The sequence below is a fragment of the Natator depressus genome, chromosome 16 (genome assembly GCF_965152275.1).
Source record: "Natator depressus isolate rNatDep1 chromosome 16, rNatDep2.hap1, whole genome shotgun sequence".
Classification (NCBI taxonomy): domain Eukaryota; kingdom Metazoa; phylum Chordata; order Testudines; family Cheloniidae; genus Natator; species Natator depressus.
The window spans coordinates 19,880,166-20,023,120 of NC_134249.1; the positions used below are offsets into that span (position 1 = coordinate 19,880,166).

At 48.7% G+C, this 142,955-nt stretch overlaps 2 protein-coding genes across 7 annotated transcripts; one reads left to right on the forward strand and one right to left on the reverse strand.

The window, feature by feature from the left end:
• The first annotated feature begins 8,739 nt into the window (after nt 1-8,739).
• AGPAT2 (1-acylglycerol-3-phosphate O-acyltransferase 2) lies at nt 8,740-37,501 on the forward strand. The gene is made up of 6 exons (XM_074973814.1): nt 8,740-9,032; nt 23,516-23,649; nt 25,610-25,785; nt 26,151-26,246; nt 31,795-31,867; nt 35,021-37,501. The coding sequence occupies exons 1-6, from the start codon at nt 8,833-8,835 to the stop codon at nt 35,185-35,187; spliced, it is 846 nt and encodes a 281-aa protein (XP_074829915.1). The 5' UTR covers nt 8,740-8,832; the 3' UTR covers nt 35,188-37,501.
• A 2,617-nt stretch (nt 37,502-40,118) lies between these two features.
• EGFL7 (EGF like domain multiple 7) lies at nt 40,119-69,767 on the reverse strand. 6 transcript variants are annotated; one of them, XM_074973821.1, is made up of 12 exons: nt 69,519-69,767; nt 68,951-69,010; nt 63,162-63,231; nt 58,636-58,717; nt 54,319-54,516; nt 51,614-51,736; nt 51,024-51,136; nt 49,111-49,206; nt 46,501-46,680; nt 43,516-43,580; nt 42,933-43,095; nt 40,119-40,292 (listed from the first exon to the last, which is right to left on the reverse strand). In XM_074973821.1, exons 5-12 carry the CDS (start codon nt 54,396-54,398, stop codon nt 40,270-40,272), a joined length of 843 nt encoding a protein of 280 aa, XP_074829922.1. In that variant the 5' UTR covers nt 54,399-54,516; nt 58,636-58,717; nt 63,162-63,231; nt 68,951-69,010; nt 69,519-69,767; the 3' UTR covers nt 40,119-40,269. The 6 variants fall into 6 exon arrangements, with proteins under 6 accessions (XP_074829922.1, XP_074829921.1, XP_074829918.1 ...); XM_074973820.1 differs by lacking the exon at nt 68,951-69,010; XM_074973817.1 differs by lacking the exon at nt 58,636-58,717.
• Nucleotides 69,768-142,955: the final 73,188 nt, after the last annotated feature.

Below are 142,955 nucleotides of genomic sequence, written 5' to 3' on the forward strand. Positions count from 1 at the left end.
TTATGAGTTTTAAGCATTTTCTTCTGTTATCTATTTCAGTTTTTACAGTTGCAGGAACTTACAGTGGGGGGAGGGAAGGAGAAAATAATTATGTAATGACAATAGTTGTTGAGATTCAAAACTTTAAAGCTACCTAAACGGCACCCCTGCCGCAGCTCCCCTAACACCAACGTTACCACATGGTTTATACACATTGCGGTTGGACTCCAATAAGTTCTCAAGCAGGACTTTTCTTACTGTGCCTATCTGTAAATTTCTGCTACTACTGATGGAAATATTTTTTGTCAATTCGCGTGTGTGCGGTGAAATCGATGCTTGTCGACATTTACCAATAAAAATCTAACCCTTCCAAGCCTATTTACACAGCACCATAGGCGCTGATGGTTTGTCAGACAGAGCGCCGCCCCGCCCCCGCGGCCCCATCTTGCTCTCATTGAAATAAACAGAAGTCCAGTGGCACAGAAGTCCAACTTTGACAAATCAGCGCTTTCAAGAACGACAGGCCCCAGGAAATATGGCTGTGATCGTAGTGTTGCCGTTTGGCTCAGACAAGTGAGTAGGCCTGAGGTCCAGTGATGATGGGGGGCCACATCAGATAGATAGAAGTTCTTGGGTAGAGAGTCTCTGACACCCTGCCAAACTAAGCAGTTTGGCCTGTGTCATTCCTGTGGATGTCTGAATGGCACCAGGGGTTAATAACCACCCACCTGAACCACCAATAAGCCTGAGCTGTCGGTAGTTTCTGCAACTGCTGAAAGTTAAGTCAGTGACGTGCCTGTGTACTCTGCCATAGCTAAGATGCTCCACTGGTCACTTCCAGCTCCTTTTCTTTTTTTTCTCATGGCACAAAAGCAGTTGCTGCTTTCAAAACACTCCAGTTGTCAGGAGGCAAAGTGAGGGTTTGAGTCTTCAGAGCCGCTGCAGGAAGTCACGGGCAGGCGCTCAGTGAGGCAGAACATAACATGATTCTGGAAATAGAAACGACAGCAGCCCTTGATCCACTAAGTTTGAGATTTACAGTGCGGACTCCTGCAAGCCGATTCTCTCAGTAAAACCTTCACACTCCATCCGCAGGGCTCAACTATGTACAGGGTTATGCAAAATGATTGATTGCATATCTCCTGTATCTGCACCTCTCTGTAACTGCTCTCCCTGTTTCCCCCGACACTTATCTCATCTCCTCTGTCTGCCGTGCGTGCGTGTGAGAGACAGAGAGAGAGCTGCCCATTCCCTTCTAGGTGAAACCTATTCAATCAAAAGTGGCTGCTTCTTGCAATTGCTCAGTTTCCTGTGCTGTTTCCATGGGAGGCAATAAATCAAAACAAATAAAAGCTGAATAACCTCGGCGGGATTCTGCCCCACCCGCCTGCATGGAATTGGCCTGATTTAAAGCCAATGGAAAGTCCCTTGGTTTACATCACCTTTTTGTGCATATTTATACATAACTGTAGCTTCTCCAAGGCCTCAGCTGTGGAGAAGCAGTCATTTGATAGACATAAGCTCTCAGTCGTGAAAGGGGGAGATTGGACTCACAACAACAACAACAACAGTGCTGTAAAATCAATCCAGGAAAGGGCATTTCAAAAAAATCTCTTATGCCTTTGAGATTTTGTTTTAAATCCCAGTCCTGCAAGCTGCCCAGCTGGACTCTCTTATGCCTCTACAGAGCTGTACTGAAGGCAGTGGGGTCTGCATAGGTAGGTCTGCTCAAATGGATCATGTAGGATCGGGGCCTTGGTTTGTTATATTTGTATTGTGGCAGCACCTAGAGACCTCAGATGAGGTTCAAGGCCCCACTGGACTAGGTGCTGCATATAGAATAAAAGGACAATCCCCTCCCCTAAGAGCTTACAATCTATTCAGGGTCAGTGGTGTTTTGTTTTTGCATAAATGTGTTGGACACACGCATTTAGAACCACCCAGAGGTACATTTGAAATAAATCTAAATAATTAAATCAATATTTTAAATATGCAAAATGCACTGCACAATCTAGTAGGTTTTATGAAAAATACACAACGTTGTATAATGCACATTGTTGCTGAATCTTGCCCAGGAAGGGACGTTCTCCCTGTGCTTTCAGCAGAGGATGGGGTAGCTGTGCTACCCTGTGTTCCCGCTTACTTTAATCCCTGCCCAGAGCTGGCTGCATTTCAGTGATTGTGACGTGATCCTTGCCACATTCACTTGTCATTCTGTAAAATGCTTGGAGGCTTGTGTGTGTGACTATATTACTTTAATCCCTGCCCAGAGCTGGCTGCATTTCAGTGATTGTGACGTGATCCTTGCCACATTCACTTGTCATTCTGTAAAATGCTTGGAGGCTTGTGTGTGTGACTATATAAATCAATTTGTTATGATAATATTAATGCATAAGAGTTGTAATCCGGTGACAATTGCATAACCATCTTCTTTATGCAGTAACTCAATATAACCACTCCACTTCCTAACATACAGGTCCATGCCTGACTTTCTAATTTGGCATCCGAAATTATTCCCTTTCCTCCACTTAGGAGCTACAGACTCATACTAAGTGTTTCATTTGCATTGCTCAAGCAAATCCATTAGAGGGCTTCAAAACTTACAGCTGAAATAGACATTAACACTTTATGAGAGACAGGTAGGTGAAATAAACTGATAACACAATGATCTCTTTTATATTGTATTTGCTACCATCACTTCATGTCATCTTTAAATTTCATTTTTCTCTAATGGCACCCATTTTCAAGCAGGGATGCTTAGCTAATCGGACCTCACAGTGATAGACTGTGAGTGATTTTCTTAAGATGTTAACAAAAGTGAGTATCACAATAAGTCAATGCAACAGTGCTCCAGCCCTGAACAGAGCTCAAAGATTTCCACAAACACATGCTGTATGGTGCAAAAGATAACTGAAAAGCCTTATATGGTACAGACCACACAGATTAATATAATACAGTATCTAGATGCTAATAAAATACGGTTTCTTGGTGGTATTAGCGGGAATCATGAGGCCAGCTGTGAGACATCACTGGGTGAAACTTTCTTGCCCTCCTTGCATAACACTGGTGCAGGCAATTTTAGGGACTGCAAGCCTTGATCTATAGAAATAAGAGACATAACAGCTGTACTTGTCTCTTTTTTTAAGTATTAAAGCAGCTTAGTTATCAGATCCTCTTTAAGAGGGACAGTAAAAATACAAACAGGCAGACCCTGTTTTTGCTAAGTTCTCATATGGGAAAGGTCTGTATCTCCGTTATTGAATGTAGGGACCATAGTGAAAGGACAATAGGCTGCAGAGGCTGTAAAAGGAGGATTTGACTAAAATGACCACACGGTGCTCACTATCTATGATCTGTTCTCTGTCTATTTGTGACTTTTAGGTCCTGATGTACGGAAGTCAATAGGAGCTGTGCACAGCCCTATACGGCACGAGAGCCTCATCCTACAAATATTTATTACCAGTCTTCAGGTGAAATCCTGCTCCACTGAAGTTAATCAGTTTTCCCATTGACTTCAATGGGGCTAGAATTTCACGAATAGGGTCAATTGCAAAACTCACTGAAGCCAATGAAAATGATCCCATTGAGTTCAATGAACTTTGGATCAGGTCAGTAGTGCTTGCCACCATGAATTGACCCAATGAAGTCACTGGGCCTGATTTTGATATCACGCTGGTGTAAATCAGGAGTAACTCCACCAAAGACAATGGATTTATACCAGTGTAAAGTGAAAGCGGTAAAGCTCAGTGGTTCATTCACAATCATCAGCACATCACCTGGTACTAACTGTTGGCAGGTCTGAGCCCTTAGTGGATTTCTGGGAGCAAGGGTTTCATTTCTTATTGTTTCTGCTGTATACATAGCTTAGTAAATTGCTGTGTACTGTCCCTCTCCAACAATGTATAAACCTGGCAGAGCGGTGAAAATTTAGAACACCCTTGAATCAAGGGAGCTCTCTGTTTGGTAGAAATTCCAGACCTCTGTGAGCAGTGTTACCAAGCTGAAAAGGAATAAAGAGGTGATGCAAAATGTCAGGGTGCATCCGAAAATCAGAGCTCCGTGAGATATTGGGGATGTGTTTAGAATTTGAAAAACTGTAGCCCTTTGGAAAACATTTACATGTCTATATTCAGATATTATGCAGTTGAATGGGTACAAATTCTATAAAGCAAAGGCTCACCTTGTGTTAAAGGGACAAGATCAATTTAACGTTTGCCCACCAAATTTTGATTTTGTACAAACAAGCTTTTAGAAAACCTAAGTCCAGTAGAAATGTTCTTATGAATTAGGGGCAAAATAAAACTCCACGGAAACTTAAAAAACAAACAAATCCTCAGTCCACTTACAGCCAGGTGGAGACTGGCTCCTTGACTGCCTGTGTATGAGAGCCATGACATTTTCTTGCAGGGTGTCCCTCAGACATGAGATTGCAGATTGAAGGTGCTTGAGTTGACTTGTACAATAGCCCCAACCCCAGACTTCCCCAGGGCTCAGCACAGGAGCAGGAGGCGACTTGCATGGAATCAGTTGCAGGAATTACGTGTAAGCTTGTATTTATTTTATTCACTTGATCTTATTTTTTCCTGAATTCTTTACAGACGTTTAAGTGCCAATCGTGCAAACTGTCCTACACAGGCAGATTTCTATATCCACACAGAGTCCTTCTGTGACTTCATCAGGGCTCTGTGCAGATGTAGAGCCCACTTGCAGAGCAACTTGTGCAAGTGGAACCGAAAGGCCTTGTCTCCACTGGAAAGGGCTGCTGGTATAGCTAATACCAGCATAGACAATAGACGCAGCTTATAGAGGCAAAATAATGTTTTTGCCAGTATAGCTTAGGCCAGTTCCCCAAATGAAATAAGCTATAGCGGCAAAATGCTTTTTTGCCAGCATAACTGTCTACACTCACGCTTTTGCAAGTATATCAGTGGTGTAAAAATCACACCTTTAAGTGACATTACTATTCCAGCAAAAGTTTCTAGTGTAGACCACGCCTTAGTGAATTATTTTAACCTTTTTCTCCTTTTCTCTTTAAATGCCCCCAAATCTTTGTGTTTGTGTTAGTCAGTGTTTACTTCTGATCCTGCTAACCCTTGGACCATATCTACACTACAGACTTCTCTCATATAATTACATCGGTCAGCGTGTGAAGAGGTATAGTCCCCAGCCAACACACCTGTGACAGCTGACGTCTCTAGTGTAGACAAAGTTATACCAGCAAAACTGAGCTTTTAGCAGTATAGCTTGTTTGGCTTGGGGTGGCTGGAATAAGCTACCCTGGTAAAAGCATGCTTTGCCAGTATGAGCTGCAACAACACTAGGCGCGTTTTGCCCATAAAGCATACTGATATTCCTAGAATGGTAAAGCACTCCAAGGATAGACTTGGCCTTACTCACTTGAGTAGTCCCACTGCAGTCGAGCGTGATTCCCCCCTCACCTTGACTGGGTTTTTAGTGGTGTAACTCCATTGCCTTCAAGGGAGTTGCTCCAATTTACACCAGCGTGAGATCAGAATAATGCCCAATATGGTCACTTGCATGAGTAAGGATTACTCATGCATTGCAGGAGCGGCTCTATAATGGGTAGCGGGTGTGTACCATGGGAAGAGTTGGTCTCTTTCCATAATAAACATTTGGCAAAGCTTGCAGACTTCTCAATTGTTGTCACTTTGGACTGTGACTACAATCCAACTGCCACCTCTACTGGGCAATCCTCACAGCAGAACTGGGTCAATCCCTCCTGCTAATCCACGTGCAGGAAAGAAAATTCAGCTCCTGGTGCCACTTCAACCCATGCAGCAATGTTCTCTCCACTGCAAAGCACTAGAGGATAAAACACTCGTTGAAAATGAAAAACAATCGTTCCTCTGTATCCTCAGTCCCCGGTCTCCAGTGACCACAAACCATAGATGGACACTGGCAGATACAAACCACAGTCTAAACCCAGAGAGCAGCGACTCTGCCACCACTGTGACAGAGGGATGGAAGCACAGAGATGCTTTCCCCTCCAGTGTCTGAAAGACGGGGTTTCCTGAGATTTCCTCAAATGATCAGGAGCCCTAAAAGCTGCCTCTTCAAAAAGAGACGAAGAAAACCAGTGCCTGACCCTGGGAGAAAGGAGAGAGGCCGAAGTCAGTATCACACCGCATAGCAGCTTGCCCTGGGATACAGAATGGACCGTGCTGACAAATGGACACAGGGAATCAAACCCGGGACTCAGCATGTGGCACGCTCTTGGGCAGGTCAGACCCTCCTCCCCGATGGACACCACGGGGGCCTGCCTTTTCCTTGCCCTTTGGCATCACTTGCCTAGCTTGTGGTGCCGACAAAGTCTCATTCAATATTGCAGGAAGGGAACACCAACGCTGGGTAGCACAGGGCCTGGGCCAGGTGAGCTGGATAGTGGGGGAGCAGGGAAAGACCCCCAGAGGGTCTGGCCCAATAATATCCTTGGCTGGGAAGTTTCTGTTGGTGCTCGAATGCCAGGGAGGGGAAAAGTAAGTGTGTGTTGTGTAGAAAGGGTGAGTGTCACAGAGAGGGGGAAAGAGTGGGTGTGTCACGATGAGCAGGGGGAAAGAGTGAGTGTGTCAGGATGAAGGGGAGGCAAGAGTGAGTGTGTTGGGGTGCGATGAAAGGAAAGAGTGAGTGTCAGAGTGAGTGAGTGTGTCAGGGTGTGCAGGGGAAGAGTGAGTGAGTGTGTTGGGGTGAGAAGGGGAAGAGTGAGTGTGTGGGGGTAAGAGGGAAAGAAAGAGCGTTGGGGTAAGAAGGGGAAGAGTGAATGAGTGTCAGGGTGAGCGGGGGAAGAGTCAGTGAGTGTGTCAAGAAGGAAATAGTGAGTGTGTCAGAGTGAGCATGGGGAAGAGTGTGTCAGGCTGAGCCGGAGAAGAGTGAGTGTGTCAGGGGGAAGGGAAGAGTGAGTGGGTCAGGGTGAGCACAGGGAAGAGTGTGTCAGGCTTAGCAGGGGAAGGAAAGAGTGAGTGTGTCCGGCTGAGTGGGAGAAAAGTGAGTGAGGAGTGTGTCGGGGGGGCAGGAAGAGTCAGTGAGTGTGTCAGGAGGCAGGAAGAGTCAGTGTGTCCAGCTGAGCGGGAGAAGAGTGAGTGTGTCAGGGGGAGGAAAGAGTGAGTGAGTGTGTCGGGGGAGGAAAGAGTCAGTGAATGTGTCAGGGGGGAAGAAGAGTGAGTGTGTTGGGGGGAGGACGAGTCCGTGTGTCTGGGGGAAGGAAAGAGTGAGTGTGTCAGGGGAGGAAGAGTCTGTGAGTGTGTCTGGGGGAAGGAAAGAGTAAGTGTGTCAGGGGAAGAAGAGTCTGTGAGTGTGTCGGGGAGGAAGGGGTGAGTGTGTCAGGGAGAGGAAAGAGTGTGTCAGGGGGAAGGAAGGAGTGAGTGTGTCGGGGGGAGGAAGAGTCTGTGAGTGTGTCAGGGGAGAGGAAGGGGGAAGTGTGTCATGGGAGGAAGAGTCAGTGAGTGTGTCGGGGGGAGGAAGGGGGAAGTGTGTCAGGGGAGGAAGAGTCCGTGAGTGTGTCCGGGGGAGGAAGGGGGAAGTGTGTCAGGGGAGGAAGAGTCCGTGAGTGTGTCGGGGGGAGGAAGGGGGAAGTGTGTCAGGGGAGGAAGAGTCCGTGAGTGTGTCGGGGGGAGGAAGGGGGAAGTGTGTCAGGGGAGGAAGAGTCCGTGTGTCGGGGGGAGGAAGGGGGAAGTGTGTCAGGGGAGGAAGAATCCGTGAGTGTGTCCGGGGGAGGAAGGGGAAGTGTGTCAGGGGAGGAAGAGTCCGTGAGTGTGTCGGGGGAGGAAGGGGTGAGTGTGTCAGGGGAAGAAGAGTCCGTGAGTGTGTCGGGGAAGGAAGGGGGGAGTGTGTCAGGGGAGGAAGGGGGGAGTGTGTCAGGGGAAGAAGAGTCCGTGAGTGTGTCGGGGGAGGAAGGGGGGAGTGTATCAGGGGAAGAAGAGTCCGTGAGTGTGTCAGGGGAGGAAGGGGGGAGTGTGTCAGGGGAAGAAGAGTCCGTGAGTGTGTCGGGGGAGGAAGGGGGAAGTGTGTCGGGGGAGGAAGGGGGGAGTGTATCAGGGGAAGAAGAGTCCGTGAGTGTGTCAGGGGAGGAAGGGGGGAGTGTGTCAGGGGAAGAAGAGTCCGTGAGTGTGTCGGGGAAGGAAGGGGGGAGTGTGTCAGGGGAGGAAGGGGGGAGTGTGTCAGGGGAAGAAGAGTCCGTGAGTGTGTCGGGGGAGGAAGGGGGGAGTGTATCAGGGGAAGAAGAGTCCGTGAGTGTGTCAGGGGAGGAAGGGGGGAGTGTGTCAGGGGAAGAAGAGTCCGTGAGTGTGTCGGGGAAGGAAGGGGGGAGTGTGTCAGGGGAGGAAGGGGGGAGTGTGTCAGGGGAAGAAGAGTCCGTGAGTGTGTCGGGGGAGGAAGGGGGAAGTGTGTCGGGGGAGGAAGGGGGGAGTGTATCAGGGGAAGAAGAGTCCGTGAGTGTGTCAGGGGAGGAAGGGGGGAGTGTGTCAGGGGAGGAAGAGTCCGTGAGTGTGTCAGGGGAAGAAGAGTCCGTGAGTGTGTCAGGGGAGGAAGGGGGGAGTGTGTCAGGGGAAGAAGAGTCCGTGAGTGTGTCGGGGGAGGAAGGAAAGCGCGCGGGGCGGGCCCGGGGGAGCGGAGCCCCGGCCGGAGGGCGGGCGGGCCGGCGAGACGAGACGCGGCGCGGCCAGGCCAGGCCAGGCGGGGCGGGCCCGGCCGATCCCCTCCCCCGGGCGGGGTGCGCGAACCGCCCCTTAAGGGCGGCGGGGGCCGCCCCTCGGCCGACCGGCCTGAGTTCGGGGCTGACTTCGCCGCGTCCCCGGCCGGCCGCGGAGGCGCAGCCCGGCCACGAGGGTCCCGGGCAGCATGGAGCCGAGCTGGCTGCTGGGGGGCGCAGCCCTGCTGCTGCTGCTGCTGCTCCTGCTGCCCACGCTGCTGGCGCTCAGCCCCGCCGCTCGCTTCCAGCTCAAGATCGGCGTCTACTGCGTCCTGTGCCTGGCGGCCTCGGCGCTGGCCGTCCCGCTCTGCCTGCTGCGGCACGGCGGCCGCACCGTGCGCAACATGAGGCGAGTGCGGCGGGGGCGGGGGGGCCCCGGCCCCGGCCCCGGCCCCGGCCCCGCTCCGCCTCCGGCCCCGCGAGCGGCTGAGCCGGCTTGGGAAGCGCCCCCCGGGCGCGGTCTCCGGTGGGGAGCCGGGCGGCCAAGCCCCCCGGGCAGCCTGTGGGGAAACTGGGAGGGGAGGGGGTGAACCTGCTGAGCGAGGGGGGCCTTGGCTGGGCCCTTCGGGGTGCTGCTCACTCGTGTGCCCCCCTGGGGACCCGCCAGCTCCGTGGACCCGCTCTGGCCCTTGCGCTCCCGGGCTGGGGGGGCGCTCAGCGCTTTAAAGGGGGGCTTGTTTGCCAGCCGGGTGTGACAGGGCGGTCGCTGGGTCCTGGGGCCGCTTGTGAACACGCCTCTGTGCCGCTCGGCCCTGCCAGTGTGGAAAGTTAGCCAGTGTGGAAAGGCTCCGCACCCCGAAACGAGTCTTGTGTTGTAACCCCAGTGTTGTCCTCGTGATAGCCCGGTTGGACTCGCCCTTCCTTCAGTGATGGCCCCATCCAGTAGTCATGGTGCTGCAATCCTTTGCTGTCAACGCAACAGCTAGGTCACAAATGCTGTGTTGTGACAGCTCTGAATGACTTGAGCAATAGGAGGCTAAAACAGGTAACTGCTTTCTGTTGGCTTACAGGCCTTGGTAGCAGGCAAAACTGGGAGGAGGAAGAGCTAGGATGTTAATGGCCCCCCCCACCCCACCCCCCGAAAACGACACACCTCCTTAGAGGCTTACAACCAAAGCACTGACGACTTTTAACTCTGGTGGTTAGGTGCTGTAAGCTATGGAGCTGTGGCCCATTTACCACGAGTAGCTTGCCAAGGGGTGTCAGGCCACAGGGTGCTGGCTCTCTTCCTTTCCAGTTGTTAACCTGCATTAGAAGGTGCGGTGGCTAAAAATACATTACTTTCCTAACCTTGTTTGTCCCTGTATCCAGTTGCTGTTGCAGCCCCAAGGATTCATAGATGCTAAGGTCAAAAGGGACCATTACGATCATCTAGTCCGACTTCCTGCACAGCGCAGGCCACAGATGTTAAAGCTATTGCAAATTGGCAGGGCGGTGACCTGTGTCCTTATGAAGGCGAGGTCTTCATGAAGTTTCTGTTAAGATGTGATCTGCCCCATAAACATCCTTGGGACTCTTTATTATTAGAATGTCCTCCTTTCTGCTTCTTAGGTGTGTAGTTTTGTTTTGAAGTGGGAGTGTGGATTTTCTGTAGGTTTAATGCATTCAGTTGCTAGTTGGAGGACATGTATTAGTTGGACAGAGGTTTTTTAAATACTGTATGACTCAAGCAGTTTTAATCTGTTCAGTTTTTTATCCACCCCATTGCCTAGAGTCAAACACAGCAGGCTGAGCGGGGTGATCTGTTAGATTGAGTAACTTGTCACTTACGCAATAATGCACCTGATTACTGAAATCGCCAGAGGAGGATGTGAAAGCTTGGAAGTCACTTAACGTAAAAGAAAGGCCCGAATACAGCTCACTACCTAGGTAACCTGTTTTGACTCTGCTTAACAATCTGTCCCAACTCACATTTAGCTCAGATACGCCGCTTCCTTCTCCAGACCTGAAGAAGAGCTCTGTGTAGCTCAAAAGCTTGTACTTTATTGGACCAACTTCTGTTGGTGGAAAAGATAAGACTTCTGTTTGTATTGCTACATTTAGAGGTTATGTTGCTCTGATTCTGACAATGTTCAGTCCTGGTTGGGGTGAGGATCTTCGGGAAATCGCTTAGTCACACAAGAACACTTTTTTTGAGAACACTTGGGACTTTCACAGCTGTAGTATCTTGATCATGCTGGCTCTGGCACTACTGAAAGTGGTGTTGTATAGAGTCCAGGCAAGCTGAAGATGGCTGTAGAATTTCCTGTCACTGTCCTGGGAGATAGATCCCCTGACTAAACAAAAGTGTCTTGCTGGAACTGGGGGGGAGACGGGGGGTGGGAGAAGCAGGGAGGGCAACTGAAAAGAGACACTCTATATTACCATTTCCTGTTACAGGCACATATGTGTCCTGACCACTTCCCAGAAATCTACAAATGTGAAAAATCCATTGTGGTAGCAGGGAGCTAAGGTACAGGTGTGATGGATTTAGAGCGGGGTAGTCAATTATTTTTATTTTTTTCTCTGGACAAAAAAATAAATACATATTTTTGAGGTCTGTTCAAAAGCGTCTGGCTGTCCAGATTTGGTGCTGGTTTGCCTATTGACGAACCCTGATTTAGAATGGCTGTGCAATAATTAATGAATACTGTATGTTGCCCAGGTTATTGGGATGCTTACTGTATGACTGTATTGGTTTAGTTTAATGGAGGGCTGGGGTGGGGAGAAAATGGCTCAAGACAAGCCACTGCTCAGCAAACACTTGAGAATTAGGAGCTGATGCCAGGACAGGAAAGGGCCTCGGAATACAGGCCATCAGAAGAGTGGTGGCAGGTTTAAAAAGGAACACTATGGGCGATGGGGTGTATTTTTGGCAAGTCAGACTGCAATGCAGGAACCTGCTAAGGTGTCTGTAGAAGCTAGGCCTGCCTAGGTTACCATCAGAGGACTTTTAGGTAAGATAGACATGCTGGTAGACTTTTTTTTAACATCTAAATGCCTTGTTCCTACTGCAATATAAACAATTCTTGGTTTTAAGAAGGCCGTTTTGTCACTGTAGAATCTGTAGACTATTGGTCAGACCCCTTCGGAGTCCAGCCAAAAACGCAGTCAAACCTGCGGGATAAGAATGGCTGATAGGCCGGCCCCTAGGTAAGAGTGGGAGAACTGTGGCATTCCACCCCAGGAGAGGTAAAGGCATGATAAGGCGTGAGAGGTGCACTCAGACCAGCAAGCATTCAGAGGTGCTGCTAGTCCTATAACTGACAGGACTGTATTGAACTGGAGCAGGACCATAAAGCCTCTCCCTCAACTGGGAAATACTGTTGCTCACTCCATGCTGACGCCACTTGGCTGTATTGGGAACCTTCCTGTCAAAGGGCTGCTGGCTTTTTAAACCATCCTTGGGATCCTGTATAACTATCTACAGTTATAGCTGTCGCTTCTGAAAGCGGTGTGTCCCTTTGCTCTTGTCTGTATGTTGGAGCATGGCTACCAGATTCTGCTTCTGTTCTCTCTACGCACAGTGCACATGTGGCAGCTTCCTGTTCATGTCTGCTGCCACGGTCCTCTTTCCCCATGCCTCCCCACTCCTCAAAAAGTAGTTTGAAACAGCAGTGATTATGGGATTAGTTCATTAGTGATTAGTTCAGCATGAGGGTGCTTCTGCATTGGGGTCATATGAGGTTAATTATAATCTTGTGATCAACCAAAGGGGTTTTCAAAGAGCAAACACAGATCTATCCTGACGCATAAAACTGTCAGCTTTGTCTGTTAACTCTCAAGTGTGTAGCTGGAGGTGCTGTCTTTTGAATAAGATGTGAAAACACGGGGCTGACCGGTAGGTATCTAAGCTGACCCTCTTCTGAAGTGTAGGGATGTTAACCTTTTCGAGTCCTAGCCAAATTCCAGTTGTGGTTTTACATCTGTAAATTCCTTGGATGGTTTCCATGGTCTGACATCCTTATTCATGTCCTATCTCTAATTGTAGCTGTGTGCTATTAAGCAGCTTCTGTGTACCACCCTGGAGGTAGCTATGTGTTAGTGGTAGGTGGAATGACATGCCCCTGGATAGTAAATAAAGATGGTCTGAGACAAGCGAGTGATTTTTGTAGTCTCACTACAGTGCAGTGGTAATAATCCTGTTGTGGAAGTTTAGTAGCTAGAGTGTGACTTCTATTGGTACATGATGTAATCTGGGATGCAGAAGCCAGCAACTCTGTGTTGAGCTTGCACATGAGCAAAATGAATTGATTCAGAATGGCTGTTTCCCTGCATGCTTCAAATCTTTATTTTAAATACAAAGGTGTAGCTGTCAAAACAGTGCCCTGGTACTGCTGTGTACCTTTTGACAGCAGTGGCCTGCCATGGCCAGAGATAGGAATAGTCTACCTAGATTTCCCTTGAGCTGCACGCAACAATCCCCGCATCTTTGTGTCCACCTCTTAAGCCATTCATAGTGCACAACAACAGATACTGATCTCTCAAAACTCAGGAACCGCACTGCATGTTATCTACTTGTACCTGACCTATCTATTGGCTGTTTACATATACAGCTGTCTCTTACAGAACACTAGTCTAACAGGAACCAGTATTATTGTGCTAAAGAATATTTCTGCAAAGTATATACAACATACTTCAGCTGAGGATACGGAAGGGCTTGTAGGAACCACCACAAAACTGAAAGACACCTCAATCTATTGAGACTATACAACTGTCCTTTCAAAGCAGGCCGAAAGTGTGCTTGATGTAAAAGTACTTTTATAAAAGCAAAAACTACTTCTCCTGGGCTCTAGCTGTTGATCTCGCTACCATGACCTCTCTTTAGATCTGGAGGAAGGAAGAAAAATCTAATTGTACTTCATTTGACCTCCGAGGCGGTGTTCTAATGTTGTCAAAGCAACCGCTGTACTTGAAGGGAAAGTCCTGCTACAATGAGATGTTTAAAAATTTCCTTGGGTCATTCACTGAGAACTCTGAATCTTTCATCACTTTCCGATGTGTATATTTCTTGAGATCTTGCCTTCTGTGTGGACCATTGAGTCTTTTTGTTTTGTTGATCTGTCAGAAATTCTGTTGCCTTGATAAATAGCCAAAAGGGTTCTGTAGCCGTGGGTAAAAAATATCGGCACGTTGGGGAAATTGTCTTTATGATATCATAGCGTTTGTAGTTGCAACACTTTGGTCTGAAGACTTTTTCACTTCAGAAAGAGAACAGTATTCAAGGGCTTTCCCTTCCCCAGCACGCATTCTTTGGAGAGCTGACTGACTTGTCCTTGTTTGGCTCTGCTGTCTGTCTGTGTTTTTTAAATTAGTTCTCTCTATATCACCACCCAGACATCTCAACTACTCTGGTCTCCTTTCCCTTGCCTACGTGTGTGTGGGGCGGGGGAGGGAAGCAAAACTGCAGTAGAAGTGTGGTAGGAGAGTCAAGAGCCTGGATCACTGGAGTGATAGGTTTGGCCCTCCTGGGTGAGGGGTGGGTCTGAAGGATTTTTCACCGGAGTGGGTGGGGAGTTGAGACCAGCAAGAATAGTGACTTGTGTAGAGGGACTGCAGGCAAGAGAGTGAGCAGAGGACTGACGTGGCAGATGGGGAAACTGAAGACAAGATTTTAGAGTGGTAGCTATGTTAGTCTGTATCAGCAAAAATAACGAGGAGTCCTTGTGGCACCTTAGAGACTAACAAATTTATTTGGGCATAAGCTTTTGTGGGTTAGAACCCACTTCGTCAGATGCAAGATGTAACTATTCTGATAACCAGGCATTGTACTTCCTCAAAATGAGTTTTTTGGGATGGGGAATGCAGTGACTCAATGCATGTAAATGCATACAAATAAGCCACCGTCCTCCACTTCCTGGGATATTGCCAGCATGGCCCTGCGTGCTGCAAAGGTTATATACACAACTGACCTAACACAGTTCTGCAGTTACAAACGCCCCTGGGAAATGATCCAAGTAGAACTGTCTTTCATGGAATTAAAAGTCCAGTGGAAATGATTTCATTAAGATTCAGAGGGTTGTAGAACTGTCTCTATCTTGGTGTTAAACTAAACCGTGCCCCTTTAACTGTAAATGTGTGTTGTACCAGCATGCACCGCCACACTAGCTGCCTACCTAGTGCTGCTCTGTGGTGGTCATGCATCCTGGCAGGCGTATGATGACTTGCTTTGCAGTCTATGAACTCTGAATGTATTGTGCCATGTTAGCAGGATCGTTCCCTCTGAGACGTGCCAATACCCCGGCCCTCTGATTGTGCATGATAGTAATTCTCATCATTGTGCTTAGTCTTTTCATCCAAAGTATCACACTTTTTATAGATGTGGGGCATCAAGGTGCGGAGGCTCTCAGGGCCACAAAGGGTATGTCTGCACTGCAATTAAAAACCTGCAGCTGGCCTGCCGTAATGCTATGCCTCGAGGCAGCGCTGGTTCTGGGGTCTCAATACTGGGGGGGAGGGGGAAGGTAAGCTGGTATTTTGGTGCCCCTGGGTATTACTAGTTAAACAACCTTCCAGGAGTCCTGGGCCAATTACCACCCGGGGTGGCAGATAGTGCTGGGCCTGCCTAGAGGCAAACTGCCTCCTGAGGAAAGCTGGTGGTGGGGGCTCCTGGCTTAACTTGTTCTGGTTAGAACAAAGGTCAAGTTATTTTAAAGTCCAGCTCCACTGTGGCGGGATTGCACATGCTGAATGAGAGACTTTCTGGCATAGCCGCTTCCTGGATTGTCTGTGAGCCAAGTCCCCTGCTGGGAGGGGGAGAGTATCCATGTTGCATCTCCTGTTTGGTACAGGTTTCAGAGTAACAGCCGTGTTAGTCTGTATTCGCAAAAAGAAAAGGAGGACTTGTGGCACCTTGGCGACTAACCAATTTATCTGAGCATAAGCTTTCGTGAGCTACAGCTCCACTGAATGCATCCGATGAAGTGAGCTGTAGCTCACGAAAGCTTATGCTCAGAAAATTGGTGCCACAAGTACTCCTTTTCTGTTTGGTACAGAATACACTATTGCTGTAGATAAGGGGCGGGGCTGGGCTGGGCTGACCCTGCCTTTTCCAGGAAGGACAGGTGCCAGGCTTTACAGCAGAGCTGACGGTTAGTTTTGGGGGCTGGTGTTTTGAGCACAGCTGAACTGCCTGTGTGTGTGTGTGTGTGTGTGTGTGTACTTGAAATAGTGTTGTGCCTTGGTATTTCTGTAAGCAGTTAGTGCCTAATTCAGCTTTGTGTTTCAGCTCCGATCCAGATGAATTGAAGTGTGAGCTGTGCACCTGCAGAAGTTCTGGATTCAAACTTTGAGTTATGGGACCCAAATGTTTGCTGGGTTAATTCCGTACTCGGGTGCCAGTGATTCCCCTACTGTTGTCTTCAGGTAGCATCACTGAAGTCAGTGCAGTTTATTCTCAGTCTATCTCCAAAGGTGGTAGGAAGGGTAGAGGGGGTGTGTGTGTGTGTGTGTACACCTGCACACACATCTGGGAGGGTGGGGGTCATGGTATGAGGAGTAAGTGTGTAGATTTTGGCTTTTAACCCTTAGCACCAGTCTCTGGGCATGTCACCCTGGCTCCATTCTCTAGTCTCTGCACCTAGACTAGTGAATTAAGGTTTAACCTGCACTGATGAAAGTTGACTAAATAAATGATGCACACAGCTTAGAGATACCCATGGCAGGCTTTATGGCCTGGTACAGAGATCCTTGCCCCCTGCCGCTGATTCAACTCCTGGCTCCATAACGTCAAACCCAACATGACCGAGAAGAGGTCGCTGTATGCCAACGTGAGGCTCAGATGTCACTCGTTACACACAGCCGATTGTGAAATCCCATTAAAGCTGCCAACATGTAGCCTGCCCCATTAGAACTTCAAAAGCATGAAATGTACCCTGCATTGACAATATATTTTGGTGCTGGGGGAGGAGGGGTGCACTGCAGTTAGACACCTGCAGCTGGCCTGTGCCAGCTGACACAGGCACACAGGGCTCAGGCTATGGGGATGTTTTAATTGTGGCGTGGAAGGTCTACACCAGAACGTCTGGCTTGGGCTGCAGCCAGAGCTCTGGGACCCTCCCACCTCACAGGGTCCTAGATTCCAGGCACTGGTGTTTACACTGCAATTAAACAACCCCACAACGCAAGCGTTGTGAGTCTGAGTCAGCTGGCACAGGCCAACTGTGGGGGTTTTAGTTGCTGTGTAGACATGCCCTTGGAAATACATTCTTAGGTCTCTGATAACATGTTGGTTGATTAATTAGACTTAATGTTTTAGTTTAACAATCAAGTGTGGCTTGTTGAGGCTTGTGAAATCCAGTCTGGTGGTCAGGAAGCTCTCTCAGGTGAGGGCCTGTGACTTGTATGGAACGTAAGTGTCTCGTTTTAAAATAAGAACTTGGCCTCTGGCATGTAGTGTTGAAAAGAACCTTACAAACATGAAGCGAGCACAGCTGAGCCAGTGTTGTTTACACACACAGAGCAGAGGCCCTGGAGTGACATCTGGGATCTGACAAAGCTGCAGCAGGTTGGCTGCTCTTTCTAACCCTGTGGGCAGCCATGAAAACAGTCAGCTAGGTCAGTTTGGTACAGCTGCTACTCCATAAGACTGAGCAGCAGTAGGGTCAGGAACTGTAGGAAGACAGACAGGATTCATCTGTACTACAGACTACAAAGCCTGGACAGTGTAGCTATGCCGGTAGAAACCCCTAGTTACCCCACCTGAGTAACCAGGGAGGTAAAGGAATGCCATTTCCTCCTGTCCCCTGCAGACTCTCTCACTAGCATGAGGCTTATGACCTTTGTAATACTGTCACCACATGTACTGGAGGAAATCCTAGCTGCAATGCCCCTCCTCTTGCCCAGTTACTGTAGCTGAATGAGTCGGTCCCTGTGTGCTCTGGCTCTGCTCCAGATCAGTACTTCACCCTTTATGGTCTGAGCAGTTTCGGGGCAACTCCCTCACATGTTGTGCAACCTGGACCTTCCTCTTACAACATCAAGCCATCCCCTCATTCTTGCCAGTATGTGTTCTTGGTTAATATGTAACCAGCTCCTCCTGCTGCTTTCTGCAGAGCCCTAGTTTCCCGAGCAGTGACCTCTCCTCTGGTTTGGCGAGGGAAGGGAGGTGGAGTTGGAAACTGGATCATTCTCATGGCTAGGATACTGGTGATCCTTGTGCTGACTTAGTCACATTGACTCTCGTAACCCCACCACACAATCCTTTTGACTTTGTGCCTGGAATGAGACAAAATGGGCTAAACCTCTGCCTCTGATTCCTGCAAAGAACGAATTGGTGTGTGTGTTTGTGCATGCTAGTTCTGAGCAATTGCCAGTCTCCTGTTCGTTGCTCTTATAGTAAAATGATCTGTCAAGATGCAGACTTGAATGCAGCCTGGGTTGGTAATCACTGGAGGTTTCTATTTGAGTGTGTGGAGCACTGGCTCATTCGGACACCTTGAGAACCAGAAAAAAGCAAACCTACTTTATTTGTAGTTTCTCAGTGTGACAGGGTCAGGCCAGATGGCTACAGGAGAATTTTTTGTTTGTTTGTTTTGGGGGTGGGGGGTTGGTTTTTTGCAGGAGCATTTTCTTTATTTACATATAGAAAATATTTTCCCAAAGCATCATTTACTTCAGAGGAATGAACCTAGATGAGTAGGTGGCACTGATACCAGGTCTGCCAGGTGTTTCACTGGCTTGTAAGTGATGGAAAACTCACGCAGGTAGTGGCCAATCATCTCGGGCTTGATTTCCATCTGGCAGATATAGTAGCCCCAGGTTAAGTAGGTTCTTTTTCCCTGGGTAAGGTAACAAGGAAGGTTCCTGAACAATCAGGAACTTTCTGGAAACAATTAAGGCAGACAGGCTGATTAGAACACCTGCAGCCAATCAAGAAGCTGCTAGAATCAATTAAGGCAGGCTAATCAGGGCACCTGGGTTTAAAAAGGAGCTCACTTCAGTTTGTGGGGCACGTGTGGGGAGCTGGGAGCAAGAGGCGCGGGGAGCTGAGAGCGAGAATGCGGACTGTTGGAGGACTGAGGAGTACAAGCATTATCAGACACCAGGAGGAAGGTCCTATGGTGAGGATAAAGAAGGTGTTGGGAGGAGGCCATGGGGAAGTAGCCCAGGGAGTTGTAGCTGTCGCACAGCTGTTCCAGGAGGCACTCGAGACAGCTGCATTCCACAGGGCCCTGGGCTGGAACCTAGAGTCGAGACCAGGCCCGGGTTCCCCCCAAACCTCCCAACTCCTGGTCAGACACAGGAGGAGCTGACCTGGACTGTGGGTACACAAAAACAGCCAAACTGAGGGCTGCTGTGAGTCTCCGAGGCGAGCAAATCCACCAATAAGCGCAAGACCCACCAAGGTAGAGCAGGAACTTTGTCACACCAGACAGGAGCCATTAGCTTCACCCTGGAGGCCAATTGGTCTCCTGTAGGCCAGTCCATGGGCTGTGATTCACTGAATTAAATGACAGGTTTCAGAGTAGCAGCTGTGTTAGCCTGTATTCGCAAAAAGAAAAGGAGGACTTGTGGCACCTTGGAGACTAACCAATTTATCTGAGCATAAGCTTTCGTGAGCTACAGCTCCACTGAATGCATCCGATGAAGTGAGCTGTAGCTCACGAAAGCTTATGCTCAGATAAATTGGTTAGTCTCTAAGGTGCCACAAGTACTCCTTTTCTTTTTACTGAATTAAATGAATCTTATCTCAGTCCCCTTCTCTGTGGGTCAGTGTCCCTGGTGCAAGCCCCACTTCCTCCAGCTGCAGGAGTGGTTTTCTCCCAAGTCTTGGCGTAGACACTGTGCGGGGTAGGCCACAGACATCCAGACTGACCGGCCCTGCTGTGTTGTGATCAGTGCTATGCAGAGGTGCTCACGTTGCATTACCTGGGCTGTGTCTGGTAGATAGAGGACTTGAGTCTTCTAGCACCAGTCCTGCCGATATCAAACCACGTCTGGTATTCTGCTGACCTGACTAGTTTGGGGAGTGAGTGCTGTCCTGTCAGTGACTCCCGCTGGCTCGCTCGGCATCTCTCTAGTAACCCTAAATCAATAGGATTTAGTAATGATCCAGGAGGAAAAGTTGCCCTCTCCTGACCTTGCTTCTGTCTAGGAAAACAAGTAGCTGCTGAGTTGGGCTAGTCAGACGCTTTGATCAACTTTGTTAATAGCAAATCGTTTTTTGACAAAATGAGAATCTTTGCAGAAAGCTGCTGCTTTTCTCATTCTCGTTTTTTGTTTTGTCAGAAATGGCTTTGCCTGAATCTGGTGTTTTGACCAGTTGAACTCTTCCTGTGGGAAAACTTGAACATGTGAAAAATTGTCAATTTTCATCCATTTTCTGCAGGGGAAGAACCGGTCCTGACCAGCCCTAGTGCTGGCACAGTGCCCCATGTATTCTCCGTTGGGTGTGGGTGTTGTCCACCTCTGGCATGCCACTCAGCTGGCTGTAAAAGCCCCAGTCTGTTCAGTCCAAACCAAAACTACTTGCAGAGTTCTCTCAAATTTAGTTGGGCTTTTGAGGAGACTGTACTGTCCTGAGCGTGCAGGGTTTGGGAAGAACTAAGTGGTCCCCTCCCAGAAGCCATGCTGTAATGAAGAGAATCCAGGTAGAGCAGGAGAAATGCTTGGAGGGGTGTCCTAGTGGATAGAGGATGGGGACTTGGGAGAACTGGGTTCTATACCTGGCTCTGTCCCTCTTCTGCTGGGCTTGGGCCTCAGTTTCCCTATCTATAAAATAAGGATAACACTTACCTCCTTTAAAGTGTTCTGAGGTCTGCAGATGAAAAGTGCCATATAAGAGCTAGGTGGAGATGATAGGGAGGAGAGAAAACCCTAACTTGTAGTATGGACAAGAGTGCTTGTGACCAACTGCAGGCATGCTGGCTTGTGTGGCTAAAACTCTGCTAGTAACCAGGGCAGCTGACCATGTCTGCCCCCTAACCGAGGCCTAGCTTGGGACATGGGTGCGTGTGCCTGTGTTTTGTTTCTTATGGAGGGTAGGAATCTCTAACCATGTTGATGATCTGCTTTAGCCAGCCTCTGTGCAGAGCTGGGAGGTAAAGCATCCGGGAGTCTGCTGCTCTGTGTGAATGCCCCTGGACATGCTGGCTCACGCTGAGGTGCTGTGTGAAATCAAATGCATTGAGCCAAGGTACGTGGGGAGGTGGGCGCAGCTGCACAAACAGTTGTGCTGGCAGAAGCTGCCGTGTGGGCGCAAATGAAACTGCAGCCTTTGCCCTGTCTGGCTACAGAATTGCTGCTCCCTGCCGATGGGGAGGTTCCGAAATGGCCATCTCTTTTGCTGGGGGGCTTATTGGAGAGTGAAAATGCTCAACCCAGGCAGTCTCAAGCCTGGTGCAGGGGAGGTGGGGGGAACTTTCGTCTCGGCAAGCGGGGCTGTGCCTGGCTGTCTGGCATGTTCATGTGGAAAGGTGGGAGAGAGCTGCTGCTGCCCGTGGTGTGAGAAGGTCTGGTTAGGGTGTTCGCTCCTTCTGCCCCCAAGCTGAGAGCCGCTTTAACAAGACACCCCTCCCTCTCCTTCCCCTGCCAGCATTAGGGGAGCATGAAATACTCTGATTCCTCATTAACCTTCCCACGTTCCAGATGTGCTGTCACACCTTCATCTTCCACCTCCTCCCCTGTAGGTGGCAGTAGCTGTACACGCACACCTGCAACAGCCAGTATGCACTGGTCAGCTGATCTCTGGGCCCCACACTCCAATTCTGAGCTCGGGGGACCCTGTCCCACCACTATGGCGTCTAAGCGCAGATCCAAACACACACTCTTCTCTTATTAGATCAAGTCTCTTGTCTTAAACAGCATGCGTGTTACAGTGAGATTCTCTGGCACTTAAGCACAGAAAACAAAATCAGCTTGTGTTCAAGTGTTTTACACACACACCCCATCTCTCTTATCCCCTACATCTGCTGAGGGAGGCTGTTAGCTTCCAGCACACTCCCAGCATACGCGCTTGCTTCCTCTGCCTCTCCGATGGGGATGCCTACTGGCTGCACCATCCCCTGCCCCCCCCATAGCTGTTAGCATGCAGGAGGTGAAGGGCTGAGCGTTGGAGCAGTGAAATGTGGGGTTTATCCAGCACAGCAGGCTCTTTGCATAGGTGCTAGAAATGTATGGGCAGTTTATCTCTGGTAGCTGCTGAATGCCCCTGGCCCTGTCATTGCTCTGTTCGTCCCAGCCCTGTGGCATGCCGGGAAGAGGGATGGGAGGCTTGCAGTTGGAAGTTCTGGTTTTTAACTGCTAACCTTAATTTAAATGAAACTCTCACTTGGCACTTAATTCCATAAGGGCTTCACCCAGCTGTGTGGGTGGTAGGAGCAGCACCCTAATCTCTGCTTGCTGGCAGGAAGCTTGTGTGCATCCTTCTACAGGGTGGGGTCTTGGTTCTTGAGGCTGCACCAGTCATCCTGTCTCTGCTCCATGGAATTCCCTCAGCAAATAGCCAAACTCTCACTTTCTTTACTAGAAACTAATCCAGCTGTTTCCAGATTGCTGTAAATTGGCTCCCTTGGTTTCAGAAACAATGACTGCTTGTGCTGTAGGGCGCTGAGCCCAAAACTGAGTCACATCGTCAGTGCTCAGCCCAATGTCTTGTCACTGGGTGCTGAGCTCTCCTGAAAACATGGCTCCTGCCCAAAGAGCCCGCAGCCTAACTCAGTAGGCAAGACTGAGTGTGTTGGGGAAACCCAACAGTGGGGCTAGCATGGCCCATCTCCAACAGGTTCAGGAAACAACTTTTCTCTTGCCAGAACTTCTGAAGCAGCTCTTCTTAGTGTAGCAATGCGGCTGGACCCCAGTACCTGTGTGGGGAGCCCCATTGAAGCCAGTGGTGCTCCCTACAGATACAGAGCTCTCCTCTGAGTTCATTGCGGGATTGAACCCTTGCTTCTTTGTAAAGAATAACTGGTAAAGATGGCACTGAGAAGGATCCCAAGCTGCTCTGTGCCTTCCCACAAAGCTCTTTGGAGTGAGCATCTCTCCAAATAAGTTGCATTAGGCAGATATCTCAAGTAGCATTACATAATGGCTAATGTACCGTGTCTAGTCATCTTGCATGCTGGAAGATGGCAGGTGGTGAATCTACTGACCTGGTTCCTGTAGTGGGCTGCTTCACTAGACAAAGCTTTCCCCCTGCAGATGGCAGTGTCTTACAATGATGGTGCAGATAGATGTGAAGAGAAATAAACAAATATGACTTCCAGGGAGAGGTCTACAAAATCCTGTAGTTTGTGTGTTTGATCATTGAGCTCAGTAGATAACTTGTTTGCCCTTTGCTTATATGGGCCTTTCAGTTATGTAGCTTGGACTGAGAAAGTCAAAGCAATTTCCCAGATTGGGGAAGAATGTCACACCTTTTTGGAGCACAGCAGGCCTGTGGCAGAGTGCTGGCGTCAGGGGGCGAGCAAATGGTAGTTTGATTGACTTGCCTTGGCACTGAAGTGTCCTATGAGGGGTTCACTGCCTCTCTGCACACCTCTGATCTGGGAGGGCGACTGTTCTGCGGAGCAGTGTGCTGTACTGCACAGAAGGAGCTGATCCAAAGGTACCCTTGTGTAAGACCTTGTGCGGGGAGGCTGTCGATGAGGGTGGGATTATGTGACAACTGTTTGGGACAGGAATTGAAGGACTTTACATCCTCCTGCCCCTCCTAATAAACTACAGGGCAAATTAGGCAGCTTCCAGCTCATGCAGGGATATCCCAGGACATGTGTGAGAGCAGGTAAATGAGAGTCTGCCTTAACAGATTCTTTCTCCTGCACTAGTGCTGCATCTTCCACACCGTAATGCAGACACTATCGACTCCATGAGACCTGCTGCCCTGACCTCTCTTCTCTTTTTCTCTCTATGCAGAATCATCAAAAATATCGTCAAGAGCTTCAAGTATATTTATGGCCTGAGGTTTGAGGCAACAGGTCTGGAGAACTTCCAGATCAAGGAGCCATGTGTCATCGTGTCAAATCATCAGAGCATCCTGGACATGATCGGTGAGTTGCTTGGGTTGGGAAAGAAGCGGTCTCATTTGAAAGTGAACTGTTGGGTGCACCTAGCTTTGCTGTTGGGGAAATCCTGTGCTTGCCCCTGATTTGGGGAGTCTCCAAGCCTTGTAGTGGAAGAGGCTCCAGGAGACCTGTCTGTATGTCACACAGTGCATTGGTCAGTTCTGCCTACAGGAATTGCCATTTACGATGTTGAAAGCTACAGCAGTGTTTTGAGCGGGGAGATGCACAGTGTAATGGGGTATTGGGTGAGCAGGGAGGGGTATACTTGTGGTTGGGCTCTCTCCACAGAGCAGTGGAAGTGCTGAGCTCTGTAGCCTGGTACGTAGTGATCTAGGTATTGCCAGACTGGATCAGACCCAAGGTCCATCTAGTCCAGTATCCAGTCCATGACAGTGATCACTGCTAGATGCTTCAGAGGCAGATGTAAGAACAGCAGTGGGATAATCAAACACAGGCACACAAGAGGGACTCAGTGTGGCTTACAGCAGGGGTATGAGAGTCCTAGTTTGAATGGTCACTGACTGGCTTCGTGCCCCCTCGGGAGAAGAATGTGGCTGCCCCCCCTTTTTCCTTCTGCCCATGCTCTCTAGTGATCCTCTGCAGGATACTTGTTACTACAGCTCGCTGAGGCTCTGAACAGGTTTAGCTGTACCACCCCAATTACTGACCCATGGCAGGCATGGGTCAAGTCTTAGCCTTCAGTTGAGTGGAAAGGTTCTTCTGCCCTTGCCCTGAAATAAAGGCCAAGGTCTCCCCATGGCTTAGGGCCTGTTACTTCATTCAGAATTTGAAGGCTGTCCAATTAGGAAGGTTGGCTTGCAGCCCTCTGTCCTGCAAAGACAGAAAAGGCCAGCCAGGCAGTGAGGTATGTGGAGTGACACCTGGAGGCCATACTTCCACTTTCTCCAGGTTGGGACAGTAATTGGATCCTGTGCATCATCCTTCCATGGGTAGATATGCCAGCTGGAATGCCTCTTGTTGCACTGTCAGGCTCGCTTGGGTACGTCCCAAAGGTTTGTTCATCTTAATAGATAACGTTAGCATGACAGGGGTAGTGAAAGGGTTTTAACAAAAAACCACCAGAAAATAAGCTAATGGAGCCCTTCAAACAAGGGAGGAGACTGTGGTACACCTACTTTCTAGCTGCAACCTGTCTGGTGGCTCAGCTATTGAGACGACATTATTATTATTATTTATCATAGTGCCTTAGCCTGTCATGGACCAGGAAGCCATTGTGCAGGTGCTGTACAAACACAACTAGAGTCTAGGATCACCTGTTTCTTCCAAAGGTGGTGGTGTTGTAACCCCATCTTGCAGACAGGGGAGTAAGCAGGGAGGGTGTAAGGCAAAGTGAGGAGTGATGGCAGAGTTGGGAATAAAACCGCAGTTTCCTCCATCGCAGCGCGTTGCTCCAGCCATTGGCTCCTGCTGCCACCCTGTAAGTGCAAAACGTAAAAAAAATTGCCTTTCTGGGCTGCGGCCCCTGTTAGAGAGGAAGAGGCTCCCCTAGCCATGGCAAGCACATGGGTCCCTTCTGCCATGCTCCTGCTGCAGAACCTAGGAAGCCCCTGAGGCAGAGCTGTTGAACAGGTGGTTATTTTACAATGTCTCTTCCCGCCCACGCCCCCTTCTCATTCCATCCTCTTATGACTAAGTCTCTTCGGTGTCTAATGCCTGAAAGCTGCCGAAAGACACGTGGTGGTTTGCAAGCTAGCGACGCTTCTGAATCAGCAAGGGATCATCTTTGCAAAGCTCTCTGGCTGCTGCTGCCCTTCCTGTACATGCAGCCTCTTGCACCCATTCACTTTGGGTGCTTGGCAGCAAGCCTGGGTTGGGTCACTCGTACACTGCCAATCTGGTTTGTGGGTGGAGAGAAGGGTGTTCTTGTTGTCATGGCTTATTGTGGGTGGGCTGCTTACACTCTCTCCCTTCGCCCTGGGCTTAGGGTTGATGGAAATCCTCCCAGATAACTGTGTTCAGATCGGCAAGAAGGAGCTGCTGTACATGGGCCCTGTGGGCCTGATAATGTACCTGGGTGGGGTTGTCTTCATCAACAGGAAGAGTACGAGCAATGCCAAGACAGTGATGGCCCGGGTTGCCCAGACCATGCTGGATGAGAATGTGAGTACAGTATATGCCAATAGGCTTTGTGAGTGCTGGGCACTGCTTGCATTTGTTACCAAGTAGAGGGCTGCATGTGCCGGAATATTAGTCGGACACTGGATTAAGGATGCGGGAGGGTGGGATACTATGAGAACTATTGTCTGACCTCTAGTACCTGGTGGCTAGTGTAAACTTCAAATGCCAGCCCTGGCTATAGCTATATCCTGCAGCAAAATCTTCTGGGGGGGTTCCAAACAACTAGGAACAGAGGCATGCTATCTATGATCCGACAGAACCTTTCTAGAGAGGTTGTGGGTTAATTCTACAGCTAATTTTTGGTGTGCCAACAAATGGACTTCATGGTTTATCTCACTGTCTTACAGGTGAAGGTGTGGGTGTACCCGGAGGGCACGAGGAACGGGAATGGTGACTTGTTACCGTTCAAGAAAGGAGCTTTTCATCTCGCTATACAGGCACAGGTAATGCTGGTCAGCTTCTTTCACAGGCCAAAGCACTAAACGGGCCTTCCAGTGAAAGGTTTACCTATGGTGACCAGATACTGGCAACACGGGGTTCTTTAGCGGTCCAAAATGTGACCATGATAAAAGACACCCTTTGAAGTGAACACTGTCTTCAGAGCACCCAAGATAATAAGTTGCAGAGAGAAGCAGCTTTCTCACCGGGCTCCCAGAAGTATGGGAGTCTCCTTTGAAAATGGCACCTGAAACTTTTTCAGATAAATGGGTTGGTGGGGACTGCCCTCCTTGGTGCATGGGGAGGAGATGATGGCCAGCCAATACCATGGCGTAGCTAACGTTCTCCTCCAGGACAATCCCATGAAACGTGATCAAATTCTGGCTAACTTGGCTCCTTCTACTACTGGCTTGCATTATAGCGTCTAAAGTCATAATTCTAAGTCACACATCTAGCCTGCAATAACTTGGGTTAGAACCCGCCTTTGTCAGTTAGATCCCTCCTTTAGCCAATTGAATCACTTCCTCGATGTTGCCTGCTCTACAGTGCACGGTGACCCGGCAGGTGCTGTGGTGTCTGCGTTGTTTAGCACAGTGCAGGACGGGACTGATTGATTAGTGCCATATCTTGGAAGAAACCAAGATTAAAATGTGCTTCGCTACATACAAATGCTGCATAACCGGGTTTAAGGACTTCTCCGTGTTCCTGCAAGTACCAGAACTGGTGACTCGGCAGGTTCTGGAGAACAGCCCTGTACTGGGAGGTCTGGGGAATCAGCTTGTCCAACAGTGCTGAAGGCTGCAACGTTTCTTGAGTGATCCCACTGAAAGTGCAGAAGGTGCAGGTGCTGCCTCTTGGTGGCCCTCCAGCAGAGTACTCCTGTGGGGCAAGCCTGAAACTTGAAATAAAAGGCACCTTGGAGTAGCTATTAAATATGGCAAACTATGGTGGCTTTAAACCAGTGGCTCTCAACCCTTCCCGACGACTACCCCTTTCAGGTGTCTGATTTGTCTTGCGTACCCCCAAGTTTCACCTCACTTAAAAACCACTTGCTTAGCAAATCGGACATAAAAATACTTTCTCACTTTTTTACCATATAATTATAAAATCAATCAGAATATAAATATTGTATTTACGTTTCAGTGGGTAGTACATAGAGCAGTATAAACAAGTCATTGTCTGTATGAAAATTTAGTTTGTACTGACTTTGCTAGTGGTTTTTATGTAGCCTGTGGTAAAACTAGGCAAATCTCTAGATGAGTTGAGGTACCCCCCAGGGGTACGTGTACCCCTGGTTGAAAACCATGGCTTTAAACCCCCGCCTCTACCAGATCCATCAGACTTAATGGTGACTGAGCACAGGCTTCAGTGCACTAAACCTTAGGCTCTACATGCAGCAAAATGTATTTCCCCCTCAGCCCTAGATGAGCCAAACCATTTAAAAGCATCTGGGATGGGTTTGCAGATCTATAGATAGGACAAGCAGTTGCTTCTGGGAGCATCGTTCCTCTTGTATATTTAAATTTGTTTGTGCCAATGGCTACCTCCTTCCTGGGGATGAGTTACTATGAGGACGAGAGCCCCTACTGCAGGGTGTGATCTAGCGAGCACCAGGGCAAGGAGAGCATTGGATGCCCCATCTTGCAAGCTTGTCAGTGTGGGGCTCCTATAAGATTTAATACAACCTCAGGGGTAAAGAAATGAATCCAAGTCCTTAACACTGGAGTCTTTGTTAGTGCTTGTTCCTTTAAAGCAGCTTCTGGACTCCATTTCCATGGAAATGGCTGGTCCTTCCTGTGCAGCCTGTGGCATTGTTTTATAGGGTCTTCAATGCCGTCTCTTTCTTAAAATGACAAGATCCTTGAGTGGCTAATAAGGGAGCACCCAGAACAGCTCCTTATCTTAATTGTTGTTGTTTTCTAGAATTGCTGAGTGAGTGGGGTAGAGTGACCAGATAGCAAGAGTAAAAAGATCAGGACAGGGGGTCGGGGGGGTAATAGGTGCCTATATAAGAAAAAGCCCCCAAAATTGGTACTGTCCCTATAAAATGGGACATCTGGTCACCCTAGGATGGGGTCTGGCCTACCACTGTGGACCAGATGCTGCAGCAAAGGTGGATTTAGGGGAATTTTGAGGACCTGGGAGGATTCCATTCTGCTGAATGGGGACCAATTGCAGTAAGCTAAAGGTCTCTCAGTAGATTCCAGTGTCGACCTCACCTCTAAGCCCTAAGGCCATGCCACAAGGATGTTGTCTCAAGCTAGCACCATACTGCAGTTCTGCTATTAACTGGGGCCCAGCAGTGTAGCTTATTCTGTAGCTCTATCCAGTAGCCACTTGACTTTCTCTCAGCGATATCTGCCCATACATGTGGACCTAACCCTAACACCTGGCTGGGGCAAGCTAGAGGTGAACTTCCCGATCTGAATTTTTTGCCAGAGTACTCAGCTGCTTGGGAGAGATGCATGATTTAGCTTGAGCAACTGTGTTCCCTGCCCACCCTCCCCAAATCTGTTAAATCTTCCCCTAAAAAGGCTTAAATATTTTAGGTGATGCCACAGAGGATAATTTAGACCAGATTTTTGGCCTAAATTATCCTAATTTGGATAGCCATCAGTTACTGCCTCGCCAGACAGTGCGAACAGTGTGACTTGCATCTTAAAATTGGGGTTTCCCTTAGCACATAGACAGGCCATGGGGAAATCCTTGAACTTGCGTGACTTGCAGGCAGCCTTGCTTCCCTGTCTTAATCCAAGAAATGGCTCTTGGCAGGTATCCTGCAGAAGTTGGACCTGAACCTAAAGAGACAAGAGTTTGGCCTAGATTTAGGCTGGTAGAGACTGGGAGGACAAAATCTTGGACTGCATTAGTTCTCCTCTTCTTGGTCGTGCTGGTTTCCCACATTGGTGCTTTGGTCTTGCACCAGCTCTCTTGTATCCAAAACAGGCCCCCAAACCACAAACCTCAACCTCTCCAAAGCTTTGGGAGCACGTAGGCATGCATATCCTGGTTTAGACACACCAAACCTCCACAGTGTGACACTGGCTCCATAGCCAGACATGCTGTACTCTCAGGTTTTTTTCTTTGCATATAAAGATCTCAAGCTCAGATACTACAGTGGTAGGTTCCAGGGAGAAACCATAAGACTTCGGCGCTGGGCAAATGAACTTCAGTCTTGCTGGCTTAACCATTGCTGGCTTATGGAGGTGTCTCTGCAAGCCCTTCTTGGCTGCTGAACTGATCTGAACCTCCAAAACCAACAATTGTTCCAATCTCATTTGTGGAGGGCGGATTAACCACCAGTGAATGTTACTCTCTGCTGCACTAGAAACGAGGCATGTTTCAGAAGCTGTGCCACTTGTGGGCTGAACATTTGGTGCTCTCTGAGACGTACAGGTGTCTGATTTCTCGCCACTCCCAAAGCAGAATCCTTCAGTGGCCCCGGCCTAGTTGCTGACCATTCATCTGATCTTAAATCTCTGGGCCTTTTTTTTTTTTTTTTTTTTTTTTTAAGTTAACTCCGTGCTGGTGAAAGATGCAGCACCACAGCCCAGGGAAAGTATCCTTTTTGATCTCTAATGGGTGCGGTGCAGGCAGCAGCCATGCCAACTTACAGCCGCTATCTCCCAGGAGAAACTTGTCTGCAGCCCTAGAAACCGAATACTTCCTGGGGCTTTATATGCTAGTTGCCACCCCTTCATTCTGAAATGGCTGCTGCTAAGCATCTGACAGCCCTGTATTTTGAATGCTTATGTATTCCTGGGTGTCACTGGGGTTTGGGAAGGAGCATGTGATTCTAGTCAGCCATTCCTCAGGCCTTGTCAACCCTCCAAATGCTTTGCCGGTATAGCTAGGCTAACGCTACCCGCAGTGTAGACACAGTGAGGTGGCAGAAGGAGCTAAACCCCCTTCCTGAACAGCACTAGCTGTGCTGACAGAAGCGCTCTTTTATCGACACAGCTGGGTCTACGCTGTACACTTTTGCCAGCATAGCTAAGTCGGCTGAGGGGGTGAGACTTTTTTTCGTTGCATGCTGCTAGCCAACATAGCCCAAAACTTTGTAGCGTAGACTATGCTCCAGTGCACAGGGCGTCCATCCCGCTCTCTGTTGTGGCTGTTTCCCCAGGATGCACAACTTATACAGGCTGTGGTCTGGATCGTTTAATTTCCAACTCTGTAGTGGTTGGTTAGAGGAGTTTATTAAACTGTAACATGGTAGGTTCTACAGCTGAAGATCAACTCCTGTCTGTCATCTAAAGTAGTTATCTTTTGTGACCATTGTACTGTGACCATTTTTCTCTTTACCCAATTCTTTCTTTCTTTTTTCTTTTTAAATACAATTTAAATGGTCGCCAGCACACCGGAAGTGGATAACGCTTGCAATGGTGCAGTGGCCTGCTGAGCAGATACATGGAGGATTCTAGTTCCCCAGGCCACTACTTTGGAACTTTACGAAGTTCACTTGAAGCGGAGTAGCTAGGCAGTTTTCTCCCAGATTTCTTCAGGCTTAGGAAGTCCTACCAGACTCTGAAAAACAAACACTGTACTGCTTGCTATCTCAGGTCTATTCTGTGTTTGTGGAGGGCATGATGTTTGTATGTAAACAAGCTTCAATATACCAGGAGCAGAAGGGACCATAACTGACAGTGAAGCAGAAAATATTGAGATTGTAGCTCTTAATCTATTTCCTGCATATTTGTCTCAACCTCCTTGATCTCTAATGGGCAGATCAAACCCAGTGTGGAGCCTGTGACTTGATTTAAGCCAATTGCAGCTAAAGACCACAAATCAATGTACAAATTAACCACCCAGTAACAAGTCATTAAAGATGGATTTCTAGAGACTGGGCTAAGGACAACATCTGACAGTGTGGCTGACTTCATTTACATTCTCAGTAAGTCGCCAATGATAGATCTTCCGTATTGTGCCAGATTAAAAATAACTGCCTTTTCTTCTCCATCTTTCTCTGAGAGGCATTGCCTTGCTCATAAATGATTGCAAACAGTGATTCCTGTTCCTAAATGTTTAACCAGCACTAGCTGGCCTGCCCCCTCTTGTGTGCTCAGAGGCATTTGCGGTGCATGTTCGAGCTGCTTTTCAACCTAGGGAGTTGCAGGGTTAAACGTGGCTGAGGAGGATGGTGGCTTGAGGAGCCTTTGAATTGGGAGAGTAACTTTGTGGCTAAAGCACTGGCCTGAGACCTCAGGTCAATTCCCAGCACTGCTGCAAGCTCCCTGTGACCTTAGGAAAATCACTTGGGCTCCACAAAGGTGTGGCAGTGTCTAATTTTCATTGATTTCAATGGGAGTTAAGCGCCTAATACCATTCTGAAGATCCGGGCCTTAATCTTTTACTCCATTTTACATATGGGAATGGAGAGAGTAACTGTCTCCTACCCTCTGTGTTCTTTGGCTTTGGGGACTGTAGGCTCATCAGAGTTAGGACTCTGCTCTGTATTTGTAGACAACCTAGCACAATGGGGGCTCAGTGTTGGTGGGTGCCATGCTATTGTAATACAAAAAACCTCTCTAACTTTTTTCCTCCCCTTTCAAGGTTCCAGTTATTCCTGTGGTGTATTCCTCGTTCTCTTCATTTTACAATCCAGCCAAGAAGCTATTTACATCAGGTACTGTACTGCTTTGAACCCCTCTTGTTTATGGGTGGACTCTGTGTTTCTGGTCTCCCAGCAGAAGAAAAGCTGGGCTCAAGGCAGAGTTGTTGAGACACCTTTATTTGGGCATTCCTGTCACAGTGGCTGTCCTCTTACTAAGTTGTGTGTGTTCAGTTTCTTGGAGTCTTCCAGAGCTGGATTGTCCAAGGCACTCAGTAGCTATGATCAGGGCTAGATGGTTTGTGGTGGGTTGTTTGTGTTTTTTTGTTTTTGTTTTTTTTTTTCCCAGCAGAGCTCGTCTCAGACAGTGCTCAGTCAATTGAACTGTCTTGACCATCTGGCCCTTAGGTGCCCAAATAGGAGCTCAGCTCTTCTGAAAAGCAGCCTCCAAATCTCCTTCACTTAAACTGTTGCACCCTGACCCCAGTGGTGAGAGTAGCATTTGGGTGAGAGGGGGCAATGCTTGGTGCTGGGCCAGGATTGTTTCTATGTGCTGTGTTGGGCCAGCTGCTCTAAGCTGCAAAGCAGGGTGCATTTAGGCACCTCTGGGGACCAGGGATCAAATTCTTGCATCTTACAAGCGTCTTAAGCAGCTGCTAACCTTCCAAAGCCCCCCAGATTACTTGGCTCAACAGGCAGTCTCCCCTGGGGGGGGTGGGGAGGCCCAGGGATAGAATGTCAGGGGATGCTATCGGTGGGTCACAGTTCGCTCTGGCAGCATATCGTATGCCTGGTTCCTTTCAGCTCCTCACTTCAATGAGCAAATCCAGTAAGGAGGCAGTGACAGCAGCAACTAGAAGCTTTTTAAGATAATCCTTGGGGAGAAAATCATCTGCTTCTGTCTCCTTGCTCTTTTCGCTTATCGCCAGGCCACTCCTGTCCCAGTGTCACTCATCTGGCATCTCAATTCTTCTCCCATTGTCTGCAGGTTTAGTAATCTCCCTGCTGGGCTCATCCTCCAGAGGTGATGAGCCTTGGGCTAGGGGGAAACCCTGACTACGAGATCTAGGCAGTTGCTCTTCAGGCAGGCATTGTGGCCCAGTGTTTAGAGCACTGCACTGGGATTTGAGAGTCCTGGGTTCTATGCCTGACTCGGCTACTGGGTGATCTCAGGCAAATCACTTCCCTGCTCTCTGCCTCAGTTTCCCCATCTGTAAAATGGAGAGGACACTGACCTCAAAGTGCTTTTTCACAAGGAGATCTTTGGATGGAAAGTGCTATGTAAGAGCTAGGCTGTGGTCTTATTACCTAAAGAGGCAGCTCTGGACCTGTGGTAGAAATATCTCTACAGAAATTGGGGCATAGGGAGAGGGGTAAGCACCCTGCTGCACTAGGGAATTGGCTGAGGCGTGGACCAGTTAACTCTCATCTGGCCCATACTTGCAGTAGATGATGGACAAAAAGGGAACGTGTGAACAAAGCACCTGACACTATTGTGTTGTGCACAGTCGGCAATGTCCTAGGCTGTCGTAATCAGCAGATGGTTCCTGTGCTCCGGACTGCTTCCCCAGCACGTGCAGGCTAGGTCACTGGGTTGGCTTTTTGGCTGACCTGTTATCTCAAGAATATCAAATGCACCTGGTCCTGTAAGAGACAGCACCTGAAGGGCTCCTGCTGCCTCCTAAACACTCTTGCAAGGTGAGGCTGGAGTTTCTTTAACTGATCACTCAGGAGCTTTTGGCTTCAAAGGAATGAATTGTAATTCTCTCCCCAAGGACTTCCTGAGTGTTGTCCTAGCTGGGTTCGGCAGCACCTGCTCTGCCTGACGGCTGCACCCAGCCCTTGTGACAGTAAAGGGCACCCTGAGAACTGAGTAACTAGGAACTTCTTTCAGAAGTGGCTATTGTTACTTTTCTTGAGTGGGTACTTAGCAGTCCTGTTGAGTCCCCTAAATGCCATTGCATGCCAGAGTGGTTCCTGCTGCTTCAGAAGAGAATCTGGGGGGTATGCGGCTTGCTCTAGCAGGCTTGTTGCAACAGCAGGGTCTGTGGGTTTAATTATCCAAAAAAATCTTGCTCTGCGCAGCAAAAACCACCACCAGAGAACTGTACTGCTGGGCAGCCATGGGGAGGGTTGCTGGCACTTCTTACAGTCTGGGGAAATCCAAACAGGATTGCATGGGTTCCAAATGAATGTGGGCCCCCATGGGTGGGAGGGTTAAGGGGGAAATATCACCTAGCCAAATCAAAAATGTGATGACTTCAACTCTGAGAGCCAAGTGGCCTGGCCTCAAGTGAAGCACCTTGGCTTGATTGTGGCTTTCAATGACCGGGACCTGAGCAGATTAGATAGGCCAGAGGGTGTGTAGCTCAGTTAAGGAGCAGAAGTAGCTTACTTGCAGAAGCAAAGCTTTAAAGATCGAGTGGAAGTATCTTGTTTCAGACCATGCTCTTACTGTGTATGTATTTAACTTACCCCTATGATCCCACCAAATACCTCCAAGGGTCTGAAGGTTCCCAGAGAGTAAGATCTTGTTCCAGGTGGTTCAGTTCACTCCCTAGGTGAGGCCTAAGACACACTTGGGTATTGAATGTAGAAATGCAAAACCCTGGGTGTCACAGGCCTTGTATGTTGCATAACGTTGATGCTCATGACACAACACAGGTCCAAGAAAATCTGCTCTGTTGAATGCTAATCGCCACTTGCTTGTGTATGTAAGTGGGTTATGCTGTCAGAATCCTCTCTAGAGAATCTTTCTTAGTAACAGCTACAAAAATTACCCTGCTTTCTAAAAAGTCACACCAGTGACCTTTTGCAATGGACTCTAATTGGAGGCTCTTACGGACTCTGCCACTAGCCTGGTGGGGACAGGGAAAGGAGTTGCAAGTTCTGCCTGGTTAGTCTGTTTGCAGCATTTCCTGCAATAGGAAGCCATGAACGCTTGGAGTCTGGGTGCCTGCTGCCAGGAACTTGTACACAGCCTTGTGACACAGATGAAAATGAGCTATCCCCACTAATGGCTGTTACAGCTGATGTAATGGTGCACTTAGACTGGATCCTGGTAACTAGCACATGCGAGCTTTGCTATGCTGTCTGTATGGCCATGTCTGCTGGGCTACCGGGAGTTGTGAAGGTGGGGATTATGACTGGTATCTTAGTCATAGGGAGGGTGGAGAATGGCCATCTAATGGCCAAATGCAGAACTTAAGTTCCTTCTCCTGTTCCTAGGTAAAATCCGGGTTGAAGTGCTCCAGCCAATTGAGACCAAGGGCCTGAAGGCTGAGGATGTCACAGACCTCACGGAGAGATGCTACTGCACCATGAGGGAGACCTTTTTCAGACTGTCTGGCATGGCGAATGAGGCGAACGGCTCAGGGCAGGGCCCTCAACAATAGTATTCCCAAATAGCAGGGACTGAAAGGACTTATTTCAATTGCCAAAATATCCAAGGGGTTTTTCCCCGTCGTTTGCAGCAGGTTTGGGCAAATCCTAAGCCTCTGCTTAGGGTAACCTTAGTTGACAAACGCCATTTGTTGGGCCAGTTCTACTGTTCGGTGAATCTCTTTGTGGGTTCGTTATCTCCCATGGGGAAGTCTCCTGCACTCAGTTTCTCAAACACCCTACAAGTGCTAGTGAAGCACTCCTGTCCTGATGCCCAGTGCCGTGACCATTCTGAACTCTTCTGCAAGCTCAGGCCATGCAGCTTGGACGGTAGGTGTTGCAGAACACTACGTTAAGGTCCTGGCATTGACGCTGTGAGCCTGACACTTGCCAGAGCCAATCCACTGGATGCCGAAGACCGTGTTAGGTACATCTTTGCAGCCTCCAAAGGATTAAAACTTGCTTTCATCCTGTCCCTAGCTGTTGGTGCTTGAGGAGATGAGGGTGGGAGCAGTTATTCAGACAGCGCTCTTCATGCGGCTGCACTCCACTAGTACATTCCCAGTGCTTACGGGCAGAGACTGATGCCCTAGTGATAAGTCTTGCTCACAGCTGAAATTCAACTTCTAAGGTCTCTGCCCAGCACTCAGTTTCATTCTTTCTCGCCTCAGACACAATTTGTTTTTTGCTGAATCAACCGGTTGGGTGGTGGTTGTTTAAAGACCCACTAAGCATCTATGATTCTGCTCAGACAAAGATGGGAGACCAACCGCTCACCCCTTCCTGATGGAATGGTGCCAAGTCCTAGGACGTAGCAGGGAACTGAAATGTCCAGGATTCTCTTCACAGAAGTCCTGGGGCAAGCTTTAGACAGATGTCAGTCCCTTATTTGCTCTCCAGACAGAGTGAATTTCCCACCAGTACTTCTAGCAATCTTGCAGCCTAAGGCTTTCTTTAGGTGGGCCTCTACACGTGCTTCCTTTGGGCTCTGCTGGACTAGGACAGGTGTGCCTTATGGGGCCAGCTACTCTTGATGCTGTCCCTTAATGAAGTCAAGTGTCCATGTCCACTGAGTGGACAAGCTCCATGTGGACTTATTTAAGGGTGGGGCCGGAGGGGGAAATGTGGAGACCTAAAAAACCCAACCAAACCTGCTGTATAGTGTCTTAGTAGGTTTTATCCAAACACTTAGCATCCCCATAGAGGTTTGCTTTACGGCAGCCATCAGGCTATCTCTAAACAAAATCCCTGGGGTTTGTAAGCGATGCATGAACATGCCAAGAACTAAACTAAAAGAATGAGGCAACCCACAAAGAGACAGGGACTCGTCTCTGCTCATCCCCATTGTTTTGCATTACAGCCAGCATCCCTGACTTAGTATAGAGTCTTTTACTCCACCTGATGGCTTGCTTTTAGCACAGTGCCAGGTATAATGGGCTGAGGGAAGGGTAGATGTGGCACTTCCTTGGTATTTGTTGCAACACTTTCAGTGCTCAAATGTTTGTTTTTTGTTAAATTGTTTTTAATCTAGGTTTTGTACCTAGATTCTTTGTTGCTGCTCTTGCTTCCAATGGGCTATCCTGTGCTGTTCGACACATTGCACATCTGAAGCATTGACCAAAAGACAGTGCCTGCCATACAAACACGTCTTGGAACGTTCGCCTTACTAGGACTGTTCGTGTCAGTTGCAAAAGCCATGGTGTTGGAGATGTAAAATATGCTGGATGGGAGAGGGGTATGATGGCCCTGAACCAGTGTTTCCTTTGGTCTGAATTTACCAGCTGGGAAACAGTAGCTGGAGGGATTCCCAGAAACTGAGTTTGACTCCCCTCGCCCAGCAGTAGAAATGTAGAGCCCCTCTCAAAGGGAGTAACAGCAGAGACGTTTATGCTCTCTGGGGGAGCAGGCCTTAGCCATGAAAATTCCCAGGGATTTGATGAGAGGCCTTGTCAGCTTGAGGCAACATTCCCACAAAGGCAGTGCATCTCTTCTTGTAAAGTAATCTTGTGCAATGTATCGTCCCCAAGCCGCCTGCTCAGTGGGTGGCAGTGGAGATGATGCTGTCTCAATCACTGAATTCCTGTTTTTTCTTCCTATAAAGGACACCAAATCTAATGCTTAAAAAGCACTAATGCAGAACTGGGAGAAACCAAATAGAGGATGCTGGGGGTAGGTAGCTCCACATGGTTCAAAGCTGTAGCTAGAGCTGTGTTTACAAATGAATATTGGAGCATCAATCTGGTACAATCCAGATTTCAGAACTGAAAAGCAGGAGGGTTTTCTTCTTCCACTGGTTCTGTACTGAAATCAAAGCAGCACTTTTCCCCTTCCATAAGAACGGCAGACGATGTGGCTATGTAATTGAGGCAAACATCGAGTTCATGTGGAGATTTCATACCCTCCTGCCCAGCGGCTCCGGTCTGGAGTGAGCAGTTGGGATGGTAAGGTCGTAACGGGTGGATATTTTTCTTTGGCCAATGATGACTCTGTATCAGATGTATAAATCTAAATCTGTCTGTTTATGACGGAGGTGGGAAAAGAGCTTGAGCGTGCACAAAAGCAGTTGTCTGCTGTTCCATTCTTTTAGTTGTGTTTAAATGTATGTTTGGTCAATGTACATTCTTATAAAGCAGTTATTTAAATAGAAAGTTTTGTGTGGGGTTTATTCAAACCCAGGTTGGGTTGAACTTATTGCCTGGAGGAGCTTTTCCTGGGGGTGGGGGAGTGTACCCAATATTGTCAGTTTCCCCTTTGGTATTTGAGAATCTGTCGCTACCCACACTTTTGCCCCCTGTCAGTGTGGTGAGGTAGTGGGTGAAGAGAGCTGTGTCTGGACCAAATCTGTAGGCAGGTTCTGCCACTTCCACTCTCAAATGCATCGCTGTTAGTTTGTGCACAATACATGTCAAAGATTGCATAACCGTAGGGCTCACTGCAGAGATCCTGCCCTCACTACCAATTTTGTAGAAAATCTTTAGTGTTCTCGCAACCAAGCACTGAACAGCTTGGGTGAGGTTGGCCAAGTGAGCTTCCTGCTGCTAACAAGCTGGACTGAATGACTCCTGCATAAGGAGTGCTTTTGTCCAAGCTTTGCAGGGAGGACTTGTTTAGACAGGGTAGTGTGTGGAGCCCTACAGATCCAAATTTTGGATTTGCATCCGCTCCGCCATCCACAACTGCAGAGATCTGTGGATATAAATCCAGTATCTGCAGACGGGTGGGGCTCTGTATGTGCTATATAGTAACATGCTGTATGGACATAGCTACAGAGCACTGGGTGCCTGAGTACTGCCTGGCATACAATCCTTTTCACCCAGGTGTGGCTGAGGCTCTGGGAACACAGCCTGGGCTCCCTTCCTCTTAACCCAAAGGTAAGTACCCGCTCCTCCCCACAAAAGCACCAGAAGGAGAGATGAGCAGCAAAGATCTGCTGGTCTTGAGTAGCTTCCTTACCAGCCCTTCCCTATTTCCCAGCAGCAGGCCCTCCACTAGGCTCAAGCAGAGCTGGCGACCACACTAAAGGGTTCCAGTAACTTCAGGGCTTCTAGGGGCCATGCTCCTATGTATGTGTGGAGGGGCTGGTCATGTTCCCTAGGCAGCTGTTTGTACCCTCCGCTTCCTGCTGGACCCCGTTGCCCCCTTCAGGCAGTGAAGAAGAGAGATGCTACTGCAACCCTTCCCCATGGTTACCATGATGATATTCCCCCTTCCAGAGGCAGGAGGTGGGGAGAGATGCACACCTGTCTACCTGCAGCTTCCTACCTGGGTGTGTGCATTTAAATCAAGTTGCACTTTGGCTACAAGCGAAAGGAAGCTGCTACCCTCCTCAGCCTGACTCTGCTTCAGCAGTAACTGTGCCCTTACGCTTCCATGAGTGAAATCATGACCTAGGGTAGAATAACTGGATTGCACTGGGCCTCCTTCATGGCTCAGCATCTTGACCCACCAATGACAAGCCCATCCTCAAGAACTGTACAGGCCATAACTTTAATACAAAAACTGCACCACCCTACACAGTGCTTGGCTAATAGACCTCAAGTCTCCAGCTGTTTATAAGTAGAAAAGCATTGTACCATAGAAGACTCATTAGTTTTCTAGAAACATTAGGACCCTTCCTCCAGCAGCCTTAAGATAACCGTGCGAAGAGGCATGAGCACTGCAGGCTTTGCCCACAGCAACCTGGCAATGTGCATCTGCTCCTACTTTAAATACAACTATTCTGCCACTCCTAGTTCCAGTCTGAGCCAAGGCTGGTTTAGCTGGCAAAACTGGCTGGTTATTTTGACACATAGGCAAGCAAGTGTGCCAGGCTTCAGTGTGTAAATGATGCCAATTTTTAAGAAGCAAAGGGATTATCCCTCTCCTCTTGCCACGCCCTCTAGCATTTCAAATGGAGAATATATACTAGTTCTCTCAGGGGCAAGGTTTTAGTGACCAGATTTGACTTGGTCCATTTTGAATCTGTGTGAATTTCAGGTATGTGTAAAAAGGAGGTGGTGGAAAAGCCAAGGAGCAGAATCCAGCCCTCCTGTATCTCTGTCCGCTGCTCTAACAGTGAAGCAATGTGTGGTTTGGCAAAACTTTCCCCCTGGGTACTAGCAATAGCAAGGTCTGGCTATATAGGCTCTTAACAACGTAGACTTCTAAGCTAAGCAAGCTGCGGCTTGCACAGATCATCTCATGCTGCGGTACCACACAATTAATTGTTGGCCCAGGATTTCACCTCACTCTCCATCACAAACAAATTAAGCACCAAATGGTTTTGCTTTTAGCAAGTCTTGTGTGGCACTGGCTGACGCTGTGCCAGCTGGCCAAGTGCTTGGAAGAAAGTGTTACAACCCTGAGCATCTCATACAACTTTGCCATAGGGGCAAAAAATAAATCCAATTTAAAATCAGTCTCCAAGCAGCTCAATTCTTAGAAAAACACACTAGGGCCCTTCGTATCAAAATAAGCTCTTTATGCCTCCATCCCACATCGTCCTGAAGGCGTCGTGGCCTCTTTCGCCAGGCTGGGTCAAGAGGTGCTGAGACAGGAAATCCAGGCTTACAAATTCACTCTGCTCCCATAATGAAGTACTGCTTCTCTTGTTGTTATTAGCGTTCGTTCTTACATGAACCTGAAACCAGACAATTCCAGAGCTAGTGTTAGTGATGGGCTGGGGCCTGGTCTACACACTGATTTTGTTTTAGTATAACTTCCTGGGTGTGACTGGACTTTGTTTTAAATTGGGTGTAAAGCTTCACAAGCTCAGCCAATCTGAGGGTGTTTGTAAAGGGGGTAACTTTTGACCAGCACAGCTGATCAAGTCCCAGATTTCAGGGAAGGTCCTAGGGATTTATGGGTAGAACCCTTACACAGTCAGTCTGGGAATGAATTTAAACCCAACCGTCTAGTAACATCAAATGCTAAACTATTAAACCATAGCAAAATAACCCTTCCAAACCACACAATGTTAGTTGAAGCTAGAGGATTTTAAGGGCCTTGTTATTTGGTCTTTTATCCACAAAGCATTTCACCATTTAACGCATCTATTCCACTCCCCAGGGGGCTCAGATTTTTCAGGACACAGTACAGTTGGGGTATCCAAAAGTCACTCTTTTCTCAGTGCTGTAGGGTCACTAAGCTATGACAGGCCTGATTCTAAACCAAGAACAGCTGCATTTTTCTATTTGTGGCTGCTGATTGCTTCCCATGCAGACAGTTGAGTACCCCGTACATAGAACAGTGTGGAAGAAAAGCTGTGCCTGCAAATGAAGCCTTTGGACACCACTTTTTAAAAAACTGGAGTCCTGCTGAGGATGGAAAGAAGGGAATTCCAGCTACCTTTCTAAGCCCCGTTCAGGGGCAGGTTTTGCACCATCAATACTCTTTGAGTGTGATGGGTCTTAGTTTCCATCTTAATTTTTCAACATTCTTGTTTTCAAAGGGCAAAAACATCCATCTGGTAGGATGTGACCTGGCACAAATTAGTGACAGGTGTGAACTGTAAGCAACATCACAAGGTCGTGTGTCAATATTCCAGTTTACAGCACCACATTCTAGGGTCGTGCTGGTGATAAGAATGTGTACTTAAAAGACCGAGTGAGCCTATTTCAAAAAATGTCACTACAGTGCAGCCTCTGTAACATTTTCCCACAAACATATAAGGTGGTTGGTTGGTATTTTTTTTTAAGCAAATAACAGAAAAAGCTTTGCCCCTTTATAATAGGAACCAGCTGAAAACTGACTTTGTCTTGTAGGGCCTGTGTTTTTACACACACGCAAGCAACTCTATTGGAACTAGGTATATTGTAGGACTTCCTCCACCAGTTAGAGGCAGAGTAACTGATCAGGAATTAAGCTGTATTGTTGCTGAGCACCAATTCCTGAGTGGACAAATGACTGGGTTTCTCCGCAAGTTTGATCAAAAGCATTTAATGGCAAACAAGGCTTTCAAATGCAAAAGTTGTAAACGGCTGGCAAATTACATACTAAAACAAAACACACTAAAATTGTAATGGGGAATAAAACATTATACTATCCCAAGTAGCAGTGCTCAACTGTGGGCTCTGTACATTGAAATTAATGCAGCTGTGTGAAAACACCAAACCTATACAAGGCTGCATGCTGAAATTAACAAAGCTTGGTGAAATAAGTATCAACATAAAGCTTGCTGTTAATTTCCATGACCCACATACTAGCTGGATAACTACAGCTGACATGAACATGGTGGTGGGAAATTAAGCCCCATGCCTGGTCATTATTCAGCTAGTTCTACTTTTTCAGAAGCGAAGGTTTTCATCAAATGCTTTTGTTCAAAGTTGTGGAGCAATTCTGCCTGTTCTAAACAGCACTGATTTGCTGCACTGCAGAAAAAAAAATTGTAGAATTTTAGGAGCAACTTCCCCCAGTGTTCCCTGTACTCATGATCCGAACTAGTTCTGTACTCACCAAACTTACTTGGAGTGTTAACTTTTGTATTGTGTTTCACTAAGGAGTGAGTTCTGACACTGCACCCACAAACCCTAGAATCTGAGGCAGTTTCTGATGTAGATGCTTATGGCCCCTGAACAGCAGTGGCATGAAAACGAGCTGAGATAATATGTACCCTTGCCACCACCAAAAAAACATGTGATCTCCATGCAGCTGTTTGGATGCTGCACTAACGGATCGGGTTCAGCACCCGCACAAACAGCTTTGAAATGAAACTGTGCCTGTTTGTGACCATCTTTTATTAATTACAAGCTGATGGGTTTGGAGTTAGCATGGAAGTAGATTAACTGTGGCATAGACATAACCGCTCCAGTTGGTCTGCACATGCGGGTATGTCTGCCATTCTACTTCTTAGATCTGCTTTACAAGAGGGAAGCAGTCTGGCATTTGTACTTTAAATGGCCCATTTTTTTGTGCATTCCTAAGGGGTAAATCAGAGCAAGTCACTGCTCCACCTGCTCCCCTCAAGTTAGTGATGTGGCTTTTTGAAGTGAGCTTGTCTAGATAATGAACTGGAGTGACATTCCCAGAGCGTTCTACCAAAATGCAGATGGTGATTACTGTTTAAAAACAAGGGCTTCTCATAGGCGGAGGAGGTGAAGCGCTACCCAGCGATTAGAATTCAGCAGCAGGACCATGTCTGCCTTACAGCCCCGGTGTCTATGGCAGTGTCACTGTAATAGGTACAGGGGGAGAAGAGAACTCACCGGTACAATCTCTAGCAATAACCAGAACCAAGGGCCTTCTCCTTGCTGAGCACTGCCAAACTACCCTTGCTACTTACACGTCTCCAGTCGCTCCTCCAGGAAAGAGATCTGCTCACTCAGGGACTCAATTCTATCCAGCTGCCGCAGGGCGTAGAACAGCTGGTTGATGGGGTCGGTGCTGACGTCATCCGCTGCCGATGGCATGAGGTTATGGAATGGAGCCAAGAGTAACTGGAGTTTCTTTTGAGAGCGAGAAAGAGAGAGGAGCTGTTAGTGTAACAGAGAGGGATGAAAACTATCAGACCCCCCCAGCGTGACCTGCCAACAGCTGATACGGCCAGCTCGGCCATCTCCAGGGCTGGCAGAGCTGAGGGTTGGCGTAGTTGACTAGTGCTAAGAGGGCTCCTGGCGGGGAGAGTTGTTACAGTGTTCGCTGCAAGCGGTGGGCGACGCCGCTGGGAATGCTAGTACCAGAAGACAAGACTAGATTAGGTGGCGAAATTAAAAATAGAGCCGTCGAAGGGCAAAAATTCTGGATGTGAACAGCTGTGCAATGACGCGCTGGAGCCAAATCTTCTGACTGTGAATTACAAGTGCATCAAAAAAAGGCTGAAGTACGAGCGCCTGCGTCTCTGTCTGCGCTTGCTGACGGGAGCTCACCTGCTCCAGCACTTCCACCCGGCTCCTGAGGGCTTGCATTTCTTCCTTCATTTCACTGGAGGCGCCTGCCGTGAGCAAAACACCACAGGAATTAATAAAATCCCTCAGAGTGAACCGTCATCCTCAACATCGGGCTGTGATGGTGGAGCAAGGGCGGCCACCTCTGAGGCACAAAAAACCCAGGAGCCCCTAAAAGGGCAGAGTTGGCAGTGTGGACTGAGCCCCCTGACGGATTTCCCAGCCATCCTGGGAAAACCTGGACAGGTGCCACTGGCAACCCTAGGCAGAGCAGCAGCCGAAGGGTTAACCCGGAGGTCTGCCGGACTGAGGGAATGAGCTGGCTGTGCTCTGCCACCCCAAATGCCACCCTCTGACATGCTTGTTGAGACCAGGATGCTCCCTTCACTGTTCATTGACTAGCTGCAGGAATGAAAACAAGCGACAGTTCCGGCTTCCCCCCTATCAATCTACGTACGAGCTAGAAATCCCCGCCGAGAGTTTACCAGCAGCTAATCCAGGAACTTTGGCAAGCGGTTTGTGCAGGAATGACCAGCCAGGACACCAGTGGCTGATTGAAAATACACAACTGCCCTGAGTTGAGCCCCCGAGGAGGGCCGGTTCTTACTGAAGAACGTGGTTCTTTGCACTGTAGCAAATCACAAGGCATTGAAACACAGAAAGCTGTCCAAGCCCCAGCCTCTGACCCTAATCCTGATGGGCACATTACCCCACAAACTACAACCAGCCTTGGCTCTTCAGGCTGAGATCAGTTCACCTTTTTCCCCCTCACAGGGTAGCCAAGCATGGGTCCAAAATGTGTGTGTGATTCGGGGAGGGGGTGGGATTACCTTTGTTCTGAACAGGAAAGAGATGAATGTTTAGAATTATTGCCTGGCTGCAACTAATTGGGTGGAAACACAGGAGGTTACTCCAGGGCCAAAGGATATTAATTAAGAGAAGGCCGTCAGCCTCTGACACTTTTCCTTAGAGAGGCTCAGGTGCCAACGATATTTAGAAAGTGATTCATTTTCATTCCTTGGCTTTGGCAGGTTTTCAAAAGGCAGTTTGGGGCCTGGGATCTCTAGGGATCCACAGGGCCCTAGAGCTGCACTCCTCTGGCAAAGCAGGAAGGGTCTGACGCCTGGCCCACAAGAGTGGGCTGCAGCAAGGTGCAATTAGCAATGGGATGCCTCATTGCCCCGTGCTAGCAATTGTCCTTGTGCATACGCGATTGAGCAGGGCCTTGCTTTCACTTAATGAGCTCGCTGGAGCCTGCTCCCCGTCCGCAAAGCCCAAACAACGAGCCCCTGATGGTCTGCTGAACGGCGCAGGTGTTGCTAGGCTGGGCTGTGGTGTATGCATGGTCTGTCCTACCCTTCCATGGGCTTGGACGACAGCAACACGGGTTGGATCCACAGCGGAGGCGAGCCGGCCCAGCTCCACTGACTTCGGTGGGGCTGTATCTACCCAGTGTGAAGAGTAAAAGGGCACCTGCACCCTTCCTCGAGCACCGCCGCTGTCCTCAGGGCTGGGCAGCTGGGGTAGCAAAGAATTTGCTCAAGAGGGTGGGACTCTATCCCGTTCGGCCCTCTGCCTCCTGCATAGCACTAGCGATAAAGCCGGGGCCGTGGGTGGAACTGTGCCCCTTGTACCACGACAGAATTATTGACAAAGAAGGCTACGATTCAGTCACGGAGGTCACGGCCGTCACAGATTCCATGACTTTACCGGACCTCCGTGACTTCTTTGGCTTCAGCGCCCCTGCCCTGCAGCTGGAACCCGGACCGTGCGCTCCCCTGCTCCGTAGCTGGGGCTGGAACCGGGGCTGTGTGCCCCTGCCCCGGGGCTTCCTCTGGGGGCTGCGGTTGGGGCCATGTGCCCCATCCTCCAGCTTCCACTGGGGGCCGGGGCCATGCGCCCCCCCTTCCTGGCTTCCCAGGGCTGTTGCACCCCCTCCCCCCTGTGGCTGTGGCCGAGGCTGTGCGCCTGCGGCTGGATCTGGGACTGTGTGCCCCTGCCCCCCAGCTGCAGCCAGCTCCAGAGCCGGGGCTGTGCACCCCATCCCCTGTGGCTACTCCCCACCCCATGGTTGCAGCCGCTGGATCCAGGGCTGTGCCCCCACCTTCCCCCAGTGGCAGTAGGGGTCAGATGGTCAGTCCCTCCCATCCCTCTGGAACTCCAGCTCTCATTCCTCCCCACCACCTAGCCCTAACGTCACAGACAGCTCACAGGGTCCCGTGAATTTTTGTTTGCTGCCCGCAACCCGTGCGTCACGTTTACTAAAAATAACCGTGACCAAACCTTAGCCTTCCTGCTAAACATGCTGCCGTGATGCAGGAGGAGACGGCCAAGACTGCCCCAAAGGCGGAAAGGTGCCCTGCCCCGGCGGCTCTGGAGAGGAGAAAGCCGAGAGGGCAGGCCCCGGGGGATCACGTCCACAGCCATACGCGCCGGCACAGCCCTTCCGCCCCGCGCTGCTCCTGTCCGTCGCCAGCGCTGGCCGCAGCGCATTATTACTCACGGTACGAGTTTGAAGTGTCACAGCGCGTACCAAAAGTAATAATGGGCCGGCACCAGCGTCGCCGCCACTCCCGTCCTCGTGGCGCTGGAGTCACATGCAGAGAAAAGGCGATGGTGTGCTGACCCCATTGTCCCCACGCTGATCATGGTGTCTCAGGGGCTTTGGAAGCCAGCTACTGGCCAGGCCGAAGTCCCACCAGCGAGGGGGCGGTCTCGCCCAGTGATCGGTTAAACCTCACCACAAGCCATTAGCCCCATTTTACAGCCGAGGCACAGAGTGGGTGGGCGACTGGCCCAGGTCACAGGTCAGAATCGAACCCAGGAATCCGGGCTTCCAGACCCCTGCTCTAGCTCCTAGAGACCCCCACTGCCTCACACCCTTTGGTTAAGGCTATGCAATTAACATCCAGCCAAGCAGTCAAATGCCCAGGGCCTAGCTCCAGCCCATGCAGGGGTGGCTGTTACCTGATCGATTGAGGGCGGGGAAGGCAGAGGCCTCTGTCTCAGTGGGTGGTGCCGAAGCATGGCACGATTTCCCATCGGCGGAGAGCCTGTGCCCAGCCCGACAGGCACAGCCATAGCTCCCAGGCGTGTTGACACAATGCTGGCTGCAGCCGTGGCACGGGCCAGCGCATTCATCCACATCTGAAAGTACAGAGGTTACATTCACAGCGGCTCGGGTGAGCGCGGGCCATCCGGAAGCAGCCCTTGTGAAGACAGGGTGAACCCAGAGCGCGGCAGATTGACCACCAAACAAGACATGGGCCCCTCACAAAGAGCGTACAGGGGACAGCTAAGACTAGAGAGCAGTCAGCCATCCCTTGTGAGACGGCTTAATCCAGGCTACAAGTTGGGGAGACCTGTGCGGTGACAGCAGGCTGGATTAGTTAGAGAGCACCTCCCAGGGTCTGTCCATACCCAGGCTGCCCCAGTAAAGAATCTCCTTTGCTATCAATGCAGCCAGCTCGGGTCTCTCTTCTAGCAGGGGCAAAATGTCATGGCCCTAATTCGCCACTGTGTTACTCCCATTTTTACGCCACTGATGCTGCACCAGGTAAAATGGGAGTAGCCCCATGACACATCAGGCCCAGTACGTCTAAAACAAAGCCCCTGATCTGAACGCTCCCTAATTCTGGAGCTGGATCCAACTGCTCCCCGATCGGGTGAGCACTGTTCACCGCTGGCTCTGGCCACGCACTAGCCCATCCCTGGTGAGGTGCTGTTAGCCTTTCGCGGGCATGTGTGCAAAGCCCAACAGCCTTGCCTCACACGGGGGCAGTTATTAAAGCCGTGCCCACAAAGTGCAATGAACATGACAGCTCCCCCCCGAGCCTGAGCAAGTCTGTTCTAGGCACCAGGAAAATCTCTTGAGCTGGGCTCCAAGCTGTCACTACAGCCTGCCAGTGAGTCATGCCTACTCCACACACATGCGTTGGACTTACAAATGCGCCAGATCCTCAGCTGGTGGACATTCGTGCCGCTTCACCGGCTTCAAGACAGCTGATTTACACCTGTCAGGCATCTGCCTCCAACCATGAACTGGACTTATTGGGCCTCTGATTTAGCCTGGGACAGGTTTTTACACCATTTGAATCCACAGTTACTCCTCCGTTATACTGTGGTAAGCGAGAGGAGACCCAGCTCCACTGCGGAGTGAGCTACAAAATCGCCGCCTGCACCACGAATAGATTTTATTGAGCTGCGCTGTACCTAGAACGGCGGCAACACCTTGCAGGCCTCCGAAGGTGTAACTCAGCCGCGCTCCCTTGCCGTCCCCGGAGCCAGGCCGATTCGCAGGAATTGTGGGACTAGCTCACGATTCTGGTGGGTCTCTGCTAAGGCTGAGTGACTCCCACCCACATGAGACACGGCCTGGCACACAGCTTGCCCGAGCGGTGCCCATGGAAAGGCTGCGACAGGACTGAATTCCTGGGCTGGGGCTGGGCAGGCCTGTGCCTGCTCCAGGTGTGTACCATGAAGCCCCCCAAAATGAGGCTTCTCGAATAAAGTGAGCAGGAAAGGCCATTTAGGGAGAGATTCTCAAGTGGTGTAAAGCAGCCGAGCGCCCCCACCATCACGGGCACGTCACCCATTTACCCCAGCTGAGGCTCTGGCCTGTTTGCTTTTCAATGGCATCCAGCCGCAGCACTCGCAGAAGGGGGAGGGAATGGAGGGAAGACCTCCAGCGCATCTCCCAAAGCTAGCACCCCCACACACACCTCCAATCCATCGAGCAGCCCGAATGCCTTACCCCAATCTGCCAGCTACAAGCTAGCTTCTGCCTCCCTCTGCTGGGTCAACGGTGTTACGCCATCCAAGCCCTCCCTGCTGGTCTGTGGGAGCTGGGGGCACGAAACAGTGCTTCCCCTCCCCACGGTGCCCCCAGACCTTTGCTGTCAGCGAGACGTTCAGTGACCTGCCCAAAGTCACCCCGTGCCAGAGCCCAGATCCGCGAGCCAGTCCTATCATCCCTCCCCCAGCGCTGCCCACGATCGACAATGCCCACGGCCCTGGGAAGGCAGCCCTTGTTCTAAATGATGGGGCTCACCCACGAGGAAGCAGGGAGCGTCTTTTGCACAAGCACCTGGCCTGACCATTGGTGAAGGCACAAGGGCTAGGGCAGCACTAAGCTGCTGAAGATGCCTGATGGCCCATTACATGCGTCGGGTCCAGTGCTGATGCCTCGCGGAGGGGCTGACCCAAAGCATGGAATGGAGGCACCACGCAGCTGGTGTCACGGGTGGGGTAAGCGTGCTGGGTCCACCTTTGCAGGCAGGTCCGTGTAAAGACTCTCTGGCAGCTAACAGAGCATGGAGTTACTCTCTCAGCCCACGGGCCTGGGACGTTGGTGGTGCATGGCTCAGGTTCACTCCCTGCTGAGAGCCAACAGAGGAAACCATGAGGCCTAGGTGCGCTTCACAGTGCCACTGGCCCATCCAGGAGAATGTGGGCAGCCACAGCAAATCACCGTCTACGGGTCACCTGCTATATTCCGCTGCCCCGCTCCCATCGCCCCGGCAAAGGGAATCCCAGGGAAGATACTGAAATACAAAACAGGGAAACCAGAGCTGTTACCTGTCTGGCAGGATTTCCCCCTCCAGCCTGGGGGACAGGTGCATCTGTCTGGGGCTGCGCAGCTCCCTCCATTTTGACAGGGCACCCTGCAAATGGCTGTAAAACAGTAATGCACGGTCACCATGTTGCCGAGGCAAATGTCCGGGCCTCCGCCACATGCAGCTCCCACCGTTGCGGATTCCTGCTGTCGGGGAGATTTTATTACACACTTGTGAACTCCTGTCCATGCCTTTGTGCCACCAGCAGAAGTCAGGAGACTCTTAAAGGGGAGTGAAACCATGGGGCCGGATCCTCAGCTGCTGTCAATACCCATAGCTCCATTAAGATCAGTGTCGCGCGGCCCCTTGCCACCAGCTGAGGACCCCACCCCGTGAATGCCACAGCCTCCATGTGAATCAGATCTGTATTGCGCTCAGCACGTCCAGTGAGGCTGACGGGCGTTCTGCGTGAGACAAGCGGTAGAATACACCACCGTGACTCACAGAGGGCAAAGGCTGTGAACACCCCGCTCCCATGGGCCAGCAACGAGAATACGTGTGCAAATAGCTGCTCCCAGTGGATGTAAGAGGTTCGCAATCCGGCCCAGCGTTGGTCAGAGATCCCTGAGCAGATCAGAAAGGAGGAGTCAGCCCCAGAAACTCAGTATAGGGTGACCAGATGTCCCGCTTTTATAGGGACAGTCCTGATATTTGGGGCTTTTTCTTCTATCATCTCCTATTACACACACACACCCCCACCCCGTCCCGATTTTTCACACTTGCTGTCTGGTCAGCCTAACTCAGTATTTTCATACAGCCTTCTAAGAACTCCGGGAGCTCATCAAATGAAGCAACAGATCTAGGACGGTGTCTTGAATGGCACTGAGGTGATGCCTAGAAAGCCTTTCCACTTGTGCAATAAACAGTCCTTCATTTGTAGCTTAACCCATTCCAGCCCTGGAAAGAGGAAGACATCTTTAGAGTCTGCGAAGGGAGTGGGGCGGGGGGGGGGGGTGAAGAGGGGGCCTGCAGCAGCTCTCAATCAGTGACAGGCTCTGGGAAGCGTTAGTATATCGCAGTCTGGTTTGATCTAGTAAGAGATCAGCCTCTGATGGGTTTGGCATTCCCTTTGCGCTGTTCATCACTATTTCCCCCGAAAAGCAGAGCTGTTCCATTACCGCTGATTTATGCGGAAAGGGTTTATTAATTTCTCCTCTGATACACGCCAAGCTAATAAAGCGATATATGCACAAGGCAAGCAAAGCAAGGCTATAAATGAATGGCTAATTGAAACCGATTTGTTCTCACAGGCGGATGTTGGAAGGAAAAGTGCCTGCCTAGTACAAGAGCGAATTACACTAATTTCAGACAGATCTGGTAACAAGGGCAGTGACTGGATAGGCTTTTGAGGCACACAGAGGTCATGATCAGAGAGGCGCTGAGAGCCCTCGGCAGGGTGTTAACAGCCCCTGTCTGCGCTGTATTTCCTTTCCACCAGCTGCACTGTGTTTCCTTCTCACCAGCATTCTGTACTAGGAGAGCCACTCCCATACTTTTCATTCAGAGATCTCAAAGCACAAAGCCTTTTGCCAACATGGGGGTAGTAGGTACAATCCCTGTGTTACGGATGGGTGAGCTCAGGCTCCAAGAGGGTGTGATTGGCCCCTGCCAAGTCAATGGCAAAGTCAGGAACAAAATCCCCATCTCCGGACTCCCAGGTTGGTGCTCAAGCCAGGCTGTAGCTGTCCCTCTCAAGGCTATGGGACTGATTCTGCTCTTTTTTACACCAATGTAGATCAGGCAGGAAGCCACTGACATCAATGAAAAAAAGACAGGTGTAAAACCAGTGTAAGGGAGAGCAGGACCAAGGCACCAAAGGGGAGATGCTGCAATCTCATCACAATCCATATTCTTCTCTCTCTGCCACTCATTTACCTTTGCTGCATCCGACTGCGTGGGCATTTGCCCGTCTCCATCCGGGGCAGCACATATACATGGGTTGGGAAAACCTCCTGTAGGCCAGGCGATAGGCAACCTTGTATGTGGTTCTGCAATAAGGTTCAGGAAAGGAGTTAGGGACTGAGCCCATATGGGGTGCGGAAAAAGCCGACTGCTTCACCCTGCTTCCCCTGCCTTGCTCCTAGGGTTAGGGAGTAAACCAGGTCATCCCTTTGCCACTTACTTCCCCTGTTGTGCCAGTCTGGCTCTGCCGACTCCCTATCCCTCCCTGCCCACATGCTCCCAGGAGTAGGGGCCATGCCCGCACCCAAGATTCAAGTACTGCTGTCTTTCCCAACAGGGGTACCGGGGAATGGTCTTCCTCCCTTTAGTGTGCAGGGGTGATCGCTCCTTATACACCTCTGAACAAGCACCCCGAGGAGATGCTGTGTCTCAGGGCGAATCCTTGTCCTCAGCTTCCCCGGAGACTGTAATCCAACCCTGGAGCAGACTGGCTATGCCAGATGCCACCTGTCTGTCTGCAGCGATGGCGCCCGTCATTCCCTGAAGCAGGCTGCTCTCCTCACCTGTACGAACTGCAGAGCCAGTGTCCCTGGCACGTTGTGAGGTAGGGCTGGTAGACAGGCTGCACGTGGGACTCCACATACGAAGCGGCTCTCTTCTGCATCTCTACAGAGCACACCCTGCGGCTGGACAGAAGGCATCGTGTCCCACACAAAGCGAAAGCGACAGGCATAAAGCAACGGGGAATCAGGCCCGAAGGCAGGTGTAGGAATGCAGGTAAGGAATGTGCTCTGAAAACCCCTCCATGGGGCCAAATCCAGCTCCAGTGCAAGAGGTTGCAAAGCCACTGCCGTCTGTGCAACTGTGCCCTCTTACTCCATGGCTGCATTTGGCCCATGAGGGACCTGATTCTCAGCTAGTGTCAATGGCCCCATGCCTCCAATGGAGCTGTGCCAATTTCCACTAGCAGAGATTCTGGCCAAGAACCTCACAGAGGGTCAGTTAAGATGCAATTGCTAAGGCCCCCGTAATTCCTCATTTACTGGAGCAGAGTTATTGGGGTGCAGTTGGGAAGAGGAGCTGATAGGGGCTTCCAAAACTTAACACGAGTAAATCCCTTGAATATCAGCTCTATATCCTGCCCCACTGCAGCAGGCCTCACGCAACTGAGAGCTTATATTCCACACATATCTCGACGAGGTTCTACACCTGCAGGTGCGCTCCCTTCTCCCCTCAAAGCTGCAAGGCTACCTCTACAGTTTGCATCCAGGCACCCTGGCTGGCCATCTCCAATCTCCCTGAAAACAATGCCACTCATTCCAATGTCGGGAACAGGTATCCGCCGCGAACGGGCTGCTGGGTGACTGCCATGCAAGGTCTCAGAACAGAGGCCTACACAGGCTGCTGTAAAATTACCGTACAAAGGAGAGGAATCCAAATCCATTAGTGGGGGGAATCATTTTCCCCTGAACAGCAGATTAAAGGGGACATGTCAACGCTGTAAGAAAAATCATTTATTTTTTAGCTGGCCTTTGATTTGTTTTCATTCCGAGACTGTGACAGCACTGAAAAACAACACCTAGGTGATGACAAAAATCAACAGCAAGGACCAGATTCTGTTCAGTGTGGTAAAATCCCTTCCACTAAGTAGCTCTAAATTTGCACCGGGGTTGCTGAGATCAGGATCTTCTCCCCCCCCCCCCCCCCACACACACACACAATATAAAAGTTTCATGAAATTCACATCCAAAGAGTTCTTGGTTAAAGATTTTTGCACCCTTTTGCCAGCTTGCGAGGTTCTGTTCAGCTGGATGTTGTCTGGCACAGATCTTAGCCTCTGGAGTAGAAGCCCATTAAGAAACCCGATTATTTGTGTCAGCTTCCCAGACAAATTAGAAACTTGAACTAAAGTGCTGAAAATTAACACTGACACCAGATGCCTTCCATTAACTCAGGATAACTCATTTCATCCTGCTGGATTAATGGTATGAAAGAGGCAGTTTTGCTGACATTATTATAAAGATCTATCTACTCTGGGTGTGTGTATATATATCAGCAGCCAGCCTTGTGTGTGTGTGTGTGTGTGTGTGTGTGGTGTGTGTGTGCGCGTGTGTGTGCGCGCACACATGTGCATGTGCACAAGACAGAGAGATTCAGCTTGTGGACTTCCTTACTACAGGACTGCAAAAGATTCAATACTGTAGCAATGGGCTGGGTCATTCACTGTAAAACCATACGACACAGGTCAGAACTACAAAACTGGGGTCCAGATATCAATATTTCCAAAGTTAGTGGGAAATGAGTTAACTCGGGGGGGAGGGGAGTCAAATCCAGACTTCCCTAAATTTTAAGATGGCAGTCAGGGGGAAGTTTTGCTTTGGAGCTGGGATGCTGTTTTGACCCATTAGAGAGCTGAGGGCTCGTTGCCCAGCTTATATCCAAATCTGAATTTCCCCCCAGTTCAAAGTGTGTTTCGATCCAGGGGTTTGGTTCAAACCCATCTCTAATAAAATAATAATAGCAGTTATGCATGATCAGATAGGGGACATCAAATCCCATGCTTCAAGGCACAAACTGATTGACACGGTGGTCAGGAAGGAATTGTTCCACCATCTACAGCATTGCTGACTTAGGGGTATGAGATGTTGCCCTAGTTTGATGCCTCTCATATTGGCTGCTACTTGTGGCAGGATATTGAACGTGGTGAACCAGTCATTTGTGTGTGCGTGTGCATATATACATGTGTACGGGCGGGGGGGGTGCATCTGGAATGTGTACGTGTGTGTGAATGCATGTGGGTGGGTGTGTTGGTGGTGTGTTTGCACTTATGCTTGAAGGGGGTGTATGCATGCAGGAGTGTGCACTAAAGACACAATAAGAAATCTTTAGCTGTGTGTGCTCTATTTAGCTTTTTGACTCCCCAAGTCAAGTGGCAAAGATACTCTCTTTGTATATGCTGCATGGACCTAGACCGATACGCTTGAATGTATTTGGATGGCTTTCTGCTTTATGGACGCAGCAAACAAACACCACAAACGCTTGCTAACACCTACGCTACCCCAAGAAGCATCTTCAAGGTTGTCTCTTGCCTGTCCCCACACCTAGAAAGCGGCTCATTCATGTGCAGCAGACTGGCTGAACTTGGCCTTTCATGTCTCCTTGAGCCTGGCCCCCTGAAAGGCCAATCCTTATTGTGGCTTGCAGAGAAGCCCAGCGGTATGCATGCGGCAAGCCAGACTTCTGAAGGATGGACAAAGAAGAGGCTTACCCTGACTGGGCAAAACGCTCAGTGCTGGTCACACCAAGGATTAAGACAAATCCCGTGAGGAGGCAGCTGATTCTCTGCATTTCCTGTCCTCTGCTGGCTCTTTCTTTCCTGCTGTGCGATATTATGTGGCATGAAGGGGTGTCACTCTTCAGTGGGAAGCACTGGCTCTTACTGCATGTCTCTCTTCAGTGGGGAACCCTGGAACCAAAAGAATAATGATCTTACCAAGCAGCGTCCTTTCTGGGATGGTGACATTTCAATAGCCCCCTTTGGGCCTATCGAAAAAGACAGCACAGGGGAGCAAGGTGTTTTGCTGCTTTCACTCCAAGGGACTAGGAATTTCCCTGCTGTGCGCTCGCAAAGCAACGCGGGATATGCTCTTACAATGATGCAGTGGGAGCTAAGTAGGTTTTAAAAGTGAAGCAGCAAAAACAATAATTTCATGGTGTTGTTTCTGGCTTGGGACTCATGCGATCTGAGTTCAATACCCAGCTCAGCCAAAATCTCCCTGTGTGACCTGGGGCAAATCACTTTAGGTGCCCCATCTGGCACTGGGGATAAAAATATTTCCTTTGTCTCGTTAGACCCTAAGCATTTTGGGGCAGGGACTGGCAGTTCTTATTTGTCTGTACAGCCTCTAGCACGGCCCCCTTGTTACTGCACATTAGGACAGCAGTCCCACTGACGGGTTTTAAAATAAACAAACCTCACTAATGCCAGCCACCCACTGCTCACAAGTAACCCTACAACGACAACGGAGCATGTGCAGCCCAGCCCTCAAGAGCGAGTCGCCCTGTAATAACAAACCAGTATGTCCGGCCAACGCTCACAACCAACCCTACAATAACAAAGCACCCGTGCAGCCTGCAGCTCACAAGTCACTCTGCACTAACAACCCAGCATGTACAGCAGCCTTCCGATACCAAACCATTGTGCGTGTACCAGCAAGGACAAGAAAAGAAAGTAACAGAGCTGAGCCTGAAGGGTGTTCCATGTAAAAGTGCTTAAAAAAATTAGAGAAGGTTATTGTTATTTCGCATCTGATTCACATTAAATACTTCTGGGTCAAATCTTCTGCTGGCATAAAAACCCACATCGCTCCAATGAAGCCAGTGTAGTTATGCTGATCTACACCCTCTGAAAATCTGGCTTCACAAGTTTCTAAACCCACAAGTTTAAGAAGCTTTTCTTTCTCGAGGAATAGAGTAAATGGCTTGTTGAGCTGTGGCATATTTCAGAATGATACTAGTGCCAGACAGGGAGGCCAGTACAAAGGTCTGCAATATATATATGGCATCACAAAGCCGCACGTGTCTCACTAAATGAAATAGTGAAATCAGGTCTCATTCCCTCTTAAACACAAGGGTCCTCTCCAGGGCTTTAGAAGGCTGAATCTTTTCTCTGCAAAGCCAATACTAACCAAGTTGGGAACAAAGAGGCATTGATTCTGCTTGCAGAAGGCAAATACACAAGGCAGCGTTCTAGCGGGTCAATAACGATATCTAATTTAAACAATCCGTTGACCTCCAGGTGATGGAAGTTAAAGGGAGAAAAACAACAAATCAAATACATGACAATGAAAGAGGGTCAGCCTTTCTGACTGTACCCTCTGAAACAAATCACTTTTATTGGGAGTCACAAGCTTAATAAGAAACAACCCCATGGAAATGCAATATCACACTGATATAGTGAAAAGCTTGTTAAAGGGGAAATCAAGGCTGGAAATAGAGTTGGAATGATCCAGGCTCGTGTCATGGCACTTCTTTAGAAGAATTTCCAGCTCTCCAGCTGGTATAGCTCCACTGAAGCCCGGTGCAACGCCAGCTGAGCATCTGGTTCAAAGCAGAGCAAGGCGGCCACATGGCTAATAATGGTGATGGGACACAAACCAACTCCTCGTGGATTGGATCCTATGTCCAGAGGTACCGTGGAAGAGGTCAGAAGCAGCGAGGAAGGTCTGGAGCAGAGGGGGAAGTGAGGTCCAGAACAGAGGAGGAAGAGCTATAGAAAAGATAACACGGGCCCTCGCTTCAAACGCTCTTGCTCAAGGTACGGCTGGATTAGGTCATCTACAGCCAATGAGGGGACCCATATTAGCAGGCAGGTTGTATCCTTGAAGAGGACAAATGCAGTGAAGCCCAGGCACGGGATTGGGCCCCTAGAGAACATGAGGGAAACGGCCCACAGAAGCAACTGAGAAAGAGACGGATGGCTTGAAGCTGGTTAAAATCCTGAGCTCAGTTTCACCCCTGACAGTTCCGTGGACTAGATCCATGCATTTGAAGGCCAGAAAGGACTTTACAGTCACCTGGCCCCAAAAAAGCACCGCAAACTCCATCAGAAGGCTGACGAGCAAACCTCCCTCTTCTTGTAAAGGCACAGAGGCTGCCATCACATCACCCTATTTGGTCTGATTAATCCAAAATAGTTTGTATTTAGGATCATTGATAGTGTTGGCTGCTTCCCATGCGCCCCCTCGTGGCCAGGGGGAGGAGGGGGGAGGGCATGTGCAGTGCCCTGGCTCTGTTTTCCCCTTCTCCAGGGCTCCTTAAACAATCACCATTCCAAAGAAAATTAAAACATTCCCCAACTGGGAGCTGAATGTATGTGTTCACTCCTTAAACATATTCTGACCCAACCCCAGGACAGTTCAATGGCTTCCCAGGAACCAAACTTGCTCCCAACAGCAGCTTCTTCAAGCCAGCTGCAGCTCCTTCATCTTCTGTTGCCCAAGGAATCCCCCCACTTCATTGCAGCCCCCTGCTGCTCTTTATAGGGAATTACTTGATCCCATTCAGGTGGGGCTCATCCTGTATTCAGGGCTGGCTTAGCCCTAGGCTCTCCAGCCCATGGGGCAAGCCACCCCGTTACTGGTGCCAAATCACCACCAAGTTGTTTTGTTGCCCCTTTTGGGTGGGGGGAAGGAAAGGGGCCAAAAATCTTTTCCACCCTGGGTGACAAAACACCTGCTCAGATGCTGCACAGACCTTGCGCTGGCTGTCTACACCGAATTCACCCTCTAGTTAGTAATTTGTGGTGCTGGCCTCCACAAGGAATCAAACTTAGGTTCATTTACAGAAATAAGAATGTCAACCACCAATGGAAAGGAAAGAAAACTCTTTTGCACACCTCAGCGCACAGGGAGACATCTTAGAACGGCTTGGGTGGTCTGATGACCCTCCTAATTCCCTCCAACCTCACCTAGGCTAGAGCACGGTGCAAATTCTCAGTGAAATCATAATCCTCCATGCCAATGGTATTTCTTCAACGAGACTGAATTCCGCGTTCGAAATCAAACCCCGAAGATCATCTCGACCGAACTCCACTGACGGAGGTAGGAGTTTTGCCTGTGTGGGGGTGGCAAAGAGGCCTGGGTCCAGAAGGACAATTTGTTTTGTTCTGTTTTTAAAAATCAAAGACTCTAAAACAGGATTGTTTTGCCCCTCACCCGTCAGACTGTATCTCCGCCTCCACAGTGTTTTAAAATCAGGGTTGTTCAACGTCAGCTCAAGATCCGATCTTGATCAAATTAGAGCTGTTCTACACATTTTAATGCACATAGGAAGCCAGGACCCCTGAGAGCTGCAGAAGACGCCTAATGCTTGTTTGTCATATTGTAATTTAGCGCTGTCTTTTCTCTGATCTCTTTTCTAAAATGATTGGCAGCGATAACAATGCTTTTCTTGTTTATGTCCCAGAAAAATCTGTGTGTGACGAGAACAAAACCCCAACACAATACATTTTTGCACACTTTCTCTAATCTCAACAGTGCCTCAAGTTTTATAATGTAAAGTATGTTGCTCTGTGCATATAAAGCTACTGTATGTAGCTCTATGCTCCTGAAATGCTAGGAAGCACCAAAGCCTTGTAATATGAGAGTCTGTAGCCAAATATGATTCCAGTGGTTGCATCTGACTTCTATCCAAAAATATACGCTAAAACTCCTGCCCTCAGAGCTGGTCCCTAAGCTACTGCGGGAGCCAACAGAAAACATTATCACATGTTGTGTGTCAGCTGTCCTACTTTCGCCAGCTCTGTAGCTGAAACCCAAGAACCGGCTAAAGTCTATTATTGAATCATTGTGTCGGGGACTATTTTCTAAGTGGCGCAGGAGGGTTCAGCCCCCCAGCTCCCATTCACCTCCGGGCGTGAAAACATTCCTGAAGGATCCATTCTGACATTCGTCATGTGGGACTTCTGGGAGTCATGTTCCCGTCACGGGAGTGCCCCAATCCTACCTGGAGATGTGTAATTCAAACTCTTCTGGACTTGAGCAAGAGACAGAGCAACTTTCTCAGGGACCCCCAAACTACTCACGGCAATTCTTCCTCCAGTCTGCCAGGACAGGTGCTGGGGCTCATTAGTATTCCACAGGCCTCTGCAGTAGGGTATTGCGCAGCTGAAAGGTCATATTCAGTAAGCATATTACGACAAGATCCTGCAGTCAGTGGTGCTAAAGATTAGATCAATAGATAGAAGGGGTGGATGGGGATAGAGAGAGAGAGAGAGATAGAGGGGGTGGATGGGGATGGATAGATAGATAGATAGAGGGGGTGGATGGGGATAGATGGATGGGGTGGATGGGGATAGATAGATAGATAAGATTAGATAGATGGGGTGGATGGGGTTAGATAGATGGATAGACAGATAGATAGACAGACAAAAATTTCAGATGAGCCCCAGCTCAGATCCAAACTTTGCCAAACTTTGGGGTGTCTGGTTAAGAATTTGAATGAATCTTTTTCTAAATTAACCATTTTTTTAAAATAGAGATGACTCCAACGTCTGCCCTTGTGGCGCACAGGGAAGACGTGTCTCCTTCTGCAAGCGCTACAGGATTCTGCTAAGATTGTCACCCACTTAAGACAACTGTCAACAACCATCAACTTCCTGAACGAGGGAGTTGTCCATCTCGCTGCCTCCCCTCCTTTGGGCATTTCAGTCTGAGAGCCGCTAGAGGGGGGCCTTTCCTAAGGGTCAAACAGACCCCTGGAGCTATTCCGAGCTCCCCTGCAAAAGACAAGCCAACTGTTGCCGGGGTGGGCGCGCGCTGCGGACCCAGTGACCCAGGGTAACCCTGCTGGGGGGGACCCCATGTTAGGGGCTCCATCAGGGCAGGCCAAGTCACCAGCTCAGTTTCTTTCCGGCTGATCCAGCCACGCGTCCGGGATGACTGGGTGCAGGGGCATCTGTGATGCCGGCGCAGGTCCTGATGCTGCTACCTTTGCATCTCTGCAAACCCCCTCCGCCCCCCACCTGGCCCCTATGATCGCCCCTTTCGGGTCTGCTCCTGCCGCTTTGGGAACCCCTCCTGCCGAAGCGCGTCAAGATTTTGCAAATAACCCAGTGCATCCATTCCCTCCCAACCACCATCGCTCTCTTTTTGCAAGGAGGAGGCTTCCCCCACAAAGTTAGACCCAGCAGACACAGCGCGTGCAAAGAAATCCGCATTGCAAAGCAAGCGGGGCGGGGGGGTGGGGGGAAGACCTCAACGCACGGAGGGGGGGGGGGAGACCTCAACGCACGTGAGTCGAAACTTTGCAGCCCCCTGGTCAGAGCGGTTTGCAAACCCCGAGCTCAGCCACGAAGTTACAATCTCCGATTTCCAGCCTACTTACTTTCCCTGCCGCTCCGAGGAAGGCGAATTTGCAGAGAGAGGGAGAGAGCGCGAACTCCCCGGAGCTCGCCTGCCCCACAGTAGCTGCGCACACGCAGGAGCCCCTGCCCCCAGCTTTTGCCTCCTTGTCGGACCAGCCGGCGGTCTGTAGCCCCTTTGCATGTCCTTCCCCCCGGGGCTGTGCCGCGTCCCTCGCCTCTTAATCCAATGAGCTCGTGGGAAGGATCAGAGCCGAGCCCTGCACCGCGGGAGTGAAACCCACAAAGCAGTTCGGGGGAGAATCCACGTTGCACCAAGGAAGACCCAGCCTCCCCTTCCCCCTGCGGCTGGAAACACCCCCTACCAGGGGGGGTCCACCTGCAGCCTCTCCCGACCCCCCCAGGGGAAGGGGAAATCCTCCCTCGCCTTTGCACCTGCGCCTAATAGTCACCTCCGGGGTTACCTGTCTGGGTAGTCTCAGCAGGGGTCCGGAATCCGGATCGTGCCCTGGGGGTGACTGCTTACCCATCGCAGCGGGGCAGGGCCGTGCAAAGAGGAGCAGGGTGAAGGGGGATCCCAGCGGGGTGCGTGTTCCGCGGGTGCCCCCCCCCCACGCGTGGTACCCTGAACTGGTTTCTAAAATCACCCCCTTCCCAGGGAAGCAACGCGCGCTCCGATCCAGCCAGCGCACCCCTCGCTGCGGATTGCACAAGGGGGTGGCGAATGAGACTGAATTCTGGGCTCGTGAGCGCTTCCTGGCTCCTCTGTCAACGATCAGCCCGGTCTAGGGTCCCCTCAACACAGCTACTAGCCAGCCTGCCAGTGCCAAGCTCTATAGCACACCCAGCCGCCTTGCACGGACACGGGCGTGAGGGGGGCTCGAGGATTAGGTCTCCAGCATGCCACGGAGTGTCCAAACCCAAACTGCTCACCTGCCTGTCGTGCTCGCTAGGGGGCGCCAAGCAAACCACCCATCTCAAACCCAATCGCAATTTGAAAGCTCTGGGGGTTAGTTCCCCCCCGGTTCTGTTTCCTTGGGTGGGTTAAATTGCTCCCCATCCAACCCGACCGAGTTGCCTGGTGTGTAGACTGCTGCTTCCCCAGAGAGAAGAGTTCATTCCGTGGTGGGGTGGGGCTTTTTCGGGTTAACATGTTCCCCCGCAGAATGCAAAACTAAACCATGTGTTTGTCACATGTGTTCTCAATGCACTTTAGAGCAATGTTTGCCCCCTACTTCATGGAAATAGCAGGGCGGGGTGTTTTTGTTTGTTTTGTTTTGTGGGGGGTGTTAATTCTGCCTTTTATTTCCAAGTGGTCCCAATTATGTCTTTGTGATTAAAGGGTTGGGTTGTGGGTGTTTGTTTGTTTTTTCAGTCTAACTTGCAAACTCTCTTTCCAGAGGTTTATAACTCAGTTCAGTGTAGGCTGAGACTCAATGCACAAGGGGTTAGGCTCAGAAGCCAATTTGTTTCTCTTCGCAAAACTTTGGAAAACTCTTTCTAGTGGTTTTTGCGGTACCCAAAAGCAGCAGTGAAGGTCTGGCTGTCTCAGGTGCATGACTGAGGAATGCCATTATTAATCGGAGCGTCTTGTACAGTAAGAATGAGCTAAAGTGAATTTGAATTCTCGTCTAAGAGTCAGTGAAATAGCCTTCAGAACTCTCCAAATTACCAACACATCTCAGGGTATGACTACAGGACAGCCAGGACTGTGCCACTGTAGTGCGGTAGTGTCGGAAGGGCTTTTTCCACCTACATGGTTGATCCATCTCTACGAGACGTAGTAACTAAGTCGATGCTAGAATTCTTCCTTCAACTTAGGCATGTCTACAAAGAGTCAACTTAACAGTGTCGCACAAGGCGCGAAATTTTTCACAGCCCTGAGCCACGTAGCTAGGTCGATCTAATTTTTACCTATAAATCTGACCTAACAAATCCTATGACACTCCAAGAACCAGGCATCAAAGCTCAAGGGCATAGGGCCCAGTTCTAGCGAAGACAGTGGTGCTCAGCCGTTCGCAGGATCAGCTCCTTACACATGACGTTACACAACAGAATAAGATAAAAGCGTAAATGCTACGGCCCAAATGCGTCCCTGGTGCATTTTCATTTCCTCTAACCCAGTTTCACTACAAGGAACACATCAAGCCTAATGGCCCAGCTGTCCACAGACTTCCTCACTTTGCATGTTATTTTGTTAGACGTGTTGGTCAACTATCAAAGACAATTGTTCAGTCCCTTTGTGCAAACCAGGATTTGCTTTGTTTCTATCTTTCCTCATAAGGAATTAGAGCAAAGTCGCGCTATTGTTCCTAAAACAACTTAGCGCAGTCTCCTGCCACCTGGCCGTCCACAGAATTTCCCCCAAAGCCAGCAGGAGCCTGGTGTGTGAAGGAAGGTCAGGATATGGTCCACATGGGAATATTTGTTACCCTCTAGCTTGGGTTGGGTTTTTTTTAGCACATGGACATTTAGGGGAAATAGACAACAGCAGCTCAGAAATTGCTGGCACTTCTACTGTCTGGGAGTTGTGCAGGCTGCTGATTTAAGCCCAGCTGCCCCCTGTCCACAGTCACACCAGCTAAAGGTTGGAGCTAGAGCCCGAGCGAAGCTCACGATGCCCTGGGGCTGATTCTCCGCTGCTGTGCATTCATTTACACCCGTGCCAAGTGAGCGTGAAACACAACGAGCCATATCCTCAGCTGGCGCCCTCGCTCCATCCGCCGAGGCACTCGCCCCGCCGTTGTGTCTTGAGAGCACGTTATCCCCCCTTTGGCCTGGTGTAAATGACAAGGAGCAGGGGAGTGGAGAATGAGATGCCATGCGTGTGATGGGAGGGAGCGAGCACATGAGAGGAGTCCGGATCCCCGGAGGCAAAGGTGATAACCAACCCCATCAAAGGAAAAGGTGATTGGCTCTGATTGAAAAGGCAGCTCCCCTTTGTGTAGCATCTTGCATTATGTAAGCACGAAACAGGAATTGTTTTATTCCTCCGTCTGGATCCATCTACCCCTGGGGAATTATTTAAACTCATTTAATCTCATAAACTCAACGCACAGACAGCCCTTCCCGAGAGCCTCACAGGGACAGTAATAACCTTAATGCACAGTCTATTATTGCAGCTCGACTGCCCGGGGGAAATGAACAGTGCCCGCTATGGAACTCTGCTTCCAAAGATATTTCTATTAGCCAAGTAAAACGCTTGTCCACAAAGGGGTTGGATTTCATTTCACTGCTGTGTCACTCACCTGATCTGTTGAAATCAGTCATTTGTCATGAACGGAGGATGCTTCCTTTAAACGGCACCATGATTTCTTACTGTTGGAACAAATAAAACCACCGTTATGCACTGCCATTCTCCTGACGTATGATTTCCTTGAGTCAGATCTTGATCAATCTGGGCCTGCTTTTGGATTCCTTGTGCACCCAACTCTCCCTCCGGACTATTTGGGTGGGGCAGCAGGAGTACAGGATCAGGCCCAATCTCAATGCACACTTTTAGCGAATATTTATAATGGAACCAACACTACAAAAATGCAACCATGTCTTGGTGGCGAACGGATGGAAAGAAGTGACTGGCGCTGTTGTAGGACAGCGTCCGTCCTTGGGATGGTACATTTTCTTTCTGTGCAATGCAAGTCCTGGAGGACACATTTTCACTGTGGGGTTTGCATGAGCATGATCCTTTACACTGGTAGAAATTGGGAGTATCCCCACCAAAGTCAGTGGAGTGCCACTGGTTTAAACCTGGCACAAGAGGAAAATCAGGTCCTGTGTGACTTTAGATTGTTCCAAAGTGCAGTTATAAAATAGGCAGGAAAATGAACATGTTGATTCAAAAGAACTCCAGGTGGGACCATCTAACTCAGAGCTGGTATTCATCCCCCAAGCACTATGTTATGCTGTATCCAATAGTCATTCCAAAGCAATGTCTGAGGCTGAATTAGGTGCTTAATTCCCATCTTCCTTAAACTCGTTTGAAAATCCCAGTTTTAAAGCATCAGTACACAGCCCCAAGCAGTGTGTTATCCCATCCCCAGGGCTCGTCTGCATGGAGGAATAGCCCGGAATAGCCATTCTACACTAGCTCTCCATGTGTATGCTCTTATTCTGCACTGCCTTTGGGCAGTTTAGCTTAATCCCCTTTGGAAACAAAAAGCCCCCCCCCCCCGAGTGGAATAAGAGCACACCCTAGTTTATTTCACAATAGCTTCCCCATGCAGCATGTTATGCCATTCTCAGTGGTCCACCCCTAAGAATATGCTATGTCATCCGCAAACCGAGTGTTATCCCACCCCTAATACTCATCCTTGAGCAATGTTATACATACTCAGTGCCCATCGCTAAACACTATGTTATACCAGCCGCAGTACTTTCAGACGTGTTCAAAATCTGCCAACAAACACAGAAACACAACTCCATGGACAAATATTTCAGTCGTCTTTGAATTCCTAGGGCGTATAATGCTCTATCAACATTGCACAATGAATCCTCATCTCATCCCTTGGAGGGAGGTCAGCGATATTATCCCCGCTCTACTGATGGGGAAATGGAAGCAGAGCGGTTATGCGACTCACCAAAGGCCACAGGAAAAGTTAGTGTCAGAGCTAGGCATAGAATTCAGGAATTGCTGGTGCCCTGGCCTGTGCTCGACCCACTACACTACACCACTCTTTGCCAAACTGCATCTGAATTTAAGGTGAAACATTTGACTGGAAAATTTGGGGCCCAATCCTGTAAGGTTCCAAGCACCCTCAGCCTCAAGTCAATGAGTAGCAGGTGCTCAGCTTTGCAGGATTATTCCTTAGTTATGTAACAGAAGTGTAAAATCATACTCAGATACTAATGTGTGAAGAAGGGTGGATTAATTCACACCTAACTGCATTCACAGCACACAGCGTTTAGCTTCACATCTAATAACAACACACTAGGTAGGAATAAATACACCATAATTCAAGCTCTCTGTTATCTTATTGCTTAATTATTTCTGAAGTGCATTGCAGCAATTTATAATTTTGCAATTATTTTAGTTGCTAAAATGTTTGAATTTTTGCTCCTTTTTCTAGGACAAATCTTTAGTCAGGCAAACTCTCACTGACATCAGTGTCACCTAGGGAAGGACTGAGGATAAACTGATAAAAGTCTATTTGATCCCCTGTCTGTGGAGAAGCATTCAGTGCCCAGGACTGTAATATTCACTTCACCGGGCCAACACCCAGATCTTCAAAGTTATTTAAATATCACTGAGTATCTGGGCACAAATCCTCAACTGGTGTAAACTGGGATCTCTCCCGTAATTTAAATGGAGCTGTGGTAATTTACACCACTGAAAATCTGTCCTATTGCTCCATTAATGCTATAGGATTTCTGAAAAGAATGTTCATGTCTTTTAGTTCTTGAGTTTAACTCTATCTGAATTTGATACCATCCCTAAACTGATAGTCTGGATGATTCACCCATGGTGCACCCCGTCAGACATTAAAAGTGGACTCCTGCTATGTCTAATATTATTGTTTGGCTTAAGACCAAGAAGGAAACGTTCCTGCATCATCTCTTCTTATTTGTAAAAAAGTTGAAATCTGTCTGCCAATGCAGAGTCTTAGAACAGCAACGCTTCTTTCCCCACAGACTAAAATGTTAATTATTCCACACTCCAAATGCTTTACAGCATCAGCTCTAAATTAAAAGCCAGGTTAAATTTTAAGGGTAAAATTCTTCTATCACACCCTCATCCTCATGTCACCTGCAGTGCAGATTCTTCCAGCATGTGCTGCAATATGCTAGGCACACTGCTTCACATAAACCCACTGACATCAGCAGAGCTGACATGAGATCCTAGGCACTGAAGGCTGAGTGTGGGATAAAGATAGGATCCTGGATTCCTTGCACACCCAGTTGCCAGTGACATCAGAGTTTTGGGTGTGCAGCAAATGCTGCAGTAGGGCCCTGAGGGAGGAGTACAGGCTTTGGCTCTAGGTCCACAAGGGACTTGTGGCTCTGAAAGAAAATGGTACCCTGTATATATGAAAAATGGATAGGAATGACTAACAGAGGGGACACAATAGGAAACGCAGTACTAAAGCCCTGATTCAGGAAACTATCCCTATTCAGGAAGGCAAGAACATAAGAGAATACGAACAGCCACACTGGAGTCAGACCGATGGTCCATGTAGCCCAGTGTCCTGTCTTCCGACAGTGGCCAGTGCCAGGTCTTTCAGAGGGAATGAACCGAACAGGGCAATTTATCAAATGATCCATCCCCGATCATCTAGTCCCAACAAAGTCAATGGGACTTAAGCATGTGCTTAAGTGCTTTCCTGAACTGGGGCCTTAGAGGCAGTAAAGGGCAGGATAGATAGATAGATAGATAGATAGATAGATAGATAGATAGATAGATAAGCAAATTCTTAAAACATATTTGCAACAATTTTGCTACAAAATCAGGACTGACCCAGTAGCTGTTCTACACAATGACCTCTCCTGGACTGCAGTGGGGGGGTTGCATGCAGCATAGCTCCAGGAGCAGATACCTAAAGTAACAATGATTCTTTAGTGCTTCTTTTTTAAGATACCAAGCATTTCATTTTTTTAGGGAAAACCTTTCCAATTGGAATGCTTGGAAGACTTTTAAAGGGGTCTTTTAAATGAAGGAAACAGAGGAGCAACCCCTATTTCACAAAGTTTGCTAAGAAAAAAGACTGCCAACCATTCTGTTCTCTATTGCACTTGCTGTGGACCAGACTCTGATCTCAGTTACACGGTGTAAATCCAGAGTAGCTCCACTGAAGTCAGTGCAACTTAAAGCAAGTGACATTGAGATAAGAACCTGGCCCATAGCCTTTAGCCTGTCTGCTCACCTATCGCCCAGTGCTGTGGGCACCTCTGATCCAAAGTCTACAGTCATTATTTAGGCAAATAGGTAAATGTTTTGCTGGTGTAAAGACAAACACTGAGTGAGGACCTCAGGACTGGCCTCTTATAATTAAATACTATGGCAATAATTCACTGCAGTCTAATTTTCTCCACCATAAAGAAAATGTATGAGCAACATTAATATTGTTTATTATTTAGCCAGGTTTTTTATATATTATTACTTATGCTTGCATATTATTTGCCCAACATTTAGATGAGACAGTGATGGTCACTGTATAAAAGTCAAGAGAGAGAAACTTACAAAACACGGGTCTCTATTGCACCTGGATCAATCACGAGTCACGCTATTAACTTCAATGGAATTGCACTAGTGTAAAATGGGCGTAAGTCAGGAGAGAAATCAGCCCCCATGTTTTTTCCTGTACATTCACCCAGCAAATTACTCCCTAAGGAAATATACTGCCCTCAATCCATTGTGGGAATCAAGCTGAGTTGCATGCATGGATTAAATTGGTCCTTAAATCACACCTCTGCCAACAAATAGTTGCTTCAAGAAGAAATCGTTTTAAAATAGATCATTTTTCTCTTATGATCCTTTGATTCTAAGAGACCGTTTCTGGTTCAAAAGTGATTGCACATAAGCATGGACCAAAGTAGAGCTTTTCTAGCTTATCGGCTTTACAAGAAGCAGACCAGCGAGGAATACTGGAATTCCCATTACTGTAGGGTGGGTATTGTAGTGGGAGAGGAGGGCAGAGAGAGATTGAATACGGGAACATTTTAATTTCTCCAGTTTGTTTTTTCTGCCATCCGTTCTCTCCCCTCCCCTCATTCCCTTTTTTTGTTCTTTTGTGTCTATTTTGAAGGCACACATTAAATCTCCCCCCTTATGCTCCGAATTGACTTACTGTCACATTGCCCATGTATATTGATTGAGACTTAGATTTATTTTGCTGCAATTTGTAAATCTACTGCCCCTCCACAAAATCCATATTATAAAGAAATATGTCAAAATGAGCAAGCTTCTGAGATTCAATTTCTCTTCATTAGCTGTGGGGGAACCCACTGGAGTTGGGTCGCAGATATTACTGAGGGGTGCAAATTCAGATCCCAGAATTACACTGTGGGTCACAGGGAACAATGTTTAAAAAGTCAAACAAATATACACTCCAGTTACAGTCAGCGTTTTCTTACCCCACTGCTAATTCTGCTGTGATCCACAGTAGATCCAGATTTAATGATGGGGGACAGGGTCTGAGTCCAGCCACTACATCTGTGTCGCTGACTCATGCAATCAGCTTCCCAGGGCCAATGAAGAGAGTGTCAGAAGCTTGCCCATCAGCTCATCACCTACAATTCCTTGTTCTTTTATTCTTTGCTTAGTGAATTAATCCGATTACCATGACAAAATTGTCTTTTCACTCAGAAAAAAATGCCCAATGAGAAAGCATTCCCTAACATTTTACTTCTGTATATCCTCTATCTCCAGTGCCAGCCACTTTTTGAGTATCACAATAACTGACACCCAAAGTACCCTCCAAACTAAGGACAAAAGACAGACCGCCCACCCACATTGTGTTCTGCCCTGGATTGAGGGCAGTATATGGCTACACACACACTGTAGAGATGTAACATCACCTACCCCTGAAATGCAGCCCCCTCTGGGGTGAAATGTGACAGCTCTTTAACAGCACACAGAACTCCTCAGGTCAGTTCAGGGAATCAGGGCAGAAAGTATGGAAATCACCCAGCTATATAGCTGTAACTTCAGATGATCTTTGACTTCTTGCTTGCCAGAATCAGATAATTCTCAGCAAATAGAAGCACAGTAAATATCCAGGATATGCTGCCCCTATTTGAGATTTCTGGGACATTCCCAGCCCCTGGGGATCATTCAGCGCTGTATTTTGCCTAATGACTTTTTTAGCATTGGTAATCGAAAACAACTGGATCTGATTAGTAATAAGCTTTGCATTAGAGCTCTTTGAATCATTGTTACGCAGGTGATGAGGGGAGGAGAGAGTGGTGCATATTTGCACTGTAGAGCTATGGACCAACATGCCTGTATCATATGCAGTACCAATAGCAATCTTAATCATTGTACCAATATGGGGTAGAGGGGAAAGTGAAAGAAAGTAACTTTATGGAAACCAATGAGCTCTACCTGTATAGTTCTTGCCACTGTCTCTGTTTGCTCCCACAGCCTTAAAACCCAGACTTTGACCTGTACATGGACAGTACATAAATTAAACTTCTTATATTTGACCTCCATCACTCCTCTTTTCAAGACAAACAGCTTGAGAGATGGCGAAGTGAAATTAAAAATTTGCACAAAGGGCTGGATTCTGCCCTCAGCAATGCTGAAGACAAAGGAATTCCTCCGGATTTACCCCAGTGTAACGGAGAGCGGAGTTGGCCCTATGTGAGCACACTGGGCTCATCTCAAAAGAAGCCAATAGTTGCTTTAAAAAACTGCTTTGCTGTAAGGATCATTATTTTTTTTATTTATTGAGCCAGACCCTGAGGTTCTTAGTTCCTTTCTCTGGTCTCATGTTCTCTGATGTTCAAAGCCCTGTTGAAGCCACTGGAGAGAGACCTCAGGAACTGGCCTGTTGCTACTGGGATAAAGTAGGCTCTGATTGGCATCTCTTTTAACCCTCACGTGCTGGCTTTCCTACCCATCCCCAGCACCTGCAGCCCTTGGGCACTATGCCCACTCTGGCATACAGTACCTGCTACGTCCTCTCCTCCTCTCTGTGCCCCTCTGCAGTGGCCATGGGAAATGGGCCACCTTCTTCTGCTCCAAGCAACTCTCCACAACCCAGCCACCACCTCCTCTGCTGTTTGCCGCTGCTGCATGGCCAAAGCTTCTCCTCCCCAGCTGGCTGCATCTGCTCCTCTCCTGTGCCTCCCTGGCGTGGCTGGTCACTGGTGCTGCAGGCAGGCAGGAGGTCCCTTTAGAGGTGGAAGGGAGGCTTTTTATGCTTTTCTTCCTGTATAAATCAGGATTGGAATGGACAATCCCAGACAGGACTTCCTGTGTGTGTTGCTCGCTGATAACGAGCTCAGAGAACAGAACAAACACAGCGGACAGCTCACAGCGGGCCGAGAGAAGGACAGGGCCTAGGGACAAGGCAGAGCTAGCAGCCCTCGTGGGCTCCCCCGTGACACCCCAGTCATAGCGAGGGGGGGGCTAAGAGCCTCTCTAGGCCACTTCCAAGCCGTGTGGTGCTGGGACCCACAGACTGACAGAACACGGACAGCCCCAAGTGGCTGCAGTGAGAGCCCCTCTCTGGAGCTCCCCAAGCTACTCTGAGGGTCACCCTCAGACCGGGCAGACAGATGGGGGGAGCTTTTCAGAGACGCTGGCATGTCTTAGTTTTTAGCAATGAGCCTGGCTGCCCCTCTGGCTCTGTGTTAAACCCAGACCCGCTGCCTAAAAAACAAGGTCCCGTCACACGGCTTTGGGATTGGCGCTGGGGGGAGAGCTGGGCACCACTTGTGCGCCGAGTGGAACTGACCCCCCGCCCTCCATCCCGGAGCACACCCCGATGCTTTCCATGGACATTCTGGCTGCATTCAGGCCAAGACCAAGTGGGACTCTTTCTAGAAGTGTTAAACCCCGCCCGGAACATAGCATCCCTTTCACTCCCACCGCACTGAGATATTTAAACACGCGGGCTCTCAAGTGGCTGATGGGTGAAGAAAACCTACCCACCCCTAAACACCTGGTGAGCCAGAAAACCCTGGCCAAGCTACAACTGCGTTGGACAGAAGATAATGAGCCTTTCCTATCTGCTTCATCAGTTGGAACTCATCCCAGGGCAGCAGTGACTGAAAGCAAGTAGCATCTGCTGGCTGTCCGGCAGCCTACACAAAATGAGTCTCAGTCAAGTTCCCAAGGGGGAGGCATGCATGTCCCCAGCTGGTGGCTTGCTGGAAGTCAATGCTCTCACATGGCCTCTCCAGGTTTAGTTCAGGGCACGCTGGTGGGAGAAGCTTGCACAGTCTATGCTGTGCCTGGATTTGGATTAATATCTAATTATATCTATTATTAATTACTGCATCTATTCATATCTAAGTATGGAATTATACATCACAATCATTAAGGGATTTTTTAAAATTCTCACAATACCCCCTGCGAGGTAGAGACGTGTTAATCCCATTTTACAGATGGGGAACTGAGCTACAGAGTAGAATAACAGGTTTCAGAGTAGCAGCCGTGTTAGTCTGTATTCGCAAAAAGAAAAGGAGTACTTGTGGCACCTTAGAGACTAACCAATTTATTTGAGCATAAGCTTTCGTGAGCTACAGCTCACTTCATCGGATGCATTCCTGAAGTGGAGCTGTAGCTCACGAAAGCTTATGCTTAAATAAATTGGTTAGTCTCTAAGGTGCCACAAGTCCCCCTGTTCTTTTAGGGTAGGATAAGTGACTTGTCCCAGATCACACAGGAAGTCTATAGTCAAGCTGGGAACTGAACCTAACAGGTCATCCTTCCTCCCTTAGCATTTAGTCTAGAGATCGCCATCTGGCACTTTAGCATCCTCTCTACATTCATTGGGAAACAGAAGAAGAAAACATTGGGATGCATAATATTACAGCCCATCAGAACATGGGAATTTTGTCCCCAGGCCAACCCACCAATATTTTCATCAATATTTTGTCAGGATTTCAAAATTCTCCACAATCAAAGTTCAACTACCACGGCTGGTACAACTACCAGTCGTAGCCGGTCAAAGATTGGGGGGAGGGGGTAGAAATTCATGTATTTTTCCCTTTTTAAAAATATTGAAATTCACAGTTTGGATTAAAAGAAATGACATTTTGAAAACCATGCTATGCCTTGTAAGATATTTGAAACTGTTGCTCATTTTACCTAATCCACCTGAAAGGAAAGAATCCGAAAACACAGCACACGTCTTTACAGCTGCGCTGCCTCCCTTTCTCTGTGCTGGTAGGGGTGAGATCTTTACTTATACCTGTGCTCATTTACACCTTGATTCAGTCACACACATAAGCATGTCCAGACACCCCCATTCAGTGCAGTATTTACTCATGTGAACAGGCTCATTGAAATCACAGCAACTATGCGCATGTCTAAAGTTAGGTGCATACTTCAGTGTTTTAAGGCCTTGAGATAGCAAAACACTTTAGCATGTGCTTAACTTTAAGCACACAAGTGACCCCATCCCTATTTGGCAAAGCACTTAAGCGTGAACTTAACCTTAGCTGAATCAGCTGACTGTTTATTTCCCGGATTTACTTATTTTCCTTAGTGGGAGCCTTTTCACTATTATTTTTACTACCATCATTTTAATCTGATATTTTTAACAATATGTCATTTCAAACTGTGTACAATTCATTATTATTATTAGCATTGTTTTCCAAAGCATTTATTTGTCACCCATCACCATGGTATCTGGGTGCCTATTTGGGTAGTGCATGTTGTCCTGAATAGTGTATTTAGGGCCTTTTCCAAAGTCCATTGAAATCCCTGGAATGACTTCCATTGACCTGCGTGGCCTTTGGATCAGGCTAAGGCAGATGCATTATACACTGAAAGCAATACAGAATTGTAACTAACCAGAGCTAGGAGGACAGCATAATGTCAGATCAGAGACCCCGCACACTGGGAAGTTCAGATCCAGAGTTCATCTAATGCTCTATAATGTGCAGTCATGGGTTCAGTTCTGCAAGGTGTTGAGTACTCATGTGAAGTGCTGAGCAATCTCATGTCCCAAGATCCCCAGGTCACCAAACTCAACCCCCCGCCCTGAGTTTTGGGAAAGATCCGATCCAGATTCAGCTCCAGCAACTACCTCTAGCTCTAACCCATCCTTTCCCATGTCTTCTCGCTTACTCATAGCAATAGGTCACAGGCCATTGTTGAGAGCCTATCAGCCACCCACCCAGCAACAGATCACAGGGAGACAAGTGGAGAACTCTTTTTCTGACCTCTTCGTTCAAGCCAGCGGGAATGAAAATGTGATGTGTGGAAAACATTTCCTGTTTACTGAAATGTACCGTTCACGTTAGCTGGTGAGGCAGGAAATGGTCACAAGAGGCCACAACATTGTGTATTTTTAAATTCGAAATAATGACACTTCATCTCCAAGAGATTTGTTATCCTTTTGTGGAGGTCAGGACTTTTGGTAAAAACGGTCTGGGGGGGGGGGGTGCGCGTGTGCGTGTGGGTGTGTACACATTCAAAGTGCGGTATTGACTTGTAGATAGTACTGCAATCCGTGTGTGTGTGTGTATGTGTGTGTGTGTGTGTACACATTCAAAGTGCTGTACTGATTGTAGATAGTCCTGCAATCCGTGTGTGTGTGTCTGTGTGGGTGCATTCGAAGTGGTGGGTGGGTGTGTACATTCACAGTGCTGTATTGACTGGAGCTACTCGGGACCGCAGTCCACATGTGTGTACAGTGCCAGGCTGAGCTGCTGCTTGGGAGGTGCTCCTTGGTTTGAAGGGAGGCGCATGCAAGAAGGGGCAGCCCGGTGCAAGCTGAGCGAATGGCGGGGCAGAGAAGGTCCCCTGTTGGAGGTGCTCAGGCTAGGGCACTTGTGGGAAATAATGAGTGCTGAAGAAAATGAAGACAACAAAGAAGCAGGGCTTCCTAGCCCATGGGAAGGACAATGAGCAAAATGCTGTGGGCCAAACTCTGCCATTTCATCTGTCTTGAGCAGGGCGTACGGCGCTTAGGAAGATAAACCTTTAGGATCATTTAGCCTGCTCTCCTCAGGCACCTCACCCCTTGTTGGGACAGTTTGGCCCCCGGGGCACATGCAGGGGCAGTCCTTACACCCTGCACCCAAAGGTTTCCATGTGGCCAGCTAGGAAGTCCACTAGGCATTGGCATGGAGATCAAATCTATCAGCTCAGCACTCATATACTACGCTGATGGGCACGACAGAAAAACCCTAAGAGAGAGAGAGAAGCCAGGACGTTTGTTTTCCTTGCCCCTGTGGCTGTGATCTATCTCAGCGACACTCCACGGTCCTGATCCTCTGTCTCTGGTGGCAGTTGACGTAGAAGAACCACTAGCTAATTTGTTCTGTTATTGTCCCACTACAGGAGATCCATTTGCCCATAAATGTTTATTCCCCCTAACACCAAAGTCTCATCCCTTTTGCAGAGAAGCTGAATTCTGCCTGGTTTGAACTTTTAGTTTTTGGAAGCTATTGGCACGAATGCAGCTGGTCCCCAGTAGGATATGCTTGCTGCAATATTCTGTTTGCTCGCATTTTAATCAACAACCTGAATGATTTTGTGGGAGAATATTATTCCATAAAAAGGTGTGACATTTTAATTAACGTCTGCAATGTCGTATTAAAAGAAGCAGGGAACAAACTAAAGCAGATGGCAAAAGCACCGTTGCATGCCATGGAGCTTTAATTTACAAGATTTCCACTCTTGCAACTCCTTTTATGCCACTTGTCCTTGCTCATCTCACATTTGTTTCAGGCACCTGTGTAGGGCCACATCCTCAATTGGTGTAAATCAGAATAGTTCCATTCGCTTCAGTAGCGCTATGCTGACTTACACCAGCTGAGGATCTGGCTTGTGATTCTTTAGCATTGAGCTTTGCTAGGTTTACAGAAACCTTGCCAGTGAATTAAACAGTAGCTAAGGTGCAATGTAAATCCTTTGCAGGCTTCTATGGCAACACGTTGAATTTGGGAGGATTAGCTAGTGATTGGGCTTGGGCCTTGGTTTCCTGTGTTCTAGTTCGGTGACTTCTTGTGTGATCTTGGGAAAGGTATTTAATTTTCGTGCCTCCATTTTCTCATCCAGGGATAATAAAACCTACAGTGCAATCACGGGGGTGTTGTGATGCTTAACCAAGTGAAGTCTATAAAGCTTTTTTTAGATTAACGCATGAAATGTGCTACGTAAAGGTGACTCCTTTTATTCCAGATGACATGGAACCCCACTGGCTTTCTTTCCCATGTTAAGAAAAGAAATCAGATACTTACCTGAGCTGGAAAAGGTGGCTGGAAATGGGATTTTAAACCTGAAACGCTTTGGGGACCCTGGGAAAAAACAAAATCTTTCCGCGCTGGGCCTCCATGGCACCTGGCTAGCAGCTCTCATCCTTTCATGCCTCATTGATTTGCTGGGGGGGCACACCTGTCAGCCAGCAGCACAGCAGGTGTTCATCACCTAGGAGCGCCTGGAGTGAATAGAAAACACTGACATGAATGCTGGGCTCCAATATGCCCATGTTGCTCCCATTGAATTCATAGCCACACGTGCACATCCAAATACCTGGGCCCAGTGCATCACATAAAACTTCACCCCTAGAGTACATCCTGTGTCTGATACATGCTACTTGCCCTGAGTTGAACTGCAGCTATTCTTATTTTTGTCTTTTCTTTACTAGGATTCTCATAGTGGATATAGCCAGGGATGCACTGGTGGGTTATGACTAAAGCCACCTCTGGGATTTCTATGCACACTGCTCAATAATTGCACAGGGGAATCCCAGCTGTCCCAGAGACATTCCTTCTGACAATCACAGTGGAACAAACAAGGCAGAGTCTGAGAATCCATCCCAGATTTTACAATGAACCTAGCACATGCTAGGCCAGAACTTTGGGAGTTTAGGGAGTGCTGGGTAACTACCCATGCGGAGCAGACATGGTTAATAGAGCGCTTTGAGGAAAGGAGCTACCACAGTGAACCTGGTGCCCCACAGTACAGCTGGTCAAAAAATGGGGGCAAGGGGAAGCCTGGCAAAAATGAAAGTTTGGACAAAATGTTTGGACAAAAACGAAAAAGATTTTGCCAACTTTTCTCATCAGAAGTTTGGGGGCTTTCATAGAAAATCTGAAAACTGCGGGGTGAAAAAAAGCAACCAACAATTGGCTTTGAAAACAAAAAGAGTAACTGACATCAGACATTTCCCATGGCAATTTGTTTTGATGAAACAGCCATGTTTTGTTAAGAAAACAACGAAATAACATCAAACAAAATGAAACAACAAACAAAAAATGTTTCAGTGAAGAATTTCAGCCAGGTCTGAACAACATTTCCCAGCTTTTCTCAGCAGGAAACCGCACAATGCACTCGGGTACTAAGGTGATGGGGAATGGAGGACATGTCAATTAATCTGTCTAATCTATCTGTCTGAGGGATTTATAACATGGCCAAGAGCATCAAAATGGCTAATGATTTGGGTTGCCTCAGCCTGTGGGTGTCCCAAGTCAGGGCACAGGAGGTATTTCACATTGGGAACCAAACAACTGGAAGGACCAGAAGGAGAAGTCACTTTTGGACTATTTGGCTGCATGTCATTGGTGTTTGTGGTGGGGGTTTTTTAATGCTCTTATTTTAAAGAGCCGATCTCAAACAAACTTTTTTAAAATAAACATTCTGGAAACTCTGTTCACGTCAAGTCTTTCCCATATTGTTTCAACTTGCCTGATTCTTGTTATCAATTCATAGTTCCCAGGAGGTGCTTCCGAGCTGTCTGAAGATATGAATTAGAAAGGGTTTCTAAGTTCCAAGATCAAAGCTGCACCTTTACATACCAAAGGAAATAGCTAGAAATATCAGATTTTACCCCATCTCATTCAGAATTCAAGTTTAGCACTTCTTGGGGCAGGAACCATCTCTCATCTCTGCTTGTACAGCACCTAGCAAAATGGGGCCCTGACCCCTAACTGGGCCATCTAGATGCTAGCAGAATATAAATAAAGAAAGGATTCATTAATAGTCTGATCCAGCTGCACTGAAATCAGTGTGACTCCTTCCATTTGGATCAAGCCTTTTATTGCTACATCTCCTAATTTAACACCATGAGCTAATCATTATTGATTTATTATTTAAAACATTAAACTCCCTGGCCCAGTCTCACATTGGAAGTGATAAGGGTTTTGACCAACGGCAGCCTGAGGATCTGATCCCACCAATGCTGACTTGCATGAGCAGTCCTTGCGTGAGCAAATGATCCCATTGACTTTAGCGGAATGACTTGCTCAGCTAAGGATTACTTGGGTAGCTAAAGGTTCACAGAGCCTGGATTTAAGGCCCCTATTCAGGAAAATATCTCTGTTGTTGAGCACGTGCTTAAAATTAGATATGTGCTCATGTGCTGTCTCGAAAAGGGAGGGACTGGAGCACATGCTAAACGGCTTTTCTGGATCAGGACCCAGGTGAGAACGATATGCCGTGGAAAGTGCTCGACTGCATTCTCCCTGCTGCCACACCACAATGGAAATTGTACAGCAGCATTCTCTGCACCGACAATGACGCTCCATAGAGCCAGGCTCTGTGTAGCTAATGTATTAAGTTCAAGGTGGCTGTTGCCGAATCAGACCCCCACGTGCTATTAACCTTGCCTCTTGCTTCTGGTATGTTGCTGATCTCAAATGAGAGTTCCAGGGAAACCAGATACAAGAGAGAGGAAAGGCTACCGAAGAGCTTTGCAAAGTAATGTCTGTCTCGCAGGCTGGGAAATCTGGGTGTAGCGGGGTGACTACCCCTCTCCTCCCCTGAAGGGGTTAAAGCAGCCCTGCAGAGGGCTGTGAATGGGAAAAGCAGGCTCAGTGGGAAAGCAGCCACGGCTGGGGCCAGCTTAATCAGGGTCCAGCTGGCCCTTATAAGAGGGCTGTGGGCCAGAAGCAAAGACAGATACTCTCTCTACCTTCCTAGAGAGAGAAGGACCTGGCTGCCTGGGAGCTGAGAAGGGTATCTAAGGTGGAGCAAGGCTGGGGAAGGGTAGAGGGTGCTGGGGAGCTCCAGCCTAGCAAAGCCCCGGGCTGCAGGCCTAGTGAAAGTCCTATGAAAGGGTCCTGGGGCAGCCCAGAGATAGACAGAGGCAGCTGGTCCAACCCCCGTTGCCGATGATGAGTGGCTATTACAGACAGCAGACTGCCCCAAGGAGCTGGGGCTAGATGATGACCAGCAGTAGCCCCTTAGGTAAGGTGGGGATAGAGGGTTGGGGGTTCCCCTGAGTGGGGAGACTCAGATTGTGGGTTTCTGCGGTGGGCAGCACCCCTGGGTAAAGGGCACCGAGGTCCGGGAGGGACACGGGGGACAGCGGTGGGCGAGACACCGGCCTGCAGAGGGCGCTCCTGGCCGGAAGAGGTCATTCCCAGGACGACCAACAGGAGGCGCCGCGCCAGTGAGTCGCTGCCCCGTGACACTGGGTCTAGCAAACACAGAGTAGGAAAGCGGGGCAGAGTGAGTTATCAGAGAAACAGTGGCTGAGATCTTTGAATGCTGCCTAGGAGATTCAGATCCCTAATTCCCATTCATTTTAGCAGGAAGTAGGTGCCCCAATCCCTTTGGCAGCATAGAAATGATCATCCTTTATTTGAACTTTCTAATATCATGCATTCTCCAAAATGTCTGTAAGATGGAAACAAATGTCATGAATGTAACAAATGACGCAGCACTGATGATTCAGCTGATATGCATTTGATGAAGTGGCTGGGAAGGGAATGAACTCCATCTTCAAGCTATATTCTCGGTGGTCAGCCCTTGGTATTCTTATTTGTAGAGTGATAGGGCCTGGGATGGAAAAGAGAAAATCCATGGCAGTAATTTCACAGCCACTCTTGAGCCAAGCTGACTCAATAAAAGTTTCCTGGTGGTTTTCTTTATCTTCTCTTTGGTGTGGGATAATGGTTCATGTTTGTCTTGCCAGAAAGAGTTTTCCCTTATCTCAAAGATACCTCCCTTGTTGGGGCTAAGGTGCCACAAGTCCTCCTTTTCTTTTTGTGAATACAGACTAACACGGCTGCTACTCTGAAACCAGAGAAAGGAAAGAAATGGAAGGTGGGGCAAATCACATTTGTGGTTTCAGATGTTTCTCTTTGTACGGCTGGGCACTAATGGGCTGTGTTCAGAAGAGGCATGATACACACCAAGGTAAATAGCTTTTTTCCAGGGCTTAGCAACTTGTAGGATTGGGCTCTGAAGACCTAACCTAGTTCTCATCTTTCACTGAAGTCTATGATAAAAAGGACTACCGAAGCCTGAACAAGAACCTGAGTATTTCGTCCCAAATTATTTACATTTGCCAGTTTACATTGGTTGAAGATAGGGCAGTGTGTGTGCATTATACATCTATTCTTTGAATGTAAAAAGACTAGATCCTTGAATTTACCTCCACCTGATCAAAAACCCAGAGAAGTAAAATTCTCATTGACGTCAGCAGGCTTTGGATAAGGTCTGTAGTGAGGAACTCTTACATTATAAAAACATACATAAATCCAGTCATTAATTTCATGCAGTTAGTTTCACCTATCTTTCATTTCCATTAGAAGGTTCTGTACAAACAGTAAACCATGACTTCCATAATCACCCCACTAATGTTTTTGGAAGCAAATAGACCTTAATGTTTGTCTCTTTCTTTTTTTTTCATTTCCCCTTAGTTTTATATCAGCACAGGATATGTCAACAGATCATTACCTAATGGCTGATATCTGCTGCATGCTGTCTTGAATTACATGCATCATCATTCTTCCTTTTTTTTTTTTTTTTTTTTAGTAACCACTTGCCAACAAAGTGTAACTCCTAAAAGCCGAGCTCCTCTTTCAGCAAATAAATAAAATATACGTGTGGAATGTTCTGTAGAAATGACATTAAATGATCAAATGAGTATAAATAAATCCCAGACACTTCCTACACTGTGTGAATGCAGCAAAGAAACATTCCCCCGCCCCCCCGTTTCCAACCTTAATGATCTGCTTGTCTGGTGTCTGAACATTTTTTAGAAGTAAATCAAGTTTAAATGTTTAAAAATCAGCGTGTTGCTATTGCTTCTCATATAGGGAACCTGATGATTATGCAGATTAATGAAAGCTGCCTTCTGCCGTTGACTCCAATGACTTAAAATCCCTTCAAGGTTGGGCCTCTATGTAGCACTGTGAGGTATGGCTCCAAAAAGGAGATAGGTCATCGAAAAAGGGTACAGAGAATGAAATTCATCCCTGTGCAGCAAAAAGCCTATGCATCATTTAAGTTCTACACCAGCCCATAGGACAAGTTGGATGAGTAAGTGGGACTTAAATGATACATAGGGATTACTCACCATAGGGCTGAAGTAGGCCTTAAGTGGTACGTTTGTGTTGGCTCTCCGCACAGAAGTGGATTTGACCCCATATGAAGAGACCTTACAAAGAGAAGGCAAGTATTTTCCCCACCTCCTCGAAACAGAGCCCTTTTATGAATGGCACAAAACGGGATTAGAATCCTAGAGGCTGTTTCTGTACGACACGTCCCTCAATCTCAGCAGTGATAGCATGCACATCACTGAGCATCCGATTCCAAATATCTTAATAAAGATATAGAAAAACTGCAAAAGAAAAGACAAATTCGGAAGCATAGAAGAAAGGAATAAACACCATGGGTAGACAGAGGCTTGATATTCGATAATGATGTGGTCATAATAAGTCAATGAGAAACGCTTTGCAGGATGAGATCTATTATTGATTAATAGAACAGTACTGAGCAATGAAGAGTTTTCCTTATTGAAAACCTTGTCGCAGTGAAAAATATACTCTAAGGACCTAACTCTGATCTTGGTTGCACAGGCGTAAATCCAGATTAACTTTCCTCCTGGAGCAGTCTATAGAATTCAATAGACACTAAACCAGTAGGGTTCTATAGAAATGAACTAGAGAGCTATAGATATTATTCTAAAACCTACAGAATTGAATGGAGCATGATCTTTTCTATAGAATTATTAAAGCCACCTGTAGTGTGGAATAGAGAATTATACCCCTGTCAGCAAATTCTCTCCATTGCTTTAAAGACTCTATACAAAAGAGGCTCTCTGTCTTTCATAGAATATCGTGGTCATAAGGGACCTCAGGAAATCATGTAGTCCAACCCCCTGCTCAAAGCAGGGCCAATCCCCAATTTTTGCCCCAGATCCCTAAATGGCCCCCTCAAGGATTGAACTCACAAGCCTGGGTTTAGCAGGCCAATGCTCAAACCACTGAGCTATCCTTTCCTGCCTTTCATTCTGACTTGACTGGATTTACCCCAATGTAGCAGAGAAGCAGAATTCATTCCCAAAGGTCATGCAATGAATGCAGAAGTCCAAACTTAGGAAATAGGAAGAACAACAAAAAAGAACTGTTGATGGGGTTTTTCTTTGAAATTTGACGTGAATCAAAATGGCCACAGCCATGTATTTTGTTGAAGCACTTATCTCAGCCAAAGGAAGAGGAAATTCCCAAGAATATGTGTTCGTTAAAAATATTAACTAGATCTAATGATTATTTTTGGTAGCTAAAACTTCCTGGGCGGAGGGTTTTCTGCATGCACTGGGCTTTACTGAATATTTCAGTGCAAGTTTAATAAATACCCATTATGCTCAACTCACTACGCAGTTCACAATGCAATGGATAAAGGGTGGAGATGTGTTTCTCTTTCTTTTGTATTGTAAGCCCCTGGTAAAGTGCACGGAGTTGCACTGAATTAGTGTTTGGTTATTTTCTCGTATCCTCAAATAAAGGACGCTGGTTCACACAGTCCGAAATCTCTGTTTCCTCTCTGGCAGGAAACAGGAAGTGAATGCAAGGGGGAGATTTGGAGTTTGCTCCTAAGAACAATTAAACTCTCTTCCAGAGGGGAAAGGGATCTGCGTCAAAAGGAATTCACCTTTTTTTGGAAGGGAAGAGAGACTGACCTTTAGTTTAAAAGCCGGGAAGAATAAAAAGCCGAGGCATTTAGAGCTGCCTGCACAAATAGAGTCATAAAGGCCTTTTCCTGATGTAATGATTCCAGCAGCCACAAGTGACTTTGTTCAAGTGGTTCATACTGGATGGAGTGGTGGGTCCTTACTGAAAACGCCCTGACTTGCTATTCCAGGTGAAGGGTGTCGCCCAGACCAGCCAACTATCCCTGTTTCGGAGGGACAGTCCCTGTTTTTTTAGCAAAATATTTCCCATTTGTTACTGCAGCCCTTCCAAAAGCTTTCCCGGCCCAAGGCACTTCAATGGACTTTAGAGAACTGTCCTTATCTTCCTTCCCAAATATCCCTATTGATAGCTCTCCAGCGCTGGCAGGTAGGACTTCAGTACAACCTGCCCCCGAGACAAGAATTAACAGTGGAACAGCCAAAGCTGCTCTCTTTAAAGTTAATGACAAAATTCTCATTGAACTTCCTCAGTGAAGGATTGTGCCCTATAGCCCTGATCCACCCCCCAATGAAATTAATAAGAGTGTTTCTATCGACTTCACTGGCTGTTGAAGGGAGCCCTTAATTAGCAAATAGGGTCCATTTTAAGAGACTTATATATATATGTTGGGTCAAGTTCTTATTCATTTTGTGCCCATACCTTACTCAGCTTAAATACAGTCTGGAAATCATCAAAGTACAACATCCAGACCAAACTCAGGACTTATCAGAGCTGCATACTTCCAACACTACTTTATAGTGCAGAATGCTGGGGACTGACAAAGTATGACACGTCCAAACTGTCTTCATTCCATACAACCTGCCTCCAAAAAATCCTCTATCCTTTGGCCCAGAACAATCTCAAACCAAGACATATTCACACAGTGCAGCCAAGAGGATCTGAGCACCATCATTGCCAGGATGCGTTGGAGATGGATTGGCCATGTGCTTCGGATGGACACTGAGTCCATCACCAGAACAGCAATCAAATGGACACGTGAAGGCAAGCAAAAACCAGGCCACCTGAAAACAACACAGCGAAGAGCTGTGGAAGCCGAGTTGAAAAATCTTGGGCACAGCTAGGGAACCATTGAAAGACTTGCCAGAAATAGACAGGTTTGGAGGCGCTTCGTTGCTACCCTAAACACCAGAGGCGTAATGGGTACTAACGAACTAACTTACTTACTCAGGCCAGGTTCCCATTGGAGATGAAGCCAATGGAGGTTCTGACCAGGTACGAATGGAGAGCCTGAGGCTGCGGGTACCAAGCACCCTGAATTCCCACTAAAGTCAATGCTGTGCCGCATCGGGCAGGATAAGCCCTTGTAACATGACTTCAGATCTTGGCCCAATGTAACTAAACACAAGGAAATCGCACGTTTCACCTCCTTCTGGTGTCTCTTTCCTGGAGATCTCAAAGCACTTCACAAGTATTAATTAGACTTCACAATGGCCCCCTGAGGTAAGGGCTGTTAAACTCGCTGTACAGATGGGACAGCTGAGGCACTGGTGAAAGAGTCAAGACTAGAACCCAAGAGTCCTGACTCCTGGCTACCGGCTCTAATTACTGGACACCTTGGGTCAGATCCTCAGCTGGAGTAACTCAGCAGCGCTCCATTGGCTACCACGGGGCCATGCCACAGTTCTCACCGGCTGAGGACCCGCTGCCTTAAACTGATGTTCCAGTTTTCAGCTCCCTTTTGGCTGCTGCAGCTAGAGCATCATTTTCCCTGTCACGCTTGCCACACGTGTTGTAGGTAATTTATAGGGGATGGTTGATTGAGGGCCTTTGGGATGTTGCAAGAATCATTCTTCCCACATATTTAAACAAGCTAGTCCCAAGCAGGTTTCCTCTCCTCCAAGCAAAATATTTGTTCAGCCCATGAAACCACAGCTGGGCAATGTCAGCAGTGAATGTTGGTGAAGTGTCAGTGGAAGGAACAGAAACTAATTAGACAAAAGGAGCCAGATTCCTCCCTGGGAGAACTCTGCTGAAATCCGTGCAGGCACACCAGGAAATTGAATTTGGCCCAATAAGTAAATCCATGATTTTTTTGCTCCCTTCCTACATGAACAGGCTTCACTCAGGCAGGCAGTCCCATTGATCGCCATGCGCAGCAGAACCAGCTTCTTAGTGCCCAATCCCTTTCCAAATGAACTCACTGAGATCAGAATTTGGCCCTATGACTATACTGATTTATTCTGTGTGATCTGCACTGGCTACCTAGCAAATACCAGGTTTTAAGGTTCTGGGGACAAGTGCTGGACTCACTGAAGTCGTCGGGCATTGACATAGGTTTTGGACCCTGGTCTTTGTCTCTCAAGCCCTAAATAGGCTAGGCCCTTGCAACATGAAGATACACCCTTGGGAGATAGCTGCATTTGAGGGGGAAGCTAAGGCTGGTGGAACCCAGATTCAAACTCTGAGGGAGAAGGTCCACACAGTGCTCAGCAATGGGGTCTTGGCCAAGGCATTCACAGCCAAGGCAACTGGACTGAGCCTAAGCTTTGCTACTTGTCGGCAGCACTGCTCTTTTTCTGCAAACCTTCTCTCCCGTATCTGCCCGGAAGGACCGCCCAAGCTGTGGACTCTCGGGAATGTACCTCCTAGGTCTGATTCCTCCTGCATGACAGCTTACATCTGCACATGGGCTGGGAGAGCGAATGCCTGCCATCTCTTAAACTAATGATTGCTACTTTGGGGTACGTGTAATCGGTGGGCAAATACGACAGAGAGGAGCGTTTTCGAAAAGTACATCAGTGAAAACCTGGGTGAGGGAATATCTTTTATTGGATCAACTGGTGTGGTGAGAGAGACCAAACCCAGAGCTCTGGGTAAAGATGGTCCAACCAAAGGTACTGCCTCACCCACCTTGTCTCGCTAATATCCCGAGACCGACTCAGCTGCAATAACACTGCATAGAATAAAAAAAACCCTACCAGGGAAATCCGCTCCCAATGCTAAAACTGCCATCCTCCAACCATATCTTGGCAGGCATTCACATTCCTTGTCCTGAGGACCAGGATTCAATTGGCATGCAGCTGGAGTCACATCACCATCCGTCCAGCACTTGGAAACACACAACCATAGATCACAGAGGAGCTTAGTGAAAGATGTAATTGTTTGTGAATGGAGTGGGCATCACCTTTGTCAAAATTATGTGTCATCTGAGCCTTGTGCTGGACAAAGGTGCGTCTGGAAGTGGCCTCTATTGTTATTAGTCACCGTATCTCAGGAAATGGTGTCACTCTCTATGGCTGCTCTGTCTTCTGCAGTTTCATTGCCGGTGTGAACCTCTAGGCTGCTCGGAATTTACATCTTTTACCTTATTAGCTGATTAATTTCATCCAAGGCCTAACGAATGTAGCCAATCAACCTACAGCAACAAGACAGAATTTATTAGAGTTCAAGAGCGAAATTCTTGCTCCCTTTAGGACAAGGGCAAAACTCCCATTGACTTCAATGGGGCCAGGATTTCTCCCCTTATGTATTAAGCTGTCTCTTTAACATATTAAGCCCTGAGGTCACTGAGGATAACGAGACTACGTATATAAGTATAGTTTCCACACCTGAGTAAGAATGTTCAGGATCAGGCTCAACTGTGTTCCGTTCATATTTCTGGGTTATCTGAAATCCTGGTCAGCCTGGCATTAAACTCTCCAAACTCTCACCTAGTCATTCAGACTACTGAGCTTCACAATACACTTGGCCCACTGTAAGAGAATGCGCAAATAGCCTATCAGGAATGCAGCCTGTGGCCTGAAGGGCTGGAGCAAAAAGGGAAAGACAGCGAGACGGATAAAGAGAGAGAGAGTTGGTGGACTATGCTGAGAAAGAGCTAATTGGCTGACACGTCCATGGAGAAAACACACACCTGAAAAAAGAGCGCAGTCACCTGGGGTGAAATTCTATCATGGGATTATCTCCCATCATCTGAGATAGAGCTTTTGACGATGTAAACAGCTAAATAAGAGGAGCCTGGGTTTCCTCCCCACTTCGGATTGTGGCTATTTACATTGTGTAGCACAGTGGTTTTCAACCTGTGGACCACAGACCCTTGGAGGTCCACAGGTTATGTCTCAGGGGTCCATGAAAGGTTGTTGTTACCATAAAACAGTGGCTTTCAACCTAAGATCTGTGGACCCCTGGGGTCCGCAGACTACGTCTAAAATTTCCAAAGGGGTCCGCACCTCCATTCAAAATTTTTTAGGGCTCCAGTAATGAAAAAAGGTTGAAAACCACTGGTGTAACATAACACTCAGCAAACAGTTCTTTGAAGGGCAAGGAATTGGCTTTGTTCTGGCTAGAAGGCAGAATGCTCCATAGCATGGATACCCAGTATATATTTTATCTTCCACAAAGGAGTGGGGAGTCACAGCACTGGACTTGTGAATCTGGGTTCCCTTCCCAACCCTGCTACAGACTTAGTTCAATTACCTCAGACATGTCACTTAAACCCTCTGCGCCTCGGTTTTCCCTCCGTAAAGTGGGGCTAATACCTATATCCTAAGAGAGACCAAATTTCTTACTGCTCCTAAAGAGCTCTGAGATGCTTGGAAGGAAGGTGCTGTAAGAGGGCTCTGTGATGAGCTCAGGGAGGTTGTACTGTACACAGGGGGCTGACGGAAGAAGGGGTGGAGGTGACTGTGTGAAGATGACAAGCAGCTGGACAAGGCAGGGGCTATTAGCAAAGCCAGGGGCAACGTGGGTCCGCTTGACAAGCACTGATGTCAATATGGTCCAGAGAGCTCCATAGGTTTCTTTCAGCAAGGAGGTCCTGCTTATTTGATACTCAGTCCTTACTCAGGCTTTCACTGAAATCAATGGGATTTAGCTAGGAGAAGGACTGGGAGAAAACAGGGGAAAGAAAGGACCTCAAGAGTTAGACTTTGATCTACCTTTGCAAGTGCCATCTATATGCATTAAACGCTTGCACTGAGAGAGAGCGTAAGGGGAAGCAGACATGCTAGAAGCAGATACAGCTTTTAGTGCGTTCCATGGACAGTCTGAAGATGTGAAGGTTTTCTCTCCACTGCTATAGGATCTTTCTTACTCAATGAAACGCAATGGAACCTGTGCCAGCCAAAGAGATTGCTGGAAGGCCGGGGCCAATATTTATTGGCAGAAAGAAAAATAACCCTTTAGCCTCTTTATTCATAAAATGCAACATCCTTTAACGAATCAGACTCTTGTGAAAAGCTGCTCTCTCACTGGCTGAAGGGCACAATGGGTCTGTTCTCTAAGCCAATGAGGACTTTGAAGGTCAGTAAAGGCACAGTGAGTTAATGTCATAGACAAAGTGATAACATCTATACCAGTGGGTTGATGGAATAGAGACCAACTCATTGGGCCAGAACATTGTCACATGACCAGTGCCTCCTGCTTTGGAAATAAACATTTTCAGTTTCGACACATTTATTTTCCATAAATGCATCAAGTTTTCTCTCAGATTTTGGGGAGGGTAGCAGCAGGAGACCATTATCTCCAGAGCAAGAGCCGTACCTCAAACCCAGCACGATTGCTGCTATAGCCCTATGCCCACAGCTGCTGAACGCCCTGCAGTCCTAGGACTGTTCTCTAACAGATTATGTATGATGAAAATCACTGGAATACAGTGGAACAGATTAAATATGTATTTCATCTCATTGTTTTTCTTTGCTTTGTTTTTATTTTTCTATTCTCAGACCTAATGCAGCTAGCAACACACCCTAGAGCTAGTTCAGTGGCAAGTGTATTTTGGCAAGGACACATTTCATGACACTGTTTTGAGAGCCAGCATTCTGATTTGCTTGTCCCTTTGTGCTTGCTGCAGGTTGTTGTGAGAACAATTCGCTCTGGGAGTCACTGTGCACGGAGCTAAGAAGCCCTTTGCACCCAAGTGATTTTGTGCAGGGGATAACAGCACACTGGTTTGGTGTTCAGGGAGATGACATTCATTTCCCAATTGGCATTGTTTATAGCCTGCCAGGGAATATGGCAGAGAAACAACATGCTTGTCAGGAGCTATTTTCAAGAAGAAACACTGGGAAAGAATGTGCGAAAGATAAGAAAATGCATTTTTGCAGCATCTGGGAGGCCCTTGTGCAAAAGGATAAAGACAAAGAATGAGAAAGCTCTTTATTTGTGACAAATTTTCCAGGCTGGGCAGCCAAACAGGACATCCTGCTTCAGTTCTCCTTCCTCTCCTTAATTAGCATTGTGTTCAGGACACCACCATTACTGTTGGCTCAGCATTTCCATTACGAAGTCCTGTTTTCAAGAGAGTTTAGGAACTGGGCCCTAGAAAATTTGCTGTCAACATAACACAGCTCAGCCCAGGGTTGTCTCTCTCTTTTTCTTTTCCAGAGAAAAACAAAAGCACTTTAAGGTGCGGTTGACATGATCATCACGCAAAACGGATGCCAGTGTAATGTTTGGTGAATGTTTACATTGTCCTGTACTTACAAACAAAGAAGAGTCTGAAACCCTAGATCCATACTCCTCTGAACTTTGGGAAAGTTTAGGTTCAGCTCCAAACTGTGGATCCTGGGCTCAACTCAACTGGAGATGTCTTAATTCTCATCTGAAATGTCCTGGACATTTAAATCTGTAACGTTGATTTAAAACTTGGAGGGCTACGTTTTTCAAAAGCAACCACTGATTCTGGATGCCTCCATTTTCAGGTGACCAACGTGAAATGCCTTAAATGATGATTTTCCGTGGGCAAGTGCTCAGCCCTATCTGAAAATCAGGCCCATCTTTAAAGGGTCTCAAGTTGGGCCCTGTAAAACTGAGGCACTCAAAATCTCTAGTCACTTTAAAAAATGTAGACCACCGGATCGTAGTACAAGAGCTGCATTTTCAGCGGCACTCTTCACACCTGAAATTAAATTCAGTCCAGATTCTCAGATATCCCACATTAAGGTGGGCTCCAAATTTCTCAGTGGGAAAGCATCAGGCTAGCTTGTTGATTGTTACATATTTTCAACCCAACTTTTTAGTCCCTGTTGTTTTCCTTCTCTGACAGAGCTCAGGGTTTAGAGTATTTCAGTTATTTTCTAAGCATGTTTTAAGGGTTACCACCTTTTTTGCTCTTTCTCACACATGCAGGAAAAACAGCTACAAATGATATACCATAAAAATGCTGTTTACAATAACAAACCAAGTTATATAGGGGTGGAGGCAGTGTGAGGGGGTTGTAAAACTAGATAAAGGAACCAGAAATCCCACACAGGCCGGGGGGGAACTACACAATGCTAATGGCAGTGCTGGCAAATGGTTTGGCTATCGAATGGCTCGTAAAAATGGACTTTTGACCATACCCGACTGAAGCCTAACAAATGTGGGGAAAGGTGGATTGCTACAAAGCACAGTCTGACTGAATGTTGAAAATCCTCCTGTAAGAAACCCAACTCAGATCAAATTTAGCTTGATGGGTTTAACACACCAAATGAAACCACCTCGCTTTAGGTCCTTCAGCGTCAGGTCCTGTAGAGAGAGAGGTGCATTCTAGTGACCTGTGCAGCAGACAGGAATTCGTCAGTTCTAATCCCCTGGCTAACACAGTCCGCTCTGTGGCACTAAGTAGGACAAGTTACCTCTCTGTGATGAAAGTACCAACCTCGTAGTAGTAGTGAGATAATTGATTAATGAGTGAAATTCAGCCAATGAAGTTGATTAAAGAACTAAGTATTATTAGTGTAGAGGAAGCATTTCTACAACGTAGAAAGGCGGGTGGTCTGATTGAGCATATCTTTGTGTTTCTTCCATGCCTACCACCAGAGAGAAAATAGGGTCACTCTAGAATGTGCAGGTGTCGCTGCTGGTATTTACAGAGCCGTAACCCTGGAAGAAGATACAAAGGTGCAATTCAGCAGAGGATAGCCCCAGGCCCGAACTGAAGACAGAGGCAAGCTGAATGTCCTTTCAGTCCTTTCAGCACAGAACTGGCACTTCCAGGCCAATGATTCAACGATCCTGTCTGCCCTGTAGAAATGCTGTGTTGGGGGACCCATCATACACAGCCATCCCCAACCACATTTAAAGCCTGGCATGGTCTTGCAGAGCAGATGGGGCAAACAAGTTCCTATAGCATGCCTCAGCCGTGGGCTTTGCAGGTGTGTAGCACAAACAGTTGCACTATGATTCAGCTCCCATCTATGCTGCAAATTCAAGCTTAAATCATACCGGGGGATGGCTGTGTTGAATCAGGTGCCCTGGTGTGGGTCTTTCTCCAGTGTATATGGAGCCAACAGTACACAGAGCATATGTTAAAAAAAGTGTACCGGTAGGCAGAGAACCTTCATTAATAAAAACTATTTGAAACATTCCACTGCGGAACCATTAGCCCTGACAAATTCTGCCAGACTTCAGCCTCCCCACCCGCACGACGGCACCTCTCCTTAAACAATGGCCTTTATTTACATTAGACCTCTCGGCTGTTTCCAGAATCCTGAGCTGAGTGCTACTATTTTGAGAGCCTCCTGTGCCATTAGCTATTGCCACTGGGGACTTCCACATGCTGGAAGAGTTGTTAACAGCATGAGAGGTTCTTGTCCTGGGGTCCTTTACACAAGCCCTCTAGAGACATGCGACCTCTGAGCAAATGTAGCAGGGACTATGAGTGTGAGGCTTGAATTAAAATGAAATGACGGGTAAGCAAATGAATTCCCCCTCCTCAGTAAATCAGCAGTCTTATTTGTTTATCACCAGCTCTAACAACTGCAGTTGGGTCTTACTATTTATTATCATTGCTAGATTATGAGCTGTGACGAGATCGAGAAAGGCAGCTCCACACATCAGATGCTAGGATTTTGCATACTCCAGAGTAGGAGATTTAGATACCCAGTTTCCAAGACATTTAGTTTTAATGGGATGTGGTCAAAATCCCTTAGGCAGCTTTCATGGAAGGAAAACCACAGCCCAGGTCCAGCCTGGCCAGCAGCAGCAGCATGAAGTTCCCCGACATCACGCCATACCAGGGTACTGCCAGCCTAACCTAGCGATCCAAAGGGGTTTTCAGTCTCAGTAACCATTCAGTCCTAACGGGGAACCAATTCGTGCTAATCGGGGCTGTGATGTGGATGATTATCAATGGGGAACTGGAGTGAGACCATGAAGTTCATTTTATATAGGGCACCAAATAGCCTTCAGGTGGGGATGACTTTCATGTGCTACTGACCTGGGCAGCACTGGGACCAGTGACTCAGAAGCAAAAGGGTCTGGGGCCTGGTAAACACCCTTATTACGCTGTATACCACACTGGGCGAGCCGTGACGATGCCCAGAGAGAGGCAGGTATCGTGTAACCCTGCACCACAGGCACTAGCTTTGTCCGTTAATGACTTTTAATTAACACCAGTCATTTCACAGCTTGCACTGAATTATTTAAAAACCCACAGCCCAGTAAAGCTGACCCTGACCCTGTTGGGACCGTGGACATAACCAGTACAAGCACCTCCCCAGGGATAACAGAGCTTCTAGCTCTGCTGAGAGCTATCGGCATTATAAATGCATTTGCACCACCATTTGGCTCTGGAGCTGCTCCTTGGGCTGGGCTCCACCACCCCTCAGTAGCTCTCCAGGTGGTGCTGTCAGACGATTGCTCAGGCAACCCCCATTAGCAGCAGGTTCATGGGGTCGACTCCCTCACTCTCGCGTATGGTAAACCACAGTTCTAATGTTAAGTCAAGGCAGGAAGAGACCAGGCGGAGATGAGTGTTTCCTGCTTCTCTGGAGTGAAACAGAAAAGAGCAGTCAGTCAACAGTCCCCCAAGTGCAATGGCAAGATAACTTCAGATACAGCAGGCATCACTTCCGCCTTTTGTCCCTGGCTTTTTTCAGGCCTTCCTGACGAGGAGCGTTCCGTCTCTGAAGGAATGTTGTTTCCACCAGCAGGCAAGCTGTTCATTCAACTCCCAGCAGCCACCTTGTCTGTGCTTTTCTTTTCACTAGGGGCGAGCACAAGCATGCGGGCATGCATGTCCTTTACAATCCATTGTTGATGGCACTGCCTGGTCTCATGGATCCTTTGCTCAGGGCTCCAGGGCACATTAAACAGACTAAACCATCCGAGGCAAATTGGTGGGGCGCGATTTCATGGGAGATGTCTGGAAATTTACCATCAGTTGATTTGCCGTTTAGCAGGGTGCTGAACAAGTGACCTGTGACACTTAAAACTGGGTAAAAACGGCATGGCCTTTCCATTCCTGACCTTCGTTGTTACACATTTCCAAGGTGAAGGACAGTTAGTCGCGACTCTCACGGGGTCCCTCAAGGGAATAGCCCCACTCAGAAAAATGTGGAAGAAATTTAGCATAGATGGCGCTGTGTCCCATTCACGGCTGTTCCCAGACTGGCTCTGCAACAGGGCAGATCCGTGTGAAGGCTGCAGGTGCTCCGGTGGCCCAGACTGTGCCCATCCCGATAAATAGTTCAGAGAGAGGCACCCACAGACAAAAAAGCCTTCTACTGACCCACAGGACAGGGACAGCACTTGGTACCTACTGTGCAAACACTCAGCCCTGTCACCGCCCCCCCCACCCGCCACACACACACACCCCACCAACGTGTGTGGACCTGCCTCCGGCTGTGAAGACAACACCCGTGTCCACTCCATAGCCCAGGCCTCTCAGCGAAAACACACTTAGTGCTCCCTTTGCTGGTGGGTTTTGTGATGTGGTGACGGGACGGAGGCCACTCATTCATTTCACAGAGGCCACCAAGCAGCCATCAGATGGTGCCCATTTGAGTCAGCGGGGAGCTCTCCCAGGAGGTGGATCGGTGGCTCCGTCTGCTACAGATTTGACAGGAGTGCCCGGAGATTCCGATTAAAGATGCCACTCCCCCAAATAAAACGATGTGAATGCAGCACTGCCGCAGGGATTTAACATGCACCAGGGTCAGGAGATTCTAAAATTATCGGTCCCTGAAAGCATCCTCCTTGTCAATTGCATAGAACTTTGTGACAGGATTTAGGGTGCTCTGGGTTCTTTTGATACTTCCCAGAAAGTAGATGCAATTCAGTATTTGTTGATGCAAGAAGGACCATGCCCCTTATTTCTTATGTACCCAGCAGTCACCGCTCTCTAGAGGATGGGATAGGTGTAAACCAAGCATCTTCTATCTAGAGGACACTGAAAACCAATTTTAATGGAAGCTGTCCAGCCATTATGCTAGGGGATAGACTGGATCATCAGAGGGGTCTCTAGAAGTCTTTGCAAAGCCACATGCTTCTATGGAAATCCCTTTTTCAGCTCCAGTCCTGTCATAGCCCATTATATGGGAGGCAGCCCAGTTTAGAGGAGAAGCACTGAGCTAGGCGTTAGACTATTTGGGCTCTGTGCCTCGCAGTCTCTTTGCAACTGACCTCTCTGCACCTCAGTTCCCCGGTTTGATAACAACGCTTCCCTGCATTTTAAAGCGCTTCCAGATCGAGAGCGGGGGAGCACGCTGTTCGCATTGTATTACTGGTGCTCTGACTGATTTCACGGACTCCAGTGTCAATCAGGCATAAAGCTCTGTCTACACTACAAGTGCGGGGTGTGGTTCCCCGGCCGGCATACACAGACTCCCACTAGGTCTCACTGAGTTAGCATCAATAGAAATAGCAGGGTGGCCATGGTAATACAGATAGCGGCAGCGGAAGCATGGCTGAGCTGTGCCTCCTTGTGCTACCCTGACTATACTGCTAGTTATGCTTGCGCTAGCCCAAGGAGACAGCGCACGTGCTTGTCCGGTGGTCCCACACACCGCACTAGTGGGGTAGACATAGCCGTAGCCAATGGAGTTACAGCCAATGTAAGTCAGTCCAGACTCTGGCCCCGGCGAGGAGCTGTGTTCTCCACAAGTCGAATTTCCCCACGCCTTTGAAAGCAGACAGCATTTCCACCTCCTACATTAGCTTTTTCCAGGTTCCTGTTCCAAACAGGCTGCCAGGTGTTGTCCACCTACATTTAATGGCCCTGTTGTGAGCTATTTTGGATCCAAATTATCCTGAGACCGTCTCTTTTATTGAAGTAATGAACTAAATAAATGCCACTTCCTCTTTAGATGAAAGAGAACAATTAACAGTTAATATCTCGGCACAGGGGGGTGGAGTTCCCATTAACCCCATCGATCTTGATAGTCACAAGGCATATGCCCTGGCTGTCACATCTTTGGGAGTGAGCGGAGCTGGTCTCATATTAAAGGGGGTGATCGATGAGTCTGGAATCCAATGGTGAGAGCAGGAAGCTTGGCCTCCCTGTAGGAGGCTGGGACACAGTTTCAAAAGTGGCCTCCCCTTTTGAGTTCCTCAGTTTTGGGGGCTGATTTTCAGAGGTGCTGAGCACCCACTATTCCATTTGAAGCCAGTGGAAGCCACGGGTTGCTTTGCACCTTGACAATTGAGCCCATACGGTGTCTAAAGGTGTGTACCCCAAATTAGAAGCTGCTAGCCTCTCTCTACCTCTTTGCTCCTTCCTCTGTACAATGAGATAGTGCTTCCCGATGTCAGGATCGTTAGGAGGCTGTGTTAATCCGTGCATGGAAAGGTCTCTGAGTGCCTCAGATGGGAGATGCTAAAATATTTATTTGTTATGACCAAACTATATGCCGAAGAAAAATTATGTTTCAAAGAGTTTGGATTGTTCTCAAAAGACTCGGATCAGAAAGACCTCACAGTTGCTCCTCACAGACAGCAACGCGCCTGACCCTAAATCCTGGAAGGATGAATGTGTGGTTTAAGGCACTGGATTGGAACTATGGGGGATCTGAATTCATATCCTGGCTCTGCCACCGCTCCCTGTATGCCCTTGGGCGAGTCAATTAATCCCTCTGTGCTTCAGTTCCCCTTATGTAAAATAGGCATAATGACCCTTTCCGGCTCTGACCCTTCCTCCAACTTGTTTACTTAGAGCCAGACTTCTGAAGGGGTTTAGGTGCCTCACCACCCCCTTGAAATCAATGGGCATTCGGCACCTAAATACCTTAAAAAATCTGGCCCTTCGATCACAAATGCCATACATGGGTTGGTGAAGGAATTTCCCCCAGATCAAATTAGCAGTGGCCTTGGGGGGTTTTCACCTTCCTTTGCAGCATGCAGTGGGGGTCGCTTGCCAGGATTATCTGAATCTATCGCATGCAATCATTTCCCTGCCATTGCAGGGGTCTCAGGCCCGGTGCCCCTCAGTCCCTCATCTTCTCCGCCCGCGGTACATCATGGGCTAGACTCCTGTGGGCTGTGATACTTGGGTCTCGTTTCCATTGTTGGGTTCAGCGTGAGGGTGCTGGGTGCTGGTGGTGGCCTGTGATATACAGGAGATCAACCTAGATTCTTTAGTGGTTCCTTCTGGCCTGAAACTCTACGACTCTTGATGGACTCTGAGGCAGTGACCGTGTCTTCCTATGTCACTGTCCAGTGCTTGGCCCAATGGGCTCTCGTCTCAGCTGGTGCCACCAGGCTCTGCACATGACAAATAATAACTGTAAATAGCCCTGAGCTTTGGTTTGGTTCAGAAGCAAAACCGGATTTGTGGCCCAGATTTTACAGCGGGTCCCTATGAGGCAAGGCCTGTCGCCAAAGATCCCTGAATTAGGAAGCATCACAGGGGAGATTAAGAGTCTACTAGAGCATTTCACGTCTTTGGGGGAGCTGCAGAGCCGATACCGGCTTTCAAAGCAGCACAGGGAAATTAAGGGCCTGATCCTGCCAGATGCAGAGCTGTGAGTATGTGGGGGCGGAGGGTTCCTGCCATCTTGCCTCTTGCAGAATTGGGCCCTAGAAAAGGGCAGCATCAATATTCCCAAAGAGCAATCCAGAATATTAGTCTTTTATATTGTTCTCCCCGGATTCCCCTGTAAGGACAGAAAGTCTGAATATTTTAGAATGGCATTTCCATCCTGGGGTCCTTTGTTAGCAATTATCGTCCCCTCTGGTCCGATCTAATTTCCAGTAAGAAATTACTACTTAGAGATAACCGGCCCTTTGGATGAAGTTTAATGGCGGACGTGTGTGCAGACGTCTGTCATCTCTAACATTCTTTCCCCCTTTCGGCTCTCCTGGCCTTTTTGATCTGACATAGACCCTGCCACACTATACTGCTGCTGGGCCGCATCTCTCAACTCCAGGGACCGCCAGGTGATGGATCTTTGTTGTAACACGACCTCTTTCTACCATTCAAAATGTTTATCATAAATAGGGGGCCCAGGCCTGTCGCAGACAGATTCTTATATACACAGCCCCCAGCCCACACATGGGAGCATCGCTGCATGAGCTGCCCTGGCTAAGCTTTTCCATTAGAAAAGCCTTTCTCGCAGCAGCTTACAACTCAGCCATAAATATTTGCAGATTTCCTAGGCGAGATCTTAGCCTGAGAACAATTTTTGTTTGAAACAATCTTACTCTGGATGTTTACTTTTAATCTTCCCATCAGTTAAAAATGCCTTCATTCTAAATGTAATAATAATAGTAAATCCCTGATGGCTCCCTTTGTTGGGTTTTTTTTAAGGACTATGGAAATCAAAAGCCAAAAACGGTGGTTTGACTCATGCTGTCCCAGCAGTTCAAACAAAGCCTGACTCGGCTCTTCGCCTTGTGCTACGCTGGGGACTTTGCCAATGACTTCACAGGTTGCCAGCGCTAACCGGGAATCTGGGTATTGTCTGGTTGTTTTCAGGCAGCTAGGCCCAAAACAAAGCCCTGGACTTCCAACTTGAGAGCCTGGGACCATCTCTGCTCTCAGTGCTATTTGTAATGGAGTTTTGGGGCCAGATCTTCAGTGGGTGTCGACTGCGGGGGATCTGCCCTGCGGGTGTGTGATACGAACAATGGAAACACCTCTGCAGTCTCTGCGGCTATCTTTATTGCATGTTCGCATTCTGTTCCCAGGTAGGAGACACCCATCGATATCAGTGGATGCTCAGCATGAGGAAAGAGAGCAGGATGCACACAGCTGCAGTGCAGAGGAGAAGCTGGTCCTAGAAGAGGTCCCCTGCTGTACTCCCCCACCAGACACACACACACACACTGCAATTTGCACATTTCCACTGCATTGAAACTCACTGCATGAAACGTGATGGTTTCCATTGGACAAATAGGCCTTTCCATAGAATTCAGGGCTGCTCAGATTCAGGTCTGGGGTCAGGCCCATCTCCGGCTTCTGGAGCCCCACACAAACATTGTTCTTCAGTGTTGGTCATGTGAGTTAGCACACACCTCAGATCCCAACATGACACTGAGTCTAAGGCACACGCCCATGAGTTCAACGCAGCCTGTAAAGCAGAGTGAGTTTACTCAGTGCTTTTGGGTGAGGGTCTGAGATGCAACTGTAAAGAACTGAGAGCCCATGGCTTTGTTACAGCACCATCTCACAGCTCTAAGGGTCTGACTCTCAGCCCTTTGAAGTCAGCGTCTTTCCATTGACTCAGGAGCTTTGAATCGCTCCCTCGGGGAGGTAGCCCGGACTTTCCTTCCCCTTTGTTGCAGAGAGAGGGCCAAGCTCTGGGTGATGTAGAAGGCAGAGCCCCTTTGTAAGGGAGCATGAGGGTATGGCTCAGCCCTGCAGCACAGCCACAGCCTGCCTGGGCCAGCTGATTTGGGATAGTGGGGATCAGGCTGCGGGGCTACAAATTGTAGCATAGACATTTGGGCTCAGGCTGGAACCCGGGCTCTCAGACCCCGCAACGCGGGAGGATCTCGGAGCCCAGGCTCCAGCCTGAGTCCAAATGCCTACACTACAGCAGCCCCGCAGCCCAACCCTTGCGAGCCTCAGTCAATTGACCTGGGCTCTGAGACTCATGCCTCAGTTTTCTATACCCTGAGAGTCCCAAGTACACCACCTGATGCATCACCTCTGAGCCTGGCTCAAGGACCTGACTCTTGGCTAAGCAGCTTGTACTGTAGGTTTTCCCTCTCTGTGTGTAAAGCAGCTCCCTCTGCCCCCCGCTAGGTGAGGAGTAACTCATCCGCCAGACCCTGACAGCCAGGCTGCCGGAGGGAGGGAGCTGGCCAGCCTGAAAGGAAAAGGAGATCACGCTTCTCGGAGCTGCAGCCGTTTGGAGGCTACAAAGGGCCGTGGGTCGGAATGTTATCCAATCTCTCGGAGCAGACATTTCCGGCTGCACTTTTATTCTGCTTCATTAATAAATCACTAATCCCACCTGCCTGTGGCTGGCCTTGGAGAGGAAAGAGGAACCTGTGCGAGTGTGGATGAGAGCGTGTGTGTGTTACAACCAGCTCCACACAGAGAAACAAAACCCTTGGTGCTTCTTCCTAGAAAGGGGTTTACAGGTGTTCGAGACCCGTCCTCGTGCCAGTAACTCTGACTGGCTCATGACATAGCAGATCTTTACTCATAGACCATGGCAATCCCTTTTACTCATAGACCATGGCAAACCCTTTACTCATAGACCATGGCAATCCTCGGAACAAGTGAGAATCTGCAGGCGATAAAGATCCCTTCTGAGTGCCCTTCTCTAGTGGCTCCCTTTTTATCCCTCCATCAGATAACCCGCCAGGCTGTGACATGTGGCGAGCTTCCTCACAGCGGTGTCCTACCAATAAATTCACAGGCTTGCCAGTTGTCAGGTGTGGCCCAGCAGGTTGCAGCCCTCCCCCTCCTCTGCTTTGACGAACGGAGGAGAAGGAGGAGCACTTATTAGGGACGGTTCATGCTGCACTCACTCGTCAAGGCTGTGTCAGCATTTCTAGTCGGAAGCCTCAGGATCAGGATGCGTCTAGCTCAGCCATGAAGGAGTCACAGCGGCGGGAGCCCTGGCGTCACAGAGGCCTGGGTCAGGAAGCTCATTTTGTTTCCAGCGAACACACTCACAGTCAGTTTTGACACAACGGGTGCTTCAGGAACCACAAAGATGCAGGCTGGGCAGCGATTGAAGGGCTGGATTGCAGGATGCGCTTAGGGAAAGGGAAAGGGACATTAGCACCAGAAAGAGCTGATGATGTCATAAAGAAATTACGACAGTAGCTGATAACCACAAGAGATGGGATTAACCCCAAAGGGTTCAAGGCGTTACAAACCCCCAAACAACTTTTGGAATCTGCAGAACTAGTTTGCTTTGGAAACTATTTTTCCCTGTAATTTACACCTATCTCCCCCACCCCTTCACACCCCAGTCCCAGCACACACACCCCTCTCCTGGACAATTCATGAACAACGACAGCCAACACAAAGATGTTCTTCTTGCTCAAGTGCAGCTTATGCATAGACAGGACAGAAGAGCCGCCGGCGATGCCTCACAAGCTGGCTGCCCTGTATGCAGGATACAGCACAGCCGGGAAGGAGCCCATTTACTCTGAAACAAACGCTCTCCCCTGGATCCTAATACTGATTCCTACCAGATGAATGCGCTAAGCGTGGCCCTAATGCCATGGTGTAGCAGGAGTGGGAATGTAAAGGTGGCTTTAAGTCTCTTTTGTCCCCAGTCCAGGGCTCATCCAATGTATGCTGGTCCATCTGCATTCCATTCCCTATATCACGGATATGCTTCTGAGGGTGACGGATACAAGATATGGCCTTCTCTAAGCAATTATAAAAACTGGTCCTACCAGATCTGAGTTACCACTTTCTGCGGTTACAGTAAGATTAAACATATTATGTTTGCTGGAGAATAATTTACAGAAGCCATTCAATTCTGACCTGGCTGTGCTTCAACACGTTTAGCTCACGTAAGGCATACAGTTTTCCTAAACTCCCTATGAAATTTTATAGTTGAGTGTTCTTGTTTTTTGCAAGTTCACATCATACAGCCCTTTACCCCCACATGTTGTGGGTTTGTGAATACTAGTTGATTCAAGATGCAGGCTAAAAATTTCAAGTCTTGAAAAATCCCCACGGTTCCATTTGGATACGCTGTTCTCCTTATTTCTTGGGCTAGCTTGCAGTGTGCAGATAAACAGCTGCCATGTCATACCCCAGAGGGGGTTGCATTTCATTGGTGAGTGAAATGAGAGCTCTCTTGCCTACCTTTCAGGGGGGTAGAGATGTTGATTTAATTGAATTCATATTTATAAAATCCCTTGAGAGCTTCAGATGAAAGGCATGAGAGAGTTAAGCCCTGAGTTTTTCAAGCCCTGCATTATTCAAATGTAGGGCTGGAAAGGACCTTGAGAGGTTTTCTAGTCCAGCCCCTTTTGCTGAGGTAGGATCAAGTAAACACAGACCATCCTCGAGCGATTTTTGTCTAACCTGTTCTTAAAGCCTTCAATAATGGGGATTCCACAACCTCCCTTGGGAACCTATTCCAGTACTTAACTGTCCTTATAGCTATGAAGATATTCCTAATATCTAACCTAAATCTCCCTTGCTGCCGATTAAGCTCATTACTTCTGGTCCTGCCTTCAGTAGCCATGGAGAACAGTTGATCACTTCCCCCTTTCTAACAGCCCTGAGCATATTTGAAGACTGTTCTCAGGTCTTTCCTCAACTTTTTTTGTCAAGACTAAACATGTCCAGTTTTTTGTAACCTTCCCTCATAGGTCAGGTTTTTGAAGCCTTTTATCACTTTTGTTTCTCTCCTCTGGACTCCCTAATTTGTCCACATCTTTTTCTAAAGGGTAGCTCCCAAAACTGGACACATTATTCCAGTTTAGGCCTCACCAGTGCTGAGTAGAGCGGGACAGTTACTGCCAGTGTCTTACATAGAACACTCCTGTTGGTACACCCCAGAATGATATTAACCTTTTTCACAACTGCATCACGTTGTTGACCCATACACAATTTGTGATCCACTATCACCCCCAGATCCTTTTCAGTTGTTTTCCCCCATTTTGTAGTTGTGCATTTGATTTTTCCATCCTAAGTATAGTACTTTGCATTTGTCTTTATTGAATTTCGTTGTGTTGATTTCAGACCAATTCTCCAATTTGTCAAGGTTGTTTTGAATTCTAATCCTGTCCTCCAAAGTGCTTGCAACCCCTCCCAGCTTGGAGCCATCTGCAAGTTTTATAAGCATAGTCTCCATTCCAGTATCCAATCATTAATGAAAATGTTGAATAGTGCCAGGTCCAGGACAGACCCCCATAGGACCCCACTAGAAACCTCATCCCAGGTGACAGCAAACCTCTGATAACCTTTGAGTACGACCATTATTTATTATTAGAGCTGGTTGAAAAAAATTCAAGAAAACTTTTTTTCCATCAGAGAAATGTGAGAGGGAGCAAGAGCCACCTCAGTGTAGCCTGCTGGTTAAGAAATTTTATTCAAAAGAGGGACTTGAACCAGGATATACCCTCTCTCCTAGGAGGACCCTAAGTACCAGGCCATTCTGGGCTGGGTAGGCTAGTCTCTCTGTCCTGTATTTTTCATAAATATTTTCAAAAGGTCTCCACTTCATTCCGCACTGGAACCAAAACATTCCATAACCTTGGCATTTTTTTGCAAAACAAGATCATTGCTTTCTGGCCAGCCCTATTTCTTATGCCCCTTGCCGGAAGGTCACCTCCTGCTTAGGAGCTCCACAGGAGCCTAGCTTCACATGGATTTCTGAAGTCCTTCAGGTTACATGCTAAATTGCTCATTAGCAAAGTTCTGCTTAGCTGCGAGTTTAGGAGCTCTGCCAAACTGAAGCTCCTGAGTGCCCCCCGCCCCCACTTCACAAAGGTTTCAGACGCCCCCTTTAGTAGTGGTGTGCTTCTGGTGTCCGAGTGAATGCTGCAAACCTGAAGGGAACAGATACAACCTCCTGGGTGGAAGGAAGCTCCCTCTAGGAGCTCAGGGAGAATTGAAATCATCTTTCTTCTGCTTACTTTGAGCAGCACTGGATGGAGATGCCCCCACGTTGGCGCCCATTTGCACCTAATTGAGCATCAGCGGCCGCAGGTGCCCAGCAGTAAATGAGTCTCATTGCCCCCCCACCCCTGTTACTATCCTTGTTCCCTTCAAACCCAGACTTCCCTGTGCCGCGAGCAGCTCAACATGGCATGGCCCAGCCCCGGGTGGGAAGCTGTTCTCTGCCATTTGATCAGAGGGTGCCTTCCCCTCCTCAGCTGCCTTTCATCAGGGGGTAGCCGTGTTAGTCTGTATCCACAAAAACAACGCGGAGTCCGGTGGCACCTTAAAGACTAACAGGTTTATCTGGGCATAAGCTTTCGTGGGTAAAAACCCCACTTCTTCAGCTGCCTTTATATATTGAAAGCAAACAGTCCAAGTCTCTGCAGGACCCTTCAGCCCACCCCTAAACAACGCAAGCAGCATCCAAACCTCACTGTTTCTTTGGGAAAACAAACCTAGTTTGGAGAAGGGCCGCTTCAGCCATGCCGGTTATCAGAGCGAACTGGAGAGCGAAGAGAGTTTTTTCGGGGCGTTGGCTGCGTTTTCCAGCCTCGGGCAAGGTCTGATACAAACTGGAACGTGCCTGCAGCTGGGCTGATGGTTAGATGGGAGCAGCCAGCGACTCGCCGGACCCCAGCCCAGGGGCTCGGTCAGAAACCGCTTCTTTACTCCCTTCCAGCCAAGGATCTCCCAGCACTTGGGCGATTAATTCTCCACCTTCCTAGCCAGGTGGTGAGGTGCTATTATCCCCCTTGCGTGGAAAGAGAAGTGGATGCTCAGAGAGGCCAGGTGATTTTTGCTCAAGCACGCACAGTGGGCCAGGAGCAGAGCAGGGGAAAGAAGTCAGGAGTTCTGACTCCTAGGCCCCTACTCTAACTGGGGTGCCTTTGACAGTCCTCATTCACTTCCCCCCCCCCCCACCCCTTCACGGGAAAATGAAAGAACAAAGGATCCTGCGCAGCTAACCGTGGAAAGAGACACCCGAGCAAATCTCCCCTTGCACAATCGCAGCTGTGCAGGGCTCACGCCCACTTTACAATGCTGCCCTGGGCTCTGCTCAGGGCTCCAGCATTAGAAGAGGGCAGAGGAGATGCATTTTTTGGTCCGTCTTGGATATGAAATAATAAAGAGATCACTTCTCATTTTAAATATCACAATCCACAGCTTTAGCCACTAAACCGGATATTCTTATTCCTTTCCCCACCCGTTTCTATCTAACTACATCCGGTTATCTTATACCCCCACGTAGCCTCACTTTTATCTCTCTAGGTGCACCCCCGTCGCCATTGTTAATGTATTTAACCTGGCAACATCCCTGTGAGACAGGGCAGGGCTACTGTACCTATGGAGAATTGAGAGGCTGACCATGATCACACAAGACGGTCCATGGCAGAGGAGGGATGGAACCCAGGTCACCCATGGCCCATGCTAGCCTTCCACCCAGTACTGAGGGGCTGAGTCCCTCCTGCCTTCTTGCAGTTGGGTTCCAGGAGCATTGCAGCAGTGGCAAGCTCCAGGCTAGTAACGCAGGGGTGAATCAGGCCCTTAAACTACAAAACCAGCCCACTAGTTTAATGCGGTGCCAACGCAGCCCCTTGAAGCAAATCAGTGAATCGGGGTGGAATTTCCAGCTTGGAAATCCAGCACCCGTATACTTTTGCAGGAAGAGATCCTAGAGCAAACACTGCCCCCTGAGTCTGTCTGCTGTGGTGTATCTTTACTGTGTAAACATTGGTAAAACGGCACAGCGGGATCACTTACAGATGTTTCTACAGAGATAACATAAGGGAGTCCCTCTGGACCTGAGGCATGTTCAGCTATTAGTCTAATGTGTCAGCAGGATTGATGGGAGGAGGGCGGGTGGGGGGGGAACTGGAGCTAGTGCCCAAAAGCTCTTTCTGATCCACTAGTAAAGCATCTGAACCTTTGCACTTTAAAATATCACCTTGAAAATTACAAACAGAGCTGCAAAGAAACAAACAATCGGACATCAAATTTAGCTGACTAAATTACAGCAGTGACTATCTCCAGGTTTCAGGGAGAGGTGCGAAATGGGTTGGTGTCCTACAAAGGAAGGTGGTATGTTTGCTAACAGTTTGCTCTGTCCAGTAAACCCCTTCCCCTGAGTTTGTGGGGAGCGGCGGAATCATGACTCATACTGTTAGAAGGGACCCTAAGGGTCATCCAGTCTAACCCTGGTCTTGCGTGATCTTGGTCAGTCTCTCTGTGCCTCAGTTTCCCCATCCGTTTGAACTTTGGTACTTTCATGGCACGTTTGTAACTGCGACTTTGTAAGATGCTGGAGCAAAGACAGCCCCCACAAACCGAACTCCAGTGAGTTACCCCAAGAATCAGCATTGCCCGTCGTTTCTTGCTGTGTCATGCCCTGACCTAGAAAATGTGCTATGGGGAACAATCCTGCCCTGAGTGATGAGTCTGCCTCACGGGGGTGTAGTGAGGCTAAAGACATTAACGCCTGTGATGGGGGAGTGCCTGGAGAGAGAAGGGTGGGGATAGATGGGGTTATGCGATATAAGGGTGTCTTTAGGCCGCTTTTCTAGAGTGTCCAAGGACCAGATCCTTAGCTGGTGTAAATCAGCATAGTTCTGGGCCAATTTACACCAGCTGGCCCTATCATGCAATGATCATCTCTTTCATACAGCAGCTTTGGCCTCGGAGAGGCTTGGCACTTGGGGGAATTTTGGGGAACGTTTTGAAGCCATTTTTTTAAATTTCAAAAGCCACCTGGTTCCCTCCCCACTTCCTCCCACCCATCCCTGTTCAAACAACTGACTTTGCTCATGGCCCTTGCCCACCGTTCGCTCCCTCCGATCCCCATCCAGCTGGCCAGCCCGAACGTAACCTCAGCGCTCAGTGTCCTGCTGCCCTGCGTGTTTTGTAGCTGTTTACACCCAGGAAGAGCAAGTGTGCAAAGCCACCCAGTCACTTTGCACTGGGTGTAAATGACGACACACGGTGCAGGCCAGCTGTGAATTTCTCCAGCCTCTAGTAGCTGATTGAGCTGAAGCTGGATTTGACCTGCTAAAAGTGGAGTGCGGGTTGGGGTCCTGCAGGCCTCATTTCCCATCATGCTTCATCAGCCACATCTCTCCCAGCTGAGTCACCATATCACAGCACCCAGCTCAGCAACCAAAGCCCAGTACGAAGTGTGCCTGGGTATACCGATGCACTGGACACTAAGCTGTGCTGATTTCTGCAACAGACGAGATCGAGAACCACAGCAGCCTCGCCCAGGCTCTGGGTCCCTGCTTTAAGCTGTGCATGATGCGACGGTGCCCCAGCCCAGGCCTACTTTGTAAAAAGCCGTAACGTTAGCTTGGTAATAAAACAAATCCCTGCAATCGACTCCATTTCCTGTTTTCCCGTTAAAAAGGGATGGTGCTTAACCAGAGCCCTTGACCCTGGTGAGACAATGTTAGAGAGGATGTGATGGAAATACACACACACAAAGGCACATTCCTAAGCTGGGCTAGGTGGCAGGAACGTATACCAGAAGCTGCCGATTTATTTGTACATCTGCCTAGACACAATAGCCTTGCCATGCCTTAAGCCCAGGCGTAGCTGCCAGTTTCCTCTGAAGAAAGGCAAGGAGCGTCTGAGAGGGCCAGGCAGAGAAGCAGAACAATGGAAAGGAAAATCTAAGCTGCCACTGTGATTTAAATTGCATTGGTTTTCCAGAATCGCAGGATCTTTCCATTCACTTGCTTAATGCAAGTTGGATTCCTCCAGGACTACTTTTGATCCCAAAGAGTCCGATATAAAACCTGATCCCAAAGCTCCTAGAAACACAGTAGAAGTCTCCCATTGTTTTCAACGGGGTTTGGATCAGGCCCCTCTTTCTTACAAGCACCTGTACCTTTGTGCAAGACAATCCTGGCAGATGTGGGGCTGCCCCATTGATCGCTGCAGTCCTTGCTCAAAGGAATTTGCAGTCGCACGTGTGATTACCCCACCATAAACACCAACCAGGCTTGCAAAATTTCACCACAAAATATACCAGCGCCCGGTCCAAGATGTGACACAATGATCTTGTTCATGGTGGTGACAATATTCGACTTGCCCATCAAAACAAATACAGCAGTCCCAGGCATGTGGACAAGTCAAGGTTTGCACTGCTGAGCTCATACTATCTGGTTCCAGCATGGGAGCAGGCAGCATCAGAGAAGATGACTGCAGCGAGGCTAAGCAAAACCAGGGGATTAGATGAGAGAGAGGGGAAAAGTTTGGGTGCACAGAGGTAATGGAAGCTGCTGCTGAATATAGGATCGTATGTGTGTGTTAATTTGCCTTCCAGTTTGCTAATCGCATTGCCTGAAATCCTGGGTCTATTTCTTGGGTCCAGCCCTATTGTGTGTGTCACCTGAGAGCAGGCTCCTTCCATGAACTGTCCATGAGCTAGCAAGAGCCCTGGAGAACATCCCCATCCAAGATCCTTGCACTGGCCACATGCAGCCAGGCCTCCCCTTGTTGCCAGACCCCACCAGTTTTCCCCAGGGGCTAGGGAAGGGGAGTGTCCTCTTAACTGAGAGAGTGAGGAGCTGGCTTCACGGGAAGGGTTGTGATAACAATACCTAGCACTTTCCATAGATTTCAAAGCACACAGAGAAGGGAAGTGACTTGGCCCAAGGTCACGCTGCAGCACATTCTGTCCAAGTGAAGTCTTCCCACTAGGAAAGCAGGACAGCCGATGCTCCCATGTATAGGTCTGCTCTCCTCTGTAGAGGGTGGAGTTTCAAGACTGGCTCCCTTATTAAAGGGCCAGGCCTTATATCTTTTGGATCACCTTGACCTTCTCGCCAGCAGATGGAGACATTTCTGACCTCACCTTTCCTCCTGCACACTACAGCGCTGCCTAGGGGATACCTGGGGATTATCTACTTCCCTATCAAATAAACGGAGAGATGCCAAAGCGCTGCGTTGGCGATATCCTTGTCTGTATTGCCCTTTTTGTCAGGGTACCCACGCCTACAGAGCTCATGCTGATGGAAGGATGACAGCATTTGCCTGCTGGGTTTATTTCCTTTGCATCTTTTCTCTCCACAATGGTAAAAGCTTAGGTATTTTTAGTTTCTTTTTTTTTTTTATGCTTGATAACTAAATCCAGCAGTGCTGCACCTGGTCAGCTAGATGTGGGGGATGAAGAGAGAGGAGAGAGAAATCATTGCTAGAAAATGGTGGTCTAAATGGAAACAAACGAAAAGTCAAGGCTGCTTCATGAAACCCACTATCAGCTGAGTGAAAACCACCACTCAGAGTTTATATTGTGTCTGGACTTTAATTATCGGGTCTCCTGGTTCTCTCTCTTAACAGCAGACGTGAGACAGAAATAAAGATCAAGGGAAATAGCAGAGGATCTCCGGGAAATATTTTGACACAGAGAATCCTATTCGAACATTTGAAAATCACACCAGGAAGTCTGAAGAGCCTGTACTGGGAATTTCAGAGTAACAGCCGTGTTAGTCTGTATTCGCAAAAAGAAAAGGAGTACTTGTGGCACCTTAGCGACTAACCAATTCAGGTCTTTGCAGAGAACAAAAGAAATGGAGGAAACATCAGCTGGTGGATTTGCATTGGGAGCAGTAATGGGTGTGTCTCCAAGGCAGAGATGGGCCCCTCACAGCAGAGCAGAAACAGGGCTTTGTTATGAAATATATAGGGTTTTTTTTTAACTAAGTCTGCTGGACCCAACTAGACCCTCTGGTTCTCACTGTCTTCTATGTCCCAGACCAACTAACATGGCCTGTGCTGTTGGTCCAGCTGATAAGAGACTGGACTGGGAGTCAGGAGACCTGGGTTCTATTCCTAGCGCTGACCCTGGGCAAGCCGCTTCAGCTTTCTGTGCATCAGTTTCCCCAGATGTAAAAATGGTGATGTTGGTACTTACCCTTCCTCCTTTGTGAGCGCTTGGAGAGCTAGGGATGAAAAGAGCTAGGCCTTATTCTAAAGCCACCACATGTAGGCTTGATTCTCCTCCCACTAACACCACTGTCTTTCCATTTGCATCACTGCAAGTATTCCTGATTTACACCAGTGTAAATGAGAGACGAATCAGGCCTAGGCTCTTCTCAAGTCCTGGCCTGGAGTCAGCAGTCCTGGAAGGGACTTGCTGACCACACTACAGGCCCAAATAGTAGGGTGACCGGCCATCCCGAAATGCAGAGGTCAAGTCCCAGTCCCAGGCTGAATGACTGTGTGGAGCGCCAGACCCTCCACCTGCCCTGGGCAGTGTGCCTTGGGTAGTGGGGATACGGGCCAGGGGATGCTCTTGGGCACCCCACCCAGGACAGGTGGAGGGTCCAAGGCTCTTCACAGCTGCCCAGGCTCCCTGGGCAGCTCTGACCACTGCCTGTCTCTGGCTTCCAGCCTGGCCAGGGGGCGGGGTCTTGAGGAGAAGCAGGGGCGGGGCCACCGAAGGGGGCAGGGCTCCTGCAGGTGTTCCGGTTTTGCATTTTGAAAAGTCAGTCACCCTACCAAACCGATGCCCCGAAGCCACCTTCCTGGCCCTGTCTGGAAAACAGAAGCAAAAATGCCGAGCTCAACAATCTCAGAACTTCCAGAAGTGGTTCTGATCGGGGGCAGCTCCTGGCAGAGCTGCCGGGCGTCACTGGCCGTACTTCCCGCTGGGAATGGGACTCTCCAGAGTTCAGCGTGGCCCTGCAGCACCTACAAAGAGGAAGGACCCCAAATCCAGGGTCCACCGCCAGACCTTGGTGGAGAGGTGAGTAAAGGGAGTGGATTCCTACACAAGGACCTGCCCAGCTTCTTGAGCCAGAAAGAGCAGCTCCGAAATCTGCCACGAGCACTGAACCCTGGCAGGTGGCGCTTTTGAAGGGCTGCTAATGAAGAAACCTCCCTCCCCTGCAAACGGCTCACTTTGTCCCATGGCAGGTGAAGCCTTTGAGAGAGCAGAAGGGAGGAGGGGGAGGCCGCCCTGGGCCTTTGCTGTCTCCACCCTCTCAAGCTAAGGAATAGGAAGGCAATGGACGGATCCCCCCTTTGGTGCCACCTAAGGCAATGGATGCTGTACTAGGAGAGCCACCAAATTGAGTGACCGAGGGATGAGAACAGTGGGGTGCCTTTAAAAGCAATGGGGGGTGAGAGGGAGATCCACCTTCTTCTGTACTTCCCCCCTCCCTCCATCTTCTCATTTTTACAGTTCAGTTGCTCCTTGAAAGCCTGCCAGGGAACAATGGCGCAGCGAGAGCCTCGCTGCGTTCCTGTCAGAGAGCGGGGCGCTTCCAGTCAGCTGCCTGGTGCGGCATCCACAAGGCACATTCCAGTGGCGCCCTCGAGAGCACAGAGACTCTGAAGAGGCAGATAATTAAGCCTTTTTCCACGGTGGATAATTTCAAAGTGCCCCTGTCTTGTTACTTGGCGGAAAGCCGAGTTCAGCCACTCGGCCTCCCGGCGCGCCGGTGAACCCCCAGCAGGCCCGTCGCCCTCCCGGACAACACGAGCCGGTCCAGGAGGCCCAGCTATTCCCACCGCGGTTGCACAGAATAGAATGCAGGAGTCACGGCCGGAGAACGTGGGGAGCCACAGGCAGTGAGAACGAGTCATCTCCTGACCTCACAGAGTCAAGGACTCAGGAAATCAGGGCGAGGCCTGGAACGCACAAAGCAATACTCTCTAGGCCGAATCCACTGGGAAATAGAGGGTTAGATGGTGACTTGAACTATGCACACACCTAGGGAGGAAAAAACCTCCCTTTCACCTCACCCTTAGGTCCAGGTGCATAGGAGCAATGGGGCCACTTGCCAACTTACACCATCTCTGGAGTTTCAGGGCAGGGAGTTGGTGGAAATCATGCAGGGACTGGGCTGCACCCTCTCTTCTCGTTGACGCATGGAGGGTGCACAATCTGGTGCTGATACAGCCAACAATAACCCATGCCAAGGGGAAGAATGAGCAGGCATTCTGCCTCAGTGGGGTATCTCAGATACTTTGCATCCTGAGGCTACTGCTGAGGTGGGGTGGGAGCTTACACCCCCCTGCTCAGGGCAGCACCTAAGGTCAGAATTAGAGCTGGGGGGGAGGATTTTCTGATCGAATGTTTTTCCATCGGAAAATGCCCACTTGTCAAAACTGAGAAGTTTCCCAGAAACGTGTCGTCTTTGATGAAAATGCATTTAGAGACAAAACGTAAGAGAAGCGTTTTGATAAGTGGGTTGGTTTTGACCTTTTTGTAATTGTGACATTTCAATTTTCTGTTTCAAAACAAATTTGTGTTTACATTTTTTTAAATTCTATATTATAAAATGTACTATAGAGTGGGAAAAAGTTTAAATAGGAACAAAACGTTGCCACTTTGTCAAAACAAATGTTTAAATCAATCCAAAATGAATATTCTTTTTAGAATTTTGGTTCACAGGAAATTGAATTTTTTTTTTCATTTTCATTCCATTGTGGAGCAAAAGAAATTTCAAAAATCACAGAATTGCCCCTGAAACTCAAAGTCCAATTCTTGCCACGCTGTGGTCAGAATCCAGCCCTCCCTGTACATCCTAGCCAAATTGTGCACCGAAACCTGGTTACAAAATACCCCAGCACACCTGACAGCAAATAACAGTGAACTAGCTCCCCTAATCCTGTGTCCATTGTTAACATCAACACAAATAATTAATCTATTCTTTGATATTGAGGTTCTTAGACCATGCCCGTCACTCTGGTATCTGGGCACCTGAAGGTTCATGCTTAACACTAGAGCTGGCCAAAGCATGACAAGTCCATTCCGCAAGTTTTCAAAATTTGTTTTTGTTCCACATTGCAATGAAACACACACCTTTTGAATGTTGTCCTGACATGCAATTGGATCAAAACGTGACGTTTTGGCTTTAAAAGATCAGGTTTTCAATTCGGGTCTCTCTGATCAGAAGTGGCCAGACAACCCTCCAGTTGAAAACCTCATTGAAATCGATGTGTCTCCACAAAACATTTTGGCTTTGACAAAAAAAAATCATATTTTGATGAAAATACGTTTCATTGAAAATCTTCTGACCTGCTCGACTTGATACCATTCCTCCATGAATTGCAAAGTGCTTTGCAAAGGCAGGTCAGCAGCATTGCTGCCAGGATGAGCTAAAAGTCTCCCTCTCCAAAAACAGCCCTACTGCGGGACCCACTTACAACACATTTAACCTCTCAACCGGTTAGACTTACAAGGCTTTAGCTTGATTACACGACAGGTTGGAGACAGCTAGGCCCCATTGAAACTCAACTTTTCAATGTGCTGTAACTGGACCCCTGGGTAAGTTATTTTTATAGTGCAGAGAGGCCCCCGGTGTTGGGTTTTCAAAAACACTCCGCACCCACTGAGACACCCAGACGAGAGGCCAGGTTCTCAGAGCTGCTCCACCCACTGGGTATACAGCCCTTTGGGAAATCTATCATTTATTTAGGTGCCTAATTGGAAGCTGAGTTCTTGAAAATCCATCCTCATTGGTGGGTGCTGAGCACTTGCCAATCTGGTGCTCAGTGACTTGCCCACAAGTCTCCTGACATAGCGTTCCGTGTGCTACCAGGTACAGCACACTGCCTCCCGTGGGCTCGGACACAGTCAAATAACATTCCCCCCTCTGCTCATTTTTAAACTGGGATCCAGCGAGGATCAGCAGGGGAAAGGAAGGGAATCCCTAGAGAAAGTGTCTTCTCGGGAGATTCCAGGTCAGGCCTGCAGACTTAAGAGATGCCAATATAACCTGATTTCCAAACATTTTGCTCCCTGCCTTTTGCCCCTCAAATCCCTGCCGGAATGATCCATCCCAAGATTATTTAGGGGAGCTGATTAAAGGCCCAGTTAAAGGTGCAGAAACCCAACCTCACGCCATTCCCAGCGTACTCCAGAAGCAAGGAGTATAAGCTGTTTGAGGCAAGTGCTGTCTTTTTTAATACAGGTGTGTGCAGTGCCTGCAATAATGGGGCCCAGTCCCAGACTGGGGTCTTGAGGCACTCTTGTGATGCAAATAATTAAGAATATTTTGCATTTCTATAGCACCTTCCATCAGAGCATCTCAAAGCGCTTTGCGAGCACTAAACGAGTTAATCCTCACAACCCCCCTGGTGAGCTAGGTCAGTATGGTTATCATCAGCCTCGTTATCAGATGAGGAGATTGAAGGAAAAGAGGATAAGTGACTTGCTCACGGTCACGTCGTAAGTCGGTGGCTAGCCAAGAAATGGACCCCGCTCTCCTGGTTCCCAAGACCACACTCCCCACTCAGATCAAACCAGAGCCAGTTTGGTTTGTTTATGATTTTTTTAAAACTTTTTTACAGCCAAGCACAATGCAGTGGCACAATCCAGCAGAAATACAAATCCTTATCTTTATTCAGAACAGGTCCAAATACAACAGAATGGGAATCTATCAAGAGATAGTCTAATGAAAGAGACAAAGCAGTCACTGGTAAACATAGGAAACAGTTTAATGTCTTGTCACATGGCCGATGTCTGTTAAAATAACTACTGGACATGCCAGGATCGTCCTGGCACCTCAGGAAAGACATCATAACACCATCCAGCTCTCATTTTAAAAGGACAGTTCCTACGCCTTTTCCTTGTGAACAGCCTTGAAAACAAACTGATGTAAGTTGATCATAGAATCATAGAATATCAGGGTTGGAAGGGACCTCAGGAAGTCATCTAGTCCAAACCCCTACTCAAAGCAGGACCGATCCCCGACTAAATCATCCCAGCCAGGGCTTTGTCAAGCCTGACCTTAAAAACTTCTAGGGAAGGAGGTTCCACCACCTCCCTAGGTAACGCATTCCAGTGTTTCACCACCCTCATAGTGAAAAAGTTTTTCCTAATATCCAATCTAAACCTCCCCCATTGCAACTTGAGACCATTACTCCTCGTTCTGTCATCTGCTACCATTGAGAACAGTCTAGAGCCATCCTCTTTGGAACCCCCTTTCAGGTAGTTGAAAGCAGCTATCAAATCCCCCCTCATTCTTCTCTTCTGAAGACTAAACATCCCCAGTTCCCTCAGCCTCTCCTCATAAGTCATGTGTTCCAGTCCCCTAATCATTTTTGTTGCCCTCCACTGGACTCTTTCCAATTTTTCCACATCCTTCTTGTAGTGTGGGGCCCAAAACTGGACACAGTACTCCAGATGAGGCCTCACCAATGTCTTATAGAGGGGAACGATCACGTCCCTCGATCTGCTGGCAATGCCCCTACTTATACATCCCAAAATGCCATTGGCCTTCTTGGCAACAAGGGCACACTGCTGACTCATGTTGACTCACTGTTGACTGATGACTAGGGCTGAAAGAAATAAGCCAGGTTCTACTCCTGATGCACAAAACTGGGAGGGATTTTCCCCCATCATACACACATGCTTTATTTAAAATTGATCTGTTTGAGATCTAATTACTCCCTCCCCTGGCCCGGTGTATGGGAGGAGGAGCATGGTGGGCAGTCATCAGTTACCATTGTCTCTCATACACAAATTGTTATGTTATCCTGGTCCAAAACCGCAAAGGCTGGTTCTGCAATGTCTTTTACTCTTCTTAGCCCTGTAGGAGCCATTACAGCCATAAGAGAGTGAGCTGGATTCTGGGCCAGCTGAGTTCTGCTTTGCCTTCTCAGCTCTCCCTTGCTGCCATGGTCATTTAAGAGAGCGGTTCATTGCATTCTTCAGCAATGTAATTTTGTGTCATGATTCACCTAGTCTCTGCCAAGTAATTCCCTTTGCCCTGATGGAGTTTCAAGTGACCTGCCAGTGCATATCGACTGGATGTTGTTAAATCTTGCATTTAAGTTGCATCTTGTTCATAGTGGGATCTCAGAGCAGGGCACTGAGTGGCGATACTGGCTGGCTCAGCGACATGGAACAGTGTCCAGCAAGGAAATGGAATTAGACGAAAGTGATACTTTAAAAAAATAGTTCTGTTTCACCATGTTGATTATTTCAGAGCAGCATGGAAAGAAAATGTCCCATATTTTTAAAAAACTTTGCATTTCATGATGGGCTCTCTGGATTGACGATGCTGCACTGCCTTCTGTTTTCTGGGTAGTGTGCCTTTTAACTTTTAAGGACTCTCTCTGCAGGTAGAATTCCACAGCCATTTTGTTCATAGAGAAAACACACACTGCGCTCTCCCTCACACGGACTTTACTTTTGTCCTTTCTTGTTGTTGTCCTTAACCCAAAACAATTTAGGCTGACTGCATATGGAAAAACATAAAAACACAGGATTTAAAGAATGTCTCCTTAAGATCAGTTCAAAGCCAATAGGGCTGGTACACTGAGATAACGCCGAAGTAGCTCCACTGAAGGGAATGCAATGGAGATCCAAATTCAGCCCAGAGGAGACAGCATGGTCTAATGGTTAGGGCACTGAACTGTGTCAGGAAACCTAAGGTCTATTCCCATCTATTCACTGTCGCTCTCTTGCCCATCCCAACCTTTGTATGCTCTTTGGGGCAGGAACTGCTTCTCTCTGTGTGTTTGGATCATGCCTCTAAGCGCTACAATGATACAAATTATAAATAGTATGTCTTGCCCGCCAGGTCTAGAAACACCTCCTCTTGCAGACAAGTGGTGCTTTTCCAGCACAGCTGCAGCCCCCTCTGGGAATGGTGTCTGAGGATACGCAAAGAGAATCAGCAAATTGGTGCGAGCGTGCACTGAAAGATATATAAGCAGAGGAAACAGATGGGAAAGGCCTTGTCATTAGGTTTATTATTTTGTTTAGAGCACTAAAACATGACTAGCACTCGCACACAAATGGGTTTAAAATGATACCTTCACAACTGGTGCTTTCTGAGAGCTTGGACAAACTCCCCCAAAAGGCAGTTCTGCATCTTTTGGGGGAGCGGGGTCTGACCTTTGTTCTAAAGGACGTTTCAGGCCTGAGCATCCAGGGAGATTTTGACAAGAGTCATCAGAATAATCTGTTAGCAAGAAGAAAAGCACTTACTGTAACTGGGCTATATATTGCTTCACTCACTATAGGTCTGGACTTGGAAAGAACAGAGTGAATGTCAGCTCAACACAAAGTCAATGGGAGTTCAGGGTGCTGGGCCCCTTGCAGGATGGAGCTAAATTTGCTCTCCCTAGAGTAACCGTGGTCTTGAGAAGGTACATTTGTGATCTTAAATGCCTAGGAGCAGATCAGCACCCAGCTTGCAAAACGGCCTTCTCTGCAGCTATGGATTTCACCAAAAAAATAGCAATCACTATTCATGGTAAGGGTCAGGCATTGACTCTCCAACTGAAGGGCAAAATTCTGCTCTCGGACCTGCATGCCAGATCTCAGTTCCACCTTCGCTTGTGATGCCTGGGTTTCATATTGGTGTTAATTAGAGACGAGATTGAGCCAGAACCACAGCACCAAACACCGAGAAACATTCGTGAAGCTCAGGGCTGGACCCAGATCCACATGCAGACTTTCTACCAACCCGAACAATGAAATCTACAGATGGAAGAAAGGCAGAATTCAGAGCTGGAATCTGCCATGCTGATCTGAGAGCAGAACTTTGCCCCAGATGTCTGCAGGTTTCTAGCAGGAGGAGAGGTAAAAGTATATTGTAAACCTCCCCCACCCCAAAAAAACGTTTGCACAGGCCTGAGTTTAGGAGCCGTGGTGTTGTCAGGGATGTGAAAATGTCTGACACTCTGCCTCAGCCTTTGATGGTCACAAGGACACTGTACACATGACTGGGCATGGGTGAAATGAGAACCAACCCAAACCCATGTCCAAGCCAGAACCAGCAACTAATTCAGAACTTTTCAGATTATGGGTCAGATGCTCAGATGATGTCAATCAACATAGCTCAATGGAACAACACCTGTTGGCACCTGGGGAGGATTGGGCCCTGTACATTTATTTCAGCGTACACAAGTCACAATATTGTGATCCAGATCAAAGAGCTGAATTTTCCCCAGAGTTCAGGGAAGATAGAACCAAAGCCGCAGAGCCTATCAGTCTACACACCTGTGTATCTCTAATGTGCTCACCACCATGGTGCGTAAGAACTGCCCCTTGCAAGGCGGCAAGCACTCCTGTGGCATGCTGAGTGATCTGAAATCCCATCCAGGTCAGTGGAACTGGTGGATGCTCAGCGCCACACCAGACTGAGCCCTAAATGCATGTGAGCAGGGCTTGGGTACATCTTGTTTTAAAATTATTTTTTCATGTACCTCTGCTATAACCTGAGACCAAAATACCACAAGGATAGCTGAGGCTGCATGATGTTCTCTCTGTCCTCCATATAAAGTACTTCGCTGACCCCTGTTACCAGGTATCTGAGCACCTCACAATTTTTAATGTCGTTCCCCCTCACCACACCTCTGTGAGGTGGGGCAGTGCTGTTTTCCCCATTGCACCGCAGGGGAACTGAGGCACAGGGAGTCTGAGTGACTTTCTCAAGGTCACACAGGATGAGCGAAGACTTGAACTCAGGTCTCTTAATCTGGCGCCCTATTCACTGGGCCATCCTTCCTCTCAGTGTGCTGGGAAGCAGGGAGACAAGGGGATCTCTCAGTAAGCCTGTTCTTGTGCTATCACCTATCCCAGGGTTGGAAACCCAAGTCATGTTTGGAATCAGCATCCACATTCTTGAGAGCTGCTCTGAACTGACTCCAGACCTCTGGGCCTCCTGCAGTTTGCCTGTCTGGGATGTGCTGTAACACACAAAAAGATACAGTGGTTTGTCAACGTGATGAGATATTGTAGGTCTAAGAACAATGCTTTCTGGTTGAGTTAGATCCAGTGGATCCACTTTCTCAGCACTAACCAGGAGCTTGGGATCCCCAGATCAGCAGCACCTCTTGGTTAAGTTGATTGCCTTCATTGTCTTCTCCAGACATTTCTTTCTTTGGACCTTTCTGGGCAAGTGCGATTAATACCTAAAATCACGAAAATGAAGGACTGAGACTTGGGCATAACTAAATTGCCAGTTGGGCCTTGCAAAACGAGGGCCAAACCTGACCAACAGCTCCCTCTGCTGTGCTCCTGGCAGATCTTCCTGAGCGTTGCTCCAAAGCCTGCTCCGGTCGAGAGCGGCATTCAGCTCAGCTGAGTCCAGCAAAGCCGCTCGGTTTGTCACCTCGTCCAGATTAGAACACAGGCCTCCAAAGGTCTGACAGGCTGACGGATTGGCCCCCACACATTGTATGGGAGTGTAATAGCTCACGTCTCAAGAACAAAGCGAGAGCTGATTAGATTCCAAAGACGTTTGTACCCAGCGGAGTCCACGCTAAACCATGTCAGTTCTGGTGTTGCATCAGACACATAGATAAATACAGAGCCAGGCTTTCTAATGGATGTGTGATAAAGACACAATCCTGCCTGTGGAAAGAATATATTTCTGGAAGGTAACATATCATGTAGAGCACTCCTGCTAATGAGCTGGACCTATTCAACGGATACTTACAAAAAATCCTAAATCTATTGGATAATCCAAGTAAAGACCCTCCAGTCACACTTTCTATTAAGGGGGCATTTGTAAGTGGTTTCAGGTTAATAGCGGATTACTATGCACCGGAAGCACATTTCAGACATAAGCCATGTGTGTTGTAGATGGTTGTGAACGCATCAACCTAGTGTCCTGGTAGCGGCTATAACAATCTAGAACAGTTGATTAGCCATTTATTAAACCATCTGCGAATCATTTCACAAGAGTTTATAAAGTATTATGAATGTGCCTTTAATGTGAAGCATACCTGGTCCTCCTTTTAAAACGTGGCTCCAGTCTGACTGTGTACAATAAGGATTCAAACCCAGTGCACACTCTGCTGCTGGTACTTGTCCCGGCTATTGCATGGGTATTTTATTGGCAATATGATACTACGAGCGCTGTATATACTGTGACAAAGTTCCTCCTCTACCTTGGTGGGTCTTGCGCTTATTGGTGGATTTGCTCGCCTCGGAGATTCACGGCAGCCCTCAGTTTGGCCGTTTTCGAGAACCCACGGTCCAGGTCAACTCCTCCTGTGTCTGACCAGGAGTTGGGAGGTTTGGGGGGAACCCGGGCCTGCCCTCTACTCCAGGTTCCAGCCCAGGGCCCTGTGGAATGCAGCTGTCTCGAGAGCCTCCTGGAACAGCTGTGCGACAGCTACAACTCCCTGGGCTACTTCCCCATGGCCTCCTCCCAACACCTTCTTTATCCTCACCATAGGACCTTCCTCCTGGTGTCTGATAACGCTTGGACTCCTCAGTCCTCCAGCAGTCCGCGTTCTCACTCTCAGCTCCTAGTGCCTCTTGCTCTCAGCTCCTCACACGCACACCACAAACTGAAGTGAGCTCCTTTTTAAACCCAGGTGCCCTGATTAGCCTGCCTTAATTGTTTCCAGAAAGTTCCTGATTGTTCTGGAACCTTCCCTGTTACCTTACCCAGGGAAAAGTGACCTACTTAACCTGGGGCTAATATATCTGCCATCTATCACTCTCCTGTAGCCATCTGGCCTGACCCTGTCACAATACATAGAATATTGTGCTATAAAACCAGAGGGCTGGATTCTGATGTTGAGTTATGTCAGTGGGAGTTATGTCAGTTATGTCACCCAGGGAGCAAGGTGCTAGTCCATGGAACGGTACCAGCATTATACACTGGTAGACTGTCTTCCAAGACAGGGTGGAGGAACATTTGCAAAGACGTATGTGTGTGTGAAAGCTGCTGTCCTTGTTGTACCCATTTTGTGGCTCAGGAGAAGACTTGAGACTCCAGTGCTATCCCTTGTGTACCTTTCCCCAGCAGTCTGGTCACCCTTGGAGAGAGAAAGGAAAATATTGGTGCAAAAGCCAACAGTTGAAAACCCCCTTTTCAATAAACCCGGACACCTACCCGCATGGAAAGATGGCGAGGACTCATGTGCTGAAGTGTGTGTATTAGTGCAGCCGGACAGAGCAGAAAACCATGCAACCATGGGCCCAAAGCAACATCCTTTATTTCCTTCTTTGTCTATCCATTTAATCTATCGCCCAGGAGCCGGAGATGTTTCTGATCAAACTCAGCCACTACAAGAGTAGCTGCCTGGGGGAAGCTTTCTATTCCCGCATAGAAGACAGCAGCAGACACAACAGAGAATGTGGAGGGGTGGTTTGTAGACTTGTTCATATCCTGCCAGCATCAGCGGTTTTTGTCAAGCACTGACTTCTCACAGCACTTTCAAGCCCAGTTCAGGGTCAGAAAGGTGAATAGGGGCAGCTCCAATTTGCAGACATTTGTGTGAACATTTTCTGTCCGAATGTGGCTCATGCAGAGGATGAACCAAGAGGGCCTGGTGAAGATAGCCTGGCAACAGACGGTGGTAAGAAAGAGACCCCAAGGAAAGCCAAGGAAGAAATGGCAGGATTTCACCAAAGATGATAAGCAGGTGGACCTTCACGCTGCCTCCGACAAAGATGGTGGACGCTTGCATGACGACCCGACCTGTGACGATGGGATAAGGGGAAGAAGGAGATGTGGTTCATGCAGCCCAGGCTTACTTTGGGGGTTGGATTTGAATGGAACCAGAATCACCTTAAATTTTGGAGGAAGCCACTGAACTCCATCTGGTTTCACGAAGCAATGACACAGCAGCAGGTTGCGCTAGCCCTGTAAGGCAAGCTACCGGCCCAGTTGCCACTTCAGCCCAGAGCCCAGGCATTCTGGAGGCCATAGTCCCCAGGGGGGCTGAGGGAACTGTAGGGTCTTGCTAGGCATGCTGGGAAGGATAGTGGGGGACATAAGAGGCAGCCTTCCCTCAGAAGAAGGAGAGTGCCCAAGAGGAAGGGGCTCTGGGAGAGGGGAAAGTTAGCTGAATGTGTGGTTTCTTTGTGAACCCCCAAGATACCTTGGTTCTGGGCTGGAACAGGGCTGTGTCAGGTTTGTCACCTGCCTTAAGGGACCAGCACACCCTGTAGCCGGCACATTCACCATGTCTGCAATATTTTTAGACCAAACTGTAAAGTGGCCCAGTTGGCTTGAAATGCCCCATCTCAGACTGCATTGTGAAAAGGAAACGACGTAACAATAATACCTCAGAGTTAACTTGAAGATCTTAACACACTTTATAAAGGTGAGTAACTATTACCCTCTTTCTATGTCGATGAAGATGTTGAGACACAGAGAGATGCAGAGACAGGACTAGAACTCAGGTGTCCTTGAGCCTCCTCCCCTGAATAGCAGAGCATGTTGCAGGTGTGAGAATCCAGCACAACACTACATCTGCTGGGATGGGGGGGCAGTTCTAGCTCCCCAAAACTGCCATTGCACGTTCTCTTCCTATGAGACTGCTTAATAAACTTCCGAAAATGGGCTGCCACCCGGCACAAATATTTTCAGAAAATAGTTCTCTAAACCAAATAAACCAAAGGAAATTACACTTGGCTTGTGGCTCACGTTCCACATGGCCACCAGCCTATCTGGAAACCCAGACAGAACAAAACTGAAGGGAAACATCTTGGTAAAATTCTAACCAGTTTGGGTAGGGGCTGTACACAGCACTTAGCATAAGGGGGCCCTGATCCTTGGTTGGTAGCCTATAAGCACTGTTGCAATACAAATAATAATAAAGAGAACACTCCCATTGACTCCGGACAGAAATATGGAGCTCGGCTTTTTGTGCCGGTATCGGTGATGCTGGGACATAACACGCGAGGCCATGCATGGGCAAATAACGTTCCATGGGACGGTATCATGGGCTCACAGCTGGTAAGAGCCAGAGTGTCAACAAACAGCCTGCTGTTTATAAACTGGCGGGGTTAGAGAACAGGACCACAGAACGCCAGCTTCTTTCCAAAGCTTTAAGTGACCCGTGTAATTATCTCCTCGCCCTCTGACCTGATCTTGCCTCACACACCTTTGAAAGTCTAAGGAAATAAATGACTCCTGCGTGTTTGATTTATTTCTGGCTCTGTGGCGCGGATGGGAGGTGTTTCAGGGCTAGGATCGCTGGCGAGTTGGACTGACCTATGGTGTCACCTAAGCCAGGGAGATTCCTTTCCTTTGAAGCAGAAAGCACTTGAAATGGGAGGAATTCTGGAGCCTTGTCCAAACACACTTAATCAATTCAGTTGATCACAGGAACAACATCATCATCAAAACAGGGTAAATGCAACCAGGGTCCCCCTTAGGACCAGTGCATGTCTGGGAGAAGGAGCCTGATCTGCATAACGGCTGCCAACGGGAGTTTAACCAGCAACGGCAGCAGTCGCTGCTTCAGGCCCTACTCAGGCATTTCCTCTGGACAGCAGAAGAGCTCTGAAATAGGTAGGCAAAGAAAGGGCCACACTTTAAAAAAAACAACTGTCTATTGCACCCACCACTTCATGCCAGAAATCAACTGCAGGTGGAGAATGGCTGGGGCACTTGACTGCGAGCACAAATGCTAGCCTTTAGGGGGTGCATTTTCAGAATGGAAGGGGCTTCCTTTTTGCAGGGATACCTCTGCACCCAGAAAATGCACCTGCAAGTTGGCAAACGTGGCACAAAAATCTCAGTACTTGTTCTTCTACCCTGCTGCCTGTGGATGCTAGTCGTAGTTAAAGTAGCACGTCCCGCGATTTGCACCAGTCAAGTGTGGTGGGAAAAGGAAGGTACACATTTTAGGCCAGCGGGACCTCAGAAACTTACACTTACCCTCTCGCTACACCTACCCTCTCAAGCAGCAGCAACCAGATCTTCAGGCATTACAACTATCTCTAAACATCAGAGCAGGGGAAATGAATGGGCCTAGCAAAATATTTGTAATTAATTAAAGGGTTGTTTTTTTAAAAATTCACAAGTATCATAATAAACTTGATCATCTTAGCCAAATAATTAACTAAGGGATGGTGCTGATAGTAGGAACATGCCCTGTTCTGTTCATTCCCTCTGAAGCACTGGGCATTGGTCACTGTGAGAAGACTGGATACTGGGCTAGATGGACCATTGATCTGAGCCAGGACGGCCGTTTTTAAGTTCTTATGACTATCCCAGGCACATCTCTCAAAGGCTGTAGTGTCCATCTGAGGAAAAGACAGGAGCAGTGCTGATCTGATGATAGCAGATGGTGCTGGTGAGAAGGGACATCAAAAAGAGTAGATCAACAGACAAGCTCACATGCTTTATTCATCCAGTCACCAAAGAATAAGGGCCAGATCCTCAGCTGGGATAAATCGCCAAGTCTCCATTGAATTCTGTGGAGCTACATTAAGTGTCACCAGCTGAGGATTTAGATGTTGGATGTTCATAAACAGGATCAGGAGGGGGAAAGGAGAAGTCTCTGGGTCTATCTTCACTGCAGAGTTAGCTCAAGCTACCCCATTGAGTAGAGCAGCCACCCTGCAAAGTAACACTCCAGTGGCTGTGTCCACACTGGTGCTGGGCTCACTCCTGTGTGGCACATGGCTTCTGGGGGCATAACCCAGGGCTCCTAGCATGGCTTTAAGCTGAGCAACTCTATGAATTCTTTCCCAATGAATTGTGGGAGAATTTGTTTATCCTTTTTGTGAGTTCTAGGTGCGCCTTGGAGGACCATCAGCACTTGAGTGGCGCTAGCTTGTGTCCACACTACAGAGTGATAGTGTTAGCAGCTGCTGAGTTGAGCTAAATCCAGCTTTGGCCTGTATCCCCTCTCAGCCCAGCCAGCTTCAGATAAAAGCACCTCACTAGAGTGACGGAGTATTGTGTGTGGATGGGACGGGAGTTAGAAGCAACACTCGAGTTAACTTTGCAGTGAAGACAAGGGCAATGATGCAGATGCAGATTCTATGATTCTATGTTGCACTTTGCAAGAATACAAGATATGAGAATAACCAAAGGGAGGAATGAAAAGCTCTTTATGATGCCAGTGAGGAAAGAAACCAATCAAATCATGAACTTAGAGCAGAAATTAGTCCTGCTTTCAGTGATCCTGAATCAATGGAGTTTTTAATAAAAAGGGCTTTGACCAAAAAAAACACCTTTTATTTTGATCAATTTTTTTCCAGTTTTTAGATGAAAAACCAAATAACTCCAGGTAACTTAAAAAAAAACGAAAAAAAAACCATTTTCAGTTAAAAAAAACAGGGTTTTTTGTTTACATTTTTTTGTCATGAGAAATTTTTAAAACTGAAAAAAATTAACAATTTCCCATGAAAATACTTGATCTTCTCCCACCCGCTGTCATGGAGCGATGCCAGTATCAAACCGGCCAGAGTGAAAGAAAGTCAGGAATAAGGGAAGAAACCAGGCTGGCAGGCAGTGTCATCTAGTGGCTAGGGCATTGTAATGGGATTCTGAAGACTTGAGGGGGATCTATTCCTGACTCTGCCACTGGTTTGCTGGGTGACCTTGGGAAAGTCATTTCACCTCACTGTGCCTCGGTTTCCCCATCTGTACAATGGGGCTGATGGTACTGAACTCCTTTGTAAAGTGCTATACGAGAGCTAGGTGTTGTTATTATTGAATGACAGCACCTGAATTGTCTGCAGTGTTCCCTGCCTGTTTGTCACACAGCCTTTGAAGTGGGAAGGCCCTGCTCAGGTACATGCCAATGGATGTTAACTGGTTATATACATTACAGTGAAACGTTGGCTGGGTTAGCGCCCTATAGCACTGCTGGCTCACGCGGGCCCGAAGGGTATTTCGCCGTGTGGTGTTAATGCAGCAGTGTGGTTTGATTTTGTAATCTCTCTCTCTCCCTCCAAAGATAAACCACGGTGGGGGACTGCCGTGTAGCATGCAGCAAGCCTGAAATGCCTTCCAGATGTTATAAGGCAGCACAGCCAGATCTCTCCTACTGCTAGATTAATCAAATCACCTCGGAGTCGCTGGCTCTAAAAGACTTAGCCCTGGTCTACACTAGGACTTTAGGTCGAATTTAGCAGCATTAAATCGATGTAAACCTGCACCCGTCCACACGATGAAGCCCTTTATTTCGACTTAAAGGGCTCTTAAAATCGATTTCCTTACTCCACCCCTGACAAGCGGATTAGCGCTTAAATCGGCCTTGCCGGGTCGAATTTGGGGTACTGTGGACACAATTCGACGGTATTGGCTCCGGGAGCTATCCCAGAGTGCTCCATTTTGACCGCTCTGGACAGCACTCTCAACTCAGATGCACTGGCCAGGTAGACAGGAAAAGAACCGCGAGCTTTTGAATCTCATTTCCTGTTTGGCCAGCGTGGCAAGCTGCAGGTGACCATGCAGAGCTCATCAGCAGAGGTGACCATGATGGAGTCTCAGAATCGCAAAAGAGCTCCAGCATGGACCGAACGGGAGGTACGGGATCTGATCGCTGTATGGGGAGAGGAATCCGTGCTATCAGAACTCCGTTCCAGTTTTCGAAATGCCAAAACCTTTGTCAAGATCTCCCAGGGCATGAAGGACAGAGGCCATAACAGGGACCCGAAGCAGTGCCGCGTGAAACTGAAGGAGCTGAGGCAAGCCTACCAGAAAACCAGAGAGGCGAACGGCCGCTCCGGGTCAGAGCCCCAAACATGCCGCTTCTATGATGAGCTGCATGCCATTTTAGGGGGTTCAGCCACCACTACCCCAGCTGTGTTGTTTGACTCCTTCAATGGAGATGGAGGCAATATGGAAGCAGGTTTTGGGGACGAAGAAGATGATGATGAGGAGGAGGTTGTAGATAGCTCACAGCAAGCAAGCGGAGAAACCGGTTTTCCCGACAGCCAGGAACTGTTTCTCACCCTGGACCTGGAGCCAGTACCCCCTGAACCCACCCAAGGCTGCCTCCTGGACCCAGCAGGCGGAGAAGGGACCTCCGGTGAGTGTACCTTTTAAAATACTATACATGGTTTAAAAGCAAGCATGTGAAAGGATTACTTTGCCCTGGCATTCGCGGCTCTCCTGGATATACTCCCAAAGCCTTTGCAAAAGGTTTCTGGGGAGGGCAGACTTATTGCGTCCTTCATGGTAGGACACTTTACCACTCCAGGCCAGTAACACGTACTCGGGAATCATTGTACAACAAAGCATTGCAGTGTATGTTTGCTGGCGTTCAAGCAACATCCGTTCGTGTGTTATCCTCAGGAGAGTGAGATATAATCCATGGTCACCTGGTTGAAATAGGGTGCTTTTCTTCAGGGGACACTCAGAGGAGCCCATTCCTGCTGGGCTGTTTGCCTGCGGCTGAACAGAAATGTTCCCCGCTGTTAGCCACAGGGAGGGGGGAGGGTTGAGGGGGTAGCCACGCGGTGGGGGGAGGCAAAATGCGACCTTGTAACGAAAGCACATGTGCTATGTATGTAATGTTAACAGCAAGGTTTACCCTGAAAGAGTGTAGCCAGTGTTTTATAAAATGTGTCTTTTTAAATACCGCTGTCCCTTTTCTTTTCTCCACCAGCTGTATGTGTTTCAATGATCACAGGATCTTCTCCTTCCCAGAGGCTAGTGAAGATTAGAAAGAAAAAAAAACGCACTCGACATGAAATGTTCTCCGAGCTCATGCTGTCCTCCCACACTGACAGAGCACAGACGAATGCGTGGAGGCAAATAATGTCAGACTGCTGGAAAGCACAAAATGACCAGGAGGAGAGGTGGCGGGCTGAAGAGAGTAAGTGGCGGGCTGAAGAGAGTAAGTGGCGGGCTGAAGAGAGGGCTGAAGCTCGAATGTGGCGACAGCGTGATGAGAGGAGGCAGGATTCAATGCTGAGGCTGCTGGAGGACCAAACCAGTATGCTCCAGTGTATGGTTGAGCTGCAGAAAGGCAGCTGGAGCACAGACTGCCACTACAGCCCCTGTGTAACCAACCGCCCTCCTCCCCAAGTTCCATAGCCTCCACACCCAGACGCCCAAGAACGCGGTGGGGTGGCCACCGGCCAACCAGCCACTCCACCACAGAGGATTGCCCCAAAAAAAGAAGGCTGTCATTCAATAAATTTTAAAGTTGTAAACTTTTAAAGTGCTGTGTGGCATTTTCCTTCCCTCCTCCACCACCCCTCCTGGGCTACCTTGGTAGTCATCCCCCTATTTGTGTGATGAATGAATAAAGAATGCATGAATGTGAAGCAACAATGACTTTATTGCCTCTGCAAGAGGTGATCAAAGGGAGGAGGGGAGGGTGGTTAGCTTACAAGGAAGTAGAGTGAACCAAGGGGCGGGGGGTTTCATCAAGGAGAAACAAACAGAACTTTCACGCCGTAGCCTGGCCAGTCATGAAACTGGTTTTCAAAGCCTCTCTGATGCGTACCGCACCCTCCTGTGCTCTTCTAACCGCCCTGGTGTCTGGCTGCGCATAACCAGCAGCCAGGCGATTTGCCTCAACCTCCCACCCCGCCATAAACGTCTCCCCCTTACTCTCACAGATATTGTGGAGCACACAGCAAGCAGTAATAACAGTGGGAATATTGGTTTCGCTGAGGTCTAACCGAGTCAGTAAACTGCGCCAGCGCACCTTTAAACGTCCAAATGCACATTCTACCACCATTCTGCACTTGCTCAGCCTGTAGTTGAACAGCTCCTGACTGCTGTCCAGGCTGCCTGTGTACGGCTTCATGAGCCATGGCATTAAGGGGTAGGCTGGGTCCCCAAGGATACATATAGGCATTTCAACATCACCAACAGTTATTTTCTGGTCTGGGAATAAAGTCCCTTCTTGAAGCTTTTGAAACAGACCAGAGTTCCTGAAGATGCGAGTGTCATGTACCTTTCCCGGCCATCCCACGTTGATGTTGGTGAAACGTCCCTGGTGATCCACCAGAGCTTGCAGCACTATTGAAAAGTACCCCTTGCGGTTTATGTACTCGCCGGCTTGGTGCTCCGGTGCCAAGATAGGGATATGGGTTCCGTCTATGGCCCCACCACAGTTAGGGAATCCCATTGCAGCAAAGCCATCCACTATGACCTGCACATTTCCCAAGGTCACTACCCTTGATATCAGCAGATCTTTGATTGCGTGGGCTACTTGCATCACAGCAGCCCCCACAGTAGATTTGCCCACTCCAAATTGATTCCCAACTGACCGGTAGCTGTCTGGCGTTGCAAGCTTCCACAGGGCTATCGCCACTCGCTTCTCAACTGTGAGGGCTGCTCTCATCTTGGTATTCATGCGCTTCAGGGCAGGGGAAAGCAAGTCACAAAGTTCCATGAAAGTGCCCTTACGCATGCGAAAGTTTCGCAGCCACTGGGAATCGTCCCAGACCTGCAACACTATGCGGTCCCACCAGTCTGTGCTTGTTTCCCGAGCCCAGAATCGGCGTTCCACAGCATGAACCTGCCCCATTAGCACCATGATGCCTGCATTGGCAGGGCCCATGCTTTCAGAGAAATCTGTGTCCATGTCCTGATCACTCACGTGACCGCGCTGACGTCGCCTCCTCGCCCGGTAGCGCTTTGCCAGGTTCTGGTGCTGCATATACTGCTGGATAATGCGTGTGGTGTTTAATGTGCTCCTAATTGCCAAAGTGAGCTGAGCGGACTCCATGCTTGCCTTGGTATGGCGTCCGCACAGAAAAAAGGCGCGGAATGATTGTCTGCCGTTGCTCTGACGGAGGGAGGGGCGACTGACGACACGGCTTACAGGGTTGGCTTCAGGAGGCTAAAATCCACAAAGGGGGTGGCTTTACATCAAGGAGTAGTTCAGGCAGGACTTCACGGAGGGTTCCAATAAGAAATGGTGCACCTAAGTTATTGTTCTTATTGGAACAAGGAGGTTAGCCTGGCCTCTGATTGATACATGGCTAGATCTACCTCGCAGCACCTTCTCTGTGAGTGACTGCAGTGTGACCTAGAGGAATGAGTCCCCTAGACAGGGGAGGAGGCAAATGAGTACAAAACAAATCTGGTCTATTTCTTGTTTTGATCCACTCCATCTATCTTTTACATCTTTGGCTGGCAGCAGACGGTGCAGAAGGACTGCAAGCCATCCACATCTCATGGCTGCTCGGCAGAAGATGGCACAGTACGACTGCTAGCCATCCTCATCTCTTGCCTGCCTGGCAGAAGATGGCACAGTACGATTGCTAGCCATCGTCATCTCTTGCCTGCCAGGCAGAAGATGGTACAATACGATTGCTAGCCATCGTCATCTCTTGCCTGCCCGGCAGAAGATGGTACAATACGACTGCTAGCAATCCGTATTGCCTGCCTGCTCACCGTTAGACGGTTCAATACGACTGACTGCAGGACTAAAGAGAATGACCTGGTCAAGTCACCAAAAATTTAGTCCCTGCGCCCATGTCTGCCCAGGCGCTCCCAGCCGACGTGGCCAGGAGCACCTCGGACATGACGAGGACGGCTACCAGTCATACTGCACCGTCTGCTGCCAGAAGGCAATGGGTTGCTGCTACTGTGTAGCAATGCCGTACCGCGTCTGCCAGCACCCAGGAGACATACGGTGACGGTTACCTGAGCGGGCTCCATGCTTGCGGTGGTATGGCGTCTGCACAGGTAACTCAGGAAAAAAGGCGCGAAACAATTGTCTGCCCTTGCCTTCATGGAGGGAGGGAGGGAACGGGGGCCGGACAATATGTACCCAGAACCACCCGCGACAATGTTTTAGCCCAATCAGAGTGCTCCATTGGGCTGCTCTGGACAGCACTCTCAACTCAGATGCACGATTGTTTGCCGTTGCTCTGACGCAGGGAGGGGCGACTGAGGACACGGCTTACAGGGTTGACTTCACGGAGGGTTCCAATAAGAAATGGTGCACCTAAGTTATTGTTCTTATTGGAACAAGGAGGTTAGCCTGGCCTCTGATTGATACATGGCTAGATCTACCTCGCTGCACCTTCTCTGTGAGTGACTGCAGTGTGACCTAGAGGAATGATTCCCCTAGACAGGGGAGGAGGCAAATGAGTACAAACAAATCTGGTCTATTTCTTGTTTTGATCCACTCCATCTATCTTTTACATCTTTGGCTGGCAGCAGACGGTGCAGAAGGACATATTGCCTGCCTGCTCACCATAAGACGGTTCAATAGGACTGACTGCCGGACTAAAGAGAATGACCTGGTCAAGTCACTAAAAATTTAGTCCCTGCGCCCATGTCTGCCCAGGCGCTCCTGATCGACCTCACACAGGCGACCAGGAGTACCTCGGACATGACGAGGACGGCTACCAGTCGTATTGTACCGTCTGCTGCCACAAGGCAATGGGTTGCTGCTACTGTGTAGCAATGCCGTACCGCGTCTGCCAGCACCCAGGAGACATACGGTGACGGTTACCTGAGCGGGCTCCATGCTTGCGGTGGTATGGCGTCCGCACAGGTAACTCAGGAAAAAAGGCGCGAAACAATTGTCTGCCCTTGCTTTCACGGAGGGAGGGAGGGAAGGGGGGGACTGACGATATGTACCCAGAACCACCCGCGACAATGTTTCAGCCCCATCAGGCATTGGGATCTCAACCCAGAATTCCAATGGGCAGCGGAGACTGCGGGAACTGTGGGATAGCTACCCACAGTGCAACGCTCCGGAAGTCGACTCTAGCCTCGGTACTGTGGAAGCACTCCGCCGAGTTAATGCACTTAATGCACTTCTGTGGGGACACACACACTCGAATATATAAAACCGATTTCTAAAAAACCGACTTCTATAAATTCGACCTTATTCCGTAGTGTAGACATACCCTTAGTCTCTTTGCACTCTTCGAGCTGGGGAGTGTGACTTATTTCTGACTTAAGGGGAAAGACTCAAGACCCTACTAGCCTCAATGTCCATCATGCTTACACTCAATGAAGGGGCTGATCCTAGAAGCTGATGAGTGCTCTCAGCTCCAGCTGGAGCCAAATGGGAGTGGCGGACCTTGCACAATTGGGCCCAGTGGCGGCAAGACTCATCGTAACAAAGGAAATGGGGAAACAAAAGTTTCACTTCCCCCGAGCTCTGTCACTAAGGCCATTCTAAAGATTTGGTCTTTTCTGTGTTGGTATAATGGGGCCCTCATATCAACTGGGGCTTTGGACACTTACCATAATGTTTACCACTAATAACTTAAGCTTAGTGGACTCCCTTCCCCTGCTGCTGGATGGTTCCCCCTCGATATTAGTGCATCAATTCATTTTCTGTACCTTTTCCGAGAGACTGTTCCAGGGCAGTGTGGTAATGGATCAATCTCAGCAAGTTAGTGAGGGAGGCATCTCAAAGTCCCCTCTACCCGAAATGCAGACTCCAGCCTAGAGTTGAAGAACGGTGAACACCATCGGCTGGTGTGAAAGAGAAGCTATGCACGTACGCTGCCCTGCTCCTAGAAAGGGGTGAATTTCACCCCTGTGCTGGGGCCATCACAGGGTTGATGCAGTACTTATGAGGCTCATCAACTCTTAAGAGTCTAGACCATCCGGAGTCAGATGGAAACGGGAGTCTCAGACCTATGGCTGTGAAGGGTTCTGTCATGTGCCTGCCACTCGCCAAGCTGACAGGTCAGCAGGATGGACAGGATCTCCTGCTGAGATTCCCCATGAGAACACAAGGCCCTTTGAATGCTGCTGGCTGGCTGGACTTTACATGGCACCGTCAGTGCCATCTGGGGGCTAAAACACAACCTTGTCCAGGGCTAAAATTAGAGCTGCCTTTTCTTGCACAGATTGGCGGTGGCTACAGGTGAGGATGGATTGCTTTGGCTTTGCAATGTCAGATCAAAGTCCCACAGCAAAACCCACAAGGACAGGAGAGAAGAGAGCGCTTTGGGTGATCTTTACAAATAACTGTTCATATTTCTAAATACAGATCAATAAAGCCAGCCTCTGCTCCATTTGTCTGTGCAGAGGGCAGCAGCTTCTGCGGCTACGTCTACACTACGAGCTGGGGGAGTGGTTCCCTGGCTCGTGTGCGCTCTCATTGAGCTCAGGAGCAGAAACAGCCACGTAGCCACAGTGGCCAGGTAATGGCAGCATGGCTGAGCCAGGCCGAGTACCTAAGCCAGTGGGTACGTACTCGGTACAGCTCAGCCTTGCTTCTACCCATGCTATACGGCTGTTTACACGCACACTAGCCTGATGAGAGCAAGCGCGAGTGTGAACGTAAGCAGATGAATCACACCCCGAGCTCGCAGTGTAGATGTAGTCTAAGATGCTGCATTAAGGAGTTAACTATGCTCAATTTGAAATTAAAGGGCAGCAGGAGGCAGAGTGGGTTGAAAAAAATGTGATGAATTTTCCCCCCCCATCGAAGTACTGTTGCATTCAGATCAAAATGTTTCATGGAAATGTATCGCTTTTGATGACAAATTTTGTTGGGACGGCATCTCACATCCGGGCACTAATAGGGTTAAAGCTTCACAGTGTCTGTAACTATGTCCACCAAGCTGAGTTACGGGTAGGGGAGAAGAATTGGAGAAATACCCTTCCCGCTCTTTTCAAAGGGGATTTAGTTCTGGTGAACTAACAGCCCTGGCACAAATTAGCGCTTGACAAGCCCCTGGCTGATTCCCTTTGTGGTGAGGAACCCTCAGGCAGCATCGAGCTGCTCTGGCAGCCGGGTGCTATGCTGAAAGGTCACTGGTGTACGTAATACAGCAAGGTTCCTCCATTCCTTGAAGGCACTTATAGAGTTCCTGATAGCATCTGAGCACCTCAGAATCTTAGGTATTTAGCTTCTCAGACCGCCCCCCGTGAGGCAGGGCTGTGCTATTAACCCCATTGTACAGATGGGGACCTGAGGCACAGAGACACCAAATAACTCACCCAAGGTCACATAGGCAATTTGTGGCAGAGCAGGAATTAAACCTAAGCCTCTGGCTATCCCCCCAACCACTGCACCAGCCTTCTCCTCTCCCTCAGTCTCTCACAGCTGCATCGACACTGCAATCCTGGCTGTTTCTCCTGATCAGTCCAAGCTGCTGACCTTCACTGATAACCTTGGAAATGCCCCCTGCTCTCTGCCTGGGGCCTGGAGAGAGGAAGAGCCAGGAGGAGAGAGGTGTGAATGGGAAAGAAGTTGACTTTTAACCCCCCCTGCCACAATTCACTTTCCTTCTAATAGGCACCGAGCGAGAGTCCAGCACCAGACAATTTCCTTCTCCCCAACACTTATTCATCTTATTTCTGCTGCCTGGAGTCAGCCTTGGAGAGACACCCGTTAGCTGTGGTTACCCCAGCAGCCTCTGTCCACCAACAGCACCCAGACACAACAAGGATGGGTGTGCTGGTAAGGGAAGTAGAAAGACCCCCCCCCGCCTCTGAACGACACAAGAAAGCTGTCAAACAGACTTGCTTGTGTGGCACGTGTTCAATCTAGTGATGGCTATGGGGGTAGAGCCGCCAACCAAAGCCTGGCCTACACCAGGAAATGAGGTCGGTATAACTATGTCACTCGGGAGTGTGAAAAATCCACCCCCTGAGCGGCGCAGTTAAACCGCCCTGACCACCAGTGTAGACAGCATCAGACCGATGGGAGAATTCTCCTGTCGTCCTAGCTACAGCCTCTCGGGGAGGAGGCGTACCTACACCGACGACAGCCCTGCACCGGGGTTGTCCCGTCCCGGCCCACCACACTGCATCAGTAGCCTTCCATGTGAATATAGGGGCTAAAATCCACCCTTGTGAGCTAGCTGCTGCTGACCCCCGGCGCTCCCACCCAGGTGCTAAGTGTGGCCAGTGATGCCACTGTGGCTGAGCTGGTGTTGCCAGCCACGGGCAGGACCAGCAAAGCCAGCACGTGCGTGGGGCGGCACAATTCCCGGGGTGGCATTCCGGCCCCCTTCTTTTTTTTTTCTTTTTTTGCTTGGGCAGTTGCGCTCTCGGAGCTTGGGGCAGCAAAAAACCTCGAGCCGGCCCTGGCCACTGGTCCGGTTGGAAAAGGGAGATGGATCTGTTCTTGTTTCTTCTCCAACACCTTTTGGACCGGGCTTTCCCAGCCAGCTTTGGTCTCGTTATCGGGCTCGCTGTGGGGAATTCCACAGCCACGGTTACGCTGGTGAGACGAAATGGTCCCTTCTGGCCTTGACATCCATGGCTATTGGTGCAAAAATGACGGAAGCCAGGGCCCTGGGTCTCCAGGCAAGCTGCCCAGTTTGGGGGAGGGGGGCTCCAGCTGTAGAAGCTCAGCCTCTGATCAGAAGCTCTGTCTCCCCAGGTCCCAGGACAGAGGACGGCATGGGAGGCGTTATCTAGGAAACGTCTCTGCACTCTGTCACTGCCCCTACATAGAAGACCCACAATACTGATGAAGCAGCTAATGCTGCCCTTATCGGAGCCGCTGCTGGGGCCCTGATGATAAAAAGGCCATCAAGGAGGGAGCCAAAAATCCATCTCTAAACAACAGAGCACTCAGGGCCCGCCACAGCCAGGGACAACGCTCTTCCTGGGGGTCAGCGTTAATTTCTCTGGGGCGTGCAGCTTCCGAGCTCCCTAGTGACACCTGCTGGAACAGGCCAGGGCATGCTCCCCCCAGATGCCTATGAAGTTAATTTCCCCAGATGAGAAGCTTGTCTCTCTCGCCAACAAAAGTTGGTGCAATCAACGATATTACCTAACCCACCTTGTGTCACCAATATCCTGGGAGTGACCTGGCTGCAACAACACTGCACCCAAGACTGAAACAGACACTTGTCCGTGGAATCAGCTGCAGTGTTTGCCCAGGTACCTAGTCTCTCTCTCCCTCTCCGCGTTTCCAAGTGGTGCACATTAGAGTCTCATCACAGGGGATCGGCTGCTAAAGCAGGGGACACAAAGTGCATTGTCCTAATTGCAGAAGGAGGAGGTTTCCCAAACCTCACTTCCGCTCCCACTTTTGTGTTGCTGAGCGCTGAGAGCTGTTCCCCTTCTTTGCATTCACCCTCCCTCCTCTTTTCCCCCTCCTTTCTTCTGCCTGGGACTCACTCCAGAACCATCGCAGGGAAATTCAGACACGACTGACTTCCCATAATCAGGACTGGCCTTAGGGTTAGGCCATGTGGGCAACCACATGGGCGCCCTACTCGGGGGGGGTGTCGTCCGAGTGCTGCAAGCTGGTGGGCCTGGGCTGCTGGAGTGGCGGTGAGTGCGGGTGAGCCCGGGGTTGGAGCCCCTGGCCAGCTGGGCGGGCAATGCAGGCAGCAGGGCTCATCCCTGCCGAGCCAGCGGGCCAGCCCCTGGGTCTCCCCTTCCCGGGGGCACTGGCAGCGGCTATTCACTCGCTCTCCTCCTGCTAGGTGGTCAAGGGGTGTATAGCCAGGGGAACCCCTGGGCACAGAAACTCCTCCCTGTGCAGCCCGGCCGCTGTTCTCAAACTCAAAGAAAGGGTGCCAAAATACAAGTTTGCCCACGGTGCCATTTCCCCTGATGCCGGCCCCACCCGTACCCTATGTGGCACTGGAAGTATAAGCCCCGTGGGCTGGAGATGCCACTGCAAATAGATGTCAGCTTCCAACCTTCCTTTCTTATGCAGATTCTCTGCAACAGGTCCAGAGGAGAGCAAGCAGCAGGTTGTTAATTAGATGAAAATAAAGATTCAGAGTTGTACTTAGAGCTGCAGGGTGCCTTGAAAGAGATGGGAAGAACAAAGACCAGGACAGAGACAGAATTTTGCTCGTATTTTTTTCCTGTGGGTGAATTTAAGGGGCAGGGAAATGAGAGGCTAATTGCATTGTGCAAGAGCCAACCACATGGCAGATGAGTGCCGGGACCCCATGCATCTGTGACACCAGCCCTGGGTTTCTCCTGAGCACACCCGACAATCATGCTGGATGGTCTGATAGTTTGATAGAGGTGCCTAAGTGAGCCCGTCCTATGCTCAGCCAATGAGAGCTGCTCTGATGATGCAATGCTTTGAGCTGGTGTTTCATTGGTTGAGTGAGTTGCCACTCCGTACCTTGCGAGTGGACTTTCTCTGGTGCTATCTAGAATTGGAACTGGTTGCTTTTCACTTTGCTCATGCCAGTCCGTTCAGCTAAGCTTTCTTCCAAGGCACTTATTTTCCTGATTCCTCGCTGGACTCACTCTGTTTTACTCCAAGCACAACAACTTTGTGATGTGACTTAACATCCACCATTGGGCTCACCAAACTCGCGTGCACCTGGGTCCTAAGCCAGAGTTTGAAACCTAGTTTGTTGTATTAACCCTTGGAAAGAGAGAGACTTTCCAGGGTACCCATCACAAAGGCTTTCAGAGCCTCTGAGTAGGAAGGAACAGGTGACGTGACCAGTACATCACATCCATGGTATTGTCAATCTGAAAGGAAGACATTCTCCTGAACAAGTTGCTCTGGTACCCAGATAATAGAGAGCTGCCCATGCAGGTCGGCACAGCTGTGTGCCCATCATCTTGACAGAAAACCACCCGCTATGGGAGTGATCATTAAGGCAATAGCAAGCGTTTTAGGCCTTATCGCTACCATCTGTGTTCTGTCAACGGCTTTCCTCCTCTCCCTTTATGGATATAGTGACATGTAGAGTTAATCCTCGCCATCTGTAGCGCATATAACAATGCCTGCAGCCCAGCCAAGAGTCATAGGCAGCAAGCTCTCCCGCCTCTCTCATGCCGCCGTGAAGGATACGCTGCTGGACTGGAGCCGCAGCAGGGTAGGGACAGCAATGCCCAAGCAGTAGCTTCCAGCCTTCCCAAGGCTGTTGCTGCCTATTTCCAGCTGATGGAGGAGAGCTAGGCAAAGTGTAGATCCATAGATCCGTTCAGACCCCTTAGGAAGGGCCCCATCTCTTAAGGGCAACCCTTGAGAGCTCCGTCTTAGAAGAAACTATTATTCATCATGCCTCATCTTTATATTCCCCTGGAGGCATTTTAATCAACCGATTTCATTAGGAACAGAAAGGGGCTCAACTTACCCCCTAATTTCCTGTTCCAGCTCATTGGGGAGAGTCATTTTTAGAGCTGGGGGAGATCTGTGGCAAAGAGTGTGTGTGTGGGGGGGTGTCTTGTCAGTTTACACTGTAAACCATTTGGGTGCATTTTTTGTCTGTAAGAACCTAGCACAATAGGACTTTCATCCCGGTTGGGGCCTCTGGGTGCTACACAGTAAATATAATAATAGATCAGATCTTGAACGGATTCCTGTTTTTATTCATTCCTATCACCAGAGCCCTTTACCTTTATTATATTCAGTAGCCAAGGCCCCTAACATTAATAATGGCAGCCAGCACACAGAGAGTAAGAAAGGTGCCCAGACCATGATACTTTGCTCTCTTCTATTTTGTTCCCTCTGGTGACCCCAATGCCCTCTGCACATGTGGGTTTCACAGCTCCCCTGCGGGGTGGCTAAGCATCATTATCCCCATTTTACAGATGGGCAACCCGAGGGACAGGGAGATGAGGTGATTTGCCGATGTCACACATCAAGCAGAGCCAGGCATAGATCCTAGCAGTCCTGGCTCCCAGTCCATTACTCCAACCACTAGATATCACTACAGTAGAGTCCCCTGTGCCCCTGGGGTATGATGCTGTCACACACCATTGGGTTAGGTGCAGGTTGAAGCGGGATGGAAAAGCAGGGGGTGGGGTGAGCCCCAATCCAGCACTGCTCCGCATATGCTCTCACCTTCCGACATGGCCCATCTGGGCCTTTGGCTCAGAAGCTTGCTCTGGTGCCGTTCCTGTGGTGTGGAGTCAGGGCTCCAGGGCGCTCAGTCCAGCACCTTTCACCACTCGGGGAATTGGGGGCTGAAGTCCACCTTCCCCGGGGACGAGGCAGCCGCGTCACTTGCGCTGTTCCCTCCTTTAGCTGCTGTCAGTAGTGGCCAGCTCCGAACGGCCAAGATTGTCTCAGGCCTGGCCACACACTGGGTATGGAAGAATTCAGAGCAAGGGCCTGGGGCTCATTTAATCCATTCCTGGTGCTCATGCTAGGGATGGGGCAGCGAGGTTAAGATGGCTTTCAGCCACCTTTGCCCTCCCTGTATTCCGGAGCTGGTGGGGGCTGTCTGGCCCCCGGGGTACGTTAGAGCAGCCTCCTTAACTGTCAAGATGGTCCCTGCCTGCACTGAGTGTATCTGACCCTGCAAACTGGGTTCTACCATTAACCTCCTCATGGGCGCGGAAGGACCAAAGCGAGATGGGCCCTGCAGTCTCCATGAGTGGCCCCCCGTCCAGATGGTGAAGGTGGAGTCGGACACGCTGCATCACAGAAACCCAGGAGCTTGGCTCGCAGGCCACACCTAGGATGGAAGGTGCTTAAGAAGAATGGGGACAATGGCCCAATGGTCCGTGTGCTATGCTGGGAATGACAAGACATGGGTGCAATGGCCTGGTCCATCACAGACTTCCTGTGTGACCTTAGGCAAGTCACTTAGCTTCCCTGTGCCTCAGTTCCCCCATCTATAAAATGGTGATGCTAACACTGCCCTACCTCACAGGGTTGTTAGGAGGCAATCAGATGGGACAGGAGCTTTACAGGTACTTATGACAAAGTCGAAGAACCTGCAGTTCCCTTTGACTTCAGTAGGAGTTTGGCGATGCCCTGCACCTCTGACAAATATCAGACTTTTAAGTCTATTTCAGTCAATTTCACACTTTCAGGTTCTCATGCCCTAGCACAATGCTGCAATGTTTGGGCTGCAAAATACAGCAGGGAACATGCTTATTTTGAAAGAGTTCTCTTGACATTGTTTTTAGTCACGAAGACAGTTCCATTCAGAGTAGCTTTTGCAAAACCTTTTTTAAAAGTCTGTAGAAAACCTAAATATTGGGGGCTAGCTCCTCATGTGATGTTGATCAGTGTAGCTTCAATACCTGCTGGGGATATGGCCCTGGGTCTAAACTATCCAGCATGGTCATTGCATTTGAGTTTGACTACTTCACTTTAAAAACCCTCCACACGCTTTGACTCCTGGCTTTGATTCTGGGTTTTGAACGAGGTTACTACTTTTCCAGGCTCAGCCATGTGTTACTGTTTATTTGCGTTGCAAACCAGTACAATCTTCGGATAAGGATACATTATGTTTGCATATGAGCTGCAAATTTGATTTTAATTTGGTGAATATGAGTCCCAGGAGCCTCTCAGATGTATTATAAATAGTCACTGGCTCTGAAAGAACTCTAAGCCACCGTGCACTTTAATCTAAGCCTGGTTCTGAGGCAGTGGGGGGCAAGGCGAAAAGTGGGAGGGACAGCCATGGGGAAAAAGGACAGAGAGGTGTTAGCAAAGGGACAGAAGGGAAACGATGCAAAGAGAAGGAATGATGTTCCCACCACTAGAAAATGTCCTAGGAAACCCTGCGGGGTCAGGGAGATGGATTAGATCGTTTTCTCCACGTGAAATTTAGGACCGGATCTTCAACTGAGGTAAATCAATATAGTTCTGTTGACTTCTGTAGAGTGATCACCCATATACCCCTGCTGGGGATCTGGCCCATTGCATCTGATCCAAATATGTCTGCAGAAAGCAAGGCATTTTCCCCAATGATTTCTGCAAAATTGTACCGCACCTACAAGCTAGTGAATGTGTCTCTCCCCTAGGCTATCCCGTTCTTTCACCCCAACAGCTGTCTCACACCAGATCTTTCTTTCCACTGCATCTCTCAAGAATTTCTGGCTACCTGCTTCCCCCTAGTGTGCAGTTCCAACACACAGCAGGAGTCTGGGAATTTTTGCCCATTCTGCCAGGCAGGCAGCTGCTTTTCACGGGCAGTGGGCATGATTCTGAGTCCCTTACGCCTTTGGCAGTGGAGGTCAGGGTTAGGTGCACAAGGAAGACAGCACTGGGCCTAATGTTTACAATCAGAGCCCTGGCAGTTCAAACAGACACCCCCTATTGGCTCATGTCTCATTGACTCTTGGCTTCACCTGTTTTAGGCTGCTAGACCCAGATCCTCAAAAGGTCCTTAGGCTCCTAACTGAGGATCTGAGCCCTAGTGTCTCATGCAGACCTGATGAGCTGGTGCTTTCATGCAGCAAGGAGTGGCTGGGCTGTGACACCTGCGTGGCAAAGGAGACCCAGACTAAAGAAACATGGCACAGCCCAAGCTGGGGTCACCCAACCAGCCACCACTGGTTCCAGAACTGACAGAAGGGATTCTGGGGTGATTTAGTCCAACTTGGGGACAGCTGATGGGCCAATCTCTTTCTGCTTTCAGACACAGGTTTGTAATTGTAGGCTCCCCCGGGAGAGCTCGGGAGAGCTGCCTTCGGTGCAAGTGTACAGGAGAGTGAGAGGCCGTTGACATTCGGTATTTGTATTGCAAAAGCATCTGAGAGCCCCAGTCAGACACAAGGACACCGAGGGGCTTGGAGCTATACAAGCCCAGAACAAAAATCTAGCCCCTGCCCCAAAGAGTCCACCGTCAGCATGGCACTGACAAGTCACTCGATCTACTGGGATCTGAGTTCTGGGAAAGAGACATGGAGGCTGCCGTCAACTTCAGGAGCCCTGGCTGCATTAGGCTACAGTTTCCATCAATGCAACTCCACCTGGGGCAGTGCGACAGCTGCCATTCTGGCAACACGCCGGGGACGGAAAGAGGGATTTCCAGAGCTAAAAGCAGGAGCAGCTATAGCCTGAGCTAAGGAATCAAGGCTCCCTAACTGTGGCAGTAACAGACTCACATTCTCTGTGGGGATCAGCCACAGAGGAGAATGCATAACACCCACTTGCTAGTGAGTTATAATAGCAGCCCAGGGAGCCTCATCGTAGACGAGCCCTGCCTTGAGCAGCATTAGTCCAAAGCGGGCTTAATATGCCGGCGGCTGCCCGGAGGCCTGTCTACATTAGCACACCCGCTGCTTGTTACCACTTATGAACCTGCACTGGGGAGAACAAGAGTAGGAAATTTGGAGCAAAGGAGAACCTAGTGCAGACACCACCCAGAAAGATTGGGCAGAGCTCTGTATGGCCATGGTATTGGTGGCCATTAGATGGCAGTGTAGCTTAAACAATGATTGTGCACGGCCAAGGATGGATTTGAAAGTTTTGGGCGTCTCAGTTTCCTGCCCCACCTGAACAAGCTCAAAAAAATCTCCCCATCCTGCCTATCGCAGAGCTGCTCTGGGGAGCTGCCCGGAGAAACTTTTCAAACTGGAGACCACAGTTTTCAAGCAGCTCTCTCATCTTTTAAATCCAGGAGTGTCTCTGATATTTTACATATCACCTTAACCACAGGAACAAGAGCTTACTGGCTGAGTAGGAAGTGTTAGCTAGTGGTCTGCACAACAGACTGGGATGCAGGATGCCTGGCTTCTATTCCCATCTCTGGTCACCACTGGGTGACGTTGGGCAAGTTACTTTCACTGCTCTGTGACTCAGTTTCCCCATCTAAGTCATTATAATACTTGGTGTCTAAGGATTCCAAAGCTCTTCGCATGACACAGTTACAACAGAAATGCAGCAGCCGCCACTGGAGTGGAGGAGGGCAACAATGAGCCATGGAGCACGTTGCTCAGCACTGGAGTTGGGACACATTTAGCCAAGGGCCCCTGTTGATTCAGTTCCTGGATCTGAAGGCCAGACTATAGCTGCCTGTCGCAGGAGTCAGGATGGGGAATACCTGGAGGCACCAAAAAGGAGCAGTCCCCTGTTTCCAGAAAGCAATTTTTCTGCCTAGCAATCAAGTGCTTCTCCCCACCCCGCACTGCAAATCTTCTCCTGAAGCCAGAGTGGTGGGAATTAGTCCAGGAGGAGGCTAATGGCACTGACTCTCAGTAACGCTGATCCACGGTAACACGCCTGTCTGATTTCCATGCCTCCATAGTCCCCATCTGTGAGTTGGGAGCCCGTTTGGAAGGGAAAGGGGCTGGAGTTTCCACTGCACTTCTGCTTGAATTAAATATGGGTGAAGTATCAGCTAAGATCTAGGTGCAAAGCAGGGTTGGATGCGGGAGCCAAGATCTCTTTCCCTTCACCACTGGTACTTCCATCACCCCGTTGACATTCAGTTGGCAGGACCAATGGAGGTGTTAGCATATAGCGCTCCCCTCGCCACATGACACACGCATCAGCACAGCAGGTGCTTTCCCCCTGCACCATCCATTGGCACAGCCAGTGCCCCTAGCTGCATAACGCCACCTGTTCCAGGGCTAGGTTATTCCATAACTGTCCAGTGTGGAATTTCCTGCACCTTCCTCTGAAGCAGCTGGTGCTGGCCACTGTCAGAGACAGGCCACTGGGCTAGATGGACCACTGGTCAGATCTAGCAAGGCTGTTCCTACAGACATATGGGGACAATTCAGTGTCACAGCCTATCCCTCAATAGACCCAGCTTGCTTGGCAGCCATGTAGTTATTAAGGAACAGAGTAACTTGGCAGGATTTGTTTTTCCATTGAGGAGGGCTTAGCTGGGGCATCCACCAGACGGGCTCAGCCTATACAAGTGGTGTTTATTTACGTTAACTTGAAATGTGCTGAAATGGAAGTAGAGAATGGGGGAGGACTGGGGGTTGCCTTACATTTAGACTGGACAATAGTGAGACCTGGTAAATTGTGGGTGAACGGAAGTGAGATAGCTAAGATGCAAGTTAGAGATAAGTGAAGACATCTCCCCGGGACATGTTGTAAACATGCTTGGTTCTACCTGGTTTTCATAAGAGTTTTCAACAAAATGTGAATGTTGAGGATGAATGCTCTCTATGTTGATAGTTATTGGAATGGCATTTATGCTGCTGATAACTAAGGTGAGGGTTAATATTAAACAGCCAACGAGGGAGTAAAAGGTATTTTACTGAGGGTAACAGAAATATAGATATGGTAAAAGGCAGGCTTGCTGCTAATTAATTAGGGGGTTCTATTATAAAGGATTATAACCAGGGTCGTACACTAATTTAGATTAGCACACTCATCCGCCATCGAGAGAGAAAGGATTCTATTCTCATTCTTCCATCCAGGGAGTGATCCCCTGGGTGCCCCGTTCGCCTTGGAAGGGGAGTGCAAAATGCAGCGTGAGATTAGGTTGCAATGCCTGCTTGCTTTAACTAATTCTCTTATTTTAAATAAAGTCTTCCGGCCTGTCGTTCATTGTGTCATTCACAGTCCGCCACTAAATGAAACTGATTGGTAGCTGCCCCAGAGGCTAGAACCTGAAGCATTTGAATGGGTTCTTGGTATTATTGTTTATATTTAAAATATGAATTGACAGTGTTTAAAACAAAGGTTATAACTCCTTTGCCACTTGCCCCCTACAGACCTGGTGAGACACCCCCCTCCCTGGGGGAAGCAGCTTCCCAGGACAAGGGGGGCCTGCTCCTCCCATCATTACACCAGTGTAAATCAGGAGCAACCCCACTGAAGGCAGCTGTGCTGTGTTCAGAGCCTTCTGCAGCCCTGGCTTTGGCGCACACGGTGGGGGTGGCTGCTGCCCACGGGCTGGGCAGAGAGGATTGTTGCTCTGAGGCAGTTCACAGGGGCTCAAAGTGGGCCTGGTAAAGCTCAGCTGAGTCACCCGAACCTCCTGGAAACAGCCCATTTGACAGAACAAAAGGGGCTTTTTGGTCGGGCGGGTGGGAGGAACATGACCTAAAAGTCCCATGGGGTGACCCAGCCACCTGACCTAATTATTTGCAACCCAGCTCGAAAGCACGAGTGGCACAAAGGGGCGATTTCCCAGGCCTGCTTCACAGAGGCTGGCAGGCCGGGAGGGAGCAGGCGAGGTGCGAGGAGCGCCGGCTGCTCAGCTGGGGAAGCCAAGATGGCAGCTCCGTAAAGCCAACGGCTACTTGCAGAGCGCTTGGCCTTTTCCAGTCACTCCTCGCTCGCTCTCGCCCAAACAATGCAGCAGCCGAACAAAGCAGGAGGGAGCCGGAGGCCCAAGGGGAAGTGCCGGGCGAGGGGCTCTCACCAACGCTATCTTGCTGCCACAGGAAAACAAAGGACTAATTGTGTTACCGGGTAGGGGCTTTATCAAGCTGGAGTTGTTTTCGTTTGAAGGCGAGTAGGGATGGGGGGTAGGGCAGGGAAATGCCCAGGCGGGAATGGCTGCTTCCATCTCTGGCACCAGTGATTGACATAGTGTGGGGAAAAGGAAAAGGTTTCAGGGAAAGGTGGAAGATGACGAGATGGTTAATCCAGGATTCATAGAGTCCAAGGCCAGAAGGGACCATTGTGATTGTCTAGTCTGACCTCCTGGATAACACAGAACTTCCCCCACAATAATTCCTAGAGGAGATCTGTTAGAAAAACATCCCATCTTGATTTTAAATGGCCAGTGGTGGAGAATCCGCCATGACCCTTGGTAAGTTGTTCCAGTGGTTAATTACTGGTTTCAGAGTAACAGCCGTGTTAGTCTGTATTTGCAAAAAGAAAAGGAGTACTTGTGGCACCTTAGAGACTAACCAATTTATTTGAGCATAAGCTTTCGTGAGCTACAGCTCACTTCATCGGATGCATACTGTGGAAAGTACAGAAGAAGTTTTTATACACACAAACCATGAAAAAATGGGTGATTAATTATTGTGTGTATAAAAACATCTTCTGTACTTTCCACAGTATGCATCCGATGAAGTGAGCTGTAGCTCACGAAAGCTTATGCTCAAATAAATTGATTAGTCTCTAAGGTGCCACAAGTACTCCTTTTCTTTTTGGTTAATTACTCTCACTGTTAAAAATTTACACCTTATTTCCATTCTGAATGTATCTAGCTTCAACTTCCTGCTATTGGTCCATGTTATACCTTTCTCTGCTAGACTGAAGAGCCTATTATTAAATATTTGTGCCCCATGTAGGTACCTATAGACTGTGACCAAGTCACCCCTTAACCTCCTCTTGAGCTAAATAGATTGAGCTCCTTGACGCATGTTTTCTAATCCTTTAAGAACATAAGAACATAAGACTGGCCCTACTGGGTCAGACCAATGGTCCATCTAGCCCAGTGTCCTGTCTTCCGACAGTGGCCAATGCCAGGTGCCCCAGAGGGAGTGAACAGAACAGGCAGGACCGGCTCCAGGCACCAGCAAAGCCAGCACGTGCTTGGGGCTGCACAATTCCAGGGGCGGCGTTCCGGCCCCCCCTTTTCTTTTCCGCTTGGGCAGTTGCGCTCTCGGAGCTTGGGACGGCAAAA

What these genes read in the sequence shown, in the direction of transcription:
- EGFL7 (XM_074973815.1), bottom strand. Translation starts at nt 54,398, where the DNA reads ATGCAGAGAATCAGCTGCCTCCTCACGGGATTTGTCTTAATCCTTGGT. An exon ending in CGCAGTCGGATGCAGCAAAG is followed by an intron (nt 49,207 to 51,023) that starts GTAAATGAGTGG and finishes ACTGTTTTACAG; the next exon opens with CCATTTGCAGGGTGCCCTGT. An exon ending in CCCCGCCCTCAATCGATCAG is followed by an intron (nt 43,581 to 46,500) that starts GTAACAGCCACC and finishes TGCTCACGGCAG; the next exon opens with GCGCCTCCAGTGAAATGAAG.
- AGPAT2 (XM_074973814.1), top strand. Translation starts at nt 8,833, where the DNA reads ATGGAGCCGAGCTGGCTGCTGGGGGGCGCAGCCCTGCTGCTGCTGCTG. An exon ending in CGCACCGTGCGCAACATGAG is followed by an intron (nt 9,033 to 23,515) that starts GCGAGTGCGGCG and finishes CTCTCTATGCAG; the next exon opens with AATCATCAAAAATATCGTCA. An exon ending in GAGCATCCTGGACATGATCG is followed by an intron (nt 23,650 to 25,609) that starts GTGAGTTGCTTG and finishes CCCTGGGCTTAG; the next exon opens with GGTTGATGGAAATCCTCCCA.